The sequence below is a fragment of the Eucalyptus grandis genome, chromosome 5, assembly GCF_016545825.1.
Source record: "Eucalyptus grandis isolate ANBG69807.140 chromosome 5, ASM1654582v1, whole genome shotgun sequence".
Lineage (NCBI taxonomy): Eukaryota > Viridiplantae > Streptophyta > Magnoliopsida > Myrtales > Myrtaceae > Eucalyptus > Eucalyptus grandis.
Genome location: NC_052616.1, coordinates 46,192,291 through 46,336,469, shown reverse-complemented (window position 1 = coordinate 46,336,469; position 144,179 = coordinate 46,192,291). Strand labels below are relative to the sequence as shown.

At 38.4% G+C, this 144,179-nt stretch overlaps 7 protein-coding genes and 1 pseudogene across 16 annotated transcripts; 5 read left to right on the top strand and 3 right to left on the bottom strand.

Moving 5' to 3' along the window:
* Positions 1-14,666: 14,666 nt before the first annotated feature.
* On the top strand, positions 14,667-15,872 carry LOC120293951 (non-classical arabinogalactan protein 31-like). Its single transcript, XM_039313773.1, has 2 exons — positions 14,667-14,913; positions 15,565-15,872. The coding sequence occupies exons 1-2, from the start codon at positions 14,667-14,669 to the stop codon at positions 15,870-15,872; spliced, it is 555 nt and encodes a 184-aa protein (XP_039169707.1).
* A 12,535-nt stretch (positions 15,873-28,407) lies between these two features.
* On the bottom strand, positions 28,408-39,221 carry LOC120293950 (annotated as a pseudogene).
* Positions 39,222-53,652: 14,431 nt separating this feature from the next.
* Positions 53,653-58,800, top strand: LOC104445261 (protein SMG7L). 9 transcript variants are annotated; one of them, XM_018874588.2, is made up of 7 exons: positions 53,653-53,886; positions 54,024-54,155; positions 54,823-54,953; positions 55,035-55,631; positions 55,739-55,861; positions 55,960-56,165; positions 56,319-58,800. In XM_018874588.2, the coding sequence occupies exons 3-7, from the start codon at positions 54,891-54,893 to the stop codon at positions 58,363-58,365; spliced, it is 3,036 nt and encodes a 1,011-aa protein (XP_018730133.2). In that variant the 5' UTR covers positions 53,653-53,886; positions 54,024-54,155; positions 54,823-54,890; the 3' UTR covers positions 58,366-58,800. The 9 variants fall into 9 exon arrangements, with proteins under 9 accessions (XP_018730133.2, XP_010057399.2, XP_010057398.2 ...); XM_010059097.3 differs by lacking the exon at positions 54,024-54,155; XM_010059096.3 differs by lacking the exon at positions 54,024-54,155 and having other exon boundaries at positions 53,884-54,023.
* Positions 58,801-59,921: 1,121 nt separating this feature from the next.
* On the top strand, positions 59,922-63,851 carry LOC104445260. The gene is made up of 3 exons (XM_010059092.3): positions 59,922-60,169; positions 60,270-60,427; positions 63,438-63,851. The coding sequence occupies exons 1-3, from the start codon at positions 60,086-60,088 to the stop codon at positions 63,532-63,534; spliced, it is 339 nt and encodes a 112-aa protein (XP_010057394.1). The 5' UTR covers positions 59,922-60,085; the 3' UTR covers positions 63,535-63,851.
* Positions 63,852-90,169: 26,318 nt separating this feature from the next.
* On the top strand, positions 90,170-92,469 carry LOC104445259 (dof zinc finger protein DOF1.4). Of its 2 annotated transcripts, XM_039313196.1 has the most exons (3): positions 90,170-90,308; positions 90,602-91,040; positions 91,185-92,469. In XM_039313196.1, the coding sequence occupies exons 1-3, from the start codon at positions 90,246-90,248 to the stop codon at positions 91,676-91,678; spliced, it is 996 nt and encodes a 331-aa protein (XP_039169130.1). In that variant the 5' UTR covers positions 90,170-90,245; the 3' UTR covers positions 91,679-92,469. The 2 variants fall into 2 exon arrangements, with proteins under 2 accessions (XP_039169130.1, XP_010057393.1); XM_010059091.3 differs by having other exon boundaries at positions 90,602-92,469.
* Positions 92,470-106,336: 13,867 nt separating this feature from the next.
* Positions 106,337-109,624, top strand: LOC104445258 (squamosa promoter-binding-like protein 3). Its single transcript, XM_010059090.3, has 2 exons — positions 106,337-106,886; positions 109,306-109,624. The coding sequence occupies exons 1-2, from the start codon at positions 106,561-106,563 to the stop codon at positions 109,421-109,423; spliced, it is 444 nt and encodes a 147-aa protein (XP_010057392.1). The 5' UTR covers positions 106,337-106,560; the 3' UTR covers positions 109,424-109,624.
* A 4,679-nt stretch (positions 109,625-114,303) lies between these two features.
* Positions 114,304-118,743, bottom strand: LOC104445257 (mitochondrial arginine transporter BAC1). The gene is made up of 8 exons (XM_010059087.3): positions 118,449-118,743; positions 116,419-116,508; positions 115,797-115,898; positions 115,565-115,669; positions 115,368-115,466; positions 115,102-115,296; positions 114,890-114,988; positions 114,304-114,766 (listed from the first exon to the last, which is right to left on the bottom strand). The coding sequence occupies exons 1-8, from the start codon at positions 118,539-118,541 to the stop codon at positions 114,632-114,634; spliced, it is 918 nt and encodes a 305-aa protein (XP_010057389.2). The 5' UTR covers positions 118,542-118,743; the 3' UTR covers positions 114,304-114,631.
* Positions 118,744-120,870: 2,127 nt separating this feature from the next.
* Positions 120,871-127,882, bottom strand: LOC104445256 (glyoxysomal processing protease, glyoxysomal). Its single transcript, XM_010059084.3, has 14 exons — positions 127,617-127,882; positions 127,422-127,468; positions 127,132-127,306; positions 126,668-126,715; positions 126,490-126,567; positions 125,963-126,097; positions 124,856-124,954; positions 124,624-124,727; positions 123,852-123,937; positions 123,674-123,768; positions 122,872-123,580; positions 122,043-122,238; positions 121,752-121,843; positions 120,871-121,451 (listed from the first exon to the last, which is right to left on the bottom strand). The coding sequence occupies exons 1-14, from the start codon at positions 127,680-127,682 to the stop codon at positions 121,198-121,200; spliced, it is 2,184 nt and encodes a 727-aa protein (XP_010057386.2). The 5' UTR covers positions 127,683-127,882; the 3' UTR covers positions 120,871-121,197.
* Positions 127,883-144,179: the final 16,297 nt, after the last annotated feature.

The following is a 144,179-nucleotide window of genomic DNA, read 5'->3' as shown; positions in this document are numbered from 1 at the left end:
GGACCACGGCGAATGAGTGAGGGGCCTACGCACTTCAATCTCACTTTGAAGAAAAAGTGTCTCCAAATCAGCGTGCAGCCCACAACATTCTCGGCAGCGTCATTCTCCTCCATCTAGTCCTCAAGATGTTGATCATCATCAAAATGAAGAAATCATTGAAGATGCAGACCCTGTAAGAGTTCAAAGGCTCTCTTTTATTTATAAGCTATATCGTGCTTTAAAAGGGACTGGTACTCCATTGAACTATGTGGATGATTTTCTTAAGGACAAAGGATATGGCAATGAATATATCTTTTTGCGAAAAATGGAAAGTTTGGGAATTGCTCGTAAGGGGGTGGCAGAAGAAACCCTTGCGAATATCCCAAGTGACCCTCGTGATTAGGGAGTTAATCCGGTGGATGGAAATGATGATGATAAATTATACAGCGAATTTCAACCAAGAATGGGAGTTGCGGCGGAAAATCGAGGAAAAATGGGAGAGTTGTTTAGATCGAAGGAACAGAAGGATTTATACTCAAAATTGCTGAAGCGTGGGGTGATAAACCCTAGGAGTGTGGATTTTGACTTTCTAGATGCTGTAAATGTGAACTTAAGGGAAAAGTTCGGTCATCTTCAACTTGAGAAATTCTGCTCTGACACAACAGAGGCCTATCCTCAACTAACTACATATTTCTATTCAAATATTAGTTTCTTGGATGCGAATAGATTCTCCTTCAGTGTCAAAGATCAAGACTTTGTTGTGAATATGGATATCTTTGGCGGATGTGTTAGGAGTTGAGAGAGGAAGATATCAACGGATAAAAGTTTCTGTTACTCGTACTACTCTGGAACTTGTTAAGGACAGGAGAACAGAGGGAAAGATTTCCTATTCAAGGATGAGTGCATTTAACATCTTGCTACACAAAATTGTAATCAATTGCCTCAGACCGAAATCAACTTCCAAGACGATGTCTCAAGTTCGGAGGCAAAGCTAATGTATGCCATCATCACTTTGGGAAAAGGTTTTCTCTTCCTCACACTTTTTATGTTCCACATGTATAGAGCTGTGATGAAGGACGGAGGACAATTTCCTTATCCGGGTCTTGTGACGAAGTTATTCGGACATCGAACATTCAGCCTCCGCAAATTCTTTGTGTTCGATCGTGCGATCATATGGTGGTAGGACTGAAAATGGTGACCAAGATGCGTCGAAGGAACTAAGCAAGGCATTGGAGAAATTTAAGGAGAAGACTCTAGTCAAAACTCCTCAATTCTCTTACGGGGAAAAAAGAAAAGGAAGGAGCCCATGGGTGCTCCATCCAAGAGAAGAAGAGCTCTCCTCGTTGATGATGAAGATGATGAGGAAAACATCACTATTTCTGCTTTGAAGAATCTCGATCAATGCTGCTCCCGGATAAAGAGTCGAACGGCGAGACGGAAGAAAGAGCGAGAGAAAGAAGCGAGAGGAAAAAGAAACGGAGGAAAGAGAAGAAGAAGAAGAAAGAGATGCTTGAGCAAGAGAGAGTTGAAAAAGAAGAAGAAGAGAAAAGAGATCAAGAAGAAGGAGAACATGAGGAGCACTCTCCACCCGAAGGCATGAACACAAGGGAGACCAAGAGAAAAGAGGAATGTCCTCAAATCCTACAACCGGTGAGGGAGTCGCGATCCCCGGAGATCCGAGAGGAGGTTTTGCCTCTCAATTTCCCGAGGAAGGTCATGAGGTTTCTTCGCCAAATCTGCGTGATTATGCTTTGATCTACCATCGTCTGCATTTACTCCATCGGATCGTGTTAATGTCGATGCGCGGACCGAAAATTCAGCGGACTTTCGCGAGTGATGGATATTCTCTTGGAGATGCAAGGTCGGATATATGCATTGGGATGTGAAGTTCAGAACTTGCGAATGCGGGACAAGTCTCTTCGGGTTCATTAAATGATCAAATCCAAGCCCTTTCTCTTGATTCGAGGCTAATGCTAAGGGTGAGGATGTTGCACAACTGAAGGAAGACTTGAAAAGGCTGGAAGGCATCGTTCAATTGATGGGAGATTTCCAGCTTGTTCGTGTTCCCAAGAATCATTGACTTCATTTTCATCTCAATTTTTTTTATGCTGACAAAAAGGGGGAGAGTTGTGAGACTTGAAAAACTTTGAACTTAAATTTGTCGAATTTTTGGCTTGTTTGGTTTGTGGTTTGTTTTGACTTGACTTTTGAGTCATGTGTGTCTGGATGTGGACTAAATTTGGATTTGACTGCTTATTATTAACTACTATTGATATCTTATGGATGGCTTTACTTTTGCATCTTTGGACTAACCTATTTTACGTGGTTGCGAGATTCTAGTGTTATTCATTTAGTTATTTATCTCTATAAGATATGCATATGTGTTTGAGAAATGTTTTGCAGGTCAAAGTTTTCCAAATCTGCAAGAAAGTTTTGTCACCATCAAAAAGGGGGAGATTGTTGGAGAAATCCTCGTGAAGTGTTTTGAAGTTGACAAAACGTTTCCATCAGTCTAGTCTAAAGGCTTGCAAACTCTGCTATTTAAAGTCTGAAGACCTCCGGACAGCCAGACTCAAGACTCAAAGTCTATCCTCATTGACAATTTCTAATCCGTTGAAGAAAGGCTTTCCAGAACTGGATGTTTCATTAAGGATGTGGCCTTATTGACTGGAGAAGATCTCTTGGCTGAATATGACATAACGGAATCCTTTGTTTGATTATAATTGATTTGAAGGATCCGATGATTGGCAAAGTATACTTGGAATGTTCTACTTATGGAAACCGAGATCCTGATTGTATGGGCGAACATGATTGATGGGCTATCGACATGTTCCTTTAATAGCTCGAATGATCTTGCTAATTGATTCCGTCCAACGGGTAGATTGGAGGAATTCCTTTGGTAAGTGCCAACGGGTATGATGGCATGAAGGAGTATATAAGGAAGACGTTCCGCTTGTTTGAGAGTGTGCACGATAGAAGAATTCCAAAGTCTCGAAGCTTCTTGTTCTTAGTCAATTTATTTATTGAGCAAAATCGTGTAAACAAAGAGAGTCTATATTCGTGAGAAACCTTGAGGAAGTGTGGTAGAACATCTACACCGTGGAATCAAGGAAAAGTCAGTGTCTTTGTAACTCCTCTTTTGTTCATAGTGAAATCCAGCCGGTGGGCTGTCAGTGCGGAAGAGTGGACGTAGGCTTGGAATAAGCCGAACCACTATAAATCTTGTGTTCATTTCTCTCTTCCCTAACCTTTACTTTACTTTGATCGTATTTTCCTTTCCATTGATTGCCTAGAATCGCTTCCATATCTCGAGAATTTGTTTGCGCACCTATTCACCCCCTCTAGGTGCTTATACTAGCTATCTCACTGTCTCCTCGCTCGCGCTCGACCATCCAACCAACCATCGTCTAGGGTAGCAATGGCTAGTGCAATCTTGGACCTTGTAGCAAAGGAGAAGGCAATTAGGGAGAAGGGGTTCTTGGTCCACCAGTTGCCATGTGAGGTGGAGCCACTGCGGTTGTTGCCGTTTTCTTCTGGTGGCTTCAACTTAAGCTTTGGGTTCTTCTTTTGTGAAATTTTGATTCACTATACTTTTTATTCAATCAAGTCCCTAAATTTCTAAGAATCCATTCGTTTCAATTTTATGAAAAACGAGTTATGTTATAACGGCATAATAATTGGGTGGTATCTCGATTCAGTTTTCATGCATCAAATTAAGTCTACCTCCTTGACCATGTAAAAAGCAAGTCATCTACACTGGAATTAGGGGATCCATAAGAAAGAAAAATTTCTCATGATTTAACCCAAGTGGCTGTGGCTACTACTAGGATTCGAACTTAAGACCCGACATTGAAAATGTAAAATGCCAATCGTTCAAATAAAAAACCGGTGGAAATGGTTCGATACAAAGAAAAATTCAGTTTTAGGGTTCGCGGAGTCTAGGGCACACATGAAGGTTACTTGCTCCATCGCTATCATGGGGTCAATTTTTGTAGTCTAATAATATACAATATGACAGAAAATATTGGGAAATAGTGACGATAGTGATTGCCTTTCTCAATCATGTCAATTGTACAAGTATGTAGCTATATTTATAATACAAGAAATGAATTGGAAAGAATTATACGAGCTATTGTCTTCCTCGAAATATTCCTTGTCGACGATTTACGGAATCATCCATGCAATCAGAATTGTAATTAGGAATCTATCAAGGATCAAATCAAATCCTTTCTCCAACACTCCCTCTCAAGATGGCAGCTTATGTCAAAGACGCCTAACTTGCTCAATAGATGCCTGTGTTGCCTTTTGTTAGAGAAAACTCCTTTATTGTTTTGAAGCTGACAAAACATTTCCAAAAGTCTAAACTGAAGACTCACAGACTCAGTTGTTATAGTCTGAAAAACACAAGACTCTTATATCAAAGTCTGAAAACCGCTAGACTTTAATCACAAAGTCTACCTTCACCGACGGTTTCGGACTGAAGATTGAAGACTTATTCAGATGTGAGTTTATCTTCAAGGATTCGGTTCATATGATTTTGAAAGATCTTATGGCTGGATATAGCATCTGCTTGATTAATTATTGGATCAAATCCGATATGCAAATCTTTTGAATGACGAAGTATACTTGGAATGATCTACTTATGGAAACCAAGATCCCGATTGTATGGGCGAGCAAGATTGATGGGCTATCATCACATTCCTTAAACGACTCGAGATCTCCTTAATTGATTATGTCCAACGAGTAGATTGGGAGAACTCCTTTAGTAAGTGCCAACGGTCGTAAAGGCATGAAGGAGTATTTAAGAACGACTCTTTGGTTGTTCGAAGTGTGTGCGTGAGAGAAAAATTTCAAAGTTTGAAACTTCCTAATTCTTTGCTATTTCAATCGTTGAACTTTATTTGTACTCAAAAGAGAGAGCAAATACTTGTGAAACTTTGAAAAAGTGTAGTAGAGTCTTTACACTTTGTAAAGTCAATGACGTGAGATTGTAATATCTTTTTGATTCATAGTGAAATCCAATCAATGAGCTGTCGGCGCGGGAGAGTGGACGTAGGCTTGATCTAAGCCGAACCACTATAAATATTATGTTTTATTCTCTTTTCCTAAACTCCTTATTTCAATTCACAGCTTCATATAATTGTTTAATGCTGTTTACATTTCTAGCAAATTATTTTGAAGTTTCGTAAAAAAAATTTATCACCTATTCACCTCGCTCTAGGTGATCATACTAGCCCTATCACCTTTGATATAACGGCTTAGTGAAAATGTCTGCAAGCTACTCCACAATTCCAATTCCTTGAGTTACAACAATCCCTTCTTGAATTTTTTTTCAAGTGAAGTGACAATCAACTTCTATGTACTTTGTCCTTTCATGAAAAAGTGGTGTTGATACCTAAATTTTGGCTAGATATTTCGTGTTATATTGCATAAGATATTTATGAACCAATTTGGCCCTAACAAAATTGACTTTCACATCACCTAGGTCTTAGTTTTCATTTGCATCCATTAATTTTATTTTCAATTTTATTCTCCCTTATTTTACCCTATTTTTAGATAAATATTTTTTTTTAAAGGCTTGAGTTAGGCCTTACCTAGCCCCTTTTTCTTTTCCGTGCAGCCCCAAGGCCCACCCTTTCATTTTCTCACCTTTGGCCCGGCCCCCTCTCTCCTTCTTCCTTCCACTTTCCTTCTTTAGTCATATGCCCTAAAGCAACCATGTAATAGTTATATGTTAGGGATTTAAGTTGTGTTGTCAAATTAATGGCAAAAACGTATTCATTCATTTGTCCAATTATTTATATGAATGATTCCATAAGATCAGTTATGACTGGACTTATTCTTGAGACGTTAAAAATATGTGTGACAAGTCACAGTTAAACTGAATCTTTAAACCGTTCCCAATCAATGGATCATTAAGTGGATATCAATCATCCTGTTGAGACCGGTGTTTTCTTAGCTTCATCATTAAGTATTGGATACTTAAGGTAATGACAAGTCACGAGTCATTGGGTATTATGATGCCTGAGTTAAAACACAGGTGCTTGTAGCAGAACAAGTTCACCGAACGTGACATACATAGAATAATTGGCAACATGGAAGCATTTAGCAAGTCAATAACTAATGGTTCATGCTTTGGTCCTGTGTAAATAATCCTTAGACTTGAGACATAGTATTAACTTGTGTGTTGAACGGCTATGGTTCACGGGTACGCATATTGGTGGCTCGTTGATCTATCTCTGTACCTAATGGTCATAACTCGTTCACATACAAAGTTACATGTGTGCACAACATGGAATCTGTCTCATTGTTACATGCAAGGTAAAATAATGATGTCATGTGCGATCTAATTGTAGCACTGCATTGAAATCCTCAATCAGGGTTGTAACCGAGAATGAATTGTTTATGTCTCATATAAAATGAAAGTCAATTAGGTTTGTGCATATGATCGAATTTGTGACTTTACAAATATTCCATGGTCTTTGTTCGATCGAGACATAGTAAGACAAATGGATTGAATTACACTATAGCTCAAGTGTACAGGTTCATTATATTCTTAAAACATTCACACTGTCTAGGTGGCCATGATATATTGTTAGATGTCAATCATGACTTGTATGACCTAGAGATTGATCGAGACAATCAATTCTCTTGGGAGTACTAATATGTTAGTGCGAGTCTTACTACCAGCTCAGTGATGAAACTAGGTATGTTACACACCATAACCAATTCACTCAATCGGACATAATGCACTCACGACAGCTATTCTCTTGCTCACCTAACTTCTAGAGAAAGTAGTCAATAACTTATTTGAGAAGTTATAGACTAGCTTCTAAAGGAAGTGGTCAATAACTTATTTGAGAAGTTAAAAGACCAGCTTCTAGAAGAAGTAGCTTCTGGAAAAAGTAGTTAATAACTTCTTTGAGAAGTTAAAGACTAGCTTATAGAGGAAGTTAAATGTTGATTTCACCAAGACATTATAAATATAGTAGAGAAAGGGTGAGTGCGTTAAGTTAAGAAAAAGAGAGAAAGAGAGAGAACTATATGGTTAGAAAACGATTGCTAACCACGTGCAGAGGATTGTCTCCACTAGATTGATAGCATAATTATAGTGGCAATTACTTGAGAGCTCTTTTTCGTTCGAGGTGCATTGGTGGTGTGTTTGAACTAGAGGCCCGATGTTTGTGGGGCTCGAACTGAAGAACATTTGAATTAAGTCGTTTAAAGAGTGCTTCGAGAGGTAATCCGTATAACCCCCTTCGATATTCTGATTTTTGATTAAAATGCATGAACAACGCCTTTAGAGATACATGTATAGTAGAATTTTATCTTTGCTTCAGTTGTATTTATGTTTATTTAGCCTATACATATTCCGTAAAATCCTAACACCTTCTTCCCATGCATTGTGCCTCACGCACAAAGGCCAAAGACGCATGCAAGGACAAGGATGCCGGCGAGAGACTCAGCCAGATGGGACGTGACTTCAATGCGCTGAGGAGCTCAAGGCATGGCCTTCGCAGATAAGGTGGTCGATCGAACACCAATTCGGATGAGGGGAAGCTAGTTGACATGCCAAGAATTGGCGGCCGAAGCTCCGTCGACCGGCCCCCCTCCGCCCATACATGGGGCGTCAAGCGAAGGCCAGAAAACACACGAAGAGAGAGATTAGAGGCAACGAGCTCAAGACTTTCCTCAAGAGACATCAAGGGAGGCCTGAGAGTGAGCAAGTCGAGATCTAAGAGGGAGCTTGGGGGCAAAGGGGGTTTAGATCTAGAGAGACATTTGCGAGCAAGTCCAAGAGAGAAGTCAAAAGAGAGGGGTGGAGGAGTAAGAAATCAAGGCTAAGAGAAGGAGATCTGAATCGTGAAAGGAGAGAGGGAGACCACGTCGCGTGAGATCGGCGTCATGCTGCCTCCCGACGCCACCCGCCCTGCCACGGTGTCACAATCTGCCGCCGTTCCCCCACCCAACACCCAACGCAAGTTGTTGTTGCTCCCGTTGCCATCTATCCGTCGTCATCCCTGCCGTCGCCCCCAAAACCCTAGCCACCCCTTGCATCTCAGTCCCGACTAGCCAAGTAGCTTGTTGCTCATAGATGCCCCTGCCCCCCGCGTCTGAGGCCGAGCATACTCTCAGCTGCGATCGAGAGTCAGGTCGGCAACTGAGAATCAGGTCAGGCGTGCAAGGCTTAGCTAGGTAGGGTTCTAAACAATTTAGGCCAAACACGCTTGGGCCTTGCAAAATTGTTGGCTCGTTTTGTTTTTATGGGCTTAGAATTTTTATTTTTATTTTTACGAAAGGAGAGGAAGCTCCAATTAGGCCCGTGCTTCAAGCCCACCTAGGAGTGGCTGATGAGTCAAGTCAATCCTAACCGAGAACCTGACCTTGATCCATATGTTTTTATAATATAATATAATATATTATTATTAAAATTATTTTAACCAAAAAAATGAAAAAATAATAAATGGTTTATATTTCCAAAAACTCAGAAAACCCCAAAATGGATTTCATTTTCCAAAACACATAAAGAGCCAAAAAATAATTTTTTTCCCCAAATACATGAAAATCCTTGAAAAAAATCATGTTTAAGTTCTTGGAAGGAAATATTGACTTATTCCAATTACGCTTTTATGATGCATGAATTTCAATTTCCTCATCTAGTTAGGAATTGAATCCTAGAACTTGTGATTGGTATAAAATGCTGCCTAAATGCTTTACTTAATGTTTAAATAAGATTAAGTACTAGAAGGGTATTAGTGATTAACTAGTGTAATCGAATCCCGATCCTAGTTTCTCTAGTTGCGTAAGAACAAGTATTTCTCCCAATATTTCGCTTAGATTTCTAATTGACTCACCTCAAATCGATTAGTGATGATTCATATTTGAAATTGACTTGCGGGTTAAAAACTTGAACCATAAGACGTGAATTGGTGGGCATTAGAGATCCTGGGCTAAACCTAATAATACTTAATGAGCCATTAGCCTCCGCACGCACTAGTGTGTAAGAGGACCTAAAAAAAAAAGGAGGTCATGCCAGCTTGATGACTTCGTTGGGGACAATATTTTGTGGGCTTAGGCCTTTTTATCTTGTTTAAATGCTTCGCTAACTTGTTTTTTTTTTTCTTTTGTACATGTTAGTAGCTTAGAGATTAATTTTAATTTCATTAAAATAAAATGTTTTGTGATTATAAACTGCTATGCATGTTTTCATGTTTTAGCACTACATATGGCACACACACAACCCGACTGCTGGACTTGGGATGCCATAGGATATTTAGGATGATGTTAAGAAAGATACGGCATTGAACATGAGACTGCAATGTAAAAGTTGCCTTTCTTTTCCTCGAATTTCTTTAGATAAAGCCAAGGTTAGAAAGGTAGGATACCAACGAGAGACTACAATGGGCAGACACCCTCTTAATTTCTCTAAAACTTCTTAGTTAGACATCAAGCTACATGTATCATGCACATGTCTATGTGCTTGCCTTTTTCTTTAAAAGTAAAGTGATTTCTTTACCTTTTTACTTAGTTTTTTTACTTTATTGGCCCATGGCAATTTAGGTCAATTTTTCGAGTCTCAATTTACATGTGATGGGGAGAGACGATATCCACTTTATTACTGCCCTTAAAGCTGAGCTCTTCAAATGGTGGGATCAATTAGATCAATTTGCCCAAAAACTCGTGAAAGCCAAAATCGGTCATCTTCTATCATTGTTCCAAATCCCTATTCATCTCGAAGTCCTACAAATAATAGCACATTTTGGTGCCCTAAAACATCAACTTTTATGTTTAGTAGGTTCGAGCTAACTCCAACTCTGGAAGAATATAGCATCACTATTGGAATGCCTCTCAAAAGTAAGCTTGTTAGGCCGCCAATAGGTATTGACGTAGTGCGTGGGTTAGCTCCACTTTTAAGAATTGAAATTCATATGATGAGGCAAATTCTTAAAACCAACCATAATACCTACCCACCGGCGTTTTGACTGATTGTTTTGAAACAACCCATGACCCAAAAAACTGAGATTTTCCTCCTAGCCTTTTCAAGTTCATCATTTTCGCACGTCAAAAGATGCCATAAATCCCTTGATAGCATGGGTGGTTGATCAGGTCTTAAGGGGGCAAAATTATGTCAACATGATTTTAGCCGAATAATTCCTATCCTTTAATTGTTTACAAAAAAAATCATGCGAGCCTCCTCGAAAATTTTACAAGTCCGGTTCTTTTCTCACTTAAGCAAATTTGGATGCCTCATGCAATTGTCTGAAATAAATTATTTCAAAAATCCACTATAGAGATTTGTGGTTCTAAGACCACACATTCTCAACCAAAGTTGTTTTAACTGGATAAATTCCCTAAGGGACCCCGTTCCTGAGGCATTCATATGATATGCTGGTTGGTTCTATGAATAGAGAACTTGCTTTGCTTACAAATATTGCAATCCATTCACATTGCTTAGCCTTAGTGGCGCCATTCCGTATTACCCATATATGGTGGCACATTAGTACGGAGCCCTTCAAGAGATCTCGCCACCTCTCAAGATGAAGATCTCTCTACTCTTTTTTCATCCATAAAAGCCATGATTACGCATTCCAGATTCGCATTATCGATGATACATAAAGCAAGTGCCATTGCAAAAAAGATCGTGTTGCTTGAAAGGCTTGAGAGACAAGAAAAGGCTCATCACACCTCTAAATCCTACATCTACAACCATCGTATTCCGACAAGACTGTGACCATTGGTCCCTCACCTAGCCAGCAAAATCAATTAGCATGAGCAAATTGAGCATATGCAAAGGGGCTTGGGAATAATGTGGGTACATGTCTTAGAGCCAGTCCAAGAAAGCAAACAGCTTCGCAAGACCAAGGCTTCTCGTCACATATGAAATAGCGGTCAAGTGCTCCTAATATTAATACTTTAAAAGTTTTGTTCCTAGTCCCATTGTTTAAGGATCTCTGTCTAATGTCTAGTATTTCGTTATGTCATTTTTATTCCAAGTGTAAATGTCAAAAGTATACTGTCTACAAAATCCTTTTTTGATAAATAAAAAACAGTTGGACCATTGCCATGGGTCAATTTTTATTTACTCTTGAGCTCATTCGTTTTTTTGTGACATCAAGCAATTATGAATCGCCGACCACCAATCGCCCACAAATGGCCTCAAGCAATAGTGGCTGATCAAAATGATGTACAAAATCGCCAAGTGGCTGTGGCTGTGACTACTAGGAATCGATCTTATGACCTGACATTGAAATGTAAATGCCAATCATTCTAACCAAAAACCAGCGGAAACAATTTTGATATGAAGAAAATTCCAGATCTAGGGTCATGGAGTCTGGGGTACACTTGAAGGTTACTTGCTCCATCGCTATCATGGGGTCAATTTTCTTAGTCAAAATACCGTTTTGCAAGTCATATCATATACGATGTGTAGGAAAAATCTGTCATGTTATTCGGCACAACGAGGATGAAACATGTGCCTATTGTTTGACCGTCACTATTAAGGGAAAACTATCAAAAAAAAAGTCATAAACATATTACAATTGTGCCAATTCAGTTCTAAACTTATATTTTTTTTTTTTTTTTACAATTGAGTCCTAAACATTTTACAATTATTCTCGATCAGTCCATCCGGTCAAAATTGGCCGGCCGGTCTTTGATGTGGCGGCCCGGCCAGCACCGGCGAGCTTTTTAATAGTATTTTATTATTATTATTTATTAATTTTTATTAACTTTTTCCTTTTCCCTCTTTTTATTTCCTCCTCCTCTTCCTCCCTCCTCCCTCCTCCTTCCTTTGGCTCTGGTGATTGGTTAGGATAGCCGATCGTTGGGATCGAGCGATCCGGCGGGGTGAGCCCCGCCGGAGCCAAAGGAAGGAGGAAGGAGGAGGGAGGAGGGAGGAAGAGGAGGAGGAGGGGAAAAAGAGGAAAAAGAATAAAATAATTATAAAATAATTTTAAAATAAAATATTATTAAAAAAAAAAGCTCGTCGCTCCGGCCAGCTACCACGTCGGCACCAGCCGGCCAATTTTGACCGGATGAAATAATCGGGAATAATTGTAAAATGTTTAGAACTCAATAGGTTAAAAATAAGTTTATGACTGAATTAACACAATTACAATAGATTTAAGAATTTTTGGTAATTTTCCCTTGCTATAAACCCAAGTTCTATGGGATTTCGTAACATGGTTTGTGGGACAAGCTTCGCCAGCTAAAATTAAAATCTATGCTTCCTTACTTAGCTGTAAATTCATCGTAATTGAGCATCTGGGAATATCCTTTGGCAGCATTCCGCACACCTCTTTTAACAAAATCCTAGAGGGAGCACCCAATTCAGAGTCGATAACATGCGCTGTGCGACCCCGGACAGGTCGGAAACTCGAAGTTCATGAACGAGAGATGAAACGAAAGGAAGTCAGATGGAGACGGCTCTCAGCCGCGGAAACCCTAGATTGAATGACGCGACTGGTGCAAGCAGGAAAAAGGGGCCGCGCGACAGAAAACATCATGTCGTTTTTCCTAAATTAAAGCAAACGTACGTTGTGCATCAGACCCGCAGATCCGGAACCTCATAATCTGGAGTGACCCTTTGTTATATGTTTCTCTAATTTAATAAAGAGTAGTAATGTCCACGTTAATGCAGAGTCCAAAAACACTGCATCGTATAGACCGGAAGGATGCCAGATTAGAAACTCAAGAGATCTTGAAACGTATAATGGATGTAAATTAGGTAGGTTAGGCAACAAATACAGTGTCCATCGTTTTTGGCTCGTCAAGACCGGTGACGAACTAAGAAGTCCCAGAGAATCAGCAAGACTGACTCACAGGCTTGAAGGACAGAGGTGAAGATGAAGAGGAGAATGCACCCTCTGCTTATCGCACTTATCCCATAATTTTATTGTCACTATCCTGTTATTTGTACTGCTAAATTCAGTCGCTCATCTTACATTTCGATTTTTTCTGGGATCCATTTCCGTTAATGAGTCACAATACAGAAGGGATGCCAGATTAGAAATCTATATAGCAGTACAAATAACAGAATAGTGACGATAAAATTATGGGATAAGTGGAATAAGACTATTGGTCGGCGAAGTCAATAGCCCGGCACGCCAAGGTGATTGGCGATATTGATAGCCTAGCAGGTGGAGTCTTGGGTATAAAAAAAAAAGATAATAATAAAATAAAATAAAAAATAAGACTATTCATGATACATAGTTACCACATAAAATGTCCCCATTCAACTTACTAAAATGCCTCTAGAATCAGCTCATTCTAAATTACATTACACCAAACCCTCATTCAACAAGTATAATTGCCTCGTCTTGTCATTAGTTATGTTCAATCAACTAGATCAGGTAATATGTCAATTGAGCACGTCTCCTTAAGCTCGCAATGTGTGGAACGGTCCGAAAAGGGCACACATAAGTTCAACTTTAATTAAGTCCACCTACCCTGGCTGGCTGACATTATAATATTGTGATCTTATCAGAGGAAAAAAAGCACTCAAAATTAGGGGTGAGCAGCGGTCTAGGGTCGACCCTGGACCGACCCTGGACCAGCCCAACCCTGTTGGTCCTGGTCCGGTTCCCAAGGGGATTGGGTCGGTCCTTGGTCCTGAAATTCCAAGACCAACACTTGTGCGGGTTGGTCCTCGGTCCCTAAGAGTTTTAGGTCGGTCAACCCCGGACCGACCCCCGTATATTATATTATATTATATTATATTATTTATAATTATTTTATATATTCAAACCTCAGTAAAATGTTTGTTATATTATATTATATTGAGATGTTCTATCAATAGCACTAATAGTAATTTCAATTTAAAACTTTTATTGAGTATTAATTATGTGTTGTTTGTTTTTTTTTAGATTTTTAGAAGTTCAAGTGAATTAATAAGATGTGAAGTTATATATTCATGATTTATATTAAGTATTTTGAACTTTTTATGGTTTAATTGTATTTTACTAATAAATTTCAGCTGCACTTTGCTTTTCAATTTGTGTCAAATGGTAGAAGTTTTTGAAGCAGTTGCTACGGTGATTTGCTAGTCAAGTGGTGTGAAGCTCATTTTTTGGTTGAGTGGACTTTACATGATCAAATGCAGGAAAACACTATTGCATATGGTGTTATGAATATTAAAGATAGATGATTACAAGAACTTTCCATCTTGTCACATATCTCGATAAGTGGTTAGCAGGTACGAAATTTCTATTATTGTGTCATCTTAAATTTGCTAAATATGTATTTTTATTTTAGTTTAGTTGCACAATGCCGCATTGTCGATGGATGTGTAATTTGAATTTGTAGGTTTGCTTTTTTAGGAAGTATAAAAATAAAGACGAAAAAAAATTATCGATCGGTCCTAGGTTGACCCTGGAACCGGACCGAACCCATTGGGTCGGTCCTCGGTCCTAAAAATTGAGGACCGACACTGTACGGGTTGGTCCTAGGGTTAGGGGGTGGCCCGGACCAACCCGGACCATGCTCACCCCTACTCAGAATCACTCCATAAACCCTCTATAAATTCTTCCTCTAGAAGACCCAAATCACCCACTTCGCTTCAGACTCACCCTCTCTCCAAAAAACCCTCAAGAGACACAGAAAAGCAGAAGCCATGGATTCAGTTCCAAGCAAGGCTTTGCTGCTAGTTCAGCTCTTGCTCCTACTCAGCTACTTCCAAGAAGCCTCCTATGGTGCCCCCGGCTGGATGGTTATTTCTCCAGCCCACCCACCTGTTCACCCGCCATCTCCCACCACAGTCACCCCTGATCCCCGTACCTTCTCATGCTCCCTACCATCCCCGGGCTCCACCTGTCCACCCGCCAGTTAAACCGCCATCCCACTACCCTCCTTCTTCGAGGAGCTTAATAGCCGTTCAAGGTGTTGTTTATTGCAAGTCCTGCAAAGACACCCTCTACGGCGCTAAACCCATTTTTGGTGAGTTCTCCCCCTGAGTGTACACATGATTAAAAAGGTTGAGAAAGTACTGCATATATATACTCATTCTACTTCTTATCATACCTCACAGTAGAAAATGGTTGTTTATAAGAAGTTTCAAAAGCACGCAAGACAGTGAAGTCATTCAAATGTCTAAACACGAACTCACCACGCTATTAATTTGATAAGATGTTGTGGACCATCTAAGGATGGCTTCATTATTATTTCTAGCATTATTCTTTCCAGGAGAATCGAAGCCAATGACTTTTATGCTGTACTTCATAGAGTTCAAGGACGAGTATTCCTCAATGTTGCACTTTATTTCCTAAGTTCAATTACTTTAACTTCTCTAACTTCCATTCAACGGTTGCACGATTATTGTTCCTGAGAAACGTTTCCTCGCTAGCAGCCTTAATCACCATTCCAATATTTCTTCAACAGTATTTATATATCATAATAAGTCTAAAATGGCCATTGTAGATGAGGAAAGTGAAAATTATTTCGAAACGACCATCTCTTGTTTTTTATTAGTTATGAAGGCAGAAGTCAAAAGTCATCTTGAAACGACTAATCTTCTTCATTAGCTTCTACAAGTTTCTCCTTTCCCCTTAGAACTATATATACTAACTGGTCAGTATGTTCATCGTTCAGGTGCCCAAGTGAAGCTCCTGTGCAAGAACACCAAGTACTCAGCATCAGCGACTGCGACGACTGACAAGAACTGCTACTTCTTCATCCAAGCACCCAAGACCATCACGAGCTTCCCCTTCCACAAGTGCAAGGTCTATTTAGTCTCATCTTCAATCTCCTCATGCAGTCAGCCATCTAATCTCAACGGCGGATTCACTGGCGCCTTCTTGAGGTGGGAGAAGCCTTCCTCAATCAAGCTCCCGTTCAGCCTCTACTCGGTCGGACCTTTTGCGTTCGAGCCCAAGTGCAGAGCCCCAAGACCCAAGTGAACTCCCCATCGTGTGTCTTCCTAGCTTCTATTGGCGTTGAGTGTTACCGTGGTTCCAGTTTCATGGGAGAAAAGGTCGTACTTGTGCCTTAATGTATTTGTTAGTCGGTTTATTTGAGTGACAATAAATGATATAAAAGAGGGGGTGCACACCTCTTACTGCAGAGATTATCTTTTACATACAAAAAAGTTTTCCTTAAAGGCCACAAAACATAAGGTTACCCAAAAACGACAAAATAGAGTTTTTGTCAGCTTAAAGTCAACCAAAGATGACAAATTGTTAAGTTTTTTGCTTTAGGGTCAACCAAAGACAAATCCTTAAGTTCATTGCCTTAGGTCATTCCTTAAGGCGACAAAATTAGAGTTTCGTTCCTTTAAGTCGAACTCAAGCGACAAATCGTGATTTCGGCCCTTCTTTGACTCTCCTTTTCCTTTTTTCACTCCCTCGCCGGCCGGTGGATCTATTGTCGTTTGCACCGTCGCGCCAGGAGTTGACGTGTGTGCCCATGGCTTCGAAGCCTCTTCCGCATTGTACTTGGTTTCACGGGTATAAAATTCTTCCAAAGTGACAGAAACAAGAAGGAAGACAATAAGAGGGCAACAAAAGGAATTGGGATTTTGATGGCCACCTCATTAAATCGACGAAGATAATCTCTTGTTACTAGGGACGAATTATCTATTCTTTGGAAGCGTTGGCTGCTGGAGGAATGGGCTTGCCAATTGATGAAAGAGGCTGACAGATCGCGGTTTCAATCTGCTAAACCAAATTTTGGCTGCCTAGGGGGTCGCCAGGAAAGCCCAAAATATAATCGCGTCCGATGCTGGGTGCAGCGCCCCAACAGCTCGAAACGATTCAACATGATCCAAGGGGTCTCCCGAACCTGTAATGCTGGTGTAAATTGGGCATTTTTATCCCTTTTGGAAGGGGAACAACCATCATCTCGTTAGTGAACTTAGGATCACGACGATAGGAATTTGCTCCGAAGTTATCCACTAATATGTGCTCCATTTCCATAATTCGTCGATCTGCACCGCTATCATCCACTCGGTTTGTGGAGCTGGATATTACTTGCCTGACTCCATGTCCACTTCCTAAGTTCACAGGTTGGACTACCCACTCTCCTCCCTGGGCAATGCCAGTCACGGCTTGACCCTAAAAACCCCACCGATATGTATATAAAGATCATATCAACCTAGTTCTCCATAGTGAAAAAAATGGTCCCTGATAATGCCCCCATCTGATGTCAAAACAGGCTCCCATGGCACATAGAGTTCGTAAGCAAAGGCAGCTGGCACGTGCTTGCAGCCAAAATGACAGTACATTTGAGGAAGAGCACGGAACTATTGCCTGATACCTTACAAAACCTCCAATTTTAGCTTTTATTTCAATTCTACCTTTTGTTTCATTAAAAAAAAAAAAAATCTCCAACTTTAGGTATAGGCTCAATTCTACACTAAATTTTTTTTTTCTCGTAAAAGACCCCAACTTTATGTCCAATACCAACACTATCCTAAACTTCTTCTTTTTTGTCTCATATGAAAACTCCAATTTCAATTTTACTCTAATTTTTTTGGTCTTATAAAAGATTACCAATTTTTACTTGAGTCCTAAATCTGTCTCCATTAACCATCTATCAAAATCGCCCTTAGTGGTATTGCACTTGCTCTTCGATCTCTCGTGTTTGGGAATAATCCATCTCTCGCAGTTAGAGAGCTCATGCTCGGAACGCTCGAGCCGGTCATGCTTAGTAGTATTCCATTTATCGGATGCCAACGAATCAAGGGTTAATGGGGTCAGATTTGTGACTTAAGTAAAAATTTGTGGTTTTATATGATACTGCAAAATTTTTCGGGTAAAATTGGAATAAGACCTAAAGTTATGGGTTTTTCATAGTACAAAAAGAAAAGTTTACGGTAGAATTGGGATAAAATATAAAGTTTAGTGTTTTTATAAGACAAAAAAAGTTTAGGGTAGAATTAGAACTGGATATCATGTTGGAGGTTTTTTATTAAACAAAAGGTAGAATTGAGGTAAAAGTTATAGTTTTTTTAGGGTATTAGGGCTGGAACTATTGAGGGTGTCGATAGAGCATGTGGCATAGAGGCATGTAAGGGTATGGTGGAGTCTACGTGGTATAGGGACGTGGAGCATGCTCGGCTTAGGGATGCAAGTAAGGACCATGGGACTTATTGAGAGAAGAAGTGGAAGAATTCATACTTGAGCCTCAAGTTACTTTTATGTGGTACTGTGGAGGATCATTGGATTGTATTGGACATGTGGCAATCAATGAAAAATGATCAAAAGCTGTGATAAATAGCATCGGCACCATTAGGGATCAATGCATATTCAACTTTTTAGATACTGACAACATTACTGCATACTCCCAATAAAATTACGGTAAAGTGAAATATTATCAAAATCAGCCTATTGAATAACTCAAAATATTTATTAAGTCGAATACCTAAGACTCATTTGTCATTGTTATATGCACTTGTCAACGTAACAATGAAATGTGTTGGAGGTTGATTGGTTGATCAACATCACCTCATCAAAGGCCATAGTCAAATTCAGGGCCTGGTTCAAACTCTTCAAGCACTGAAGCTCCCTCAAAAGCCTTTGGATTTACCCGCTCGCAATCGAGTCCTCGGTCCAGAAGCTTGAGCACCTCTCTCGGACCATCCTCAATTTCCCTTCCCCAATATTCAGCTCCAGCACCTCGCTCACGCTCGACCATCCAACCAATCACCGTCTAGGGCAGCAATGGCCAGTGCGACCCTGGACCCTGCGGCAAAAGGAAAGGGCAGTTAGGGAGAAGGGGTTCTTCTTCCATTGGTCGCCATGGGAGGTGGAGCCACCGCAACTGCTGCCGCTTTTTCTAGTGGCTTCAACCCAAGCTTCGGGTTCTTCTTTCGTGAAAATTTTGATTCACTATACTTTTTTTATTCAATCAAGCCCCTAAATTTGTAACAATCCACTCATTTCTATTTTATGAAAAACGAGTTATGTTATACCTAGCATAACAACTGGGTGATATCTCGAGTCATTTTTCATGCATCAAATTATGTCCGCTTCCTCGATCCTATAAAAAGCAAGCCATCTACACTGGAATTAGGGGATTCACAAGAAACAAAATTTTATTGTGATTTAACCCCAAGTGGCTGTGGCTACTACTAGGTTTTGAATTTAAGACTCGACATTGAAATGTAAAATGCCAATTGTTCTAACCAAAAACCAGCGGAAATGGTTCAATACGAAGAAAAATTCAGTTCTAGGGTTTATGGAGTCTAGGGCACACATGAAGGTCACTTGCTCCGTCTCTGTCATGGGATCAATTTTCTTAGTCTAATAATATACAACATGACAAAAAATATGGTGCAATAGGGAGGATAATGATTGTATTTCTTAATCATGTCAAATGTACAATTACGTAGCTATACTTATAATACAAGAAATGGATCAGAAAGAATAATTCAAAATATTGTCTTCCTCGAAATGTTCCATGTCGACAATTTACTTAATCATCCATGCAATCAGATCATAATTAGGAATCAATCAAGGATCAAATCAAATCCTTTCTCTAACACTCCCTCTCAAGCTAGTAACTTATGTCAAAGATGCCTAACTTGCTCAATAGATACATGTGTTGCCTCTAACATGGCGACTTAGTGAATATGTCTGCAGGATACTCCACAATTCCAATTCCTCAAGTTATAACAGTCCCTTCTTGAATTTTTCTTGAGTGAAGCGGTAATCAACTTCTACTAGGGCTGTGAGCCCCCATAAGGGGGCTCGGCGGATCCTTAGTTATCAAAAAAAAAAAAATTCTATGTATTTTGTCCTTTTGTGAAAAACTGGATTCACCACTAATTTAAGCGTGGCATCATTGTCACAAAACAATCACTTGCCCCATCTACTTGCACACTAAGATCTGAAAGTAATCCTCGTATCCAAACTACTTCATAGATAGTTTTCGTCACAACTTGATATTCTAATTCGGCTTATGATAATAAAACTATTGATTGCTTCTTCATCTTTCATGAAATTAAAAATAATCTTCTTGTCATTGGGCAAGTAGCATAATCTATATCACAATAGGCAATCATCTTCATGTTGCAATCACAAGATAAAAAGAATTCCAAGTCCTCGGCATCCCTTTAAATACTTTACAACCTTCAGCGCTGAGTTCATATGAGACTGCTTCGGGCTATGCATGAACTGACTAAGTATCTATATTGTAGAGCATATATCAAGCCCAGTCATAGTGAGATAATTAATTTTCCAACCAGTAGCTAATATCCTAATGGATCCTTGAGCAATTGATCTTCATTAGGCAAAGATAAATTTGTATCATATTCGAATGTCGTTAATTTGGCATTTTGTTCAATAGGTATAACAGTTGGTATGCAACCCGATAATCTTGCTTTTGATATCATTTCTAAAATGAATTTTCATTAGCTGAGACAAATTCTCTTGATGGATCGAGCTATGTCAAGACCAAAAAAATTTATGGGATGTCACAAATCTCTTATGTGGAAGGTTAAATGCAAGTATTCCTTAAACTTCTAGACCGCAATATCATCATTTTCCATAATAAGTATATCATCCATGTAAATCAGCAAATAGATCAATGAAGTACCTTTGGTCAATGTGAACAAGGCATAATCATGCTTGGAGTATTGAAAACTTGTTTTTGTAAGTGCCCTAGTAAATTTTGCGTACATTAATGGAGATGACATACTTAAGATTTCGCCTATCTACGTAAACCCTGTGAAAGTTCCATGTATATTTCTTCATCCAGGTCACCATGAAGAAAAGCATTGTTGACATCCATTTGATACAATTCCATAAAAAAAGTTCAAACAATGACTTCTTTAGCAATAGGAGAAAAGGTCTCATGCTAATCAAAACCTTCTTGTTATATGAACACTTTTGTGATGAGTCGCCTTGTCATACTCAATGGAACCATCTACTTTGTACTTGATTTTATAAACCCATTTGCAACTAATGAGCTTTCTATGAGGAGGCAAAGGAACAATGTCCCAAGTTTTATTTTTTGTAAGAGCATATAATTCAGCCTGATCCAAAAATATAGCCCTTATCCCATTCTATCCAAACCCATCAATTTCTCAATCAAAATGTCCAAAAAGTAACAATTTTCAATATTGAAATTGACACAACAAGAGTTGTCTTCACAGACCTTGGAAACAAATATGAAATTGAACTCGAACTTTGGAATATAAAGAACATTTTTAAGAGTAATGTCTAGGCTAAGATGGACTATAGCAATCTTTGCGACATCTATGACATTCTTGTTTGGTAGACGAACTGGTATGGAAGAATGAGGTTTTTTATGGACATCAGAAACTAAACACTCATTACAAATTATGTGGTCATTGGCACTTGAAGTAATAGTCCATGCATCCACTGTAATAATATTTGTCTTGCATAATGATATATATGAATAATTTGCAGTTTTGTCGACCCCCTTTAATTGATTCAACGTTTTCATGATATGCTAATATTGATGTTGGGTAATCGATTGATGAGCCCTATCAATTCCTTATGCTAATACCTAGTAAGTAGAACATTATTTCTCCTTTTTCTTCTTGTCAATAGGCTTTCCATGTGATTTCTAACATGTTTCGATGGTGTGATGTGGACGCTTGTAGTATTCATAGTACTTACCCTTGATTTTAGAATTTTGCCCTCCCTTATTCAGTGATGGCGTGGCATTATAAGGACCATTGGATTTGATCTCATAAAAGAGTGAATATGAGCTGCCCAATCCATGTTGGCATCTCTGATTTGAATCATTAGATTGGAATGACTATGAATCGTCAAATCCGCACCCACACCTTTGATCTCTGCTATAGGATCAGAGCAAGCATGGACTGTCCAATCCGCACCTTTGATCAAGGTCATTGAATCACAAACCTCTAGGGTTTATTCCTTCAATCCATGCACTATCCAATCCACGCCTTTGAGGCAACCTAAAGCCTTGTGCTCACTATGGTGGTCAAAATCCATAGTGATCGTTGTGCAATGGTCTTGCCGGTGCAACAAGAGCCACACTCTCCCCACCTTTTTCATTTCCGGTGGTCACGAGCTACTAATTTTCTTATTAGATGGCCAACTAAATTATGTAACTGAGCAATGGTATCGGTTCCATGGCAAGAATCTACAAGTGAAAAAGGTATGTGACTTTCGTTTAGGGATAAAAGGAACTATGTTACATTTTCCCTCTCTTTGATTTCTTTGTATTGTTTGAGAGACGCTTCCACCTCTTTGAGTTGCTCCTCTGCCACCTTGAGCTCATTCCATAGGGCCAAGAGCTGGTTGGAGCAAGCAGTAAGCACGAGGTTCCCTTGCTTCAACTCCGATAGGGCTTTGGTGAGCAAAAAAAAATTTACTCGATCGAGTTTCCGTACATTTTGCGAATGTTATCCCACATAATCTTCAAGTCTTCAGTTGGAGGAAGGTTGGCCGTGATCTCAGGTGTCACGCAATTCCCGATCCAAGTGCATATGAGTTGGTTGCATTTGCGCCAATGTCACTACATTCGATCATCAGCGGGGAAGGGGATGGTTCCATTAAGGAATCCATCCTTGTCTTTTGCAGCGAGGGCTCGTCAGCAATCTTTTACCCAAGTGTTGTAATGGTCAGGTCCAGTGAGCTAAAGGGTGATTAATCGCAATTTTGACCCGTCAACTAACGAGACATATAAAAAAAAGGTTGCTTGGTTCTGCGCTGCTGCCGCCAATGACCGGAAAAAGGAAACGACATGAACTTGGGTTAGAAACCTGAGTAAAGATTCGTCCCTAGGTTCCTTAGATTCAATTCGAGTCTATGACCCGGAGGATTCAGTTCGGAACCCTGAGGATTCAAGTCCGAGTCATTATTCAGGCAAGGCCCCGAATTTGTCTTCTCTAGGCAGGCCGCAATTTGCCTACTATTAATTGAGTCCAACGGCCCATGGGCCTTGGATTGGGACCCATTATATGAACTTCCACTAAGCTGAGGTAGGGAACTAGGTTACGGCTGTTATTGGAATCGTATGCTTTGCGGAGTAGATTCTTGTTCGTCTCATGTCCGGGTCAACTTGATCCAAGACTTGATTGGACAACTCCTCCATTGTAGGTAGGGCTGGATCTTGGCTTTTGTTGTTGTTTGGGTTCTGCATATTTAAAAAAAGAATTCCTACCTGAAGTGCTAATTTCTTTTACAGGGCGTGGCTTACAACAACAAATTTAGAAAATGATTGAGGAAAATTCAAATTTTTTTTGCATAAGTTAGCTTAGAAACGCCGGTCTGATACCATGACAGAAAATATGGGGAAATAGAGAAGATGGTGATTGTATTTCTTAATCATGTCAAATGTACAAGTATGCAACTGTATTTATAATATAAGAAATTAATTGGAAAGAATTATACAAAATATTATCTTCCTTGAAATATTCCATGTCAACAATTTACTAAATCATCCATGCAATTATATCGTAATCAAGAATCAATCAAGGATCAAATCTAATCCTTCTATTATGGCTAGAACTATCACCTAGAGGGGACAAATAGGTGATTGTGCAGAATGAAAGAATTTAAAGAAATATTGTAGCGAAACAACTTCTGGGTGACAGAAAGCGAAGTGATCAAATCTTATTGGTGTGTAATTCTATCACAATAATTAAAGAGAATAAGGGATAGAAAATTGCACATAAAAGATTATAGTAGTTCGGCTTTTGCAAGCCTACGTCCACTCTCCAGTGCTATAACCTATTGGCTAGTTCCACTAAGAATAATCAAATAAAGGTTATAAGATCTAAGTTGTGAATACTTAAACTTGTGTATATAACTCCTTACATACCCTCAACCACTAAATGATTACACAATTATACTCACAAAGACGAATATGTTTAATCACAATACGCTCTTCAAACTTTGGAAATGAAAGCTGCGATTCTCTTAAAAAGTGATTATTTCTTTCAGTTTCAAGACCTTCTCTTATACTTCTCCTAGTCCAAGCTAACCGTTGGACAAATCTCCACAAAGATTATCCAATCAATCTACATGTTGGCTTGAATCTCGTCAAGAATGTTTGATTGCTTCAAGATCCCTAGGGACGAGGCTTCCCGTAGATTCTACCACCCATACAACAATTTGGGTTTCCATAAGTCAAGTGCCTTAACTTAGAAAAAAAAAATGATTCACCTTAAGTCTAATATTCCAGAAAATCTAATTTTCAAGAGATACTTTACTTTGAAACTCCTTATAAATAAGGCATGAAATCCAACCAATCGCCACTAGCCATTGCACAAGTATATTCCATCATTCCTAGCCGTTTGACAAAACACATAAGAAATGAGTTAATTTCACCACAACAGTCACATCCCAATCCTCCAGACCCGTGCCCATCCATACTCGGTTGATATAATAGTGATGTCCCAGGATGCATCACCAACTCATTCATTTTAATATACACATGCGAAAGCAAATATAAATCCCCAGACAATAAAATAATGTGATAAGAAAGTAGGGCCAACTTTTTCAAACCAAAACAAACCTTTTATAACAAACAGGTTTATTCACAACATCAGGTCGCTTACAAAAATATTGGCTTAACCAAAAAAAAAACTGTCCTAAGACTGTCTACTTAGACAAGTTCACCGATTCTTTGATCTCCACCTTCCTAGGCTTCAGGGCTTCCGGTCCTCCACTAACTTTCTCTAAGGACCTGAAAATTGTTATACAATAACCAGTGAGATAATGTCTTAGTAAGTTCAACCCCCTAAGACCCAATTAGGAAGAAAATTTCGCCTTAAAGGCTGCCTAAGTACAATCAAGCATCAGAGGACTTACCTTGGCCTCAGTTCCTTCCTGCAAGTTAGTTCAATTCATAAATACCACTCAATCAAATCAGATCGAATCATCGATCAATCGACCCAGTCGATTACATGTCATCACGACCATCTCTTGGTCGGCCCATTCGATACCATCTATGAATCCGATTAAATCCAAGATTCATCAATCAAAATGAAATATAGCCAGTACTATCCTATCTCCAAATGACTTATAGAGATATCGAGCGAGTATGCATAACGTTCTATCTCCGAGACGACATATAGAGTCAGTGAGCCGTTATAACATACCTATGCATAACGTTCTATCTCTAAGACGACATATAGAGTCATCGAGCCGTTATAACACACCGTTAGGTCATACCGTCCTTTCTCCAAGATGATATATAGAGTCACTGAGCTGGTATACAAGCAATTCCTTCTCAAGATGACATGAGAGTCATCGAGCTGTTAAATCATATCGTCATATCTCCAAGATGACATATAGAGTCACCGAGCCGGTATACATGCAATTCTTTATCAAGATAACAGGAGAGTTATCGAGCTATAATAGTATAACGTCCATTCTCCAGATGACATATGAATCATCGAGCCATTATTGTATTTTTGTTCTAAAGATACAATCAATTTACTCTTTTTATCATACTCGATTAAAACACACGTGTGGATATACGACCAACCTTAGCCAAAATACAAGGTTTTTACTTTCGAACCTTCCACTATTTTCAGTAGTCCCAAAATAGATTTTAAGTACTGTAGACCGACGCCTGGTAATTTTCCACATAATTACAAAGATTATCCATTTTTTGGAAATTAGTACCCACGAACATCAATCACAATCAATTTACACAATCAAGTACTCAATTAAATAAACAGAGAGCACCACTGTACTCAGCACGAAATTCCGATCACCAACTATCCTAGGTTAATTTTCGAAAAATAAATAATTAATTAAATAATTACAAAAAATATTAAATAAATACAATAAATGCATACTTAGGCCCATAATGCCTAATTATATGAGGGAACGGGCCCGAAAAATTTTCGAGACTCGTTAAATAAATACTAGAGTCTATTTACTCGCTAATTGCACTAGCTAACCACCTAACATGCAATGGCAATTAATTAGTTCACTAATCTAATCTAACCACCTTATCCATCTTAGCCTAAACTAATCAACCCCTAAACATAATTAACTTACTAAGCGAGGATTAGTAAGTTAAACCCACTCGTTCAACGAGCCGATCGATGCAAATTGACGTGGACGCGACGGGGGACAATTTTCTCCAAAGCGGGCCTAACTTTCGAGGCCCAGAACCACCTCAAAACGGGCCGCAAAGCTGCTAGAAAACCCACTATTTTAGCTTCTATTTTGAGCTGCAAAACAGAGGAAACAAAGCTAGTTTGGCTTCTGCTTCTGCTTGCTGGACAGAAGAAAACCAACGACTGAACGATGAGGAAATAGGCTAATCGGAGCTCTGGCGAGTGGGTGGTCGGCAACCGATGGCTCCTAGGGGTCAAGGGGGTCTTGTAGGTGAATGGAACAGCCAAAGGAAGGATCAAAATGGGAGAAAAATGAAGAAAATCATGAAACAGTGCAGGCGGGCAGGGGACCGACGAACCGGTGATCGGTTCCTTCTCGCCGACGTACCAGACGACCGGCGGCTCCGTTCAACGATCGGTGACCACCGTCCGTACGGATTGGGTGTGCTAGTCATGGCGGTGGGTGGCTCGGGGGCAAATTCGCATGGGAAGTCGACTTTTCACTCGAATTTTTGGCGAAAGGTCGACTGGAGCATAAACTGGCAGAAGTGAAAACAAAAGAGAAAAACGATCCGACGGTAGTGTGGCTGCTTCAACTGGTCTCTCTCCGCTACCGAGTTCGAAAATGGTAAGAAGGAGAGATGAGGGGTTGGCAGTGGCATATGAGAAGAGATGGGGAAAGAGAGAGGGAACAAGAGGGCCACAAGGTCACATTTTTCTCTTCAATTGTTTCCCTTGACCATCCTCCACCACCAACTACTTCCTAGGCCCAAGTTCAGCCACCCATGCTCCCATCTAGAAGCTTGAATTAGTCCATAAGTTGTGGGAGTGGGGGACATACGAATTTGCCTTGATCTTGCTTCAATTGGACATTAAATCCTTCTCAATTTAATCCAATTTGGCCTCTATAAAATCAATCAACCCACCATCAATCATCTTGGCATTTTTCCTCACCCATACCACTCACTTGCTTTCCAAATTTACGATAAAAAATGATCCCCGACAAAAACGGCCCTATGCCGATTTTTTTCCAAAAAGTCTCGGTTTGCAGAAAAATCTTCTAAGACCGAGCCAACAATTCTAGAACTAATTGTGACACGACAGAACTTTCAATTTCTAAAATTGGATTCAAATTCATGATTAATTTCAATCCGGCGCATTTTTAACGTGACTTAGGCTACCGAGTATCTTTCATAACTTTTTAGTCCAAATAACCCGTGGTTGATTTTCTTTGAGTCACAATGAACCCCTTCGACACATTAGTGACTATCGATTGTTGTGAAAATCTCGAGATTTCAAATATGGACATGAGATATCAAAACGATAGAAAAATCAAACTAGTGTCAATCGATGAGAATTTTGCAATGTAGTGAGATCGCCTATATTTAACCACGCATCTCAGTCGAACCGACCTATCTCTGATCTCTAATCGATTTACGTCTGTACCGTAATGATCTCAACAGATGAACATGGTCGAGTGGCCGATTCCCGATCGAATTCTTAAGTCTATTTGCCTTAAAATCCTTAATGGCTTCTCTAGATAATTTAGTTATCTCACGAGTGATCAGCTCTATGAACAGAACTATAGGTGCGCCAATGAAATGCCCGATTTATTGAATTGAAAGTAGAGTAAAAAATCTAAAATGTCACAACTCTTCCCCTCTTATAAAAATTTCGTCCTCGAAATTTAAACCTTACAATACTTAAGCAAAAAGGTGGGGCTACAAACGTCTCATCAACTCTTCAGTCTCCCATATTGCTCATTCAGTACCGTGGTGTTGTCAAACCACTTTGACCAACGGGATGGTCTTTATATGCAGAACTTGTTCTTTTTGATCCATTATCTGAACCGGGCTTTCAATGTATAACACACGGTCATCCATGTCCATTTCTTTAAAATTAAGCGCGTGGGTCAGGTTAGGCTCATACTATCTTAACATCGACACATGAAAAACGTCATGCATTTGCGCTAATCTCGACAGCAATGCAAGACGATACGCTAAAGTCCCGATTCTTTCAAGAATCTCAACCGAACCTACATACCTCGAACTCAGTTTTCCTTTCTTGCCAGAGCGCGAAATTCCCTTCATTGGTGACACCTTTAGAAAAACGCGATCACCAACTTGGAATTCCGAAAGCCTTTGACGCTTATCTGCATAGCTTTTTTGACAACTCTGAGCAGCCTTTAGTCTACCTCTGATAACTGCCACGGCATCCACTAATTGGTGAACCAACTCTGGACCTGTAATCTTTCTTTCCCCAACTTCATCCCAACACACCGGTGTTCTGCACGCTCTGCCATACAACGCTTCAAATTGAGCCATCTGGATGCTCTGCTGATAACTGTTGTTATAATCTAGTACACAAGCTCTCAGTATATCTTCAAGGGTCTGAATTGTTCTCTCAGACTGACCGTCCATCTAAGGATGATAAGATGTACTATACTGGAGCTTTGTACCTAAAGTACCTTGCAAACTCTTCCAAAAAGCAGTAGTAAATCTTGGGTCTCAAAAACTAATTTATCATAACCGGCACTCCATGCATTCGAATTATCTGGCGCATGTACAACTCAGCGTGCCTATCCAAGTCAAGATCCTTTTGCACTGTGCGATAAAGTGAGCCGACTTTGTCAACCTATCGACTATTACCCAAATCGAATCATTGCCTCTCTAACTCCTTGGTAACTCGGTCACAAAGTCCATCATGATGTGCTCCCATTTCCACTCTAGAATCTCAAGAGGTTGCAACAGTCCTCCTAGCTTGCACTGCTGAGCTTTAACTTGTTGACACGCCAAACACTTGGCGACATGCCTGGCAATGTCTACCTTCATACCAGACCACCAGTAGTGTTGACATAGATTCTGATACATCTTAGTACTTCCAGAGTGAACGTTGTAACTACTATGTTGAGCTTTTAATAAAATATCCTCTCTAAGCTTTGCATCGTTAGGTACAACCAATCATCCTTGGAACTTCAGTGTTCCATCATCGAAACCTGAAAATCAACTTTCCTCTCTTCAATATCCTCTTGCAAAATTTTCTAAACATCTGGGTCTGTCGGCTAAAGTAGCTTGATTATGATCTGCACTTCCAGTTCAATTCTGAGGGTGGCCATAAAATGATAAAAGTGGCCTACCTCAAATTTGAATACCGAATCTTGATCTCTCTCGATTAAGTTCCACTCCTTCACCAACAAGTGGGCAACTGAAGACTTTCGGCTCAAAGCGTCGGTGACCTTATTCGCCTTTCCTGGGTGATATAACATATCATAATCATAGTCCTTTAGCAACTCCACCCATTGGTGCTGTCTCATATTCAACTCCTTCTGAAAGAATAGGCACTTGAGACTCTGATGGTCTGTGAAGATCTGAAATGTTTCTCTACACAAGTAATGCCTCCAAATCTTCAACGCAAAAATAATTGCTGCGAGTTCATGCGTTGGGTAATTCAATTCATGAGGTCTCAACTGGCAGGAGGCGTATGCAACGACCTTACCATATTGCATCAACACGCAACCTAGTTCTCTAAACGATACATCACTATAGATCTCATACCTTCCAGAACCAGATGGAATCGTCAACACGTTTTAGTAGTTTGCTTTTGCTTCAACTCTTGGAAACTATCCTCACACTTGTTTGACCACACAAATTTCTCGTCTTTCTTTAGGAGTCTTGTCAAAGGCGACGCTAAAGCTGAAAATCCTTCCACAAACCTTTTGTAGTAGCCTGCCAAACTCAAAAAACTTCAGATTTCTGTCACTATAGTCGGTCTCATCCAGTTAATTGCTGCTTCTATCTTACTCGGGTCCACGAAGATTCCTTCTCCTGAAATCACGTGGCCTAGGAACGTAACACGAGCCAGCCAAAATTCACATTTGCTAAACTTAGCATATAGCTGATGAATCCTTAAGGTCTGGAGCACTAATCTCAAATGATCTTCATGCTCCTCAGCATTCCTTGAATACACCAGGATATCAACGATGAACACGATCACAAACTGATCTAAATATTCCTTGAATACTCTGTTCATCAAATCCATGAAAGCAACTAGAGCATTCCTCTACCTGAATGGCATCACAGTGAACTCGTAATAACCATACCGAGTACGACATGCTGACTTTGGAATGTCTTCTTTCCTGATCCTCAACTGATGATATCCCGTCCTCAAGTTGATTTTCGAAAATACCGATGTTCCTTGTAACTGATCAAACAAGTCATCAATCCTCGGTAATGGATACTTGTTCTTGATCATCACCTGATTGAGTTGGCGATAGTCGATACATAAGCGCAACGAACCATCTTTCTTCTTCACAAATAGAACTGGTGCTCCCCAAGGTGATGCACTGGGACGAATGAATCCTTTATCCAATAATTCCTACATCTGCACCTTCAGTTCGTTCAACTCTAATAAAGCTATTCGGTAAGGAGCCTTAGAGATTGGCTCTATCCGAGGTGCTAGCTCGATCATGAACTCTATCTCTTTCTCTAACGATAGACCTAGCAATTCCTTCGGGAATACATCTGAAAATTCTTGCACAACTGATATATCTTCAATCTTCAGCTCCTCAACTGTTGTATCAACGATAGTTGCCAAGTAACCTTGACAACCCCCGTCTAACAAACGGGTTGCCTCTTGCGACGAGATCAGGGAAATCGAGGGTCCTCCTCAATTCCCTACAAACTCAAAGCTCTCACCCTTTAATGGGTAAAATTGAATCAACTTGCGATAACAGTCCATTTTAGCTCGTTACTTGGTGAGTCAATTCATGCCAATTATCAAATCAAAGTTATACATGGCTAGGACTAACAAGTCTATTTTCCCATCTTGCTCACCAATCTCTAACTTGCAACCAGAACAACCCAAAGCAACTAACACTTTATTCTTCAATGGTGTAAATATGCTAACAATAGATTCCAATAATGCATGATTCAATCCTATCAACTTAACAAATTGATTGGCAATAAAGGAATGTGTTGCTCCCGGATCGAATAAAGCATAAGCAGGGTGGTTGTTCAACAAAACCGTACCTGTGATCACATTAGGCACAGCTTCTACCTGACCTTGTGTAATGGCATACACCGTGCCTTGAACTGGAGGTCTAAGTTGTCCTCCATAAGAGAAAATGCTGTACTTGTGCTTAATGTATTTGTCAGTAGGTTTATTTGAGTGACAATAAATGATATAAAGGAGGGGTGCACCCCTCTTACTACAGAGATTATCTTTTACATACAAAAAGGTTACCTTAAAGGTGACAAAACATAACGCCACCCAAAAACGACAAAATAGAGTTTTTGTCAGCTTAGAGTCAACCAAAGACGACAAATTGTTAAGTTTTTTGCTTTAGGTTCAACCAAAGGCAACAAGTTATTAAGTTTATTGCCTCAGGTCATTCCTTAAAGGCGACAAAATTAGAGATTCGTTCCTTTAAGTTGAACTCAAGCGACAAATCGTGATTTCGACCCTTCTTTGACTCTACTTTTACTATTTTCACTCCCTTGCCCATCGGTCGATCTATTGTCGTTTGCACCGTCGAGCCCGGGTATAAAATTCTTCCAAAGCTGTGGGTCACTTCTTGCTAACAGAAAACAAGACAGGGGACATCTGGAGCTAGAATTGGGAACCATGAGTTTGGTCGGTGAGAAGCTGCTCTACGCCATAACAAATTGGTTAGGACATCCAGGTTTTTGTGCTAGGATTTGGCCTCTGATAATGAAGTTAGCACTAGAAATGAGCGTGGTGTTGGGGGGAGGGAGAGGGAGAGAGAGAGAATCAATTTACTTGAGTCTCAGCTTAATCATATTATATGTTAATTGTATTGAGCATGTGGCAGTCTATGGATGAAAATATGTGATAAGTGACATCCATACCGTTTTAGGGACCACTACATATCCAACTTTTTAGATAGTTAATACTAGTCGTGCCCTAATGAAATAACAACAAGGTGATGTTCTATTAAGATCAGTTTGTCGAGTCAAGAGCTTACGTATTAACCCGCTCGCTATCGAGTCCTGATGCCAAAACCTTGGTCCTCTCTCTCCGATTAACCTCTATTTTCCCTTCGTAATCCTCAACTCCACCACATTGCTCACACTCGACCAATTCAACTGATCGTCGTCTAGAGCAGCGGCGGCGAGTGTGATCGTAGACCCCAGCGACAAAGGAGAGGGTGATCGTGGAGAAGGGGTTCTTTGTTCGCCGGTTGCCACCAAAGGCGAGTCACTATGGCCGTTGCCGCTTTTTCCAGTAACTTCTCCCCAAGCTTGAAGTTCATCTTCATCCAATGATTGAAAATGGGGAAAAAAACAACAAAGAGAGAGCAGACTTACTTATTAGATGGCTAACTTTCAAAAGTTGCAATGTCCAAATATAATATTTGGCATTCCATGAAAGCCATTGATCAATGGATAACTCTTGCATAACACTAGTGCTCGGAATTATTGCTAGTTCTTAGGTCAAGTTAAACAAATTGCTAAGTTTTAATTGCTAGGTCATTTTCTTTTCCATGATCTTGCCCGTGGGGTCCATTGAAGAAACAAATGCCTTAGACTAGTAGACTAGTAGACAATGAACGCATTGACCCAATTTTTCCGGCCACTTCCCCGGTAGCCACATGTACCAGACAACTACCTTTGTCATAATTAAGAGTAAAACATTATAATATGACGTGAAATTATTTAATGCCATTACGACGAGCTGTCATAATCAAATGTAAAAGAGTTGCAAAAGGAGGATCCAAAATAATAGATTAATGTGCGTTAGAAACATCTTGTAACGACCCGATCCGACGAGTGTGGGGAGTGGTCATCTTGGATAGAGAGCCTAGACAAGGAGTGACTCTTGACTGCTTTTAAAATGGTGAAGGGGGTAGAAATGTATCGAACTATGCACCAAACAAGGGAAGAGAAATTCCAAAATATATATGCGAAAACTTGAATTAACTTATGGAGGCGCCTTTTGATGTAACGGCAAGCTTTGTTAAGTGAACCTAGGCTAGAGCACTATCGGGATGGGTAACCTCTTGGGAAAGTGCCGGTCTATACGTCAAAGGACAAAATCGTGAGGCTTGGGATAGGCAAAAGCAGATAAAACCTCGAGTGAGTTAATCCAGAGGTGTCACACGTCTAAACTTTAGGTCTTTTCATTGGACCAATACTCAAAGCAATCGTGCAAGGGGCATCTCTATGGTCCACTCTCTTGATAAGTACCTCCATGTTGTTAACCATCTTGTATACTTTTATTTAGTCACAAGACCATAAAGGATGCGGGAATTTCATGATAACGCTCAAAAAGAGTTGTTGCACTAATGGCTTCTATAAGAAAATTGACATTGTAGCTGTGAAAATTTTGCCAAAAAGAAAATCATAGAGAAATAGTACTCTTTTGCCACGAATAGTACTCTTTTGCCACAAAAATCAAAATCGTGGCAAAAGGGTTGGCAAATAGCAACGAAATTGATTTGCGGGGCTAAAGATCTAAACTATTGCCACTAATGGTGGGTGTGCCGAGAGTCCACGGCGAGCCTCGTTGACGGTAAAGCGAGCTCCGTTCAGGTTCGATCAGCTCTTCACATCGAAACCCTAGCACTCCTCCAAGCGGCGAAATGGATGTCCTCCCATGGATAAGCAAGAGTGATGGTCAAGTATCACTATTCAACTCTTGTAAATCAACGTCAAGGAGCAGATCAACTACCCTAGGGTGTCCACATACTTACAAAGTGTCGTGAACTCCCTGAAGATGGTTGGACCACCTAAGGGTTCGGCTAATGGATTATTAAACCTAAACTTAACTCGGACCATCCCAAACTCATATCAATTCACAACTTAGGGTTCATATTTTTAACATGCAAATCATTTTCAATATGAAGTCATCACTAATCAATTTGTGGTAGGTTGATTAAATACTTACGTAAAATAATGGGAGAATTATTTTACACATACGATCCAGAGATTTTGGGTACAAGAACTCGAGTACACTAGATTTGTTTAGTACTCTTTCGATGCTGTTCTTTTTTTGAAAAAAAAAATGCTTAACAGGCATCTTGGATTCATTTTGTTTTACTCTTAACATATAAGGTGATCATATGGATGTGCAACAATTATTTAATACTCAATAATCAAAGCGTTAAATGAATTGCGAGCACAAGAAAGAAATGCTTACCTCAAAGTATTGAAAGTATCCGTAATGTTAGTTAGAAAATTACAACAATAACCTAGATATGATTTCTAATTAACACACAATTACTAAAAAAAAAGTTAAGGTTTTCACTTTTTAGATGAAACCTAATCTACGTGCAATGCAGTGCAATGATGTACAAAAATGCCTAACTAAAATGATCACGCGACATTAATTAAATGATCTAATCTAATGACAGGCAAAAATTAATGCAACAATTCTAACATGTCACGCACTTTAATTTAAATGATTGCTAAACATTTGTCAATTTCTTAACAAAAGGTGAACTAATTCTACAAGACATGCGCATGATTTTTTTGTGTTTTCTTTTTAATTGAAATTCGAAATTAATAAAGCCTAACATTTAAACATGCAAACTATCCTAGAAAAGAAAATCCAATTTATTCTAAAAATATTTTTTTGGTATTTCATTATATTTGGAAGTATAAAATAACCAAAATAAATATGCAATCTATCCTAAAAAAAAAAACTACTATAATTGTATCTAATTAAAATCAAACCAAGATAGAAAGAGATCAAACCCCACATCAAAGACTACATCAAATTACGTGAGATATTATCGATATCTATCTAATTTCATAAATTAATTGATGAATCATATCTTGGGGAAGAAAAGAGATTGGTTATTTTTTCGTGTAATCGTGAATAATATCTTGAGCATGAGATCAGATTAACCATTTTCTATGCAATCGTGAATCATATATCAAGCAGGAGATCGATTGATAATTATGGCACATTGTGAAATTAGGAAAATTTTATAATTCATAGGAATTCAAGAGATTTCTTTTATAAATAACAATATCAACTGAATATTCAAACAAGACCGTAATTTTATGAATTAGGCAACGAGACATACGAAAATCGAATTAATTGTGATTCTTTCCTAATTCACGATAATCTGAATTGGGACAAACGATGGATCATGGGAATCGCAATGGGGATAACCACCGATCGGTGACGTGAGCATCGATGGCGGGTGGCTGGCGGCCAAGGTTGGCCGTCGACTCAGTGGGCTTGACTCGTCCGGGGATCACCGTGGTAAGACGGCAGGGTGGACTCCACGGTGGGGTAACTCTCCTTTACGAAGTACATGCCCCAAACATGTGTCGCACGCTTGATGTCAGTAAATCTGCAGAAAAGAATAAACGTGGATTGGACCAACATTTGACTTTGGGATGATCGGGAACCCACCAAGACTTCACTACAAGGGCACTCGTGAATTTGCTGGACGTTGCTGCAGTCCATACGAAGTCACAGTCCTTCGTGGGTCAACACATGAATCACCAAAGAATTCAAGGAATTTGTCCCAGGTTCGATGACGTGTCAACCGCAGCCATGCAAGATGAAGCGTAGCACTATAAACGCTACGAGAGGTGCAAGTCAGAAGCTCGGGTGCAGTGGGCGGCGCTTAATGGCTTCAGAGCACAGCAAAATCGTCAATGTTGGCTCAAGCCGTCGCGGGATGGGGCATGTTGAAATAGAAATATTTGTATGTTTCCATTAAACGTAGGTGGGTATTATATATTAAGAATACATTCTAGAAGATTTACTTGCAAGAAAAGAAATGCATAAAATTGTAAACTTTCTAACTTCTAAAGATAAGATTCTAAATCAATCTTCCAAATATGATAGTGCCCTATATTTGCGTGATACACCCCCCTCAAGTGGAAGAGTTGAGATGGCAAACCTTCAGCTTGACTCGTAAAAAGGCAAAACATGCTTTAGGAAGAGCTTTGGTGAAAGTATCAGTGAGTTAGTGAGCTGTGGAGATAAACTGCACACTGAACTATCGTTGGGCGAACGATCACGGACAAAGTGAAAGTTAATTTTAATATATTTGGTACAAGCATGGAAAACCGGATTTGCAGATAGATAAGTGGCACCAATATTATCGCACCAAAGGATGGGGGGACCTTGAAGAGGGAACCCAAGATCTTGAAAGAGTGACTCAAGCCAAATGAGTTCGGCTATAGCATCGGCAAGAGCTTTATACTCATACTCTCTGGAGGAATGCTCTACGGTTCGTTGTTTTCTGGAACTCCTAGATATCAAGTTAGAACCAAGAACCGCATACCCTCTGATTGACTTCATGTCATCAGAGCTACCACCCCAATCTGCATCAAAAGAGGCTTGTAAGCGAGTATCATTGGATTGAGAAAGAAGCTAACCATATGACCCTCTGTGTTTAAGATAGCACAAGATGTGTTTCACCATTTGCCAGCAGTCTTTAGCCGGTGCATGCATGAATTGACAAGCTTTATTAATAGCAAAGGAGAGATCCAGTTGTGTCAACGTCACATATTGGAGGACAACAACTATAGAATGATATAAGGTAGGACTAGACATTAGAGCACCCCCTTTCTCAGATGGTTTTGTAGTCATTGGCCATAGTAATTTGGATAGGCTTGCACTCAGACATGCCAACCCAGTGAGAAGATCATCAATATAACATCCTTGGGAGAGAACTAGCCCGTAGAGTGAGAGACGGCCTCTATCCCAAGGAAAAAGTGGAGCAAATTGAGATCTTTAATTGAGAACTCTGCAAATAATTTATGAAAAATTGCACTGATAGTAGAAGATGCATTACCTATAACCAGAGTTTCATCAACATAAATCAAAAAATAAATGACATCAGTGCCTTCCTGATAGATAAATAATGAGGGATATGTTTGTGACGCTGAGAATCCTTAATGAAGCAAAAACTATGAAAGTCATTGAAACCAGGCTATTGAAGCTCTTTAAGACCATATAGAGAACAATGCAACTTGCAAACATAGTCCCGACAAGTTAGGTCCTCAAACCCAGGGGCTGCTCCATGTACACCTCTTTAGAAAGAACCCCATGTAGGAAAGCATTGTGCACATCTAATTGTCGCCCTTGCCACCTTGAGAGATAGTAAGAGATAATATGGAGCGAACAATGGTAATTTTCACAACTAGACTGAAAGCTTCCGTATAATCCAAGCATTGTTGCTGATGAAACCTTTGGTGACCAAGCGAGCTTTATAGCGCTCAAGACTACCATTCGCTTTATGCTTAACTTTGTTAACCCACTTACACCCAACGAGGTATATGGAGGAATTGCGAGGGACCAAAGACCATGTTTCATTTTTTAAGAAGGCATCAAATTCATTAATTATGACTACATGCCACTCAAGGATTTTGTTGGCTTAGTGAATGAGGTTGGTTCGATGGGGGTGGGTGACTGTATTAATTGAGGAGGATGAGAGTAAAGCTGCATGGTGTGGGTGCGTGTTGGCCTACGTGGGGGCGGCGGCAATGGTGGTGGAGAGGATGATGAGGAGGAGGAATGATAAAGGTTATGGAGGTGCTTGGTTCTTAAGGCGGGGAGATGGATGAATCAATCAGTAGTAGACGACATTAAGGGTGCCGATGGAGGAGTATGTGATCTCACTGTATTGGTAGGAGGAGGAATGCTAAAAGGAGCCGAAGCCCACAATACCAAGATAGGTGTAGGAAGTGATGAATGAGGTGATGGCCGAGAATGGAAGGAGTTGCAAAGGGAAAACATGTTTCATCAAAATGAACATGTCGACCAATGTATAAATAATTAGTGACAGGGTCAAGGCAGCAGTACCTAGTGTGAGAGAGACTATATCCCAAGAAAATACGAGGAGTGAAGTGGAAATCCATCTTATAGGCATTATAAGGACGTAGATATTTGAAATAGTGAGACCCATAGATTTTTAAAAAGGAATAATGTGGAGGATGATTGTCAACCATCTAAAAAGGGGAAACACGATTATTGACCTTGGACAGCGTCCGATTGATGAGGTGGACCGTCGTTTCAAATGTGTAGTGCCAATATTGATGAGGGACAGAGCCATGAGCTAATAATGTTAAACTGGTTTCAACTATGACGATGCTCAACCGCCCCTTGTTGTTCATGGGTATAATGGGGCGAAAATGCGGCAAGCAATATCAATTTTTGAGAAAAGGGAGGGGAGGACACGAAATTCCCTACCACAGTCTGTTTGAACGGCTTTTATTTTTTTGTGAAAAGTGGCATTCGACAAGAGCTTGGAAAGTAAGAATAACAGAGTAAACATTTAACTTTGCTTTAAGAGGATAAAACCAAATAAATTTGGTGCAATCATCAACAAAAATAGTGAAATAATGATGACTATCAGCTGAAACCAAATGAAAAGGACCCCAAGCATCACTATAAATTAAATTCGACAAAAACAAACTACGAGTTGGAGACAATTGTAAAGATTGACAACTAGCCTTGCTTAATTGATAGGCTACACACAACTGACTCAACGGTGTTGACCGACATGGCAAGGATGGCCAAGACATTGATGCCATCCATCTATGGAAGTCCGTTCCACAATAATGGCAATAAGCATTGAAGGTTGTTGCGGTATGGTGTAAAGACCAACTTTACTCGAGCTGGAAAGAAGAACCGCCTTGGTCACTAGATCCTTAACAAAAGAGTGGGTAGGATAGAATTCAAAGAAGACATTGTTGTCAGATGCAAATTTTTGAACTGAAAGTAAACACTTCAAAATATCAAGGACATGAAGAACATCATTTAAACGTAAAAAGATTTGAAGTAGAGGAGGGAATAGAAGAAGTACCAATATTAGTGATTTTGAGACCCTTACCATTTCTAATGTGCAATTGTTCCAATCCATTATAAGCTTCGTAGGAAGAGAGGGATTGTATATCAAGCATGACATGGTGAGAGACACCCATGTTGGGCTACCAAGATAGAGTGTTGGTAGGTGTAGGTAAAAGAGGGGGAAGGGCATGGATTAGATTGGCATTGGTAGAGTAAGAGGGTTGATAAGATGAAGTAGAAGATGGGGTATGTGTAGGTGGTGGGTGATAAGGCATACTTAGAGGGCGATAGTAACATGTGGCAACAATGTGATTTTTACTTTGACAAATGGAACATAATAAATGACCTTGTTGAAAACCACGGGCACCATGACCACGAGCAAAGCAACCATCTTGACCCCAACAACCTCTAGATTGACCACGGCTAGAGAAAGAGGAACTAGGAAGGGTGGAGGCATTTCATTGAGCAGAGTTGGCTATAGTAGAATTAGCTTGAGAGGAAGGCTCGGAGATCTACAACTTTTAGAAGGCCTTAATGCTCTCATGACTAAGGAGGAGACTTTGCAGGTCAATAACGAGAATAGATCAAAACGACCAAGTAATGTAGGAACAGTGTCGTGGTGATCAGATCAAAGACCACGCCTCCAATTCAAGAGGCCTACGTGCAACACCCATCTCATCAGCAATGAATTTAGCTCATTGGAGGAAATCAATAACTAATTTGTCCTGTTTCTGTTGCAAACATTGAAGACTGAGACGAAGAGAGAGCATATGTGTAGCGGAAGCTGAGCCAAATGAGGCATTGAGAACATCCCATATGACTTCACTAGTTGGTTCACCAATAATTAGAACTAAATCGATTCTAAGAGGGATGCAATTAGAAGATTCATAATGGAGTATCCTGTTGTCGCTAAAGAGCTGCTTGGGCTACATCAAGGGGACAAGTTGTGGTTCCATCAACATGACCGTAGAGGTTTTGTCTCTTGAGAAACTGGATAACTTGTGCTTTCCATAGCAAGTAATTGGATGCTATGAGTTATAGAGAAAGGAAGTGGTGAGCAGATAGCAATGGAGGAAGTGTAGAAAAGGGGTTTGTAATGGAAGTTATGATGGTGGCGGTGGCAGGATCTAGAGTCATGCCGACCACCCTTGGAAGGGAAAAAAAAGGGGGCAGAAAGGTAGGGTTGAAAAGGGGCATTAGCCTTAGATGGCTCTAATACCATGTTGAAATAGAAATTATTATATGTTTCCATTAAATGTAGGTGGGTATTTATATACCCACAAGTACATTCTAGAAAATTTACTTACAATAAAAAAAAAAATACATAAAATTGAAAACTTTTCAACTTCTAAAGATAGGATTCTAAGATTGCGTTTGGTCCAGCTTTGCAAATGGACTTTGAGTGTAATGCAAATGCTAAAAGTAAAAGCCATTTGGGGAAATGCAAATTGTGTTTGGTTAAAACCTCTTTACAAATGAACTTTGAGTTGAATGTGTGTTTGGCAAAAAACTTTTGTAATTGAAAAATGACCAAACCCTTCGTCGGATTGGCAAAGGGCTATGGCCACTGACGAGCTAGATTCGGTGCCTACGATTGTCGGTCGAGGTCGCCCAATGTTGAGCAACCCTCGGCAAGGGTCACACAACCCAGGCGACCACCGCCTAGGTGTTGCGAGGGTCGCTCAACCAACGGCCGCCGTCACGCGACCCTTGCAACACTTAGGCGAGGGCCACCTAAGGCCGCGAGATCCAAGCGATAGTCACCTAGGTTGCACACCGCCTAATTCACGCGACCCTCACCAAAGGTCGCCCAATGTCAGGCAACCTCGACTGACGGTCGCCAATGCTAGATCTGGCTCGTCAGCAATCGTAGCCCTTCACTAGTCCGGCGAAGAGTTTGGTCATTTTTAATTTTTTTTTTTTTAAAAAAAAAAAACTAATGAAGGACACGAATTTTGAATTTTGAAAAATTGATAAGGGTAGTTTTGAAAAAAAAATGAGTTTTAGCATTTAACTAAATGCTGAAAACTCAAAATTAGTCCCTATTAATATTGAGCTTTCAGTCTTCCCAATGCTAACTTTGAAGTGAAAGTTCCTTCAAAATATATGTCAAACAATTCAGTATTTTTCCAAACGGCTTTGGAGGCTAAAAGCCCCTTAGAAGTATTGAACTAAACGCACCTTAAATCTTCCAATTTCTAAAGATAAGATTCTAAATCAATCTTTCAAACCGATAGCCCTAGATCCGGTTGATGGAGTGGCAGCTTGGCATCGGGCCGTCAAGCATAACAGGTAGTGCCACGGCAAGTCGTCCCGGGTCAGTGCAAACGACAGGTTTGTGGCGGGAGTAGCACTCGTCATCACTCACGTCGGGCTCAGCAACACAGGGCGGATAGGGACAACAACTCCTCGTCGTGGTTCGGCTCATGCAACAGCAACTCAGTGTCGACGGCAACGAAGATAGAGAATGGGCAACATCGGGTGCCACAGCGAAGCCGGAAGTAGGGCTCGACTCACGTCGACAGTAGCAGCACCACAAGAGGGGCGTCTCCGCCAAGGCTTGGCCAAGAGATCCTTTTCATTCTCTCCCTCCCTTTTCTCACGTATCTCTCAACAAATATAATGCAATATTTCTTCAATAATATGTGAACTTTAGCCACTGTGATTTAAGGAGAAAACTATAGAAAGCGTAGCCTAAATCCCATGCTCTTGTGAGGTCAGTCCAACTTAAAACCGTTGACTGACAGAACCTTTCACTCAAAATCCATCCGCCAGTCCGATGACTGCAACTATTAATGGAAATGCTTATAATATTTATATGCAATTAATATTTTTGTTTAGAAATCGAGGGCGATCCCTAATATTTTATGTAATGAATTAATGAATGGATGTCAAAATTTAAATGTCAATACTAGGAAATGCCACCAATTCTTTATCAATATTCAAGGCCTTCAATTGGCCCATCACTCACAGATCCAAAATAAGATTACGGATTGGGTTATCAAAGTCCAAATTCAAAATACCCTCTCCTCTGATTGGATCTCTAGCCCACCCCCAATTATTTGGGATTAAATATGTTCTGAAGTTCATTTGATGTATCTCTCAATTTTTTATTATGGATAATGAATGGAGCTCTTTTTTGAAAAAAAAAATTAAAATTAACTTCGGCGAAGTATAAATCTACATTAAGCGAGCAAAAGAAATGCTAGATTTACAAAAGTATCTTACTAAAACCCTTTCATCAAATGATGTGACAAATTTCACATCATTACCTTCTTTGAAACTACGACAAAAGAATTCCACGTGACCCTGTAATTTTTTCTAGAAGATTTCCTAGTTTATATAGCTTACTTGGACACAAGTTTAACGGGTTACGTCCGAAAGCCTGCGCATTCTATTTCTGGAAACCATTTCACGTACGAAAAGCGATCGATTTCGCGTACTAAAATCGTTTGGCGCATGATGTCGTGCATGGCACGAAAGCTTTCGTTGCAGAGGAGAAAGATCGGACGTCGGGCATGGAGGTCAAAGTGGTTTCCAGGCCATGCAAATTTAGATATTAGCCGTTTAGGAAAAAAACAGTCGACAAGTAACAATTTTCCCCTCTGCCCTCTCTCGATTCAGAAAAACATGGAGAAACGGAAGGCCAACCCTAAATCGCGTGAGCTCACAAGATAAGCACCCATGGTTTTTCCCTCCAAGCTCACCATCTCTCTCTTGAACATTCAAGAAACCAGACTCTCTCTCTCCCTCTCTTCCCTCCTCTGAAAAGGAGAAGGAAAAGAGACCCTGCAATCGACCGACCAACCCTCCCTTCTCTTCTCTTCACTGATCTGATATCTCTCTCTCTGCATTTGTGATCTTGAATCTTTTCCTTTTTCTTCGCACGGCGGAGAAGATGGAGTTTAGGCTCTGGCTGGTCTGCCTCTTCCTGGCCATGGCCGCCCTCGCTGAGTGCTTCCCCCAGGACCACACGAGGATTGGCCTCGTGCGCCACCCCGCACTGGGTGAGTGTGACGGGTTGGACCTCGAGCCCGAGATGGACTCCGAGATCAACCGGCGTCTGCTGGCGGCAAACCGGCGGTACATCAGCTACAGGGCGCTGAAGAAGAACTCGGTCCCGTGCAGCCGCCGTGGCCACTCGTACTACAACTGCTCCAGGATGAAGAGGGCCAACCCTTACAAGCGCGGGTGCAGCGCCATCACGCGTTGCAGGAGGTTCACTGGCTAGGGGAGAAAAACATACGAAGCGAAAACAGAATGATCTCTGATAAATTATTATTTGGTTAAATGAATATGGATAAATTATGTCGCGTTTTGCTGGCTATTTCTCCCCATGTTCCTTCTGAGTTATAAATGATGGGTCGCCTCGCTCTTTTCTTCTTTTTCAATAATTTTAATTTTTCGGGGTTATAAATAAACCCTAATTTATTATCTTTGAGGTGGGGGGGTGGCGGATGTGTTTGTCTATGTTTCCTTTGGGCATATTGTCCGATTGATTTTATGTCGTCTCAATGCTGTGTACGTAATTATGTGGAGGAAATAATATGGGCCGGAAGCCTAGAAATATTGGGTGTAAGTTGCTGAAAGGGTAGAATTTTAGATGATTGGTTAGGTTTTAATTTAATTGTCTTCCTTTCTTTCTCTGTTTTTGTGGTGGAATTTCTCTTGTAGTTTTTGTTTTAGAGCATTAAATTCATTGCCTAGTCCCTAACTTTCATGCTTGCATGTCTCCTCTTCCATGCAAAGCAACGTACATATATATGCAATTGGGTTTCTTTTTCCCAATATATATTCAATACATGTGAATTCAGCGTATTATAGCAATTAGATCATGTTGGTCTCATGTGAGATCTAAAAAATAAAAGACCGTAATGTTCTTGAGCTTGCGTGAATCCAGTGCACCTTAAATTTTTCCTGGTTTTAGACGGATCTACAGTCAGGTAACGAAGGCGTCCCCTTTTGCGTTCTGCATTTCTGGTAGTTTGTTCATCAAGATGATGCGTGCATTTGGGCATAGTATGACATCTGCCGAGGAAGCATGGACGAAACCCTTGGACTGATCTTCTGAACATTTGAAAATTTTGTCAATGTGAGATGAGTGTTGAAGTTCTTGAAGACCATTAGAGGAGATGTTCGTACGCGCCTTTTCGATTTCCACGGCGGAATATACACGGCACCTTTGAAACTCGTTGACATGGAAAGTTCCTTTGCTTGCTTCTCTTTCCCTCCTCTCCTCTCCCTATTCTCTCACTTCGTTCTTGCACAAAGAAGCTCGCTCAGCAACTGCTGCTTAGCCGCTTCATCGCCCGACCTCGTTGCCATCACAATACACAATCTTGCAGCTGCTGCCACGACCCCTCCTCGCCGCCACACATCACCAAGCCTCAAACACAGTCGTCTCTCTCTGTCTCTCCCCATCAAACAAGCGCTTGGTCGACATTGACATGCTGCCAGTAGTCAAGGCAAAGTCTGGCCTGATCTTGATGAGTACTCCAGAGAGAAATAGAAACGGGGATGAGAGAAAACGAGAGACAGATGCACCGTGGTGGTGATGGCAGCGGCGGCAATCCCGAAAAGGTAAAAGCTCATGGTGGGCGACCATTAGCCACGGTGAAGAGCAACCTCTGGGTTGCCAAGGTCACAGGCACGGGGGCAGGGCGTCATGTTTAGGTGAGTGGCACTGATTATAGGAAAAGTAACAGATGATTATAGAGGAGGTAGCAGATGAAAAGGAAGATAAAGGGAAAGGAAAAGAAGATCGAAGGAGGAGGAGGAAAGAAAAAGAGGCACAGCTTCCACCTTCGGACACTACATATAAATGCTTTGGTTTGCGTTGATATACTTACCAAAAAAAAAAAAAAAAAAAAAAACAAACTGAGTTCACTCATAAAAATATAAGCAATGACTCAAATTACAAATGTGATACATACATAAAAAGAATGCTCACAACTTGCCACTCTATTTCTACATATCAATGAACTCCATAAAAATAAAAACGTCATATTTTTTATCAAATAAGAAAACATATTATGTGAATTTCATTCTAAAAAGTGGGCTCAAATTTGTCACACGACAATCTTTAAGTAGTCTAATGCAAATCCTATATGGCATATTAGATGCACGCAATTTTTTTCTTTGGGGGTGGGGAGAGAAATCTAAGCAAGTTAACCTAGTTAAAGTTGCAAGTAAAAAATCACTAGCGTGAGAATCTTTTTTAGGGTTTGTATTTTTTCGGTAACTAAGATGGAGGATCCTAAGGAGATGCAATGGATGAAAGGTATGTTTGGTTCAACATACCCAAGGGGCTTTCAGCTTCCAAAGCTCGTTGGGGAAATGCTAGACCGTTTGACAATCATATATGCTAGGGACTAGTTTTGAGCTTTCAACATTTGGCCAAATGCTAAAACTTTTTTTTTCCAAAATTATCATCACTCATTTTTCAAATTTCTTATTTTGTCGTCGTTATTATTTTTTTAAATGCCAAAATACTGCTAAAAAAATCAAATTTACATAAATGCCAAAAATATATATATTGGTCTTTTAAAAAAATTATTTATATATTTGATTTTTTTAGCATTATTGTCAAAATTTATATTTAAAAAGTTACATACATTATTTTTTTTCAATTTTAAACAAATAAAAATTTAAAAAAAAATTCCTACAAAGGGTATGGTCTTTTTTTATATATATATATATATATATATATATATATATTGATTTTTTAGCATTATTTTCAAATTTATATTTAAAAAGTTGCATACCTTATTTTTTTCAATTTTAAACAAATAAAAATTAAAAAAATTTGACAAAATATTTTATATTTTTCTTTTAAAAAAATTATATATGTGTATTTGATTTTTTTAGCATTATTGTCAAAATTTATATTTAAAAAGTTGCATACATTATTTTTTTTTTCAATTTCAAGCAAATAAAAATCATAAAATTCCGATGAAGGATTTAGTCTTTTTTATGTAAAAAAATTATATATGTATTTGATTTATTTAGTATTATTGTCAAAATTTATATTTAAAAAGTTGCATACATTATTTTTTTCAATTTTAAACAAATGAAATTAAAAAAAAAAAAAGCTAATATTAATCACCTAAAGGGCTTTTCAAATGTGTTTTCTAGCAAATGGCATTTCTCTCAAGATATTTCTCAAAGCATAGTTTACCAAACGGCCTTTGCATTTGCCTAAAGTCCTTTAGGCTAAACTATTTTGCATTTTCCCAATAGGCTTTCAAAATGCTGAACCAAACGCACCCGAAGATCTTCTTCTTGAGCAAAGGTTACTTCACCTTCACTACCGTATTAATTAAATGTGACTGCAATGTTGAATATTATATTAAATGTGATTGAGTGTTTTGCCCTTAAACGTGTTCATCACGTTGAAGCCATTCGACAAGGAATTATCATTTCACCTTTTACTATTTTGCTCTTCGCTCTTAAAAGTGGAATAGAGTGTTCATTACGTTGAAACGATTTCACACGAGTTGTCATTTCACATTTCATTGTTTTGCTCTTCTTTATCGTAAATGTGGAATTAAATCTTCATTACATTGAAGCGATTTCACAACAAGTTGTAATTTCATCTTTCTTTGCTCTCCAATGTAGAATAGAGTGTTCATTACGTTGAAGCGATTTCAAAATAAGTTGTCATTTGACCTTTTACTATTTTACCGTGGAATAGAGTGCTTGTTACAACAAGTTGTAATTTCATCCAATCTGGTGGATGCTCGTCAAAAAGATATTTACCAGCTTTTTTCTCTTTTCAACAGGCCGAGTTTCGACAAACGCCTTCACGTGCGGTGCTTCCTCAAGCACATGACGCAGATCAGAAAGGAGGGGATGCGCGCTCCTGACGTTGATTTCAATCAACTCGGAACGGCTTCCTCAACCTGACTCGGACGCGACCTCACCGTCACGCCTTGCCAGCCACAGGCGAGGCCGTCGTGGCCCTCGCCAAGATCCTAGCGAGGGCGACCTCCGTTATTTTAACTCTTGTATTTCTAGCTTGCAGCTGCTCGGACACGGCACTTTAATTGTGAAGAAATCGGATGGCTGGTCCAAGGTGCCCTATCGCTTGCCATGTGTATAGCAGTCGGTTCTAAGAGGCCTCCGGATGAAAAAGGATATCAGAGTGACCATGGATGATTTCGTGGAAGCCCTCTAAGGAATGAGTACTTTAATTGGAGTTTCTTCCGCCGAAAACTTGGAAAGGGTAGGTTGATTTTTTGTCCTGGAGTTCCAGTTCAAGATAAATAGTTTTGATCAAATAAGAAAATGAATAATATGTGAATTGAATTCTCATGAGTGGGCCCGAATTTGGAAGAGATTATGAAAAGATAATATGTGGACTTAAGTGTTAATATGCGATCCTGCTGATGCCACCACGACCCCTCCTCGCCGCCACACAATCACCGAGCGTCGACCCCAGTTGCCTCTCTCTCTCTCTCTCTCTCTCTCCGCCCCAACAAACGAGCGCTTAACGTTGGCATGCCGCCGGAAATCAAGACAAAGTCCGGATTGATCGGCTCTAGAGAGAGAGAAGCACGCTGCGGTGGCGGTGGCGGCGGCGGCGGCGGCAGTAATCCCCGGTGGCGACCATGGTGGACGACCATTAGCCACGGTGAGGAGCGACCTCTGGGTTGCCGAGGTCACGGTCGCGGTGGCGACATGGATTTGTGAGTGGCACTGATTATTGGAAAGAAAGTAGCTGACGAAAATGAAGATGAAGGTAAAGGAAAAGAAGATCGAAGGAGAAGGAGAAGGAGAAGGGGGAAAGAAAAAGAGGCGCAGATTCCACCTTCGGACACTACATATGAATGCTTTGATTTGTGTTGATATAGTTATTAAAAAAAAATTAAGTGTTTATATAGTTACCCAAAAAAATTTAAGTTCAGTCATAACTATTTGTTTAAGAAATGACTCAAATTACTAATGTGACACATACAGCATGAAAAAAGAATGATCAGGACTTGCCGCTCTAGTCATAACACATCGATGAATTCCATATTAAATCATATCAGAGTAAATTTCATATAAAAATATACTTTCATGCTACAACGGATCTTTATTTATTAAGAAAAAAATTGTTTCTAATGGCACTTTCAATTGGCTGTATAACACATAGGCATCTCTTTTTCTTTTCTTTTTTTGATCAGAACACATATAATCAAGTTGCCTATATATAACACATATAGGCAACTTGACTGGCATAATTTATGGCATCAGAACAATTCTAGATATAACTCATCTAATGATTTTGTTGGTCATAACGATACACTTAAACTCATTAATCAGACTCATGAAGCAATGAAGCTGCATAGTATAACCATAGTATGCGTAGTTGAAATTCTACAAAAAGTTGCCATATCTACGAACGCGTAGTCTCGCAAGAAAATTGAAAGCTTCCCCAGCTCAGCGGAGTGACTGTAATGCACGTGTCGGTACGATCGGGAACAACAAGTTGATAGAACAAATGAACCCATAAAAATTAGTCAAATTGACAATAATTGTCCCAGTAGGTTCTCTCAAACAAAAAGACAATCTCTAATTTGCAAAGACATATTATTCTCTATGCAGGACCACATATGTTTTGTCTCAAGTTTTCGTAATTATATCAACACAAGCTGAAGTTTCCACATATAGTATCCCGACGGTGAAATTTGGATTCCAATAGTGGATAATGTAAAAATTACTTATTTAAAACTTCAATAAAGAGGTCGACCCTTTTTTTTTCCCATCATTTGATACAAGGCATATATCCTTTTCAAAAAAATTCCATGAATGCATACTTATATAGAGAGAGAGAGAGAGAGAGAGAGTACATTTTAACTTTTGCATCTATTTCTAGCATCCCCATTACAACTTTGCACCCTTATTAAGCGGGGTATTCCTCAGAACTTTCGTGGAGGTCAACATCTTTCTATAAACGAGATGATTAGAAGAACAGTATAAGAAAAATTCATTTTGTCCAGGGGTGGTGTCCGCGGAGGCGTAGTGGAGGACAAACCGCCTCGCCCCGGTCCCATACCGGACGGGGACAAAGGCGCAGGGGGATGGGAACGTGATCCTCGTCCACTTTGCTGCTTGCCCATCGCCTGTCCGCGTCAGACTAAACCTTGCCACCGACGGTCGGCGAACGTGGTAATTCTTGACACAACACGACACGATAATTTGAGTCGGGCATGACACGAAATTAAGCGGGTTTTGATTGATTCTAATCGTGTTTGAATCAATTTCATGTTGACTTGAGATGTGGGATCGATAATATTCTTGTGTTCGTGTTTTGAATTCATTAGACAAGATTGATTTCATGATGGCAAATTGATTTCTTGTCATGGTTCAATTTCATGTTGACTTGAGATGCTGGATCGATAATATTCTTGTGTTTGTGTTTTGAATTCATTAGACAAGATTGATTTCATGATAGCAGATTGATTTCTTGTCATGGTTCGGGCATATAACCATGTCAATCCATCAATCCATTATTAAATCATGCTACATGGGTTCTATCGTGTCATCCCATTAATTTTCAAGTTATGTTACATATTAACAACATGATTGACATTCTTACCTTTTCCCAAAAAAATAAATAAATAAATAACATGATTGACTAATTGTGTCACGTTCAAATTTACTTGTTCTATTGTAAATTCATATGTCATCACAATGTGAACACGAACACAACCCACCTCTAATGAATAGTTCCTCCATCTGCCAACTGGATATTGCGAAAATTATCAAAAGAAGTTCTAAATCTATTGTAATTTTTCCAATTCAGTCCTAATCCATCTGAGTAATTTTGGTCGATCACGCTATTGTGAACAATGGCTAGTGCCATCTATCCAACCAACGCGATGTGAATAATTTTTTAATAATATATTTTTTTTGAATTTTGTATTACTTTTTTTCTTTGAGAGAGAGAGATGAAAAAAGAAAAATTAATAAAAAAATTCAGAAAAAACATATATTATTAAAAAAAAATTGTCCAATTGGCATCACCCAATGTCAACCACGAAAAATTAGTCAAATGAACTAAATTGGCATAATTACGAAATATTTAGTATTAAATTAGAAAAAAAAAAAATATGATTGAATTGAAAATTTTATAAGAAGTTTAAGATTTTTTTGGTAATTTTTCCACTTGATATTTAGTTGTATTACATGGGATGTACTCTATTATGTTAACCCTTTAATATTTGAGTCGTGCACGTATCGTTAGATCAATTGATCTTGTCGAGTTTGAACTGTCCCGTTTTGTAGTAAATTCATGTGTCACCACGACATAAACACAAACACAACCCGCTAACACGATTCGCCTAGTGAATGGTCCCTCCGTCCTTTGCACAAAAGGATTGTCGCTAACGTAGTTTTGACATTTCAATCCGACTTTTAGAGGGTCAATTTGTAGCTGTTCGAAATTGCATTTCCATTCCCAAATGAATTGTAAATTTTCACGCCATGTAATGTCTGGTTCCAAAAACTGCGTCGAGTCGCAATTCGCGAAGTTGCTACTTGCTCCCAATCAAGATCGCAAGTGTCGAGTTTCAAAGCAAAATCAAGGCGTATTTATTTTAATGTTTTTTGTTACAAGATAAGATGTGATCTCGACATTTTCACGTTTATAATATTGCTGATGTGCGCAGATCACATCGAACAACGACCCTTGCTTTGACGTGCAATTATTGCTCAGCATTTCTTTAATCTCGCCGTCGTCGGCACCGAAACCCTAGAACGCTTTCTTTGGCATGGAAGGTTGCTTGCTGAATTTATTTCTATTTTTTTTTTTTTCATTTTTCAGTGTTTTTAATGAAAGGAAGTTGATAGCTCTTAATCAATTGGCACGTTGTTATGGCTCATTAAATTATTTTTCTAATGAATTTCACATTTAGATTCGCATATTTTGTAGCTCGAATCGCGTAAATGTACATTTATCTTTGACCTATACATGGGCTAAAATAAATGGAAACACAAAATAATATATTTCAGGTTAATACCTTTTGAATCTCAAGTTGGTACATCCGGAAGTTAATTTCTTCTAACAAAAAATTAAAGATCGGTACCAATTGAAATGTTTACTTCAAGCTAATTTTCGCCTTGCGAAACTATCCAAACCGATTCCTCTAACCTAAATTCACCATTTGATATTCCATTATAGTGCACATGTGTCGACACATAGACAAATCTAACATGGAAAGTGACGGGTTTAATATGAAAAATCCACTTTTGTTGGCACGTATGAATTTGACAGAGGGTGGATTTAGATAAGGGGTGCTTGTTTTAGAAATTTTATGAGATAAAACTTAATTCAAAAATTGTGTATGAAAAAGTTTTGGATGAATGGGCCATGGTGTTAGTTTTGGAAATTTTTTATAGTACGAAAAGTAATTTCAGGTGAATACGTTATGAGCAGTGATTTGATATTTATAATAATGTTTTATCTAAAAGTTTTGCACCTAGGAAGTCCGTTCCATGGGACCCAGGAGCTCATCGTTTATCACGCGTAATCGTACACGACTGCGCATTGAAAGCTTCCGCGATTTTTTCCTTATTGTATTCAATTTTTCCGCCTCATTTAATTATTCTTTTCAATTTTGCCCCCGGCAAGCGTTCCTTTTTCAACGATTCTCGGATGCGAAGGCCGATTGTAATAAATTAATATAAGATTTTCCAGTCAATGGCATTAAATAATTCCACTATCAGCTTGTCATTGTCAGGTGCTCAATCGATGCACCAAATCACGTATATTATTTTTTTTTCATTTACCTTATCATCAAATTATGTAAATTGAGTTCACACATGAATATGGATCATGGCACTTTTTTAATTGGGATCCTGCCTTTTGTCTTAAGTAAATTACTTCAAAGCTGACAAAAATTGATCCCACGTAATGACGTGATTTTTACGATCCTTCACGTAATCATTCAATTAGTATCTAGTTCGATTTAGATTTTCAGGAAACCTAAACCGAACTGAACCAGTTGAGTGTGCATTAACATTAAATTGAATTGCGCCCCCAAATAAATATAACTTGAATCGAAGACTCATTTTGGTTATGTTTTCTTTTTTGAAATATTGAAAAAAGATTTAGTGAAAAAGAAGAAAAATTATGTGAATTGTAATATTAAGAAGATGAACAATTTTTAGTTTGATTTAGTTAACCAAACATAACCAAAACTATCCAAACTAGTTTTATCATATTATGTACGTAATTTCCTATCAAGAACAGTCTTCTTTCATTATTCAAACCAAAACCCAAATCCTAAAAACGTATGAAAATTCAGTTCAAATCAGTTTGGTTTTTTTTTATTATTCGACACCCCTATCGATGGGAGGCTAACCCATTTGGCTGTTGGTCAAAATTAAATCCTCAAAATGAAATCTTTTCAATTCTTTCAATAAGGTTCTTGAATTATTTCTAAATATCTTTTTTGTTTGGACTTATCATATATCTATATTACAAGTTACTATGTCTGTTATGTTTTATGCACAGGTAACGAAACCTTACTCTTTTACTCACACATTTTCACCTCTCACCCAAGCTCTTGAGAAGGTGGGGAATCGAATTATCCACATGTTCTTTCCTCAATGGGAAGGGTGGCCACTAATTATTTTCTAAATGTTAGATATAACTTGTTTGATCAAACATGGGAGAGAGTCACTGCAAGCCCTATATCATTGTGAAATATGCAATGTAATCTCTAAATGTTCAACCCCACTAGAGTCAAATCAATCCTTCTATATGATTTACATATGTCAAATTAATCATTCTGCACAATTCATATATTTTCATACATATTCACACCTTCTAGATAATATGATTGACTCATCACGTCAAAAATCTAACGAGATATTAGTGAACCGCACCTACATGTGTCATGTCATTGCGCATCACATGCAACAATTTTCAAATTGTGCAATTTTTCTCTCATATTGACAAAGTCAAATGGCTTTCAACAAATGTGTCCTTCTCTGCAAAGGACATAGTCCTTGAATTATTCCTAACTGTTTTTTTGTTTTGTTTTGGTTGTTGTAAAACTTACTCTCTCGCTCATGCATCCCCGCTTTCCACCTCCCTCTTCCTAAACGGAAAGGGTGGTTATGGGGGCAACCTTAATGACTATTCCTAAATGTTTCTTGTAGTTTTTTTTTTTTTTTTTTTTAATTTGATCAAACGAATGAGATAGTCACCACAAGCCCCTACATCATCAACACATGTAATGCGATATATAAAATTTTAATTTATTCGAATCTAGTCCATCGATTTTCCCAAATAAAGCCAAATTAGTCCTGCATAATTCACAAATTTTCATACGTAATTCGTGTCTTCTGGATAACACGATTGGCCTCATCACCCCCTACGTCCCCACAACCTAGCTATCCATAAATGGACCGCACCAACTCGGATCACATAATTGCGTATCCCATCCAATAATTCTCGGATCGTTTCCTCCTCTATTTCTTTCTTATAAAATTGACAAAAGTCAAACATCTTTCTGCAATGTGTCCTTCTCTGCAAGGATCCACTTGTCTTGCGCGCATTAAATGGGGGAGGAATTGTAATTATCCACAAATACGGGTCCTGACAGGTCAAAGACCCTCTGAAAATTCACACCCTCTCGCCCAACCACCCACCACCATCCGGAATGCAATGGACTTGCCCCACCCGTGGGGGGAGCTCCCCTCCCCTGCTCCGCGGCCCCACCGTATGGGCATGCGCCCGCACGGATCGGACGGCCGCGGTTGGCCGCCGTCTGGACCCGGAAACGTGATCCTAGCGAGGGCGCTGTAGGCAGCAGTGCTCTAGTTCCAATAGGGACAAAGATGGAGTCTTGGCTTAGTCTGCAAGTGATTCTTTCTCTCTCTCTCTCTCTTTCTCTCTCTCTTAGAGGGCATTTGGTCAGAGAAACGGATGATGATTGATGATGGGTCGCTTTAATTTATTCCCCACTTTTGCAAAAATTTTAATTTTTTAATGAGGTAAGTTCTTGAATTGAAAAAGAAGAGGTTCTTGAATTAGGGGCACAAAAAAGAAGTTCTTGAACTGAAATCAAGAAACAAGCAGAGAAAGACCAAGAAGACAAAAGTGAAATTGGGCAAGATTAGCCTTTGGGGTTGAGCTCTTTCTCTCTCTCTCTCTCTCTCTCTTTGTCTCTCGTCGTCATCATCAGCCACCTTTTGCTTTGTCTGTTTCGCTGCTGAAGCAGTTAAGGTGGCCAAGTTCATCAATTTCTTTTGTTTCTCTCTGAAGGTTGTAGATTCTTTCAGCATCTATCACTCTCTTTCTCTCTCTGGCTCTTGCTCTCTCTCTTGGTGTCGTGCTCACGAGTGCTGAGCTCTTGCTGATTTGCTGGTTTGGCTCTGCTTCCGGAACCTGGATTGGGTGGGTTAGTTACCTAATTTTAAAGGGTTCTTTGCAGTTGGTTTTGTATGTTGATCCATGCTGTCTGGGAACTTTCTTGGAAAGTTCATGTCTTACCTCTTCTTGTTTCGAGATCTTTTAAGGAGCATGAGGACTGTCCTTGGTGGGTGGCTGTCTTTTGCGCTTGACGCTCTGTGCTACAATTCTTGTGGGTTCTTGGAGACTCTTGTTGTTTTCCGTGATGCTCGCTTCTACTTGCTTCAATGTCCATGGGAAAGAAAATTCTTGTCATTTGTTGAACCTGAAATTCAGTTGTAGCCAACCAGTTGAGCCTGATTGCTTTTCAACGCTTTTGTTTGTATGATCATCTGAAAGAGAATTCTCTTTCAGTACATTTTTTTGTTCTATTGGATGGTCAGTAGAGTTGCGAATTCTCTCGCCTTTGTTTAGCAAGTGCTTCGGCATAAGACCCAGATGGTGAATCTTTTTATTTTCTCGGCGAATCTTTGATTTACTCCAATACGTTTTGATTTTTCTTAGCGTCCCGAGATCGAGTGGTTAAGAGCTGGGGTCAATGTTGAAGGCTTGAATTTCCCAATTTACTCGTGCAAGTGGGTGTTCAAGTCTATTGTCTCTCTGTTCTTGATGGAGACGTGTCACTGACCTGAATCATTCAATTGTCATGTAGGTCATCAGAATACTGCTAACGTCCCAGAGAAGACGAAGTTCCTTTGAAGAAGTCTTTTGACTCTAACTATGGATGCTAGGCCAATAAACCATCAGAAAGATCAAAAACAGATAGAAAATTCGCTTGCTGAGGTAATTCTTGAGAAACCATGCACTTGTTATGCTCTGTTTATTGAATTTTTATGGTTGATTACGATAATTTGATGCTTCCAGGTATCTAACACTGAAAAGCTGTTATGGGCATCGATCAATTTGAAAGGTCTATTGCATTCTGATGTCAAACACTTGTATCACCAAGTCTGTTCAGTTTACGAAAAGAGCATCCTGAAAGACTCTGAGCAGGCGGATTTGCAAGATATCGAGTATTCTTTGTGGAAGCTCCACTATAAGCATATTGATGAATTTCGTAAACAAATAAAGAAAGTTTCTAGTTGTATGAATTCTGAGGTGCCACAGAATGTTACCAATGCACAAAGAAGCACTGATGATTACAATGAAGGAATCAAGTTATTCTTGTCAGAAGCAACTAATTTCTACAAAAGTCTTATTGTAAAGGTACAAAGATGTCATGGAATTCCTGAAGATGCCTTGTTCCAGAGAAACAGCGGCATTGTAAATAATGTTGATCAGAAGAGGATAAAGAAATGCCAATTTTTATGCCATCGCTTCCTAATTTGCCTTGGGGATCTCGCAAGATACAGAGAGCTTTATGAAAGACCCGACGATCAAAACCGTAACTGGTCTATTGCAGCAGCTCATTACTTGGAAGCATTGACAATTTGGCCAGATAGTGGCAACCCACATAATCAGGTATATTGTCTTACTTTCGTCTATCCCTCGTAATTATTCTTGGATTCAATTTGAACTGAAAATATTCAGACATATATTGTATCGTAACCAATTAGTATTGTCTATAGTTGGCATTACTGTCGACATACGTAGGTGACGAGTTCCTTGCTTTGTATCACTGTATAAGAAGTTTGGCCGTTAAAGAACCTTTCCCGGATGCACGGAACAACCTTATGTTACTGTTAGAGAAGGTAAAATGTCTTTCTGTTTGCTCAGACACCTTTTGCCATGATAATCCTCATTCTCCAGTGTTCCTTGTGGTTCTAAATTGCTCATTACGACTATGCAGAGCAGGTCAGCTCTTTTGCATTCCCATTCTGCTGAGGCCTCATTCGATTTTTTGATACTGTCTGAAAGAAGAAAAGTTCTGACTAAGTTGCAATCTGGCAATGATGTGATGAACTGCAATTTATCTACAGAGGAAGGTGGTTGCTTAGGAGGAAACTTATGGTATCTTTTCGTCATATTGATAAGTTTCTTCTATGTAAGATCCAGGTAATAGTTCTACTGAAGTGTATTGTTATTGTGTGCATTGCTCATGCTGCGTCTGTTCTGACAAAGATAAGTTCTATGGTATCTTTGTCTTGTATTTCATCAGACTCAGAATGCTTATGTACTCTCCTTTCTTTTACTCTGTTGTTTGAGCAGTTTGGATGACTTTTTGAGAGCCTTTTCTTCTACAAAAGGACAATTGGAAGCTTTGTTAGATGTGGACAACATTAATCTAGAAGATGCGTTGGAGTCGTATCAGTTTATGGATCCAACAAGAACAGGCCCATTTCGAGCTGTCCAAGCCATTTGTGTCTTCATCTTTGTCATCCAAGACCTTCCCAAGAGCCCAGTAATGACAAACTTGGAAGACAAAAAGGAAAGGCCACCGCCCCTCTTGAGAGACCATGCTGTGATGGCTCTTTTTACATATGTGAATCGGCTCGTTGATCGAGTTATGAAGGCCAGTCCCTGGGATTCCTGCCCTCTTTTACCAGCTATTCTTGTGTTTGTGGAATGGTTGGCAAATCTACCTGAAGAAGAGGCTCTCTGTGGGGCCGATGAAAAGAGTGAAGCGGCTCTGTCGTCTTTCCATAAGAGCTTTATTTGCCTAGTAAACCTCATGCACTCTCACGTGGGCGAAGTTAAGTCTCAAGATTGTGCTCTTTGGGAAGATTACGAGTTGAGAGGCTTTGCACCTGCTGCACACACACATGTTCTGCTAGATTTCTCAGCTCATTGGGAAAATAGCACCGACTATCGAAGAGGAAAAGCGTGCCGAGCCCATCGAATTGTTATTGCTGCCATTAGGATTGCTGAGGGCTCTGGTCATCATCACAGGTGGATCCAGTATGATAAGCCGAGAAGACAATTCTATGAGCTGGAGTCAAACGAGTCTTTGGAGATGAAATGCTTGGAAAAAGATAGATCCATGACAGGTACTAGTCCAGAACTAAAAATTTCTCCAGCACAGACGAGTGAAGTCACTGAAGAACGAGGAAAAGAAGTCCTCAGAGAAAGTCCGAGAAGATCTGTTACCTTGGAGGAGGAGGAAGTCATTCTGTTCAAGCCTCTGACAAGACACAACTCGGCTCCACTTCATAATTACGTCACAAAGAAAAGAGACTCCCATGAAGAACTAATGGATCAATCAGCACCGCCTGATGAATGCTTGCGTCGTGCCACATCTTTGCTCATAGCCCAGAACCCTGTGCACAGTGAACCATCTAATTTCCAGCCCAACAACAATAGTTTCAGGCGCAATGAGCCATTCAAGCAGCAGCACCCGCCGCCGCCAATTTTTGGTGATGTGGCAAACTTCTTTCCTGCATCGTCAATCTCTACCGGTGCTGGGCCTCCCTCACTAAATGCGTGGGTCCTCAACAGAGGAAGCTTGAACGTGAATGAAGAGAAAGGGATTGGTTTGGGTAAACATCACTTACCTCCTATAGAGGAAGTAGCTTCTGAATCGCTGGCCAATCTCTCCATTACCAAAACTAGCGAGCCTCAGAACCCAGTTATTGGTTCTTGCCATGAATCCGTAATAACCCATTATCCTTCTCCTCTTCATTCCACTCCTGTGCCTTCAGCGCCTCTTTTGCCGGATGATGCTGTTTGGTTTAGCGGAGCGAATACATCTAGTTTCTCTGATCACAGGACAAATGCGACAATTGGGCTAACTGAGAATTTTCTTGACGCATCACCTGGGAAGAGCTATTCAAATTATGCTGTTCCTCTTGCCCCTAATGCTTCTAGTCTTGGTGTCGCCGGCTTTAACTATGTATACCCCATACAGTGCGGAATGAGTTCTTCAGAATGGCTCCGCCAGTTCAGAGAAATCAACAATCTCCACCAGGGCAATAATGTTCAAATGTTGAGTCCTAGTCTCCATGGCCCTGGAAACATTGGAAATGTTTATCATCTTGGTGTCCCTCAAATCGATCCAATCAACTCCTGGGGAACTCCCTCGTACTCTAACCAAACAGTATACTCAAATCACCAGGCTGCGACTCCCAGATTTCCTGCCTTTTACGGAGTGGACGAGCCAAAGGACAGAGTCTTTCATGCGTATTATCGAGCTAGTCCTTATGGTTGCGGTGCTGTGACAGTGGAACCAAGAGATGATCAGGAGATACTTCTGCAGTACCTTAAAGAGAGAGAGTGGCAGCTCCAGCAGGATCCTAACCTGCAAGGTCCCACATTCTAGGAGATAAAGCGGATATCGTATTGCCTCTCGAGTGGCTTGCTGTGGCAATTACTTAGCTGGAGTGTGTACTTTCGTCTGATTAATCACTCGAAAGACTTGCCAGTCACAACCCATTTTCCTGGTATGCAAATGTATGTAAAACTCATTGTACAGCGGATCTGATACAGGTAGACAAGGAAGAGTCAGCTAGGAAGAAAGAAAGGTCATACTCTCTCGTAGTGAGATTTAAAGCATCTGAAATTTGCTTATGTCCCTTTTGGACATTGTAATTGCTGAGAGAATACCTAGAGAAACCTTTTAGTCTTCTGACAAAACAACACTTCTAGTTGATAATGAAATGATAACCAAAGGCATGTTCAGACGTTGTTTATGTTTCTTGCCCTGGAGGGCATGTTGATCGAAATGATTTCTTGCTGCAGTCAAGATTTCGGCTTTTGTTGGCCTAGTATTTGCATTGTATGCATGTTCTGTCTCCTCATTTCTTTCACGGTTGCGATCTTATCAAAGCTGGATATACTTGTTTGGAAGTAGACTAGGTATTGAATTCTCTGTCTTGTGTCATGAGCAGGAAATCAGATGAATGCTCTGACTGCATCATCTGCATCATTAGGTTGGTGTCTCTTCCTTCATGGGAAAGGAGGGACATAGAACTCCAAGCGCTATTTGCACATTAAGAAGCATGAGTCGAATGCTAGATCTCTCGCTTTATTTTTTAAATTCAGGGGCACAAGTGTGCTAGAACACCCTGCAAATAGCATAACTTGGTTAAGTCCTGGCCCTTGGCCTGTGCAGGTGATCTTCACCAAAGCATTTTACACGTTGTTAGTGGGAAAGGCTAGATTTCATGTTTGGTGAAGTCACGAGTGAGTCATTTATGGTTGACTACTTAAGTGTCCAGACAGTGCTTGGCTGAATAGGATGTGTACTATGTCCGGAGCAGACAAACCACAATACCAGAAAGGAAGGGCATACATGAACTCATCAGCCACTCAACTCGATATCTTGCAATAGTCTTTACTTAATCTTCTTTTCTATGACATGATGTCGAAGCTGTCAGGCATGCAGACAGCGGGCTTGTTTGGCTTTGCAAACATTCGGAAAAAACACATTTCAGATCCTAATTTTGCATATTCATCCAAGCAGTCTCGAGGCCGAAATAATCTATTTCAAAATGCCATTTTCTTTGCTTCGAGCCATTGCGACGTGGTCCGAACCTTATGGCTTCATAATAGTGTCAGCCAATCCTTTCTTCACAAGAATAAATTTGGGAGTCAGTATTGCGAGATGAGATTCGAGACCACCTAAATGTTCTTACGTCAAGGTCACATCTGTCCACAGCAGATAGAAATCTGTCATCTCAAATAAGGCGACCAGAGAAAGGTGCGGGAATATGCCGATTAGATAAAGGTGTGGGAATATGTTGAATGGGTCAGGCCAAAAATATGACAAAGTTTTGTTAGATGAGCTGAAAATGAAAATTCATTTTCAAATTGGGCCATTCTTATAATTATGAAATTTTTCTGGTCCCCTCTGAAATTTGGCTAACTACTTTTGATCAAACCTTTGGAGCCCGAAAGTACTGGGGAGATCAAGAAAAGCCCGTGGAGGTTGCTCATCAGATCGACGGAAACAACTTCAAGCAAAAGCCCATCGCCCTCGTCTCGTTCGATTCAAGCTGCAGGAGTGACGTCATCACAGCCGGCGCCCGGATCGATCGGAGATGGAGGACAAGCCGCCGGCGAAGGAGGGCGACGTGTCGCCGGCGACGGCGGTCCTGCTCGGCGCTCTCGCGCCGGGAGTCAACGTACGGTTTCGAATTCCGGCGAGCGCAGGAGAGGGTCATTGACTTCGGCGCTCAAGGAAAGTGATGTTCTTTCCTTTGTTTCTTGCCTTTTGGATTTCAGGGTCCGACGTGGAACGCGCTGAAGATGGCGTTCGTGATGCTGGGTGGGTCGCTGGCCGTCATGATGGGCTTGGCCTTCTCTTCGAGCGATTCTTGGTTGACCCTCCACGTGTCGTTCCTCGTGATGATCACGCTCGCTCTGTTCTCGCTTCTTAGCTGGTAATATTCAGCTGCTTGTGCTCTTGCAGATGTTGCTTCCATGTCTTTTGATTGGGGCTCAGCCTTTTGGATATAGATTGTACTTGTTAGGGTGCATGAGTGAAAGGCGAAGTGAGATGGAGTCTCACTTTGGGTAATTAGAGTTAAAGAAGGACGAATTAGTATACCCATTGGCTTGAAATTATTTAGTGAGTGCTTGGTATAAGCAATTAGACAAGGAGGCATGCTGATGGATTTGGACTTCCCATTATGAGATACTTGGTTTCAGTTCGGCTTCCCAACATGTTTGTTTGCTTATGTTATGGTAATTGTAAGACAGGGTAGTTGAAATCCACGTGCAAGATTTGGTTGGACTTTGGTTTTGCTATTGATTGATTGATGCTGCTTTTGAAGAATATGGTTTCCATTGACTAGAGGAAATCTTGCCTTGGTCTTTGGATCTTGTCTGGAGAAAGTAGATGGAAACTCTGAAGTTTCTTTAGTTGGCAATTTCAGGGAATGGAGATGGTATTGTTAGGTCTAGACCCCCTTTTAGAGGAAGAATAATTGACGGTGGCTTCAATTTCAGCGCTTCATTTGATTTTCAAACACACTTTGCATCTGCAGAGACACATTGATTCATCTCTTGTTAATCTGTAGCAGATGTATGGTCTACTATTTTTCTGGGGACATCCACTTTCAATTAATAATTGTTGACGGGAGATGAATCTGCCGGATTTAGCATTTTTTTTTTTTTTTTTTTTTTTTTTTTAGAATATACAAGGGAAAAGGTTTGACAATTAAATCGACTATGGTAAATAAAGTTTCTGGACTAGCTTTATGCTCTGTAAATGTAGGTGGCATTCCATTTTTTATTCTACTATATTGGATAAATTCCTGGGAACTTCACCTGATAAAATTGGGAAATCTATTAATGATCTTTTGGACCTATTCAATGTAATTGGTGTACTGGTGTCTAAGATCCCAAAATACCGTTGGTGGATATGGGGAGACAAGGAGGGTAAAGAAGAAACGACTATGGGTTTGTTGATTGGGTGGCCTCCTGGTCTTGCTAATTCATAGGAAATTGATAGCTGGTGTGTTCTTTGAAATGACAACTTCGAAGATTTGATAATGTACATTCATGGTTGCATTTTCCCTTTAGACAAGTTCATGGCAATGGAAGTGGAACTTATGATATTCTTTGGATAAAATTAACCATATTTGTCTTTTTATATCATCTATTGCTTTTGCACCCCTGAGTCAAACCTTCATCTAAATTAAGGGAAATTTTGTCTTCTACATATGGTTAATTGAAGTAACTGGTGCAGTGATAGGTGCTGAGTCCAGTCTTCTTGCTGCATCACTAATATAGTATGTTTGGTTAAACTTGAAGCCATTGTGACGGTTGAAGTTGTAGAAGCAAACAGAGTTGCTTGAATGTGAGATTTTTTCTGGTTAAGCACTTGAAAATGGAACACGTATATGCTGCCGAAGGTTCTTGGATGTTGTATTGGTGGCCTTTTTAGTGTCTTTTCTTCCATTTGTTTCCTTATTAGCTGATTTTCCGCTTTCTCCCATTTACTATATACCACACCTGCATCTTTAACTTGTCTTTCTCCCAAAAATAAGCTTCCACAGCTCATGTGGCAAGTCTGACAGTCCTAGGTCACCTAAATCTGGAAACACTAAACACCTTCTCACCAAACGAAAAAATTAATAGAGACACCGAAAAGGGATTAAACTGGAGACACGTGCTCTGATTAAGATTTAGATCCTTAAGTTTTGTCTATGTTCAATCTCATATCTTACTTGGTTATTGCTTGGCATGTAAATAACTCTACTGAAAATTTCAGCTACATCTAGACGGGGAATGATAAGTGCAATATCAGTTGTCCATTTATTTTGTATTGCCCAGTGCAGTTCAATTTATTGCTGCTCTGTGTCATGTAGAATTCTTGCCTCCAGTTCTGGGGAAATGCAAAATTTGAGTGTGCCTAATGTATCCTAACACCATAAGAATAACAAGGCAGATAGGATTTTATGTGGAAATTCTCAGGTATTTGACGGCCCAGGGATGATGGGTCCCTTTTCCTTCCACCCCATCTCTCCTTTTCTTCATGGTTCTTAATAAATTAGGAATGGACACTACAGTTGGATGGTTACTTCTGACCTTTCATTTAGATGTCAGTTTGCTTTAGCTCTTCCAAGATGTGATGATGGGGGCAATAACCAAACGCTCTTTTGTACCACTGCTGCTATTTCCAGAGCTTCAACGGGTAGTGGGAGCAATTATTGAATGTTTCAACAACCAATTTTCCAAAATAGCATCTGCTTTCCAAAACTGCACTTTGTGGCCATTTCATTTTCACTTGTCTTTGTACCTGGGTCACTTGCAGTGACTCACTTTCCTGTCTGATCCATCTCCTCTATTTATGTCCATTTGCCATCTTAATCTTATTGAAATCATGCTTCACCAATGTTCCTCTGTTCCTTATTGCACTCCATCTCTGAAAATCCAAGTCTCTTCTTCACCACTGTCCCTGCTCTGCTACCATCAGTTTGTGCATTGCAGGTTGTTGTCAGAAACAAACGGAACGTTTGAAGTGACTGACTTCTCTGCAAAGTTTAACGTGCTTCAGTAATTGAAATTTTTATATATTGCTAGGATGTTCTAACTAGGCCGCCGTAGACAATCAGAACTTGTTCTTAGTGTCCCATTGCAGCGTAAAGCTAAAATGCAGGTTATCAGAACCCTCCTAGCCCACCAAACTGGTCACTGGGGAGAAGACATTTTCTTTTCCAGAGATAATTTGTTTTGCCCCATTTTCATTATCGTCCAATAAATGCTTATTCCCTCCCTTTTCTTCGTTTCTTTGGATTATCTTCTGGAGTAGTTGTGCTAACAACCGACACGAATGAATCTGGTTTTTTGGTTCTTTAGTCTCAAACTTTATCATTGGCTGGGAGATAAGCTTTGCTTGTTTTATCTTTGAAGTGTTGTTCTCAGGACAGGGTAATTTTTCTGCAGGTTTCTGGCACAAACCGGATTGGTTTCAGTTGACAGTCAAATGCAGGATCTTAATTTAGTGCCAAATGATCAGACCAAGAAAGAAAAAGTTCGCTGATACGGTCCCATGGTCTCATCAAGTGTAAATGCCAAGGCTGACAATTTTCAAGGTTACTCATGCATGACTTTGGAGAAGCGAGACAGGCAAATTTTTCGAAGAACTGTAACGCCAACAATAGGACACCCCAGCTTGTCTCTCTGCTCATGAGATTTTGGTCTGTAATTTTTGGGTCTCATCTCAGCTTATTTTTCTCTCATGGGCTTTACCCAGGATTAAAATACTTAAACACATTTATTTATAATTTTCAATTCTTTCAGATGTGCAAACATGTACTTTCGAAAAACTGAATACAGATGCACTTTTTCACCCCGTTATGAGTTCTCTCTTTGCTTTTCATGGTCCTTTACTCATTATATTCAGGAGTAGGTTCATTGCTCTAGGCTGAGCAGCAGCAGCAACTGCCTACCGGTTATTCTAACATTAGGTCATTTCATATTCTCTCTGACTGTGGTCCAAGGCCAAGGGCGATCTACTCTTTCCGCAGGGGGCAAAATCTGTGGATGGCTTATCATCATCTCAAGTCATTAACAGATAAATTTCCACCTGAATATTGTAGTCTGTCTTTTTTATCTATGCTTTTCAAGTGTTTTCAGGGTTCAAAAGTGATAATATCACGAACTCCTGTGAGAGATGGTATTGTAATGGAGTTGTGATATGCTATTGCTAGGCATTACTCTTCATACTCTGCTAGTCTATCCTCCAGTTGTCATCCTCAAAATTTAAAGAGCTTGAACCACTGAAGTTAACGGTTAAATACTTGGTAAGAAAGCAAAGTTACTACATGAAATTGAATCAGAAGTGAAACTGAATTGTGGCTGCAGATTTCAATCAGGATTAGAAGAGAATCAAAATCCAGACCTGACTTGAACAACTGTAAAAAACTGAATTCGATGAAAGAAAATTCCGGGTACCATTCGGTACTGGCCTTCCTTGTAATCGAAGAATTTATGTAGTCCATGGCTTGGTTTATCATTTCTATGTTGAGCCGCTGTTGCCTATCCAACACTGATCCAAGAGGGAATAAGTGTGTGGATCCATAGAAGTAAGGGTTTCGAGACCTCTGCAGTAGCTATCGAAGTCGATTTGCTGGTCGTCTCCCGTCGAAGCATCCGGTTGTCTAGAGGTCCCCTCACTAGCAACATTTAAGTATTCTCTGTACAGTACAGAAGAGCCTGTAGAGAAATTAGCCGCTAAGGTTTCGGTATCTCCGTCGCGGTGCTTGAATTGTCGCATTGGCAGTGCCGGAGCTACTGCTTCTTCTCCTTCGGCAGCTCTTGGTTCATTCGAGATCGGTGCGATTGAGGTGTTCAGGTCAAGGTCTTCAATGGGCCGGTATCGTCTGTTCCAGGGATTTTCCTCTGTTCTGGCCACCTTTTCAATGGAGAAGTACTGTGTTCCACAGGCACCAAAACGTTCTGAGGTTAGTGTCCATAAAATGAGAAATTAAAAAGGCCGTATCAACTCGCTTTTTGAATGACCTAATAAATGAAATCAATCACTTTCGTTCAAGAAAGGCAGAGAAGAACCACCACGACTCCATTCTCCTCGATAAATCCACGCCCTTTTTTTCTTTTTTTTCTTTTTTCTGACAACGCTCCGTAACTTTATAAGAAAAAATTGCCAAAAAAATTCTACATTTATTGCAAATTTTCCAATTTAGTCCTAAATCTTTTTTTTTTTTTTTGCCAATTTAGTTCATTTGGCCAAATTTGACCGGCCAAAGCTAGCGCACAATTTTTTAATAATATTTTATTTTTTTAGTTTTTCTTTTCTTTTTTTCTCACTCCTTTCTCCTTCCTCTTGCTTTGGCAACCGGCCAAAGGAGAGGGCTAGTTGTTGGCCAGTGGCGAGCTCGCTTTGCCAGTGGTTGGGCAAGCTTGCCTCACTAGGCGAGGTCAGCCTTGCCACTAGTCGGCAATTGACCCTCTCCTCTAGCCCATCGCTAGAGCAAGGGGAAAAAGGAGAGAGGAGGAAAGAAAAAAGAGAGAAAAAAAGGAAAAATAAAAAGTTAAAAAATAAAATTTTACTAAAAAATTGTCTACTTGTGCTTGCCGGCATCCACATTAGCGCCGGTTGGCTAAATTAGGCTAAATGGACTAGATTGACACAATTACAAAAAGTTTAGAACTGGGTTGGTCAAAAAAAAATTTATGACTAAATTGAAAAAATTGCAATAGGCTTATGACTTTTTTGGTAATTTTCCCAAATTTATAACATCTTAATCTTCTTTTTGGATATCCTCTTAATCAAAGTCAAAGTTTAATTTGGTCAAGGAACTATAAAAGAGCATGTTTTAAGCTAAAAAAAAAGAATGGAATAGCATTATCCATTGTTCAAATGTATAGACATATGTACCATAAACAATTGAGGGCATTGTGATAGAGAATCCTCATCCTAAGGGGACAAGAAGATTGAGATCTCTTAAAACAAGACAATTTATTATTCTCTATATATTGATACATTTTAGCGCTTTCTCCATAAATGTCAATTCTCATCTCTATTTTAACTTATGTCATTAGCTCGAGTCGATTTTGTTTATTACTAGGACAAAGTTAGGTTTTGATTCATTCCTCGTGAAACAAAATCAAATTCTACAGAGGTCATATCAAACATATCAACATGTCAAATTTTGAGTAAATTTTATTCACAAATCACCATTGTCATATTCAAAAAAAAAAAAATTATCAGTAACATTTTCTCCTAAGCACTGTTAGTAACCTCAGTCTATTGAGCTCTTCAATATAATAATTTCGTAGAGATAAAAGAGGACCTTATAGTAAGGTGGTCGACTTATCAAAATTACACGACAAATTAAAGAAAAAAACCTTAATCAAAGATTTCCTTCACTCTGAATTTTGGGAAAAATAAATTTTCTTTTTTTTTATTTTTTATTTTTCGCTTTTCTATGGAAGATTTCCTACAAATTTCTTCCCACGTGTCATTAACGTTATAATCCTACGTCCTCATTATGACCTCCACTTTTGTGGTCAACGCTGTTCACCCCCGTTAAAATTCGTTGAAATGTCCAAGACTAAAATTTCGTCGCCTAGCTAAACAAACTCGCCTTCCTTTTTGGAATTTTAAATTTGAATAATCCTGCTCTTGAACGTGATTAACGAAGCATATTAAATGAAACCCAACAAGGAAATAAATAAATAATTAAGACACTCACGATCTTCTTGCATTCATCTTCATAGAATGTAATGGAATCTCCGATATCCAGTCCATTTTGCCTCACTAATTCTCCTGCTTACGAATTAGATGCTGAACATGATTAGGTGAATGTACAAAGCCAATAGTAGAAATTAGGGTTTTCAATTTCATATTTCAATGAGAAAATTTCAAGATGAGAAGGATGCGGATATTTCTACACATCCACTTATTATCGGAGAATTACGAGTTAAATAAATCAAACAAATGCGATCGCCTAATTATAGGACATTGGAAAAAAAAAATTGGAAGAGGATGGAAAAGATACCTGTATTTTCGAATAAATACATTCTGCTATTGTTATTTGACCAATACCTACGTTTTGTCAAGGAGTTTGCACTATTAGTCAAAGAAGAATAATAGATTCATAGATAATTAAAGTTATTATTTGGAGCTGCAATGAATTAAGGAGAAATAAAGTGCAAAAAAGTTCAATAAAAGCTTGCTTGCTAACTTCTAACCTGTATCTCAAGATCCACTCATGGGGAGAGTACACATCTCTTATCACTAATTGAATTCCTTCTTTGTCGGGAATGATTGGAAGATTTTCTTCTGCCTCCCTCTAATTAAAAATCAACAAGGGGCAAAAACCCAACTTACAATAAAAGTTAAAACTCTATAGTTTTGACCAAGAAATTATCAAATGAATCGGTGGGTTATAATAGTATTTGGAGTCTCACCTTTGGAAGTACGATCCTTCCTAGGCACCCGACATCACTGTTCTTCAATTCCTTTTTGAAAAGCATTCTCAATCTCTATTCCAACCATCACACAATTCAATTCCAAAACAATCACGATTACGAAAAGAGCCACAAAAACTTCCAATAATATTCAGAATTTGAGATGTTAGTTTAAATTTCCCCACCTTACCATCTGGCATGAAAAATGTACGTTCATCCTCCCTACCATTGTTTTCCAAAGTCTGATCATCCATGGGATGTTTGCTTGAAATTACCCCATTGCTCGATGGGCTTGCGCTCGCATTTGTAGTAGACGAAGCCGACGAGCCCCTTCGGTGCAAATCGAGGCTCCTTCGGCGGGCCATCTTTCTTCTTTTTCTCGCGGCCTTTGTCGCCCAAGCGTCGAGAACCTTTTGGTCATGCCCCGCCAGATCGAACGTGGTTGGTCGAGACACTGGCGGTTCAAATCGAACCGGTTGAGGACCGTTGTGATTTTGCCAGAAACAGAAAGGCTCGGGCGAATAATGAGGTGGGTATGGGTATGGGTACGGATATGGAAATGGCAGCCCTTGAAATGAAGGTGCGGATTGTGTTGGGGCGTGAATTATCTGAGCTGGGGATCGTTCAAATGAAGAGAAATGAAGGTTTTGAGGATAACCCATCATTGGTTGCCTGCCTATATTGGAAATGCTTGTGGACTTGGAGGAGTCAAATGGTGCAAGAAACCTGCACATTTTCCTTTGAATTGAAACTCAAAACAATAAATGGTGAAGGAGCTTTTGCTATTTTTTCTTCAAGTCTCTAGCGACTTGGAGATTGCGAAAGTGAAGAGGCTTTTTATAGGGCAGCGTCTCAAGCTAGGGTTAAGGCCATTTTAGTATTAGGTCACTTGAGTTGGAAAGAAACAAAACCGGTTTTAACTCAAATGGACTAATTTCTAAGTTGTCAATTGCATTACGGGAAACAATTCACTACTTAAAAAAAAAAAGGATAAGAATTGCACGTACTATTGGTGTTATATCTCCGTAAAAATCATCGTTTCTAAGTTGAATCCATCCTATAAGTTCTTATTTAGGTCTAACTAATGGTCGGCTGAGAATATGTGTCAACTCGTAATTATTATGGTTAGATAACATGCCTTTGAAGACATTGAATGTGCATTATAAATGAATCCTCGAATGCCTAGATAATCATACATGAACACGCGCGACATGTGATACTCTTTTGCGGAGGAACTATCCTCCAGCAGATATAAGCATTATTTAATGAAGGACCAATGTCCATGTTTTGTCATTTCTTTCAGTTTTTGTACTCTCGTTATTTGATAAGTAAAACCGTTACGATTTTCCTGGACATTCGAGTTTGAAAATGATGAACGAGAAGGAGAAAGATGTCAAGACTAATAAATTCAGAGGAAACGGTGGTTTTAAGGGGGAAAGGCCATTGATATAGAGAGGGGGGGGAACTGCACTCATTATATAAATAATCTGATGTGAAAGTCAACATCTCTAATAAAATTATATGAGAATTCATGTTTGAGGGGATAATTGTCCAAAAATACTAGTTTTATTTTATAGTGGCCAATTCAACTCTAGACTTTTCAATTTTACTAATTTAGCATTAAATTTTTTTAAATTTTTTTTTTCCATTGTTCATCATTTCAAAAAAGGGTTGATGACTTTGTCAAGCCTTGGTGATGGCCATAAACCCTTAGTGGCCACAGGTGAGGGCTACAAAGCCCTCATCAATCGTGGGTGAGGGCCGGCGAGCAAGGGCATGCAAGCCCTTGCCTCTTGCCAACCATTGCTAAAGCCTTGGCGACTCCCGCTGATCCTTTCAAGAAGATAGTGAAAAGAAATTTAAAAAAATTCATGTTAACACCATTGTGTGACATAGAATGACTAATCATTACATCAATAATTTCTAGCCAAATTTGGTTAGAAAGACTACAAGGGTGTTTGGTTTAGTTTTCTCAAGATATTTTGGGCCGCCTAACTCCCTAGGGAAAAAGTTAGGGAAAAGTATAAAAAAAGTCATAAATTTATTGCATTGGTACCAATTCGGTCCATCCGGCCAATTTTGGCCGGGTGGGCGCTAATGTAGCAATTTTATGATTTTTTCGAATTTTTTTTATTAATTCGCTCGGCCTCGCCAAGGTCGCGAGCGATGGTGTGGTAACTATTTTTGAACCAATTTGGGAATATACTGGCATTGGGACTCGGCGGCAAGGCCAAGGCGAGGCTGAGCGAGGGTGAAAACCCAAAGGTAAAAGAAAAGAAAAAAAAAAAATTAATAAATAAAAAAATCATAAAAATTGCCACCTTGAATTTTCATCATTTTATTAAAAGGTTTAATGCAATTGAAAAGTTTAGAACTTTAGTACAAGGTTAATAAAAAAAGTTTTTTTTTTTTGGACCAATTTGGGAATATACATTCAAAATTGCACCCACTATTTTTTTGAATTTTTTTTTTTTTTTTTCATCTTTCCCCCACAATTTTTTTTTGAAATTTTTGTTATCTTGCCCTCTCTCGGCCATTGTCCATCTTCTTCAATTGTTGAAGGTGTCTTAGGAGGAGTAAAAGTGATTGGCCTCTAGTGTGCGCAATTCCAGTAGGGGAAGTCTGCGTATAGGTCCCAGATGACATGAGCTACGGAGTGCTCAAAGAGGTCACCATCAAAGTGAACGAAACGAAGAGCTTGTACTCACTAGGGCTCTCGGTGACAGAGGGTCTTCCGAGGAGGGAAACAAGTAAGAGCGATTCGGCTTCCCGCAAGCGCCGTAGACGAGGATTCTAAAGTTCTTAAGCATGTTGTCGTATTTGGCAATAAAAATGACTGGTGATAGATATGGCGGAGGAGCAAAAGGAGGATACAGTGGAGTAGAAAGCTCTTTATTAGCATAACAATTTTTAAGGATATTGAGAATAACAGTTTATTATAAACTACAAATTCTTAAAGGAGTGGATTTTGCAATAGTTTATAATTATTTATTTATTAACTTTTTTTGTTTGAAATAGACTATTATTCTCATAATAGATTATATGTTATTACATAATCATTTCTCAAGTAGAAAAGGTATAGAGAGAGAGAGTGCAAGGAAGAGAGAGAGGTTGGCAATGAGCATTTTCCACGGGCGTTGGAGAGAAGATGAGCTATTTATTTTGTGATTTGAGATCAAAGCAGGATTTTAAAAACCAAATGAAGTTCATAGAGCCCCTTTTTATTAAGAATCAAAGGACATTCAAACTTTAGGATTTTGATGAAGGATCATATGGCTCCCATGAAGTTCTTTTGTTTTTTCTTCTTCCTTTCTGTTGCATTTTTCTCACCTTTTTTTGGGTAATGCGCTACTTGTAATGGTGTTTTGATCATATCATCCAGGTCCCACTTTTTCAACATCTTCCCTTTTCTTCTTTCTATCAAATATGATGTGTAGTTTAGGGCGCGTTTGGTAACGATTCTGTTTCCGGAGATAGATTATAATAAAAAATGATTATTTTTTATTCTGTTTTCGGGAACAGATTCTAAGCATTTTAAGCCGTTTGGTAACTGTTCAAAATTTCTGATTCTATAATAGAATTGCATTTGATACTTGTGCTCATTAATTATGTTCCAAATCAATTTCTTTTAATTTTTAAATAATTTTTATACTTTTTATACTTTTTCTTTTTCTTTTTTTCTTTTTTCTCCTATTCTTCTTCTTCAAGCGGGTCGCCGGACAGGCGATGGGCCAAACGAGGGCTAGCGACCTCACCGGAGCGTCGCCGGCCCCGGCGGGGCCCTCATGGGCCGAGCCTCGCCGATAGCCGAGTGAGGCTCCCCAGCCCCTCACCCAGCCCCGGCAAGGCCCACTTGGCCACCGGCAAGCTCGCCGGACCAGTTGCCGGTGACCAGCGGCCGTGGCGGCGGGCGGTGGCGGACAACAACTGCGGGATGGCAATCAATGAAGAAGAAAAAAAAAAGAGAAGAAGAAGAGAAAATTAAAGAAGAAGAGTTGGTTTTGATTCTTAAATTTGCTTCCGTAACAAGAATCAATTTTTTTTTTTATTCTTAATTATGTTCCAAATCTATTTCCGGAAACAAAAAAAATAGAAATTTGTTCCCGAGAACAAAAATTTTACTAAACATGATTCTGTTCCCAAACTACTCCCAGGAACAAAAAATCAAAATCAGTCATTGTTGGGATGGTTACTAAATAGGTACTTAGTTTCTTCATTTTTTTTCTTAGAGATCCCACCTTACTCCTCCTTAATTCTCTCTATCCTCTCTCCTAGAGGTAATTCTCGCCCTCTCCAATTACTTTTAATTAAATCTAATTATGGTTCAAGTCTTATTGATAATTTATTAGTGATCAAGAAATGAAGAAAGCTTACTCTCATCTCAATTCCGCTCCTAAAAGGATTCACATTTTCCAGCTAGTAAAGAAAATGGAGAGAAAGGAAAAAAAAAAAAGAAAGCTTCAAAGTCATAATTTTGTTTTTCTCGCCCTCATCAGATGCAATCGAAGATATTCCATTGCTGCGTTGATCTTTTTCTGCTTCTTTGTTTTCTTCATAAGCTTTATAATTATGACCATGGACAACATGGCTACCAACATAATCATCGTCAACTGAATCATGACCATGAACTTTAGGACCACCAAATCATGGTCCTCTTGCTCACTCTCTCCCTCCCTTTCTCTATCTCCCTTTGATCTCTCCATTTCTTCTTTCTCTTCTCCTTCATCGTGATAGACATATTGACTGACCTTTACTTTAGTTGACCACTCTTGACTATCTCTCCTACAGTCTCATCATCAGCATGCCATTTCTTCAGGAAAAGTGCCAAAAAAGTCTTAAATCTTTTATCTTTATGCCGATTTAGTCCTAAACATTTTTTTATTACCGATTTAGTTCTAAACATTTTTACGTTGTGCCAATTAAGTCATTTCCAGCTAATTTTAGTCGGATTTTGCTGACTGAATGCCGGCGCTGACATGGCCTAATCGGAGCTAATGTGGATAACTTTTAATAATATTTTAATATTTTAGAATTTTTTTATTTTTTATTTTTAAAATTTTTATTCTTATTTTTTTATTTTTTATTTTTAAAATTTTTATTCTTATTTTTTATTTTTTATTTTTTTAAAATTTTTATTCTTATTTTTTTACTTTTTATTTTTTATTTTTTTATTTTTCTGTTTTTCTTCTCTCTCTTCTTCCTCTAGCTAGTTGCCAAAAAAAAAGAAAAAAAGAAAAAAAGATTATTAAAAGTTGTCCACGTCATCGCCAATTAGGCCATGTCAGCCGGCCAGCATCCAGTCAGCAAAATTCGGTCAAAATTGGCCAGAAATGACTGAATTAGCACAATGTAAAAAGGTTTAAGACTAAATCGGCACAAAAAAAATGTTTAGGACTAAATTGGCACAAAAATAAAAGGTTTATGATTTTTTTGGCCTAGATGAACTTTTTCCAGTATTTGATATTTGATCATCTTGAGAGAGAGAGAGAGAGAGAGGGGAGGGTAGATAATCGGTTAAGGGCGTCGTCTTACCACTTGGTGAACATCCACCCATGAATCTTTTCTCGTCGAGCTTCATCCATCTTGGTTCACCAAGGCCTATTCTTGCAACACCGACATCATCACCAAATCTCTCCAGAAATCCATCTCCTCCGCTGTCACAACCACAGTTGCCACCACTACCACCACCTCCTCCAACAATGCCGACACCCTTACCCCAACGTTGTCTACCCCTTTCTTAAACACCAATCCGAGCCTACGCCTTCTATCTCTACCACCATTGCTGTTGCTCCCTTAGGGTCCAGCCAGGAGGCCACGGTGCCGAAAGCTGAACGAGTTTCCATTCTCAACACATCCAAGGTCCCAAAGCAGGAGTCGTGCGCGTCAAAGAGGTTCCAAACTACCTACACATTTGCCCGCTTGGCCAACTTCCGCCAAATGGTGCAGCAGGTGACCGATACTAGGCTCGGCGGCAAAGAGGCTCTAGGTGTTGGTGCCAATCCACAAGCTAGAGCTACAAAGGCCCAAAAACCCGACCACCAGTCTGACCACCAACATCGTTTGGTGAGAAAAATAAGAAATGGTACCCACGATAAATGAAAAAGGAGAAACCAAGTGGACACATCACACCTAAGAAAAAGAAAAAGGGAACACTTTGGCTACGTTTGAAAGGTTGGTGGTCTGGATTTCTAATTAGGATAAGATATAAAATTCAGGAATTTTACCATGTCCTATTAATTATTTGGTGATTGCAATAATAAAATCAGATATATTCACATCATATTATATAAATTTTTTTAAATATAAATAGCATATTAATATAAATGAACAAAAATTTTACAAATAAAGATTGTAAAAATCTTTCGAGACGCTCTTAACTACTTTAATTAATTTATTTTTTTATTTCATTTTCCTCTCTTTTTAATTAATTTCTTTTTTATTTCTTTTTCTCCTTCAATCATTCTCTAATAAAATTTTATTAAATAAAAAAAAAAGTACTAATATACCTAAAATACTAAAATATCTAAAATATGTAATAAATATAAATATATATTTATACATTGAAATTATATTATAAAATTAAATTAAATTCGAATAAAAATAAAAATAAGATTAAAATAAAATAACTAAATTATTCTTTTTTGTTATTTTGAATTTTATATTAGAATTCAAATATTATTTATGTTGAAATATAATTTTAATTTTGTTAATTTAAGAAGTTTGTTATTCGAGAAAAATAACTTTCATATTATGGATGTTAGAAATTCTATCTATCTTTATCCCACTTTCCCCATTAGATAATTTTATCGGATTTATATCCTCTTTATTCAACTTTATTTTATCTTGAGTAGGCACTAAACACAAAATGGAATAAATTTTATTATATCCTGAATTATATTCTAACTACCAAACGTAGCCTTATGGTAAATTACTAACAAAGGATATGAAAAAGTGGGATCGTGAAGGGTAATATGGTGAAGAAAGAATTACGACACTTGGAGGATTGGCGTAGCCCTAGATTTGTTAGTCGCGGCCCTAGATGTGGTGGCCATCATGGCCGTTGCCATTGCAGGTTTATTTATATTTCTATATAATGAAAATAGTCATATCTACTAATCCGACTTGTAATTTAGCAAATCTTACTGCATAATATTTACATTTCATTAATGATATCACATGTTTGTATTAGTTGGCAAACTAAAATAAATGTTTGTCCATTTGCCATCTACTTATAATTATTAAATGTTTGTCTACAATGATAAGTGCAATTAGATAGTACTTTAGTTGCGTACATATTAAAAATTTGATACTATTTTCTATCAATGTTTCAAAGAAAGTTTTCATTATTAGTCTATATAAAGGCTATGGAAAATTCAATTAGTCACCGAAAGGCACATCTAAGGAGACAAATTGAATAGTTTGTTGCCTTAAATTACAATCAACGGTGATCAAACACCCAAGCACGAGTAGCGCAATTGGTATGAGTTCTCTCTTTCATCGCAGAGGTCGAGGGTTCAAACCCTCTTGTTGCTAAAGTGGCCCGACGGTGCCACCAGCGAGTACTGGAGGGTCGTGTGATTTCCGAAGGGTGATCTTCGACAATTCTCTAGCAGTTCCTCGGTCAACAAAAAAAAAAAAAACGGTGATCAAACTTTCTTGTGTCACATTAGGCATACCCAATGTGATGAAATATGATTTTGTCGCTTGAGGATCAACTAAAGACGACCAAGTCCTAAATTTTTTCCATTAGGATATCCCCAAAGGCGACGAAATTTTTTTTTTTATATCACTTTACGTTTATCTTAAGATGACTAATAATTATTTTCATTTTATAGATATAAATCTTCATTTCTTAAAATTTGAATTATATTGCTTATGCCGAAATCGAAGGCGACAAAACCATAAGTTTGTCATTTTATGTCTAATCTAAGTGACAAAATTTCATGTTTGTTGTCATCAGTTCAGAATCATCCCAAATTTGATTGAATCAATAGTGACAACGTACAAATTTTGTTGCTTAATTTTACTTAAAAACAACAAAATACTTTTGAGGATAATACCTAAAGCAACAAACTTAAAAATTTGTTGGGTTTGGTGGACTCTAAGGCAAGTATCGCCATGGGTGACTTGTCCGAGCAATGTCATTATTTTTGTAGTCTGGTAGTAGAATAACTTTTCCTTTCACTATTTAAAAAAAAATAAAATAAAACATGGCGAGACTCATCATGTCGTGGTTTTATCAAACTTAATCAAGCAATTGGAGAAATTCATACTTTCAATTATAAATGTATTAAATTATACCAAAAGATTGATAAACGAATATTTTAAATTTATTGGTTTACCAATTATGTATGTACTCTTTTGGTATTTGGAATGAACTAAATAAATTTGGATAATCTTATCGAGCATTTTTGTAAAACGCTATATTTTTCCAAATAAACTTCATCTATCTAAAGGTAAGCATCAATCCCCAGTCAACTCAGAAAGCAGACCGATCCGGCCTGTTCTAGGAATTCCATTATCTTCTTTGACGAGTAAAAAGCTCTCTTTCTATCTCTCTAGAGACTTACGTTTTTATTTTTATTTTTGGGTCGGTATCTAGAGACTTACATTGACAAGCAAGAGCTTTCCAAATGAAGTGTTGCTCATTATCTTCTTTTTGTACGATTCTTACTTGCTTTCATATCAAATGAGTCATTTTCTTCTTATATTGTGGAAGTTTTAGGGGCGTTTATCAGTGAGATTAACTCGAATCGAATCGATTGGTTTGGATTTTCTTCTCTCCTTTTCTTTTATTTTTTTAATAGATGGATTGCATGGTAGGAAATGGCAACGTTTGGGCTGCACTAGAAGTCGACGATCGGGATGTGCCTGACGGAGACCTTGGATGAGATGTTCTCGAATTCTTATCTTTGAGCTTGCCATTCAAGTTTTTGTCCATCTCGATAACACTCGGATCTAGATTCTATCTTCATTTTTCGTTCTGTTCTTGCAGTTGTTTGTTTATGTTGAGCTCATAACTATGCATATTAGTGCTTGACCAAGGCTTTGGCGACCTAGGTCAAAAGCAAGGTCTCATTTTGATTTTCAATTTTGTTATCTGATAAATACATATTGGTTGGCTTCATACATCATGGTGAGTGATGCATTACTGGAGCAAAATAATAAGTTCCCAAAAATGAATAACAAGTAATGTATGAGTAGATGCCATGATAAGGGTGTTGAACCGGTCCATACTGGAACTAATCACACCCTTATATATTTTTTGTCATAATACGATTGTGTGAGCGCGCGTGTGCGTGTGTATGTATTTATGCATGTGTGTGTGTGTACCATAAAGTAGACATAGCCAATGGGGTCCAAACAAAGGTTGTCATTACACAGTAGAGCCCAAAGGACCTGAGAGGGGAAGAGAGCCAATCAGATGGAAGACATTTCTTTTTATGGGCCCGCGCCACCCAATCAGTCACAGAGTTTGCGATTCTTGGACAGAATTTCAGGTCCACGCCCTATACCCTTGAAAGCATAAAGGAGCATTCCGCGATAAGGGCGCTTACTTCCTGGCTAATCTGTTGTCCTTGCTTTAGTGGAGTTATCAATTCTATACGGTCCGACTCCACCTCGACTCCTTCAACTTTGTTCTGTTCAACGTACATGGGAGGCAGCGAGAAGATATAGGGTTTCGATTTCTGCAGGAGAGGACACTCGGACGAACTGGACAAAATGATCGACGAGGTAGTTGGAGTAGTCCTGACAGATTAAAGCTATCGCACCGTCTGTCAATTCTTCACCTAAAGATCCATTAACAATGGTTTTCAGGAACCATCGGCCGTGATAGCTTTGCTAGATAGGCTCCTGCTTTTGAAGGGAAATGTCAAGTGTTCGAAGCCCCTGCAACGCAAATTGCCGGGAGGCTGGTAAACCATTAAGTGTATTACGCGTGGCGCCCTGGTGGTGGGTCATGGGCTAGCCTAGCGTCACCTGGAGGTTTACGTGGCGGCTGTCGGCCAAAATAGTTCCTTTGGCACAAAAAAAAAAAAATAAATTAAGTTGAGATAAATGTGGTATTGGTGTATTAGGTTGGAAGATTTTGTCATACAAAAATTAGTTTGCAATAATTATAGGACAAGTGTTCCAATTTGAAGTTTTTGGTGGTATTAACATAATAAATAAATATTGCGGCTAGCTTTATTACAACCCTAACTCTATAAAATCCTACCGACCAAAAAAACTCTATAAAATCTTAAATGGTTTTGAAATCAAACATAAATTAAATAACAAAAAAAGAAAATAAGGCCGAACTATCAAAAAGGCCTAAAATAACGCTCAAGGATGCCTAAAAATAGAAAACTTTTCCAAAACACGCTTGAATGAAACGTCCCTATCTAATTATGGTATAGCATTACAATGAGCTTTTCGAAAAGCTTGTTTACTGCACATTTACCACCTCTTGTTTTGGGCCTATGTATTGGACTTTTATTTATCCTAATGCTCCCAAAAGTTTTTACCATTTGCATTCACATCACGTTCCCAAAATGGATAACCTAATCAAATATTCCTCCACACTCTTCACCAATCTCTCTTGCATTCACATCACGTTCCCAAAATGGATAACCTAATCAAATATTCCTCCACACTCTTCACCAATCTCTCTCTCTCTCTCTCTCTCTCTCTCTCTCTCTCTCTCTCTCAATTAAATGTACCAAAAAGGGTAGGTTTTCAGACCAAATGGAACCACCCTGTTAGAGTTGGTTCTAATTTATGAAACCTAAAATCAGCTTGGAACCAAATCAACTGGTTCCAAAATTGACATGGTGATTGGGCCTATCTTGATTTAGGCATCGATGGATTTCCTAGGCTTCCTGATTTGAAACCCATACCCAATATATCTATCTTCTTTTCAAACCAAAAAAAGAGCTAAAAATAAGTTCAAAATTAGTTTGCGGAAAGAACCTACAATTCACAGTATAAAAGCGAACACCAAATCATTCAAGGCCAATTCTCCAATTTGTTACATGGGAACCCACTCGGACCCTTGTGAACCGGCCTGAACCAATCGGATAAGACTGGTTTAGTTTGGTTCCTGGTTGAACCATTCTGATTGCTCACCTCTAAATCATAAATTTTTTTTTTTTTTCATCTGAATTTGACGTAACTTATTTTTTATTACTTGAAGTAGCTTAAATTTTCATATGTTATGAATAGGTGATTTGCTATGCAGCTTCTCTTTGTTCCTATGATTGTGAGTTAATAAAATTAATAATAGAAGAAGAAATTGGCTTGGTTCGATTGAAAACCTAATCAAATTTGTTTTTTTTTTTTTTTTTTTGGAATTCATTCGGCTTAATTTCAGTTTTCTTCGAATCAAGTTAGATTTATGTAAAATAGGGAGACGGGCTCAACCCTCATAGGCTTAAGCCTTGGATTGGAGCTCTGAAGCAAGAGACCTTTTGCACCAAAAAATCAACAGGATATTTACGTGGGCCAGAACTCCTCGGTCCTCATCTCCAACATATTTTTCTGCCATCGTCTTCGGGTATGTCCTCAAACCAGACACATCAATAGTTCAATGAATCTGCGAAAAATAATAATCTTCAACTTTAGTCTTTAGGTAATTTTTCATTTTCATGCTTATATATATACACACACACCAGGTAAATTGTCAAAGTGGGGTGATTGCAAATCAAGTCATAATGTTTTGGATATAGTTAATATTACGAAAAAAAAAACCTAACTAATACACCCGTGAAAAATTTTCCAACTGTGATATTTATGATAACCCCTGAAAATGTGGGGATTCGAAGCTCCTACTTCCCATTTTTATGTTGGAATGATGGCCACTGGAACAAACCCCAATGGTTAGATGGTCCTTTTGTTAATGGATGGATATTTATGGCATGACAACAAGCAGCTCGATTTTTTATTTTTTATACTTTTGGCTAGGGAACAAGTAGGTAGAGTTAATTCTCTTTATTTTTGGTTTTCCCACTTGCTTTGGCGTTCTTTCAGTTTTTGCTGTCATGGTAAGAATCTATCACATTTCATTGCAAAAGAAAAACCTATTTTATTTCAATAGGTCACAATATGCAGTAATTTGTACATAATTTACCATTTTGATTATTTATAATTTGTTTCAAATCTTTTTACTTCATTTCGAAAACCCATCATTTCAATTAATTAAATTAAGTCATCTCATCCTTCATATTGACATAAGCAATCACATATCCGCATATAGCATATATAACTATGGAGATCGGTGGAAGCTAGCTTCAAAGTATTGGTAATGCTGAACACAACATGGATATGACGAGATAAAACACAAATTACAAAGAGAGAATATGAACGCGACATGATATGGTACGCTTAACTTTTATATTAAAACGAACAAAGACGAAACGACGCATTTCCGCGTAATTAGATTATCCAGCAAATCAAGATATTTGAGACCGACACGAATAAGTACGAATTGCAAACGCGAATATCGAAGAAATAATTAGAAATCTAAAAGTCCTAAGAGAATCTTCTCCCTGTGTCCTCTCCCATGTGAACTGAAACCATTATTTAGTCGTTGCATCTTGGAAAACTCGAAAGTGCCGTTCATACACTGTGGGACCTTCAGAATGTTGTGCACCAAGAAATTAAATAATTTCAAGGATCTTTCGATAGGCCATGCGCCAGAAAAAAATAAAATATATATATAAAAAAAAAGAACATGTGCAAATCTAATCTTTTTGGGGCAGAGAGAAGGGACATAAATTCGTGGTTGGCTTCGCTCCAAACTTATGCGTGGGCCTTGATTCTATACTCAACTAATTAAGGAATTTAATTGGGTCCTCGTGATAAAAAGTATGTGAGCCGAACCTAATGCCTATATTGCATTCTCACGTTAAAAAAATTGTATTTGAACAACCATCGAATAAGAGAGGACTTGAAGGTTCACGAGCGCCTACAAAATATATTCCATAAGAACTACGCGGAAATTACGTGAAATTCCTTTTTTTTATTCTTAAGCAAGCTCCTGAGAAGGTTGAGTCAAACTGCAACTTCCATTTCATTTATTATTTCTTTCTTTTTTTAGAACTATTTTTCCTTTTCATAAGGATCGGGAGATTGGATCTTGTTACGAGAAGAATGGTTGGTTGATGAATAACTCACTTTTTTATCATCATTTCCCTTAGTCACTATGAACACGATATTCTTTTTTTCTTTTTTCTTTTTTTGAACACGATATTCATTAGTGGATGATTAGCATGTGAAAGAATCCAGTTGCAAAACTAGCTTTGAAAGTAGATGTCGCTAATCCAATAATGAACGTGTAGCGTGGTAATTCTTGCACAACCCAGAAATAATAAAAGGGCATCCATAAAATTACGGATCCACGGTAAAAGTAGGATTAATTTCTTTTTATGACATGGATAAATTCATGAGTCATGAAACACTTCACAGATTTATAATAAACCTCACGTGGATTAAAATTGAATTTGGCAATAAAATTCCGAGTTTTTTCGTAGAGATTGTCAGTGAAATTCCGAATGAAGATATAAAGAAAACATAAGATACAAATTTTGTTACCTTATCCATAAATAAAACATTATCCTAACGTTGATTGGCTCATATATCAAAATTTAAGTTTAAGTATATCGCATACACCGTGGCATGATGGCTTGATTAAATTATTTTGTTCACAGTAAATTTTCCAGAAAATTCAATCCCTGGGGCAATCCCATTAAACGGATTCTCCACTAGAGAGGTGTATCTCAACAACCATTTATTAATAAACTATGGTGGGAATGGTTTATAGTCAACATCTTATAATATAGTGCATTATATTTCTAAAAAGCCACTAATCAAGCCGCACCGTCTCATCCACGAGACCATGTTGTTATAGGTTTATAGCTTTTATAAATGCTATATATTGAACACTATGGTCCCCATTATTTTTTTCAGATTTTTTTAAAGCATTTACTTACTTCCACGATGATTTTGCACGAAGCTAAAGGACGCATTTTGCACAAAGTGGAAATAATTTCATCTCAAATTGATGTTGTCGGAATAGGTTTTTCATGTTTAATCATTTTCAGTGGAAAGTGTGTTCATTTTTTGGAACGTACATCGACTTCCGTTGAACTTATATTTGGGCCTAACCCGCTAATTTATGGTTGTTGCCTAAGTCTCTCCATTTGCCCTTCATGTTTGAGCTGCATAGATGGAAGACATCCACCCGTTGATCAGGTCTAGATGCATGAAGGGCTTGCCATTTATATAAGACAATGCGTACCACGTAACAATTTAACTTTCGCACATTAACACTCCCAAAAATAAAGGATAGGATTTTGATTTCTCTAATTGAATCTAGGGGTGTTAATTTGATTTACATTTTAGATATACCTTTCTTTGGTACAGGACACCTTCAATAGGTTAAATCTTTAAGAGCATAGAAATTTATTTCTTGTTTTTCTCGTGCTAGTTTCGCTCGTCGTTCTTTTTGTATGATGACCCCGCCATTTTTGCAAGTCACGATTCTTGGCCATGAATGTCATAACTTCTATCAAATTGCTCACAAAGAGGTGGTCCCCCTCTCGTAACCCTAGCTCCATGGTGGTGTGAGCCGGCCTACCTCTATGAGAGAGAGAGAGAGAGAGAGAGAGAGATCTGGTGGGGCTGAGCAAGATAAGCGGCATGATGGAGTGGACACTCTAGAGCAAACTTGGTCAGATGCGGCGATAGTAAGTGATAAAGAGGGCAATAGTATTTGATAATGAACAAATTGGGAAGACAGATAAAGAGAGAAATTAACACTAAATTTCATATATCAATTACCCTCATAAATTTTAAGAATCCAAGTTGAGAAACAATGGGATTGATCTTCGAAGATATGTGCTTCTAGTCAAATATCACATTTCACAACCTTTCTCTTACTCCATATAATGCTGAGGTGTTGCAAACCCCATCATGCAGCTCTCATCTTATTCGGAGTAAAGTCAATACATTAATAGATGTACCATTGGACATGGATGAATTCATTGACCCACCATTCTAAAAACTTCAACCAAGTCTTCAAAAAAAGCACTCAAAAATGATTATATCAAAAAATGAAGCTCTAACAAGACATTACGACCCCTCTATGTCACGCGTGCACGCAAAATGGGAATTGATAAGGGTAATTGCACCGGGATGTGTCCGAAAAATTTCATCTCGACGGTAAGACGATCAATTGAATGGTAAGTAGAAAGGCAATAGTCGCATCTTTACAAACCCTTGAAATTGCTTGCTGAAAGAAACGTCAGTGGCCCATGGTAACTCGACATGGACAACTATCCAGCTCGAGTTTTCTTCTTCGTCTGTACATTTGAAAGGGCCCATAGGAAAAGACTATGGGATTGAAATATCGTACAGAAAGATGGTAAGTAACGAAGCACAAAAACAGGCGACAAAGGTAACTAGATGCCCGGGGCTCAAGACAAGGCGCGACCGGCATCCCGATTGGTTTTTGGTGCGACTCAACCAAACCCAATGTTCAAATTACCCCAAAGAATCCAATTTCTTTTTCCTCACAGAATTGGATACATGGATTCGACCATCTTTCTGCAATCGTAATTCACTGAAATTTGTCAGATATTCACCATTATGGACATTCAAAAAACCAAAAGTGATTCCGAATCCGAAGGGCTGTGAGGTGCAAGATCTTTGTCTGCACATTGTTTGGGATGAAGAAGAAGAATATGTGGTCAACCCTTAATGGCCGACTTGGTTTTGGATGTGATGCTCTCTCTCTCTCTCTTTCTCTCTCTGTGAAAACTCCCACATAACGTGCGCGATGGGTTTCTATCAATGCTTTGCCAAATTGGAATCTCTCTGTCTGCTCTCTTCCTTAGTGCGTGGTGGGGCGCGGGACTGAGCAAGTACTGGTGTCAAGTACTGTCTTTGTTTGCTTTTGCTTTGCTAGTTGCCCTCAACCGTCCAAGTTATTCACCCCGCTTCCCTCGCACTCTATCATCCTCAATCGCCCAGATTTGGTGCCCACCGCACGTCTCCCTCCAATATCAAGATTCATACATTACGTTTACACAAAGTTTCTCTACATAATAATAATAATAACTTGAATATGATCCTTCTCAAATAATTTGTCAATAAACATAGAATAAAATTCTCACTTGTGCCTTCAATCATGATCAATGTGAATAAGTGAAAAAGACAAGTAAATTGCGATTGCTTGTAGAATTTGTGCACCTACATGGCCATTATTATTTTATTTTTTTGGTAAAGTTACATGGCCATTATTGGTCCCCAAAAAAATAAAATTTGTGGGACCATCATGAAGGCTATAGATAAAGTGTACGAAAAGATTTGAGTTCCAAGATGTAAAATTTTACAGAATTATTATCATTCATTCTAAAAATATAAATTATTAGATGTGTTAGAGATATTTAGGAAAATTATGATGGTTTTCATAACTCTCAAGATTGTGTGAAATCCTATATGATTGTGCATATCTCGATTGATATGTTACCTTATTTAGTCATTTCATAAATCTGATGCAATATTCATTGTGATATATTTAAATACACAATTCCTCTTTTCAGCATATCTTTCTTATTTCTAACTAGATGAATGCGTGATTCAAATAGTTGAATATTTCCACATTGTGACAAAGCCAAAAGACTCACTAACTCCTGCGTATTTCCAAACTTTTGCAACTCTTTGCTCTCAAGAGGTCATTTTCATCATTTTTTTTGGGGATTTTTTTATGATACGTACAAAGTTAGAACACAAATTGAAAGGAATCCAGTTTAGGAAAAGAAAGAGTGCCGTTTATTTAGGATAAGGAATTATTGGTGGGGTTGACCCACACGCAATTGCATGGAAATGATAAGATTCGTATGCGTCATGTAGACTTTTATGAGGGTTGGCATTTTGGCTTGCTTGGTCAAATTATTGTCTAGTTGGCTTGGCTGGCTCTATTGCTTTTTCTCCTCTTCTCTATCTTGAACTCATGGGACTTTCCAAAAATAACATGTGGTTACAAAATATCATCATGCCTTCGTATGTCAGCTCCCTTTCATGATGCTCACTCATAACTTCATTAATCAACCCAATTGAATACGATTCGAAAAGGGCATTGCAATGCAAAAACAACTTCACGACTGAAAACAATAGTAGGCATATCGAGATTAATTTGCAAATGTGATATATTGGCCCATCTATTTCACGAAAAAGTAAACTCTAATGAAGATATTTTCAAATGAATTTTTTTAAAGGAAAATCAAATCATTCTCCTTTAGTAATTAATATGGAACAAAGATCCATGAGAAGTGTTTACACTAAAAAATGACCAACTTTTGGTTTTTATCAACCAATGATAGACTTGATAAATTAGAGCGGAGTTTGGTCGTTTATAAACAGAATTACCAATAATTTGAAAGAATCGACAACTTGCCAGCAAAATTGTTAACAACACAATGCAAATCTATTGACAAGAGTTTTGAAGTTTCTTGACAAAGTCATCGATTTCAACGGCGAGTAATCGACACCAAGATAACTATTGGTTAATTATGTCATATCCGTTTGTAAAGTAACTCCAGTAGCCACCAAAAGGGATTTATTTGTTTTTTCAAATCTGGTATTCACCATATGTAACCATCATTTGTAAGGGTTATAAATACTCCAAGTTCACTCTTTATAAACTCCCTTCAATCAATCACATAACTTGATGTTCTTTATTTTTATCTTTACTTTTCCATAATTGATCTTTTTCGTATCTTTCAATTTCTGTACTTTAGACGTAGTTTCGAATACTTCATCGTCAGTTAAATTCTAGCATTTATCTTAATTGTAGTTTTCATATTTTCATCGTCAATTAAATTGCAACATTGTATTTTTATCATTGTACTTTGTTGCCGATTAAATTTCAAGAAAGTTTTGTTCTTCATCATCGATCAAATTCTAAAGAAGCATTCTAGTTCCTTGTGATCCATCGAGACTCTTGTCCAAAAATCGCCACAAAACCCGTCCCTTCTTAACAAAAATGGAAGAAACAACAATCAGTGAAAGACATTTTGTCCACGATACACTTTTGGCAAATCAAGCTTTTTAAGAGAGGACTATGAAGGCAAATTTATAACGAAGTCATTTTTCCAAATCTAAACGTAGGTGTTATGTTAATTTTGAAAAGATTTTCCATGCACTCATTTTCTTTACCGATCCAAATGAACATGGGGAAAATGTTACTTGATAATAAAAATTTGTTACAAAACAAACGGATCATAAGTTATACGACAAGATCCTGTCACACAAATACCATTACACTTATTTAGATATCCATTCACGATTTGTCACAGCATTTAAAATGCTAATTTATAAACCAATTATTACGCATACCTAGCATTTCTCACAATTCTTATGGTACTTGGAGTACAGATTTTGACTTCCAAATCTAAACTCTAGGATCACGGCCAAAAATAAAAACTCAAATAGGACCGGAAAGATCCAAAACATTGTAATTTTTCCTGTGATATTGGAGCTGAAATTTCAACTGCACAGATCATGGACAGGCGAACTGAGAATTTCCTTAACAATCGTGTACTATCCAAACTAAGAATTTTCCCCGAATTTGGGCGGTACTTCCCTATGTCGGGTGGCGACACAGACACTGCCGTGAAGTAATGGAAAAGAGGAAATTCAAATTAGTTCACTATCAATTTCGATTATCTCAATGATTAAAACCGACCTTGTTTGATATCTCATTTTTCTTCTGTTTTTTAAGCCAAATTTCCAAAACCCTCCAAACAAGTCAAGCGACTGACATAAGATAATAATAAAGATGAAAATAACCTGACAAGCATAAGGTGAAAGATTCAGCTAAGACTAGATTTATTAGTAGTTGGTTATTATAAGCAAAGTTAAAGTTTAATAACAGCGAATGAAAAGAGAGGAGAATAATGATGGGGTATAGGGAGACGTGAAGAGAGAAGAGAAGATCCCTTGGGGGACTACAAAATCCATTTGTTCCCCTAACCATGCCTTCCTCCTTTACCTACCTTTTTCCTTCGTATCTGAGCTGCCCAGCACATGGCTCTCTTTCCCTATCTCTCTCTCTCTCTCTCTCTCTCTCTCTTCGCATGTATGTGCAATTTCATTAGGTGCATGATACATATTCGACTTTCTCTTCACATGTTTGTACATTTTCATAAGATACACAGTAGTACATGTTCGATTTTCTGCATTGATAAGTGTCAATCTCAATTTAGATCTCATGTGCTTGATTTTTTTTTTTAATTTGTGTCCCACTTACTTCGTGAAATGAGCAAGGATTTTTCGTGAACTCAGTTATTCATTATCAGGCTATCAAGGTTATATCAATCATTAAATTATGTGGTTTTCAACTTTTTCGCTTTCATGGATAAATTCATCTAATATTAAACCCAGAGACCTATTGATTATATGCAAGTTGGAAATTATATTTAAGAATCCTCTTAATATATCACAAAACATAGCAAAAGCAATATTGCCAGGTACACTTACATCTTCCCCAATTTAATGAAACTAAGAAGTAATAAGACTGAAAGTTGGTTTGCATGACACCCGATCCACTATATCAAAAAATTAAAGAACAAAAAACAAAAAGAAGAGGGGAAATTACCTAGTCCCCACGTTCATAGATCTAACATGGGGTCCCTCCTTGCAAAATTGATGAATAAAGGTAAAGAACCTCCCTGGCTAGGATATAATAAGGGAAATTAGTGAGCAAGGCGTGCCCTAATATACTATATCCTATACACACACACACACACACACACACACACACACACACACATATATATATATGAGGATGTACAACTTCCCACATGATGCTCTCTTGTCCCTTCTCTTTGGACTCTTCTCCAAACGTACATTTAGCCATAAATAAAAACACATGACGATGACCATACAGAGACACAGCACCACCAAGCATGTTTCGCCATCAACGACTTCAAAAAGCTCTTCGACCTCCGTATGCCAAACGTCCTACTTGGTTTAGGTATTTTAGAAACTAGTGCCATTGTCCCACTATATGCTGCCTTCTGCTTTGACTATAGCACAACCTTTCCTTCCCAAAAATGGAGTGAGTTCTTCACGTACGAGCTACATCTTTCATCGACTATACTTCTTCTGGTATATACGTAGAGAAAATATCCCAGGGTGCTGCTCAATTGATTTGGATGAGTAATTAGGACCAAAGATGTGGCAGGCTATCCATTAAATGATTTGGTATATATGAAGAGAAAATATCTCAAGATCTTGGTGTTTCAATTAATGTGACTTAATTCACAGGGGATAGAGATCTCTACCATACATGGTAGTACCTTTGGTATCTCTACAAAATTTCTTTCATAACTAAGGTGTTTATCAACAGTTAAGATTGATCATAACATCCATGAAAGTACAAAATCTAAATAGAAGATTCATATCTGTTGAGCGAGTTTCCTACTCTTCTCATTTCATGTTTGCTCATGAAGCATTAATGACATAAATTAATATATTTGTCTTCCAACAAAAATACAATTATGAGTGTCACAAACCCAACAACTAATTGGTTTATGATAATGCGCTAGTATTGGCTACAAATAACATGAGATCAGTTAGTGTGTTAGTTATTGTGAAATTTTATGAGATCATTATCGTTATCACTATTCTAGGCATCGACTACACATAACATAGATCAGAGTCAATGGTTTGGTTATTGTGAGATTTTATAAGACTATTGCCATTGTTATAAACACTTAAGCTATTGATGAAGACATAGTTTAATATCTAATTATTCTATCATTCTCTCTCATACTTAGTCTAGTCATTTTGCCTAGTACTAAGTGTAAATATATTAAATTGGGAAGGCCAATAAAGCCCAAAAAAATTTGAATTCAGAACCGCCTACCTTAATACTATGTGAGATTTTTGGAATACATGCCAACTATTTTAAAATGTAAGTTATTACATGAAAGCATGGTTTTGAATATTTAAATATTCTATTGACAAATCTCATCCCCTGAGCAAGTTGAAATAAAGGGTTCTATGTTCCGTATCACATACCATAAATAACAAGATGCCTGAATACATTTAATACAATGTCAAACTATGACTAACACGGGCCGAGATCTTACGCATCCGATACAAAATTCCTCCACGCAACTTGACCACCGGCCTCAGCCTCAGTTGATTTTGGATGACAAGAACACTACACACATAACGGAATTTAAATCCTACGGCGGTTTGGACATGTCTCTCTGTCTTTTCAGTTAACGTCTTCATCAGATAAGTAGTTTAATGAGTATACATTAAAATATTCAAAAGGGTGCATATAATAAAGAACTAAAAGGAGGAGGAGGAGGAAGTGGGATTTGCTGTCTTAGCTGCATCGAGTGCTGCGCTATCTCTCTTCCCTGGCTAGTCTCCTGCTCTAGGGATTCCCTCTATTCCCCCACATCTATCTCCGGAGAATGTTACGTAGAGATCCTCCGTGTCTGGTTCTGTCAAATCTCTCTCTCTCTCTCTCTCTCTCTCTCTCCTGTCGAAGTTGCCGAGATGCATCTGGAATGCCGCTCTTACCTCTCTGTCCTCTTCTTGGATTTCGAATGTCTCCCCTTATATTCCCTTCTGATTATAATAGCCCATCTGCTCTGTTTTCCATCTTCCGGATGAAGAATGTTAGGAACATATTATCTGTACTTAACAGGAAAAAAAAAAATTTCTTTGTCTTTTATTTTTTTATAAGAAAAGGAATTTGTTGAGATGTGCATCTAACGAGAACATGTCGTGATTTTGACTAAGTGTCTCTTGAAGATTCTAAGGAAATTTCGCGACTTTTAATTCACTCGTGTCGTGTACAATCAATATTTTAAATTAAATCGATTCGTTTTGAGTTTACCTAATCCATGTTTTGAGAACTCTCGTTGACATAGTCCTTCGTGATAGATCGATCTTTTTTATGATACATGTGATTAATGTTTTCTCGATACAATTATCTAGCATTTTTAACTTTATTCGATATGCTTAATGAAATTTTCGAGCACTTTAATATTCCTTTTGAAGGATATTTAATTATAGAACGGATGAACACAACTTTTTTCTCCCGCACATCCCACGCTTCTCACCGCTGATTGCTCATATCAACGGTGATAGATACGAGACGTGTAGAAAAAAGCTACAGTGTGTATTTTAATAACCAATATTGAAAATTTCAAAAGAATTTATGCTCTGTTTATTTTACAAAAATGAATAATTCAAAATATATTTTCCTAAAAATAATCGCTTATAACAGTCGAATAATTAATTAATAAAAGATGTTTTCATCAATGATAATAATAATTGTCTAAATATTTTCGTGGACTATAAAAAAATTTTATTTATTTTTTTAAAGTGATATAAGCAATCATTTGTTTAAAAATATTTTTATATATTTAATTTTTTGCTAAATGAATGGAATCTTGAACGTACTAAAAGATTACCAACGTAACAAGTGGTGCAAGACATTCAGTAAAGAATAATACTAACAAAAATTCTCGAGCAACCCCAAAATTCTCCCCCGCCTAATAAATTCCATTTCTTGACCCGATCCATCACGTGAAATGACAAACATTAGTCCATATGTTAATTGTTAGAATAATTAATCTCTCTCTTCTCTCTCTCTCTCATTCCTGTAGCATATAAATCAACCCCATCAAGAAAAGACTCACGTCGCCACCTGCTATTTGTCCGCACCCTCTTTGTTTCAAACGATTCCTTCCTTTTCGAGCTTAGAGAGAGAGGGAGGGAGAGGGAGAGGGAGAGAAGGAGCGGGGGGAAATGCTGAGTAACTGTGAGAAGACCATGCTTGTCATCCCTTCAACCGCTAACGAATGGACACAGGTAACCCCCATTTCACTCTCAAGTCTAATTTCCTTTCTTCCTATTCCTTCTTTCTTTTCTTTTTTTCTTTTCTTTTTGGGTCTTGGCCAAGACACAACGCCTCACTAAGTTCACATTCAATTATTAGACAAACCAAAGCATGGCCCTCAAGTTTTTTGTTCCTTAGCTCTTGTCGCCGAATCTCTCTTCCTGTCTTGTTATTTTCCCACCCCCAAACACCCTTTGCTTTGTAACTTCTTGACCTCTTTTTTTGTTTTGCCTCTCATTCCCTTCGTTGGCGTGTCCATTACCAGGATCAGATGATAGATGAGAAGCGCTTGAACAACAGTATGGCTTCAACAGGTAGTCCGCTCATGGAAAAAAACACACCACCCCAACAACAGCAGCAGCAACTTCAACCTCTGAAATGTCCTAGATGTGATTCCTCCAACACCAAGTTCTGCTACTACAACAACTACAGCTTGTCCCAGCCCAGGCACTTCTGCAAGGCCTGCAAGCGATACTGGACCCGTGGTGGAACCCTAAGGAATGTCCCTGTCGGCGGTGGCTGCCGCAAGAACAAGCGCGTCAAGCGCCCTGCCTCGGCCTCAGCCACCGACACGGCTCCTTCTTCTTCCGCTAGTGCTACATCAGATCATCATCCCCCTCCTCATAAGACCCACATGGAGAATCTCTCCTCAAGTTGCTCTAACCACAACAGCAACCCCATGAATTTGGGCCCTTTGTTTTATGGTAACCCAGCTGATCAAATGAGCAATAATCTTGCATTTCCTAGGCTCACTTCTTCTTCTTCTCTGTATGATCTGCATCCTCAGTTGAGTGCTCTCGGGCTAGGGTTTTCGTCATCTGCGATCATCCCTGCAAATTCTTGTGCAGACACCAGCAGTTTGCAAGAAGGGTTTAATGCTAATAATGCCTCAGGCCTCAATGTTCAAGATTTGGCCCAAATCACGAACCCACTTCTTCTTCCAAGCTATAGTTCCATGTTTGGCACTTCTTCATCACCATCATCTTCCTCTTCTTGTTCCACCACCACCACCATCGCTTCTCTGCTTGCATCTAGCTTTCACCATCAGCAGCAGAAATTCATCAATGCCTCAGGCCTGAGAGAATCTAGAGCACTAGTCCATAATAATTTCAAGCCTATGTCTCCAGTGGAAGAGTTTCAAGGGCTTCGTAGCAACAGTGAAGTCAGGATTGAAGGAGGCCAAAGCAGAAATATAGGGTGGAATGGGAGTATTCCGTGCCAGAACCCGGTGGATCAAATCGGGCTATCGGCCGATCCAGGATCGATTTGTTGGAGCTCATTAAATGTGGGCAATTCTTGGCATGATCCCACTAGTATTGGTCTTCATCAGTCCCTTCTTTGATCTAGCCCAGAGAAAAAAAGAAAGTAAAAAATATTCATTCTTCAGCTACACATCTCCCTCTCTCTTTCTTAGTGATCTTGGGCTTCTTTCAGCTTATGAAACTACCCTAACTAGGTGTGTGAGTTCCTTCTGAGTTTTTCTTCTTTTCTTTTCTTGGTTCATGGTTTGGAGGGGTTTTTCTAGGAAAATGGGTAAAGGAGAAAAAAAAAATATATGAAGAATGTGAAGTGATTTGTAATGAGAGAAGCTTGGATCGGAGCGATCATGTCAGCTGCAAAAGGAAAAATAAGAGGAGGAGAAATTTCAGCCTGTTTGGTTTTATCAGTCGCAGGTTGAGAGAGAAAAATCATCCTTATTGCGCTGAGAGGAACCTCGGATCCTCTTCATGTCTCATCATCGTCAACACCATCATCATCATCACTTTGGGGCTGCTGGGAATTTCTTGAAGAAAGGACCTTTGGCTTTTGCATCTTTTTATCTAGTGCTGTAAGTTGGTCATTGGTGTTTCCTTTTTCTTTTGATGTTTCTCTACGTGTATATACATTTGCATGACTTAATTTGCACTTTATTCCTAGCCTTTGGGAAACTTAAATTGGAGGTATACAATGTCTTCAATGGGATCATTGAACTAATCTATTTAGTTTCTTTATTTTGCTTTTGGGGAATTTTCCTTTTGGAGTGAGAAGAGTTGGGTATAGTAGCATAGAAAAGAGGGAGATTGTTTCTTATTTGCAATGTGAACCGTTCCTTTTATGCGATGGATCATGCCGTTATATATATATATTTTTTTTTTGCTGCACAATGTTCTTATTTTCTATGCTTCAGTAGGTTTCTGAGAATTTGCTCTTGAAGAAATTGGGGATTTTGAATGGTTTATTAATGACTTTTTGGTATTGAAAAAGAGTAAGGCCGACTCCAGTAACATAATGCACCATGCAGCTTGAAATGAATTATTATTATACGGCACATGGAGGATAGTGAGTATGTGTTTTGAATAGAAGAGGGAGGATCTTGTAAGTTGTGCCATTTCAAAGTTGGGTTTCAGAGACGAAATCTGCAATGCGATTGGCCTTTTTGTCTTTCGAATTTACTGGTAACTTGGAAACTAGTGTTCTGTCATGACTTCCAAGTTCAAATATTCTCTGGCACATCCTTACATCCCTGTCAACGTCTCTCTCTCTCTCTCTCTCTCTCTCTCTCTCTGCGCAGATATGATGCATCGAGGATGAGTAATGGCTGGTTAGGTTAAGCTAGTACAAAAGGTTCTGATTAAACATCTAACAATAATCTATCATGTTATTTAGTATATTAACTTCTCAAATCAATTTAGAGTGTATATAGCGTTATTCATTGAAAATTATAAGGTCCCTTTGACATTAAATTCTTGAAATACTTTAGGATGAATCAGCAGCTAATAAATTTCATATTTTGTGTATCATTTTTTTCTTTGGCTCTCAGAAAATATGTTCTTGAAATATCCAGCATTTACGTGATACATAAGCGTGACCACCTTAAAGAGACACTAAGTTGCATTAGACAGAAGAATAATGTAGGATAGACTAGTTCACCATTAGAATTTAGAGAGAGAAGTGCATTTGGTATACTAGAACTAGTTTGTAAAGTTCGTTTGCTAATTAATGTGCTATGTTTTTAAAAGAGTATGAAACGTTGATATACTTCTTTGGATATCATTTATAATTTAACACATCACTTAATAAATCAATATAATATAGTCGATATTACTGGGGACAGAATTGCACAAGTGGTCAAAAAGATCGGCGAAGTTAATCTGACTGTTCCACCAATCGGTCCGTGGGGAACTTTAGTCGCAATTGGGGGAAGTTTCGAGGCAGCAGGCAGACTGGAATTTTGAGAGTTCAATCAGCATTTTCTATGTGATGGTTATAAGTATGTTTCTACAAAGTCTCGCTGGTTTTGACTAGTTGAGACATAATAGGTCATGGATAATTTATCCCCTTGCGTGAACTCACCCCGCCCGCTCTCTCTCTCCTCCATCTTTCTTCTTTCCTCTCTGCATCTCTGTGCTTGGTTTCGTCCATCTTTAGAGCCCCTTGGGACCTCGGATCAGCTCGGCTCGAGGTGGTTGACTTCGATCCGAGGTTTTTGAAACCTTAAAATCAATTGGGGGCTTCATTGACCTCGAGTCGAGGCAATCTGTGGTGGACTTTAGTGACAAGCAAAAGAGAATAGGAAAAACCATGTTATCAACGGATTTCGAAGTGTGAATTTTAGTTATCAAATAGTGAGAGTACTTAATACATCTATTTTCATTTTTCTCCCATCAACATTACATTGAAAAACCACTCTTTCCCGCATTGATTAGTCTCATGTAAATCAATGCGCAAATAGCTTGGCTTTAGTTACATCTCCGAGTTAATGACTTCGGACAATTTAGCCTTTCTTGTATGTTACAAGGTATGAATAAGTATATATCGTCATTTCTCTTGAAAATATATGAAAGAATTTAGAAATGATGTTATTGCAAACATGCCCTAATATGAAATGAGAAAAATAATGCAAGTGTACAATGTGAGATATGGATAAGCAAATATATTGTCATTTCTCTTGAAAATACATGAAAGAATTTAGAAATGACGTCATCATAAGCATGCCCTAATATGAAATGAGAAAAGCTTACACACTAATATGAAACAGAATCGTGTGCATAATTAGTTATAGACTTTGAGAAAATATTAGGTACCACAGTAATATCACATTAGCAAAATGCTAGTCCACTCACCGTGCGACATGTGTCTCTCCCGAGCCCACCTATCAAATCTCTCTCTCTGTCCCTTTGTTTCTCTCCTCTCTTCACGGTCTCTCTCCACTCACCATGCAACACGTGTCTCTTGCGGGCCCACCTGTCAAATCTCTCTCTCCCTTTGTCTCTCTCCTCTCTTCGCGATGCCCCACCTCCCACCTAGATCTACTATCTCTCATCCAACTCCACCTCGTCCATCGCCTCATTTGTCAATCCCCCTCTAGTGACAACTCCACCATTGAAATCGTCCGCTACACCCGGGTCCAAGAACAAGTCGAAGTCCCCCATTGTCATGACCTACGACCCTAAGCCCTCCCTCTGTCCTTGCATCCTCGAGGTCTTTTGTGGCTTCAATGCCATCGCCTCCATCCATAAGTCATTCGCCGCCCTTGCGGCTACCCCCAATCCAAGAACAAGCCCAAACCTCCTATCGTCCGCATCCTTGAGCCCTCCCTTAGCCCCTCCATCCTTGCACCCTTTGCATTTACACCCGTGTTGGCCAGGAGGTCGAGGCCCTTTGTCACATCAACAGACCATGCTACCGCCTTTGCCTTGTTCATTGCCTACACCAATCGACCTTGAATCAACCTAGATTCAAGGTCAAGCTAGCTCTATATCACAAACCTAGGGCTCACTCAAGATTAGATCCAAAATTTGAGACTCAAGTTCGCCGATGAAGCTCATTCTTGACGACAGAGGGCTGAGACGACGTTGAGATGATGGTGGAAAGGGATGTATGTCTATTGTTGTTCCCAATGGAGTGAAAGGAAGGAGAATGAAATAAAAGGAAAAAAGAAGAAAATAAATACAAACATATAATTGGAGAAAAAGAGGATGCAGGGTTCTAGTGGATAAGTGACACGTGTCTCATGTTGAATGGACTTGTGTAAAATTGACGTGACATTGTTTGGGTACCTAAATATTTTCTCATGGACTTCAGAAATTTCAAGACCTTTTCTTGGGCTTTGTTGTTTTCCAGAGCTGGATTCTAAGGAGGAGGAGGCCATGACATGAGTCGTATTGTCACTGCATGTTGACCTGCAGCGCCTCCTCCGCCACTCCACACCGCGTCATTGTCCGGTCGCCGTCGTCGTCGGCCCGCCTCAAAGACCAAGGCGCCGCTCCCGAGCCACTCCACACCAGGTCATCCTCAAATGATGTGCAAGGATTTGATTGACACGTAAATAAAAAACAGCGTGCATTTCCTATCATAACATGAAGTCTCAATAATTCAATCCGTATCAATCAATCAACGTTCTTACTCGAATCAACGTGTTTATTTCAATCCGCATGCTGATTCTTATTAACAGTGGCCATAGTTGCTAAATCTCGAGTCACGAGCCATGGATGCCCAATCCCGAGTTTCAAAATTGCCATGGCCATGACCCGAGCTCGAGTTCATGGGAGCCATGGCCTGTCATATTTGAGCTTCCGGCTAGGACTGCTAGATCTATATCGTCGTGGTCATGGACGCTCGATCGGTGGTCTCACGATTGCCATAGCACAGAGCTCACGGCAAGCTCCGCGGCCATATCTCGAGCTTCAAGCTTGCTTCCTAATCTCATTTTTTTTCCGCTTGTCGATATTACAAAACAAAAGAAGAGGACAAGAGATGAAATCTTCCGACTGAGCGGTCATGGAAATGCTGGAAATGGGCAAAAACAATCTGAGTAAGGGTTTTTAAATGGGCCGGGAAGTGGAAAAATCGTGCTGGAACGGGCCGGGTTGGCCCAATTCCGGTGAAAACCGGGCTGGCCTGGCCCAGGCGATAATCAAATTACGTCAACTAGATCTCGAAATTTTTGGTTTCGCTTGAGGAAATGCGTGCACGTTGTGCTGCGCGAGATGATGGAATCAGCATGTTGATTTGATTTCTTTTGTCAAAGGGCCTTGAACTGGGCTCGTGAGCGAGGAGGCCCGGCCCATTAAGATTATTCAGATCATCGTCAGACTATTTAATTTATGCAATTCAGGCTTGGGTTTGCTTCTATAATGGGCTTTTTATCTCTCACTTTGGTGCACATCAGATGACCTTTAAAGTCAGAGGATTAGACACGCAGAAGAGAATTTTAGAGCGGAGCAGAGGTATAATGGAGTTCATAATAACATTTTAGGATAAATGCATTAGAAGTTCTAAAATTTGTCATGAAAGTGTAGTCAAGTCTTAAATTTTTCAAAAAGTGCAATCAAATAAAGGATTTGATTGAATCAATTTAACAAGTTTTAGGATTTGTTTACACTTTTTGAAAGCTTTTTGGATTCGATTGCATTTTCATAACAAGTTTTAGGATTTAATTTTACTTTTAGAAATTTTTAGAACCCCATTGTATTTTTTTAACAAGTTTTAGAATTTTCAATATACTTATCCATAGGATTTTTCTTTAAATGCGCAACACTAATCACGCAAATATTAAAGTTGAAAAATATAACAGATCAATCAAAAGCTCGAGCACATCGATGAGTTTCCTCCGATGAGACACGGAGAAAAAACAAGGCCGGGAAAATTGGAGGGAAAGAAACCCTACACGACTCTCGATCTTGACTCATCGGTTTAAGCGACGAATTCTCGATCAATCCACCTTTCGAATTTCATGTATGAAATTGGTGCCAACCCTTCTAAATTCACCACGAAGTTGACGTCGATAGTGAAAGTTAGGTCTAGGCATGGGCCTACTCATCACTATCAAAGCCACTCTCGACTAAACGGGCCAATCGCAAACCGACACGTCTCTTTTTAACTCTACACCCGGCCGCACTCGTCAACCCCAACCCCTAATCCACTAAACCTTCTCATTTTCACCTTTGTCGTTCTCTCCCCCCACAGGGCCACACATGCTCAAGGCGGCGCCATTACCACTTTATTAACTAAATGGGATTATGTAATTAATTTTTAATTTAGCAAATACTTTATAACTTTCACATTAAACGAAAAACCAGAAGTCATGTCATTGGCACTACTCTTGACATTGTTGACAACTTACTATCCAAACTTATTTTAAACCCCTTCATTACTTAAACCGATTGAACCTCGCTAAACCCATCATCATATATATAAAAAAATAGCGAAATTGACGCAGCAAATGACATCATTCTTGCCATAATTAAACCCGTCGAACGGATAAGTCAAATCAAACTATGATCCAATCCAAATAGATATATTTAATATGTTTTTAACGCGTTTCCACACAATGCAATTCATATTCGATCCGACTTGTAGCCAACCTGACTCATATTGTAAAAACATTTCCATATTTAACTCAATCTATAAAAACTCATAATCAAACTGATGTGAGAGTGTAAAGTGAGTGAGCGAGCGCAAGATCGAATAAAGAGGAAAGAGATTGACACAAAAGTAATAGAAATTAGGATGGGTGGGATCTCATATAATACTTGTATTGTGTTTAAACGCATTTATAACTTATTTACTCAAAACAACTAACTTATTTATAACGCATTTAACACCTTTATGACCAATTTTAATAAATCTAGCCATAATTTTTTATTTTCTTTTGCGGCACTCACTTTAATGTCATAATTTTTTGATCGATTATTTGAGTGTCACGACTTTTAAAGAGCATTCAAGACATAGGCCAATAGATTTTAGTGCCATGTGGGATTCTCTATGCTAGGTCAGTCGATTGAAATGTTAGAACACTGGAGGGAACATTTTTTTTTTTCAAAGCTGCGACATTTAGGTGATTGGCCAAAGAATTATGACATTAAAATGATCGTCATATAGAAGATACGACACTTGCAGTGTCTTTTTACCATAACAGATTCTCACGAATTCCAGTTGGTCGCATTATAATATCAACCATGTCTATATATATTATATTCTTCCTCCATAGTCAAGTAGGACGGCAAAGTTCAGCCACTCGCCCGATGAAACGAGGCCAAATTATTGTTACTTTTTTTTCGGTGGTGGGATGTCCGATCTGGATCCGTAAGTATAATTTCTTTTTGGGTTTCCAAAGCAGGGGGCGTCGAGCCCGACATTGTTCCACCTCGATATCGGGAGACGTTTTGGCTGGAACCTGTTAATAGATATTGTTGTTTTATCACAGTGTTGCGCCATGTGCTGTTCTATTCCTCGTCTTAATTTGGAAGTAGGCACATTTCGCCAGGTGATATGTGTATGTTTTTTATTGTCCAAATGCGTGTAGATCTTGGAATTTATTGATCCTACAAAAGGGAATGAGTTTCCAATGCCATTCTACGTATTCAGTGGCCACAAGTACTACGTACGTCCAAATAAAATATGATACGTTATGGACTCGGTGCTTACTTATTTGTGATTTTCACATCGCAATGCATCTTATTTCGAGAATTGTTTTCCCGGTATTCGATGGTCAAAGAGAAAAAGGGTTTTTAAGGGAAAGGCCAAATTGCAGAAAGGAAAGGGTACCACTCATGACAAATCAAGGGACGTGCCTGCAAGTGACTGTTTGGGATCAATCAACCAATTAGTTATCACAACCTTTCACATGCGTTCCTATGGCTTGGTGTATCGAGACAAAAAGTTAAGTAGGATGGGAAAGGTCCTCTATTCCCTTCGTATCTTGGTAAAAATTTCAACCTTTACTAAAGCTTCATTTTCACAAATTAACGATTGGAATTCTCTAGGACACCAAGGAGAGGATCCATGCCGCCTGGCTCTCCAAAAAAAATTCTACTGTGTGAATTGAATTAGAGACTTCGTCCAATCTTTCTCCTCTTCCTGTATAGCGTGCATGCCTCTACCCCTAACGTCTCCTTCACTGCCTCCCGCCTGGCATATCCACTGATAGTCACCACCCAACAGCAGCCACTATAACGAACGCCCACCAACACCCAATTGCTCCACAACAAACCATCCAGCATATGGACAATTTTCGGTGTTGGTTATGTTGTTATGGAAGAGACCCCATGGGCTATCGCTTTCGTGTCTCTTTTAAGATTGCAGTCATGTTAAAGTCTTGCCCTCTGCTACTTAGCATTGATCTTGCCCTGACTCCAATTTTAACTTCTCTCATTGTGGCTAGTAGAATCGGCCCCACTATTTTGAGAGAGTAGTTGCGTCGGGCTGTGGTGGTGGGGCAGCCATTAGCGGCAATGATGGATGTGGAGACATTGGCGATGGACGACACTTGAGTCTCTATCGATAGTTGGAGCTGCAATGGCTCCAGCGAGCAAGATGGTCAGGGAGAGAGGAAGATGAGCTAGGGTTTTCTTTTTCTCTTTTTTTTTTTTTTTTTTGGGGGGTGGGGAGGGTGGGGGCGTGTACGATTTGTCTCGAATTAAGACAATTGTCAATTGTCGATTGGATCAGATGGAGGGCCAAGACACATACCTTGACATATCCAACTTTTTGACCCACCAGACAACAAAAGAAAAAACAAAATGACACGAAAGGAAATTACATTAATTTAGTTGATATCGTACGTCCATCGAAAACATGCGAAAGCATTTCAAGAAATAGTATAATGTAGGGCTTTTCTAACAATTCATAACCTTATCAACTTTTAAACCAATGGTTAATTTCCTTTGTCTTTTAATATTGTCAAGGTTATCGGTTAGCCTGAGTCGCCAAAAATTTCTAAGAACCACTGCAATATATAGTTAGAAACGTTGAATCAAAGTGAGAGATGATGCCACACTTGATTCTATATTACGTAGGTGATGCTGAACTAGAATTACTTAACTAGGGGCACTAATGTGTAGATTTGGATACCGCATATATATTGGGATAAGGACATTACAAGTGTCATAACTTTTATACAACGCTCATTTGAGTGCTTTAATATTTAAAGAACATTTATTTAAATAACATGACTTTCAACTAATTGTTTGAATGCCATAACTTTTTTATAACATTCACCCAAATAATGATAATATGACATGGCATAATACTTATAACGAAAGTTTTTAAAAAATTTATAGCACTTGAATGATTAATTGAAAAATTATATAACACTCAAGTGAATACAATATACCCACTGTTTTTCTTTCTAGGATATATATTATTTTGTGTAAGTGGATATCTTCATTCATCTGTCCTTGTTTGCAGGCATTTGTGAACTGGACCAATCAGTGAAGCTTTTGTGCTTACATAGAGGTTCGTGCAGTTCATGTCCTAGGTGAAAGCAACTTCATGTAACCCAACTGAGGAAGGACAACATGGATGATCATATAATGAATTGTAGCTGGGGTCTACCAATAGAAAGCCTACTTCATAAGTCATATAAGAAAATTAGAAAATATATGCAATTTAGTAGACTAGACCATCGTAGCTATCATGAGCTCATTATAATTCGTCCATTTATTCCTTTTGTTTTCCTTGCTCTATTAACTTATCTTCTCCACATGATTCAACTTGGATGTTTTACATAAGTTATGGTATTTCATTCAGTTATTAATTGTTAGTTTTATTTTGGTGAATGGTCATGTCTCTTCAAAGACATGCTTCTTGACCGCTTATTAATGTTTTGCATTTCAAGAAATTAATGTTGTTATTCTTCTTCTTCTTCTTTCACTTCCTTCATTGTCCGATTTATTGGCTATCAACAAAAAAGTTCTAATCGGGTTCATCATCTCTTGGTACGCAGATTAAGGCTACATTTGTTTCATGAAAATAAAAATTCCTTATCTTTCGACTTTTGGATTGCTTAGAAAAATGTGACAATGAAAAAGTTTTCCTAAGTAACGGAAAACCAATTCTTAAATTTAGAAAAATAATTTCCTTTTTATAAAATAAAAATCATTTTCAAAATATAATTATATATCGACACTTTGACCAAAAACTTTATGCTTGCATACAAAAATCCTAACACTTGTTCCTGAGCCCTTGGCAGAGGGGCCGAGACTAGAGGTCAGGGTCGGGTCTATCGGGATCCACAGAGGGCAAGCCTGGGTCCATTGAGATAAGGCCCAAGATCCCATTGCCAGTGCTCGAGACTCTAGCACTCATGCCTAGAACCTGACGCCCAAGCCCCGGTCCATCAAATCAAGCCCCAACCCTTTGGCCCAGGTCCATCTAGACCATGCCTGAGTCTATTGAGGCCGAGGCACTAGGGAGCCAGGCACAAGTACTGAGTTCTCAAGCTCGACTTCAATGGACCCAAGACTAGTACCCCTTGCTCTTTAAGACCCCGATGCCCATGTCAAATTCCCTAGCTACTCATATGGAAGTCACTAGCATCTGAATTTAAAAGAATCCAATGAGATTTTGCTTATCAAAAAATAAAAAATACTTTCCAATTCATTTTTAAGCTTCAGTCGAATACTAAAAAATGTTATCATTTTCCTAGAAAATGATTTCTAGCTTTTTTTTTCAAAAATGCCACATTTATCACAAAATAAACGTAGTCTTAAAAAAGAAGCTTGGAGTCTGAGCATTCTAACATAGGGACAAGATTCCATTGTAGCCAATTGCGTTGCACCACGTATCCATTCAAAGAAATCACTATTTTAATTAAGACCTTGCTCTGTTTCTCTTTTTTTTTTTTTTTTTTTTTCCCTCTCTATTTTTTACCACCTATTTTCAAATTCCCCAGCAATATTCATAAGTTAAGAGCATATAACATGAAAATTGATTAGCTCCAGACAGGTTCATCAGTGTCAGTCGGCATTCCCCACCCTTTTTTCATCACTAAGAAAAGTTACTCCATTTTTCACTCTCCTAATTGACCATATTCAAATCACCCATGTACAACTTCCCAAACTATAAATGCCTCAGGGTCCTACTCAAACATTATTGGACCATCCTCATCACTTTGGATGCCAAAGAGAAATTATTTTTTTTTTCTCAACTGAAATATAAACATGTGTCCTGCAGAAGAACACAATGAGTTCCCTCGTACCACGGGGACCAACCTAAAACGATAATGTTGAGACAATGTGGTCCAATTCATGGGTTGATGGGTGTACTAGTGAAACACTCCCAAGGAATAGCTGGCCAGGCACTTTGCTGCATTTTAGTTGGCTCGTCTAAATTTTTTAATTTTTATTTTGGATAAAATAAATAAAAAAGGGAATGAGAGATAAATTGTTGGGGCAGCGACATAAAATATAGTTTGTGTTAGTACATTGGCGTGTCAATTTGTTATTGGTCAAGTTTTCTACATCATTGGACCCGCCAAAGAATACTGAGTTGTCACCTCACTTTCTCAATAATACACTTTGATGCAAAAATATGAAAAAAAAAAAGTCTCCTCGGTTAAAAACGTCATAATATAATTATGGATATTAATCCATAGTTAATAGGTTGTTTTTTTGCCCTTAATAGTTAATAGGTAGTTATAAATAAAGAGATTAGGGTTTTGTTGGTATCTATTTTAATCTATAAATAAAGTCATCAATAAAATATTTTCTCTCTTCCTCTTTCAAGAAAATCATAAAATATTTACATAGTGTCAGAGCCACAAAAAGAAAGATATCCAAATAAAAATCCTAACCTGATATATTTTACTGTTAATATTAAAAAAACAAAATGAACCATCGTCTTATCCGTTATCATTTCTAGCCTGCAGTAAAATCACTACCATTCATAGTTCCAAGTCAATTTTTTTAATTCATCCACCGATCTTCATCATCCAGAGTAGTCACAACCAATCCTCTTTAAGAGTAGCACTATCATCCTCTGTTTGTGACGATCTCAGATCTACTCCAGTGATTTGTGCAAGCATATCTATCTCGTGAGTTGCTAGTCTCTCCATAATTTATAAAGTTATTGAGTAAAGATATAGTTCTTGAGTATTTTTTCTCTTCCTCTTTCAAGAAAATCATAAAATATTTACATGGTGTCAGAGCCACTAAAAGAAAGATATCCAAATAAAAATCCTAACTTGATATTTTTGTTGTTAATATTAAAAAAAACAAAATGAACCATCGTCTTATCCGTTATCATTTCTAGCATGACAGTAAAATCACTACCGTTCATAGTTCCAAGTCAATTTTTTTAATTCATCCACCGATCTTCATCATCCAGAGTAGTTACAACCAATCCTCTTTAAGAGTAGCATTATCATCCTCTGTTTGTGACGATCTCAGATCTACTCCAGTGATTTATGCAAGCATATCTATCTCGTGAGTTACTAGTCTCTCCATAATTGTCTGGGAGATTTGTCATTTCTTACAGCCTCATTAGTCTCGTTACTAGCATCTTGTACTGGTGAAGTTTCACAAGTCAAGCTTCTCTGTTCTCTAACCTTATTCCATTTCCCTCTCTCTCTCTCTCTCTCTCTCTCTCTCTCTCTCTCTCTCTCTCTCTCCTATTCAATTCCAGAGAAGGGAAAAAAAAAAAAAGCTTTCTAGGGTGTTATTGGTTTTCCAATCTTTAGCACCTTGTCTTTGGAAACTTTCCCATTTTGGCCAACATTTTTTTTTTATCAGTTCTACTCTACTCATACTCTAACTCTCATTGTCGGACATTTTGGCCAACATTTAACAATGCCTATCATGGACATTGTTTGTTACGAGACTCTTTCAATTTCAAGGGTCATTAATGAGTGAAGTCACTGACAAGTGTCTAAGCAGCCATGAGTACTAGTGACCACAACTTCATTGGGCATCCAAAGTTAAGCATGGTTGGGTGATGCAATTTTGTTTTCTCCACACTGCTTTTATTGAGATTATGTGAGAAAAACGTTTCAACTTTCTAATCACTTGTGTTCTTCAGAATTTGTCTTAAATCAACTTCGATATCAACATCCCTTATTTAGTGTAATGAGGTTTACACAACGCTTTGGTCGCAGTCTATGAAAGAAAGTTACACTTGTGATATGCAAGATGAATGGTCTAGCTTGAGGAGGAATGTTCAAGTATATTTATAGATATTAGTCAGTAGTTAGTGAGTAATTATAAATAAGGAAATTAGGGTTTAGTTAGCATCTTCATACTTATAAATAGAGCCATTAATGTACTTTTTTTTATCAAGTTATTAAGTAAAGATATAGTCGTTGACTGTTCTCTTTTCTTCTCTCTTCAAGATCATGAGATACTAACAAAATGGCCTGTTAGGAAATATTTGACCATAACAAAATGCTTCAAGCACCAAATATTTGTTTAAAGGTAGTATATTAGATGACATTATACTATATATAGAATTTGTCCAATTAACTGTTTTATCTTTTAAACCAAGACTCGTAATAACTAGTTATAATTAAAAATGTACTGTATACGAGAGAGAGAGAGAGAGAGAGAGATCTTTTAAAATAGTTTGAAGTGAATTCTGTTGCAAGAGAAGTCTTTAGTCAAAAAATTGACCCTCTCAAATAGACTTGACATAGTATGACACAACAAAACTCTGGTCGTCAGTCGTCACCATTACATAGCATTAAAGAAGGGGCCCCGCCGCTGTATAATCCGTAGCTACTTTACTGAACACTGCCCCGGAATTGGGGTTTAAGACATATGTATACAGAAATTCAGTGTTACTGAGGATGAATCCTACTAAAACATTAACTTTACAATTGTAAAAACACTGCGAAAATGTGATAATTTATTCGTTAGTTTATGTACATATCTAAACATGATAAACAATGTTGGATATATTTCTCTAAAGATTGTAAGTCATGTACAACAAAAACCATTGGGTGACTGGAAAACAATAAGATCATGATATTCCCAGTGGATTAAAGTTTATGTTCTTTAAAGGGGTAAATTGACATTTATGTCATGATAGGTAACATATTCATGCCCATGCTACTTATAGAGACTACGAACTTCACAGTCAAAAGGACCAACTTTCCCTTTCCATAATAAGTTCTGAAAAAACCTATTTCCCTCACCCACACCACATATCCTATTGCCCGTAAACATAAATCCTGATCTCTCTTCACTCGTCTTCGGCCGCTTTGACCGGACCAACCTCCATCCATGTAGCTGCTGGTCAGGTTTGATATCAATTACAATTTGTGTGTGTGTGTGTGAGAGAGAGAGAGAGAGAGAGATTACGCCATGGCCATGGTAACAGACGATGGGGGGGAGCACCGGAGGTTGGGTATGGAGCTTAGAACTAGAGAAGTTAGAATTTTGAATGAAGGATTATTGGTGGGTGGATGAACGGGTACTTTCGAATGAAAATTGGTAACTTTATATATAAAGTGACAACATTAACTAATGACGAGTCTAACTCGTCATAAAACTAAACTCCTGATGCAAAGTGATGGTTCTAGAATTGAGATGTAGAGTGATACTGGGGTAAAAGTTGGGTAGTATTTCTTGAATACACCCAAATGAATATAGATGCTTGATATAGATACTGAACCCCCTTTTAGGTAGTTAAAGTTCTTTTCGAGGAAGATCGTTCATTCAACAAAGTATTAGAGCTGAGGTCAAAGGTTCGAGTAACAATCGTTCTTGTAATTTTGTTAGTTTTCCTGACGTTTTCTACTGTTGTTTGTTTAATATAGTTTCATTTACATCATATTCTTCCTGTGTGGGGTCATGTTTACACATGAGGGGTTTTAAATAAACATATCACATGTATAAATTAAACTATTTGATAGGTTAAAACTTCTGAAAAAAGAAAGTTTCCCAGGACCATCACTACAATTACATGCTCCTCCAGCCCCACTTCCTAAATATTAAAGTAGGATAAGAAACTTTCTGAAATCCTACCCCAGCAGTCACGAAAAGAGCCTGAAAAAAGTGAGCCTCCATGGTTCACTTGGTGGTTAGGTACATCCGCTAGCAAACTTCGGTGTTTTTTCCCCGGAAGACTGAGTCAAACTTCATGTGGAAAAACTTTCACCCTCATAAGCAGCCTCAAAAACATTAAAAAAGAGAGAGAGAGAGAGAGAGAGAGTTTTCCCAGTGGCTGTACATATCAAACCTCTCCTCACGTCGTATGTACAGTGTACCAGTAGCTGTATATATCAAACCTCTCCTCATTTATATAAGCAAGCTTCATGCGAGACCTCTTTCTCTCTCTCTCTCTCTTTCTTTCTTTCTCTCTCTTACTTAGAGTATATGACTGAGCCATAGCTCTCCTGAGGAAAAGCCCAAATGGCTTTTGTGGTCCTCACACTCACTAACCGTCCTTTTCATCGCCTCTATATCTGAATCTTGCTCTTCTCTTGTTTTTCTTGCCACACCAATCTTTTCTTTTTTCTCCAAGAGAATGGAATCGCCCAACTTTGGCGAAGACGAGAGGAGCTTGAAGGACAACAAGATGGAGGACGAAGATTTGGAAGAGGAGGAGGAAGACGAAGACGAGAGCAGTGAAGCTGACAGGAAGAGAGCGAGGGCCGCCACTAGGTCCACCAGGAAAGGCGGATCATGCAGCGGATGGGCGCCACCGCCGTTGTGCCAGGCGGAGAATTGCTCCGTCGACATGACCGACGCCAAGCGGTATCACCGCCGGCACAAAGTGTGCGAGTTCCACGCCAAGGCCTCAGTCGCCATGGTCGCGGGTCTCCGGCAGCGGTTTTGCCAACAATGTAGCAGGTTAGAAACCCTAAAAATTCATGTTTGCATCAAGATCCTCCGACTCATTTCATTGATGAAATTATTGGTTTAGAACCAAAGTTCATAAATAAATTGGGTAGATCTCCCTCGATTGGAAATTTAGAAGTAAATAAATGGTTAGATATTTTCAACCGTTGCACAATTTCTTGTGCGTGAAATCTTACTAATTTATGAAATGGAATGAAGCGTTGTTGCTTTACATCTTTGAGTACTTATCAAATCTCTGATTATTTCCACATCTATGATCTTGTGTGTTCTTATTATACTGAATATCACACAGTTGACACCTGAAATAGTAAACTTGAAAAGGCAAGAGTTCTACAATTTTTGAGCCATTAGATTAGCCGAAAACCATTCGCTTTTTAACAATTTTTTGAACCGTAAAAGACTCATGTTTTTCAAATGGGTCAAAGAGTGCAAGAAAGTCCTCCTAAAAGCCGAAAATACAACAACTGCTGCTGCTGCGAGAGAGAAAGTTGCTCGGATCGAAACCTTAAATTCCTGCTTCACCAATTCTAAGCAAAGGCAATTTTTTCTCCAAGAAAACCTATCCTAAAATCGTGCTAAGGCTCAAAGCTTAGTGGCTCTTCACATGAGTGAACAGGAAAGCTAAGAGATAGGGTACGTTCATCAGTGTCACGCCTAGTCGAGGTTTGTATCCTAGGAAAAAGGGAAACACTCACAAAGGTCGCTCTTTTGTCATGCATTTTGCGTCTTTTTTTACACTTTTTCTCTCTAAAGCAGAAGGGCTTTTCTTGATGTTGGTTTTGGTTGGTTTTTTAAGTAGTTTTCACAAGGATCGTGTTGGAGGCCAGAAAATTTTCGAGAGAAGTTAATCAAAGAGCACAGTAAATAAGGGGGTTTAGTCGAATCATGTAAAATTTAAGAACGTGTACGTGTGAGATTAGACGAAATTCCATGACCATAACTTATGCCTCCGACACAAGGACTAGGGTTGTCCTTTTGAGAGGTACACATCTCATTGGCAACGGAGTGTGACAACCCAGAAGCTCTTGAAAGTTCACATGAAGGTGAATAGCCAAAAGGACGGAACACTGAGATGTAGTAATTCCATAAGTGTATGACTGAGAGGAAAATTAAAGATGGAGACATGATTCTTTGTGAGAAACCAAAAACACCGATTTCCTGACATAAAATTATTTCAATATTCGAATAAGCAGCCCTTATTTCAAAAATTTGAAGTGTCAGAAAACTTATCGATATATTAAAATAGAATTTATTTGAACACTCCTAAATTTTGAAATAGTGCGCGTTACATCCCAAACGTCAAAAGGTGATATTTTACTCCCTCCTAACTATATAGGAACATGTCATTTTCATTCTAAACTTTGAAAAGGAACACTTTACTATCCTCGACTTTCATTTTTACACCAGCAACACATCCTATTGGTATATTAAAGTTCTAAGGAAAAATGGAAATTAACTTGAGGGAGTAAAGCCGTTTCCCGAAAGTGAAACTTGAGGGAAGTAAAAGGGCTACTTTTCGAAATGGGTCTGAAAGTGCAATATAATTAGCATTTGAGAGGATAAATGTTGAACCTTTTGAAGTTTAAGGTGTCAAGTATAACACCTCCAAGATTCAGGATCGTGCAATTCCTTTTCATACCTCATTTGGTTATTATGTCTGTGATCCTTTGAATACATTCATATAAGATGAAGCTAAATTCGTTCTAGCGTTTTCATCTCCAACATGTTCTTCTTGTCTGAGTTCACCACCCAAAAAAGGTAAGCCATGGTGGAATACTGTGAATAAGTTCAACCTATACAAAAGTAACCTCCACACAGCCATTTTGGCAATGACTAACAGAGATGGAGGGCAAATAAGAAGTCCTGAGTTTGGCACCATGGATAATTGTCTTATGGAAAACTCCAAAGCCCTCAATGTGTTTATTAATACAAGATTACTCCATGCTTGTCCATTTAGCACCTAATGGATTGGTCGTGGCTAAAGTACTGTCTATTGAAACAAAGTCAAGAGAACACTTCAGAACTCAATTCCATGGTGGACCTCAGATGTATACAATTGTTCCGAGTCTAATGTCTTTAGAAAGATCCATTTATCTCATGATATTCTGCTCCTATCCTGTGCGAAACTTTCATTCATAGGTTAGCCTAAACAGATAAAGGTGAAAGAAAGAACCGCGCAACTCTTCAAAGGAGAAGCCGCATCAGACTACTTTCTGTACCGTCTGTTTTGAGGAAATGGAGTGAGTTTGTTTGGGATTGCATTGATCTTTATAAGTTATTAGCTCTCAAGCGAGTTGAAGCTCCGGCCAAAAAATATGTCCATTTCCTTGGCCTAATGTATTCCTCTTGCTAGTTATCAACATTTGTATAGGTATTCCTTCTTAACAAAGGCTTCTGCTGCATGTCCTAGGTTCCACGAGCTGTCAGAGTTCGATGAAACTAAAAGGAGTTGCCGGAGGAGGCTGGCTGGGCACAACGAGCGGCGGCGCAAAAGCTCTTATGATAATCAAGGAGAAGGCTCGAACTGAAAAATAAGAAACGAGACTTTTATGAAGCATCAGACGCTTCCTTTTACAACCGAGTTTGGGATCGAATTAAGATCCAAATTTCAGTTATGTGGTTTCTAAGCATGCTCTCTCTCTTCTGTCAATCCTTGACTCCCCGAATGCTACGATGTTTAAGCAATATTCTTAAACTGGATTTTGCAAAAGAGTATGCTTCAAGTATCATTTTGGCTGTCTCTTTCTGCATTCTTTTCGCAAACGGTTTAAGATGAATATTTGATATCTCACGACCCCGAAGTGATAACTTCTTTTTGTAGGGTTTCATCTTATTCATGAACTCATTATGGTTAACTCCACTGATGGTGCCATTTTAAAATTTTAATAGGCATCGTAATTGGCAGATAAGAAAATAATTAGCCTGGACAATCCCTTTGTCTCTAAAAACATGTACGTCACACCAATTTAATGGTGGTCGGAGACATATCTATTAATCAAACTAATAAGAAAGCTCAATTGTTTGCTATGAAACTAGGGTTCGAAGATACAATAAATGGTTTTTATTCAAATCAACATCAATTGTAACTCCAAGCTAACAATGTAGATCCGCTTCCCGCTAGAGTTTTCTAAATTTTTTATGTTTGCGTGCATGCGAATATTCGGTATCACTCTCAATGCTTTCCTAGAGGTTAACATTTTTTGGTTAAATTTATTGGAAAACTTGCAGTATCGTGGATTGGTTTGATTGATGTGATTCCACCCCCTTCATCTTCACAGTCTTTTATTTTCCCGCCCCTAGTTTCGCACTTGAATGTCAAGAAAGCTACAGAATCGTACGGATGAAGCACTTGACATGATAAGTTGAGAATGAGAGAGAAAATTGAAGGATGTGCACGAAGAACGACTGTCTCCTGTTACTTATTATTTCAGCTGTAACAGCAAGGTAGACTGCTTAAGGAACTGCGTCTGTCCTCTGGTACATAATGTGATAATGCTTAATTAGCATTTCTTAGTCGTTTGATTAATAAAACATAGATCTTTATAATATAGGTGATTTTTCCGGAAGCCCTAGAGCATGTATCTGTATGATTTATCCCGCGCAAACATACAATAATCTAGCCATGGATCTTGGATTTTGATTGGTCTTGTTTGTTTCCTTGTAACACCATGTTGTCAATTTAGTGGTCAAGGAATCAATATGGATGTGGGATTTAAGCATATATGAAACAGGCTCGAATCTGCGCATCACCAAGTGGAAACAATTTCATATCGAGGCTGCAGCCTTTAGTTGAGAAAGTTACCTACATTTTCACGGTTACAACTGTTATATTAAAATATTGCTACACTTGTTTGATTGATTCACCAACATCACATTTGATTAAACGATTACTTATGTTTATTCGAGTGACTTACCAACATTACATATGATTGAGTTTTCCATCCCTGTGAAGTCAGCAACTCTTATTTGAATATCTTGCCAACTTTTATTTGATTTCTTTGACAATTATGCACCTTTTTATAATAGCCTTTCATCTTTATTTTATGTATCTTTGAATCTTTATTCGCAAAACTTATCTACATTTTGAAAAACTAATGTAAAAGTTGATAACCTAAAACTAAATGATAGCGTAATTAGGAAAAAGAAGTTAGTCACTCGAGCTAAAGTTGATAATTTGATAGCAGAGTTAGAAAATTTTAAAATGTTGGAAAGTTATGCAAACAAAAATTAGTAGATTATTAGAAACGTAAGTAATTTACAAACAATCAAATAAGCAATGGTATTCCCTCTGCCCTTGGTTTAGCTTTATAACCTATTGCATTAGTGAATATCTATGTTAGACATTTTAATCCTGGTTAGGTTATTTGGTAAAGAAAGCAAACATTTGTAATAACTCATATAAAGGTTGGGATAGTAATTTAATAAAATAAAATAAAAAACTCACGAGTCACTTAAATTAAGTTTGGTAATTCGATATAGGAGTTGGTAAATTTAAATTGTTGGTAAGTTATACAAATAAAACTTAGTAAAATTATTATAAAAGTAGGTCATTAAACAACCTAATGAATGTTTTAAAGTGACTCAAACGAGAGTGAGTAACATAAAATCCACTGCTAAATTAACAAGACTTGGTAAATCTACGAAGTTTGTAAGTTATGCAAATAAAAGTTAGTAAGTTATTTGAAAAGCTGGTAATTTGCAAACAACCATATAGATATTGGTACATAACTCAAACCAAATTAGTTGGTAATGTAATAGTTAGCAATTTAATTTGAGAGAAATTGGTAAGTTACTTAAATTAAGGCAGTAATGTCATATAAGAGTTAATCTAATGTTTGTAAGGTACACCATTAGAAGTTACTATGTCGTTTCAAAAGTTGGTAATATACAAACAAAGAAGAGTTTGTAAGTCACTTAATTAAAGGTTGTGCATTTGATATAAGAGCTTATAAATTTAACATGTTTGTCCGTTACATGAATAAAACTTAGTAAATTATAGAAAATGCGGTGGTAAGTCACAAACAATTAAAGAAATATTAGTAAGTAACTCAAATAAAAATTGCTAACTTAATCAAAGAAAAATTGGTAATTCACATTAATTAAAATTGGTAATTGACATAAAAGAATTAGCTAATTTAAAACATTGATATGTGATGCAGATAAAAATAAGAAGTTATTTGAAAAGATGGAATTTATAAATAGCAAGCAAATATAAGCTAGTAAGCACTATGATAAGAGAAGGTAATGTAATGTTCGTTGCTAATTTAACTGGAAAAAAAAATATGATAAGTCATTGAAATTAAGGTTGGTAAGTCTGAAAATAACAATTAGTAAATTACCGAAAGGTTTGCAAGTTACTATTTATAACCAAAATAAACGTGGATAACTAATTCAAATATAAGTAACTTAAAATTTATACTTGATATTCAAAAAGTCAATAATTCACTCAAATTAGTGTTGGTAATTTCAATTAATATCTGGTACATTTAAAATGTTGATAAAAATTTGAAAACTCTGCACACCAGACTAAATTCAAATTCCGCAGCCAGCAATTCCTTTTGTTTGTTTGTTTGTTTTTTTTTTTTTTTTTTTTTTTTTTTTTTTAGCAAAGCAATTCCCTTTGTTAGGAGATCTATAAATCCACCTTCTAGGCCTATGGCATGCCCTAGCCTTGACTTGAGGTAACCGCCCCTCTTCCTAAACTTTCCTTGATCAAAAAAGAAATTGGTAAGTTATTTAGGAAGTTGGAATTTATGAATGGCAAACAAATATATGCTAGTAATCACTATGATAAGAGTTGGTAACCTAATGTTCGCTGCCAATTTAAGTAGAAAACAAATCGATATTTCATTGATACCGAGGTTAGTGATTTGATATATAAGAGTTGTAAATTCAAAAAGTAGGTAAGTCCGAAAATAACAATTAGTTTATAGTTTATTACTAGAAAGCATTGCAATTTACATATAACCAAATAAACGTCAATAACTACTCAAACAAAAGTAAGTAACCTAAAATTTATACTTAATAATCAAAATGTCAATAAATCACTCAAATTAATGTTGGTAATTTCAATTAATAATTGGTAAATTTAAAATGTTGATAAATTACACAAACAAAAGTTAACAAGCTACTAAAAAAAGTTGGTAATAGACAAACAATCTAAATATACTTGGGTTCATATACGAATTGATAGACTAAGTTAGCATGTGGCCCCAAAAAAATTATAAAAAAAAAAAAAAAAAAACAACAGCTAAATGCAGGAGAGATAATTGGCCAGTCACATTGTTTTACCGACTATATTTAATACATCAATGTATGTAGAAATTTATCGACCATGAAAAACCTTTCTTTCTCATTTTTTCATAGCACGGGATGATAGAAACTCGCTCGTCATTAACGTAATTATGAGGAATTTTTACGGAAAGCAAACTGTTGTCGGACTGACGGACGACAATTTTTGGTCGTCTGAAGAGACATTGATTAGAGGTGGGCTTGATGGATGGATTAGACTAGCGAGGAGACATTTTGTCAGCATCGATCTTTTTGGACGGGATAAGGTGATGTTCCTGCCGGCTATCGAGTACCCTACGCTAGGTGAGAGGGCTAGGAACATGATCAGCTCCCACGGGAGGAAAGAAACAAAACAACACCTCAAATCAAACGTTTTGAGACGAGGGATTTTCTGGAATGTCGAAGCTTTTTAGGTGAAATATTCAAACATGCTTCGCGGTTGGCTGCTCTTCCTTCCTGGGTTCATTGGCCATCCAGAGCTTCTCCTCTTTTCTGTTTCAGGACCGAAACGAACGAAATCTTCTAGCGCCGTGGATCGGAAATAAGAAGACGGGAATCCATCCTCGAGGCTATCGTCGCTAATTAGCCCGTGCATCTATTACACTGGCCACGCAGCATTCGTTCGGACCGGCATCCGCTGTCAAACACGCCTGCCTCTAGCCCTTTTTAAATTTGGTGTCACCGAATTTTTTGAAACAATATTTGTCATAGGGGTCCCATGATTGTTAGCATAGGTTCAGCAAGTGCTTTCTAATACAACTGTTGTCGTTGAATCCTCAATCTTGCCAGGATTACTTTTGCTTGGATAATGCTTTCGTCCTGGAAACTATCGCAGCTTTTATCAAATGAGTAATGATTTTCGCGGCAAAGAAATCTCCACATCTCCAAGTCGAGGGTTGTGGCTGCAATGCATCACCGCCGATGGAGGCTCGTCGAAGAGCAATCTTGCCCATCTATGCCATCCACCGGCGATGTCGCGATGCTCCTCTACCAAGTACCTAAGTTTCCTTAACTTCATGGCCTCCATCTATAGAATCCTCATAGGAAAATAAAAAAAATTGAGCAAACTTAGCCTGCGAAATCCTGAGTGCTGAACCCTACAGGCAACTCACAATCGGGTCGTAAAGCCATTCCATCAGTAAATGAAAATGAAGGGAGCCTTATATCACTTTTCCTGATCAATTCTGATCTTGTGAAGTGATATAAGATTGACTCAACTTACACCCTACAATCTCAGAATCAAGATACCAGCAAAACACACAGCCACTGTAACTAAATAGTAAGTTTGAAAAGGATGGAAATCAAAGTCATCGGCCATAGAATCGAATGAAATACGAAAGGCCACTTTCCAAATAATGCATTATTGTCCAAGAACCTCCCATGCTTTTGCAATCAGTAGCAGTAACATAAGCATTTGAAAATTTCCACCCAATGAATGGATACCCTCAGTCATGCCGAATACCTAATACTTTCATGGCCAGTTCCCAGGTGACAATAGCAGCTGCATTAGCAGGAAATGCCCGAACTATAGTGGGACCAAATCCTGCATAACACCCTCCGAGTCCAGCTCTCTTATAAATCTACAGCCAGAAAAAAAAAAAAAAAAAAAAACAATAGAAGTGTAACTTAAATGAAGAAATTCCAGATAGCATAGTGATATGATATTCACAAGCAGCTAACTGAATACGATTATGATAACTTACTGAGCTTAAGACTCTGAAAGGATTTCTTGGAGCATCTCTATCAGGGGCAGTCTGAATTATCGTTTTTGCCACATCCAAGGGCAAAACAGCAGACCAAAACTGTCGAAAGCACAGAGAAAGTGAGTAGTGGCACCACTAATGAATGCCGATATATATGTGCCAATAAAAGAATGCTCAAGAAAAATCCCTAATTTTTCCAAAAGGTGACTTACAGCTACACCACCAAGACCACCAGTCACAATCCCAATACCAATATCAACGAGATGCCTGTGCTGAGATGAATCAGAGTTCCGATGCAATTGCAAGTGCATGTAATGACGAACATACTCATAAGTGCTAAAGAAGAAGGCATTTCCTATCGATTCCCTCAACAATGTGGTAAAGCCTCCACGAAAAATTCCTGTAACCTGAAAACTTTCCCATTACTCGATGGATACAATTCTTATTGATATATTAATTAAACCACACATGCTCTCACCCCTTCAGCTTTTACGGTTTTGATGGCACAATCTAGAGGACCACTGTATCTACTGGATTTCGGAACAGCCGAATCAGTGCCTTGAACTTGCATCCTACACTGAAGATGCAACGTCAAAGTAGGGAAAAGTATCACAGAGACAACTGAAATAACAGGGCAGAATCTGTGTCCTGCCTAAATAATCCAAGTCAAGTTACCTTCACTAGCTCAGAAGGACACAATACAAAACTGATGATTGCTCCACCATATGCCGCAGCAGGAATGATAACTTTGGGTTGAGGCAAATCAGTTTGCAAGCCCCTCTTTATCAAAAAAAAGAAAAAAAAGATGGAAAGTAAATACAAGCTATAAAAAGGCATTAAATGTGAACAATTTCCCAGCAAATGAATGGCTATGCCATAGAAGCTGCTCACTTATTTTCTCACATGCCTGCAAAGACTGTTTTGTTTGTGAATAAATTCCAAAAAGAAGTGAACTCTCAAAGGCCATTCCAACAAAGGATGAAGTAGCTCCTCTATACAAACCTCTAACCTGCAAAAGATTTTTCCAAAATTCTCTTAGAAATACACCTTATTTCACAGGAATCTTAGAAAAAAGACAGATTTGAAGTACGGATAGAAGTACTGCAGTCATCATCAGTCTAAATTAGTATATAACAGAGATGACCCAAATTTTGGGTCTTACCTTATCTTTATTTTAATGCATTAAACATTGCACAAAACATTTTCATTTTGTTTTGCCCTCTAGCAACTATGAGTATATTCCTTGGAGATTGCAGACAACCAAAAGAGCAGGGGGCAGCTTTCACCATTATGTATCATCAACTCAGGGAGAACAATGGAATTCAAAAAAGAAAAGCTGAGTGATATTGTCCTCTTTCTTAATTTTGTGCCATGCCTAAGGTAAGCCAAACCGATATAGCATTTTGTATCTAGAACCACAATGCAATGGTGAGCATATACCATGATAAATTAACCCATGACAATCTAACAGCCACAATTTAAAATATAGAGCACTTAAATGGATCTAGGGCCAAGTTTAAGATACATACTCCTTCTGTTTGTAGGACTCGTGCAGCACAGTGTAAACCATTCCTATACTTGATTCCACCAACTTCAGTGTTGTGTTTTTGAAGCTTCACCTGAAATTAGAGATGAAGAAGAAGCTTGAATGTAAGCAAGAGACTAGTAGAACAAATTATCCAAATTATTTTTATGGCATTGCATCTGAGCCATTAATTTGATCCAGCTTAGTGTTCACAAACTGTTAGATAACAGTTGTGTTTTTGGATATACACCCTTTGACTTATAGTGAAGCATAATATTAGCCGCATTACAACTTGCCCACATTATGTGGCTGGAAACATGACTATATGATAAATCTTCCAAGACATATACAGGAAAAGATAAATGAGAAATATAATAAAATATGATGGATAACACAGTGTAGATGTCTGGCTAATTCTTTCTTATGCTAAAAAGCAGATGGATTGACAAGCTAAACTGAAAAGATTGTGTATTCATGAGAACTACTACACTATGTCCTGCAGTCATTGATGGTAAGCATTGAGCAGACATCAAGTTTATTCTTCCTTGAGCCAGTAAGGCAGATTGATAACTAGAACACTGTACCAATGAAAAAGGAGATAATGACAAAGCAATGAACGCTATGTTCTTAACTCAAGCTTCAAAATGCTGCACATCACTAGACAAGAAACATAATGGCATTGGCATAAATGCACTTGAATAAATTTTCTATTTTTAGAACAGAAAGGGTCTACACCTGCAGGCAAACTGATTAATGATTTTGATAACTATCACTTTGAAATAAGACTTCCTGTAGTTGTAAAAAAGAAAAGCTAACGATTCTCAGTTGTTTTTGTTTTTTCGTTTCTCCAACAATTGAAAATAATCAAATGCCATTAAATAATTACCCCAATTCTTAATATAAACAACTAGATAAGGACAATTACTATTAGAAAGTCCAACTCAAAAACCTAAGTTGATAAGTGAAGGAAACCACATGTGGAATTTCAACTTCACACATTCACATGGAATTTTGATCAAGCACATTCACGAAAGAGATAGAACTAGCTCTAATACCATATTAGAAAGTCCAACCCAAAAGCGTAAGCCAATAGATAGTGGGAGACCACATAAAAATAAAGAGGACCCATTGTCAAGCGATGTGAGACAATATTTCAACAGTTTCCATTGTTTTTTCTTATATTTATGAAAACTATCATAGCGTCAAAGTCTCCCAAACACACTTTGGTGCTTAAACAGCCCCCCCACCCCCCACAACACCCAAATACTTGAAAATGCCTCTCTTCTAAACAAATCACTTAAACATTCTGGAACAAGCCTACTAGGACCCCACCAAAGCCATAAACCAAGGGAGCACAAAGCAATTTTTTGTATAAGGGAATGAAGCTATGCATTTGAGCACAATGTTATCATTAAAAAAATATTTTCAATTAATCAATTTGAGAAGCTTCATCCCATCCGTCCCTAAAACAAAATACAAAGACACACAGACTAACCAAAAATATGGAATTGCACGAAACTAAGACTCACTAAAAATTTCATTCCACAACACTTAGCCACCAACTAATCCAAGCAATCAAGGAATGCCCTACTTGCGCACTAAAAATTGCAGACATAATGCACTTCCACAGCTTTTTCTTTCCACTGGTCTCGCCAACTTGCAATGTACCAACTCCACCATCAAAAGTGATCAAAACTCCAAAACATTGCCTCTACTGGAACCATAAGTGACTCCAACGAGTAACCTGTCAACTCTCAAGCAAGCTCAGATCAAGCTACTAAGTTCCCAGACCATTTCTGCAGCATTTTAATTAACCATCATCACGACAAGACGCCTTAAATCGTAAGTTTTCCAATCAAGAAAGCTTTAAACTTTGACGACAGAAGGGCCAATTGGGTTCACTTTCCTCCATTCCGAGCGAATTCAGCCAGCAATGAGATTGACAACATCTAATTTCTCGGATTTCGATTCATGGGTACCACCCCACATGGAAGCAAACGTGAAGCAGAGTGTAAGTGGGGAGGCGGAATTTACCTTGACGGTGTCGAAGGGGTGGCCGGTGATCACGGTGGCGACTCCGGCGACCAAGCCGGCGACATACTCCTTGTAGCCTGAGCTCGCCGCCATATCTCTCCCTCCCTCCCCCTCTCTCTCTCCCCCTTGAACAAGATTACCGCTTTCGAGCTACCCTCATCTCCATCTCCATCTCCATCTCCATCTCTCTCTCTCTTCTCTCTCTCTCTCCACCTTTGGTGGGATCGTGCAGTGCGGGAAGAGAGAGAGAGAGTGGAGTAGGACGAAAGTTGCAGCGCAGGAGAGAGAGAATCTTGTTCTTGCACGGCGGTGTTATTATTTTCACTTTAATCTTTGGTCCATTAACTTACTAGTTTTTTCAATTGAATCCTCAAACTTTGGGTTTTGTTCGTTCATGTTAATCTTTGATAGGATTGTGCATTGATCCCGGTCCAATCTAGGAACCAAATCGCATTGGCCAGTTTTGAGTGGTTCTCTAAGAAGGGAGGGTTCGGTCCAATTCCTAATTCCAAATATTTGGAACCAGAATAACTGAATTGGTCAAGATTTTTATTTTTATTTTTACTTTGAAGCAAATCCTAATTAGTAAATCATTCTTTTAATGTTGACCCACTTGTAAGGAATACAAGGAACCAAAAACAAAATAAAGAAATCATTGATTCCAGAACCAAACCTAAAATCAAACTAAACCAATCGATTCGATATGTAATGCGAGACCATCAGACTATATCAATCAATTCAAGTTGAATATGTCAATTATGCAAGAAAGTTGATAAGGACAAGTTGTCGATTTCATGGTTGTCAGTATCAATTTGCGAGATTGTTATCAATTCCAAGACTACTAATTGCCTACCTAGCAACCAAAGGCTATTGGGGACTATTTCCTTTGTTGTTTGGTGATCTTTGAAGATGCTTGTCTGACTACTCAAGGAGACAGGCCTATTTAGAGTCTAGTTTAATTATTTACATTTAATCAAGTGTCATTAGTCCTAATTTTAAGAGTCTTAATTAAGAATCAAAGTTCAAATCTCTAGATGTTTTAATGCATTTTTAGTTCCTAGGTTTTTATTGTGTTTTTCTAGTTCCTATCTCTTTAATTAATTAGTTTATTCTCTTCAATGTTTAATCAATTTCCCATGTAATAATCCCTTGATATAAAAAGGTGAATTCTCAAAGGTAAGATAGTGAATTTTGAGTATATGAATATTTGAGTTTTTCTCCATGTGAGTGAATTTTTTTAGAGAGTAGATTATTCTTGGTTTCCGTATCCTTAGAAGATGGATTACTCTTTGATGGAGAGCCAAAGAAACACTATATTCTTAGCTAGAAGTTTTCTTGTAGGCCTTGGTAGTGAGTTTCTTTAATATTAAAATCATGTATCCTTGGTTGGTTATTTCTATAAGCCTTAGTGGTGAACTTTGTCAATCCCGAGCTTAATGATCGGCAAGTCATCATGTACCTCTTGGTTATGATCGTATTCTATCCCGCATTTGCATTAATCCATCAAGATCCATCCCCCCTAACCTTATCCATCATTGACAATCACTCAAAATAACTCTCGTCCATCTCATAATCGCATCAGTCTGGATTGGGAACCAGCTCATCTCGGAACCAATCACTCCCAATATTTAGCACCTATTCTATTCCACTTCACCATTTGCATCCAAAGAGCCAAACACGATACTCCACTCCAACATTTTAGACATACTTCTATATCAAGGATCAAGACGAAACCAAAAAGAAAAAAGAAAATTACAGTTAAGGACTCAACTGACCGTTAAAAAAGTTCACGCATGGTCTGAACATTGCCGCGAAAATTCAAAGAATAATGGTGATGTGGTCCCTTCTATGTGCATCAGACAAATTAATCCCATCTTTACAGTATAGTAACTTATATTCAAGTCGTACACTATGAATCGATATATCCTTGTTTGAAAATTTAGTCAATAGACCCAGAAAAGTGATGTGATTGTACCTTTGGTACTTCAATTTCTTTTGTTTCGTTACGCAAATTTAATCGCATCATTAGAATCGCAGGTCATGGATACTTGCATGGTTGATGCAAGACAGTTTTTAAGTACACTTTTGATCGGTAGTGTCCCTGTAATTCCTCAGACAAAAGTTACGGATATCAACATATTTGGATAGGTTGGTCAAGAACGATTTTGGTGCTTGTTCTTGAAAGCTACTCAAGCAGGTGATCTACAGAGTATATGTGTACCTTCGATCAGCAGTGCCAACTTCAATTTTTCGCCATGAAACAAAAGTTTGAAGAGAGAAACGAAGAGCATATCAGTCCACAGCTTCTGAAATGAGCAAAGAGCATACCCCAATCGCAAGACCAAACGATGTAAACTAAAGGAACGGGGCGAAGACTCCACGAACCATTTGGATGAAGATGGTCCTATACCACGCGACCAAAAAAGAATGCGACCTGATTTTTGCACTCTGGAAAATGCAGGAACGAAACTCACAGAGTATATACTACAAAACTCAGCTGACACTGATAATGCCCGTGATTACAGTAGTTTTCGTAATGCTGCAAGAAACAGTCACTTGAGGAAAACATTTTTTGAGTACACTGGAACATCCACAATACCCAGATCGAGATCGAAAGACAAGATATTCCAGCTCTCAATGAGAGGACCATCATCCTCGGACCATTGAATCTCCTCCTAGAACTTAGCCCCGAAAGTTCTTGGTAACGTCACATACATAGTGATTGGTGACCTCGAGATGTTGCTGGACGTCACAACTTACTCCGTATATTCTGAAAAGGAAATTTTCCTGGTTTGCTATCTCCAGTTGAGCTTTTGAAAATGTCGGTGTCGGATATAAATTTGGCAAACCGAGAGCCCTTCCCTTCTTTTGTGTTAATCTGCGGTATTGAATGAGGCAAAGCAGGGTGCGGTTTGGGAGCTAGTGACGGCATCAAAGCCCAGATAGAAGAAATCTCTGCATTTGGCCGATCAAGATCTTGCAAGACCGTGGCATCCTGCATGTCTGTTAGGTTGAGAAAGTCACGTTATGACAAGCATTTTCCTTCTGTCAGATATGCATCGAATTCTTTGGAAAATAATAAAAACTCGACTTTCACCAAAAAGAGGAGCTTTAGCACAGGTCCAAATAACAAATTTTTATGCAAGCCTACTTATTATACCAGCTTGAGCCTTTTCCTTGACAAATTATCATAATAAAGTGAATTATACTTCAAGAATTCTCCCTCCTGCTACTGTATTAAAGCTATACTGCAAAGAGTGTCAGCAAGAGGCATGTTATAACAACAATATCAAGCAAAGTTACCTTCTGAAAACTTGAAAATTGAAGCCAAAGCCGCACAAGGAATGCTGAAGTTCAAGTGTGGTATGACTGTGCCTCCACCGTGCCTCGCATTGCTACAACAACATTTGTCTCATTAAGTACTACTAATCAGCATTCAAAGGTCCAATAGCATAACTAACAGACCTATGAAGGATTTGAAACTGATATATCATTGAACTACATTGTTAACAACGTAGAGCAGCAGGATGTACAACTATTGTCCCAAAGTTCAAAGTAATCTATCAAATGATCATTATTTCTTTGTGGCTATACCTTGTAATAAGTCCGATCATACAACCGTCGAAATTGACAACTAAACCACCACTAGCACCTGGATGAACAGCAGCAGTTGTTTCGAGCATTGCTGGGATGTCTCCGGCATCTTCCTTTATCACTGAGAGAGAGGAGGATGACCGCTTTGCTTTGACTACTTTTGCCACCACACCAACAGATACAGATGGGAACAAGCCTGATATAGACATTCGAAGCAAGCACAACAATCCAGCGTCAAAAGGAAAAGGTAGAGAACTATATATTTCAAAAAGAGACACAACCATGATAAACAATCAGATTTAAGGCAATCGGATTCTGCATTTCTTTATCTACTGCTTTTGAAGACAGGCAACCTGGAACAGCATGATTCAAATGAATAAATGTGCATGATGTGACAATTATTTGATCTAAGCACACTACATCTGGAACTCCAGACTGTGACTTGATCAAGAAAACTTTGCGGGATGAGGAACTTCTACAGAGAAAGAAAATTAATATCTATTAGGTACTTTTCGATGAGTATACAGCCCAAAGGAATCTGAGTTGCTAATAATTAGAAGTCGACAATGGCAATTATCACCATTTTTCAGGAGCGCAGGTAGTGAAGCCAACTTTAGTTGTAAAGCCATAGCAAAGAAATCATTCACAGATTGATATAATACTAATGACAGGCCTATCAGAGGGGTCATTTAATGAGAGCATGGACAACAAGAAGAGATACCATACACAAGATGCCTTCCAAGTTCCAACATCCCCAAAAAGCCAAGTCAGTTACTAATGAACTTTTAAAACACAGGACCAGAAGAGATAACTGAGAAAATGTACGTACCACATCTTGGTCCAAATAAACCATGTCCAATAACATATGCCTTTGATCCTAAAGGCGGGGATGCAAAGTCCATAGTAACAGGGGAGAGCCGGTCTGGAGCATGGACAAGCTGTAATAGGGCAACATCTAGAGGCCCTTTACTAATATACACTACTTTAGCATCACACCAAATCCAAGGTCTAGTATGATCCAGGCGGACACGTATATTCTTATGACCACTGTAAAGAGAACTTGAGCTGTACTTTACAAATTTATCTTCTGTAACACACTCTCCGAATCCTGAAATACTAGGCCCCATATCTTCGCTCTCCTGCTTTTTATTACCACCACTTGGCCTAGGATAACCTGATTTTATTCCATTCTCTATACTACTAACAGAGGCCTTCCCAAACCTCCACGGTTCCAACAAGTGAGCATTCGTCATTATGAGACCTTCACTATTCAGCAAAACGCCAGAAGCCCACGCAGCATCATTAACTGTCACAAGACAAACAGAAGCCATTGCTTTCTCTAGCGTGACTGAGGAAGGACAAGAAGGATTCTTGACAATGGAATTAACAGGCCCATTCAGGTCACTGTTATTGATAAAGGCCTTCCCCTGACTGTTTGGATTTCCCAGGTTATGACCATTCCCCAATCCAGCCTTCTTAGGCTCCTCTGGAAGCACATTGGCGCAAGCAGTTGCAACAGCTTCCCATGGAACCAAAAGCTGTTAACAAGGCTAGTATTTTGCGTGATGCATCAACTGCGAGACTGTTCAGGAATTGAAAAAGAGGAATGAACATATATTTTATCAATTTACCTGAACTTCCGCACCACTGGCTTTTTGCCTTAATGGTCTTATGAGAATACCAATTAGATCTGCGCTCTTGTCAAGAACAGGACCACCTTCCATGCCTAACAAAAATGTAATCATAGTGGTGTCTGAGTCTGACAAGAATGAATAATAATGTTTAATCGAACTAGAGAAATGCTCGCACCAGGAAGACACCGTATGTCAGCCATCAGCAACGATCTGTTGGGTGAACCAGGTGGATAGATGTTGGCAATGGTTCCCACTGAGATACTGCACAAAAAACTAAAGATAAGATCTACAAATAACGCAACTACAAAGAATTATAGGAGTCAAATTAAGCAGTAGAGATTTCGAAAGTTCAAATTACCACTTCCGATATGCAGATATCAATGCAGTCTGGACTGCCATACATAGAATAGACTAAACGAAGGAAAGAATTCCAACATCTGTATTATTAAGCCTATACAAATCTTAAAGATACGATAAGCTCTCCTTGCCAAGGTAGAAGGATTAAACTATCAATTATACGTATCGCTGAATTGTCACAATATCATGCTGTATTACCTTTAATCTATCAATTATATGTATCACTGAATTAACACAACATCATGCTCAATTACCTAATTTGATACGAGAATGGATACATTAACCATGTACTTGTACAAATTACATGTCAACATCTCATAAGCTCCACATGCACCAAATAAAGGCCACGTAACTCTATAAGATAGTTAACGAAGATCAAAGTTGAAAAGTATGTGATGTTAGAAGAGAAACTGCCTTCTCAGAGATTTCAAGGCCTTGATTCACTGCAAATAAAACAACGACAGTGAATTGATACAGTATTTATGTGACAACTAGCATCATCACAAGTCGTGGTAACGACCCAAACAAACATTCTCCAGGTGGATTAACAAACATCATGTGAGATAAGGGAATCACTCTAGAAATATCACCTGTTAATGAAGTGAACAGGTGAAAGGATACCAAATGGAGAACCTGCTGCTAAAAGAAAATCCCCTCTCTTAATTGAAGGCGATACAGCTATGTTTGGCAAGTTCTAGTAACATAAAACATACATTATTGTCACTTTTATAGTGCTGTTAATAGGAAGGTCAGAAGAACAATGGGTTGGAGCTCATACCATCCCATGAAAGATCTGAGAGCAGCATGCTAATAAAAACTCACCTCAGAGAATAGGGGAACTCCAAGTACAGCAAATTTAGTGAGTGACTTGCCCATAAGACTTGGATTGGCTGATTCCTCAAGTGCCATAGGCCTTTGGCTCTGTATTAAAGGTGTTTTCAATCTCAATCAGATTGGTATAGCTAAATGTCAAATTTGCAGAATTTATATAACTTTGACATGAAAATTAGGTTATACTCTGGAGATGAAAATGATGGTCTATGATACATGATCTCACTTAATTTCTCTCTAATGCCCATGATACAACTATCACAAACCATGGTTTATGATACATGATCTCACTTAATTTCTCTCTAATGCCAATGAAACAACTATCGCAAACCACGTCTGCTCAAATACTCAACCACCTCAAATGACAGAACCATTGGAAAATAGAAGTCTTGCTCTCCTTCTCTTTTTGCCTAAGGAACAGGAAAAGGCAAAGTAACTGACTTTCGAATTGTTTCCATAGTTTTTAAGCATCCAATTATGCTGATTTTACAATGACTTGATTTTACAAATCAGCACAAGTACTATCGCAGCCTGAGAACTCTCAGAGAATGCAACAATTTAGCCTAGGTTCCAAAAGAAGACCTCACAAAAATCTCTTGAAAGTAACAGTCAGCCATAGTCACATCTCTTTGAGAAGAAGTTCACATATGTTCACATTTCATAGTTTCCAAATGTCAAAGTACTTCATCAAAGCACATCTTAGACAATGCCAAACAAGTTAAAAATCAATTGACACATTGCCAAAGAAAAATGTCATCTTTAATTGTACACATTGATGACATCAAGGGGAGTATCCTGCCTTGTGGCACACGTCAGATGAAATTAAGTCGGAGATTAGGCATCTGATACATAAGCTTGTGGTGCATGCCATATAGACACCTCATGTGCTCAACAAGGTGAAAATGCTGACTGCTGTGGCTATGGATGTCCTAATATGCAAGAAATAAAATTGTGCCTCCACGAGCACTCATCAGCTTAAGCTTTTTTATAATGGTAAGTACTTAATCCTAGCATACACTGTTTTCAATATAATAAACATCTAATCTGTAATTCCAACTAGCAAGAAATGGAAAGCAAGATTCTTCAGGAAGAAAGTACCTGAATCCCAGTAAAGTTTTGTGCACTGCTGTCGTTAGATGCTAGAGACCAACCAATCTCCCAACCATGACCCAGCAAGCCAGAGGAAGCTTCAACTAGCGACTGCAATGCAAGGGAGGAACCAGGTACATCAACCTGCACATTCACAGATTATGCCTCTATCATGCTTGTCAATACGTGATAACAAATAGTAAACCAATTTAGGCAGACTATAACAGAAATGATAGAGATCACCCATTGAAAGTGACCGAACACATCAACATGACCAAAAGAGTAACCTTGATGAAGTGAAAGGCAAAATTCTCCAGTTGTCTAAAATTTTCTTCATAATCAAAATTCGTTTCCCCAACAGTCCATATAAATTCAAAGCAAGGAACTTTTGATTCAGTACGAGTAGCATAAATTGTTATATAAAAGGTCAGAGCTCTCATTTCAAGCTTTCATTAGATTCTTGACAACACAGAAAATTACTTCCCAGCAAGTTTCTTCAGTTTCCAATTAAAAACATTAGTAGATTAGGTGCCTACCAATGTTAAAAGCCGGGCGCTTAGCCAACAAGGGTCTTCTCTATCCAGTCCTTCCGTGTCCTCTGCCCTCGTGGTTTTCTTCAATTAGTTAGACATCAACAAATTCAGGACCAAGCATCGATTTCAGGGAAACATAATGAAATCTACAGAAGAAACATGAAAAATTTTCTAGCACGACCTCCACCAAAATGTCAATTTGAGCACCAGAAATCAACTCAGGCTGGCCCTGCAGTAGAGAAAAAAGGTTTAGGTTTGAGAAGTCATCCAAAGTGAAATTAAACAACTATTAGGACAGAAATGGGTGTGCTTGGTTGCAGAGAATGCTTCTGTTTTCAGAAAACATGTTCTGCTACCAGTTTGCTTGATCAAATTCTCTCAAGGCTCAAAATAGAATTATCTTGAAACTGGAAACCAAAAAAGCAATATTCAAAATGTTTCAATTGAAATGGGAAAACAGGATAATCCGTGAGGATTCTCATGTTAAATACAAATGCAATAACAACAAAAGCAACTTTTTTATGACAAATACACAGTCCATTGAATGTAAAACAAGTAAAACAGAAAATGGAGAACTTAACACGGTTAAGTCAATAACTAAAATTTCTCTCCAGAATCAAACGCACCCTACATGATATTCTCAACCTTCGAATTGTTCTCCCTGCGCCGCAATGATAGAAAAGGCTCGACCACCGACGCGACCGTGACTACCACCGCTCCACTCCAATTATCATCGCCCCGAACTCGACTCGCCAATCCAACGTCGTAAAGACCGTCCGGCAGCAACATACCCGAAGCTGACAGGGTAGTTATCCCAGACCTATGCACATATAGACTCATATCAAACTCTCTCACGCCATGACCACACGAACCGAACTACAAATTGAGAGACCCAAGAACAGCAAAACCCACAAAAATCTCAAAAATTCACTCACTGGTATTGATGGAAGGCATGGTTCCGCATCTTCAGGCCCTTCGGGTCCTAGAAACCGAACGAGCAGATTGCACCACGTAAGAAGCAGCTCCCAACTCGCATCAAATCAATCACGGGTACCCAAGAACCGAAACGAAACGGGCACCGGCAGAGAGATCGCAGGGCAAGAACAGAGCAAAGGGAGAGAAAGACTCACGGGGCCTTGGACTCGGACCATGACGGAGATTTTCCGGGCAACCTCGACGATTTCCGGCAAACCCATTTCAAGAAACGAGGATCCGACGCTGTCTGCGAAAGAATTCGAGCCCGAGGTTTCTCGTTTCGCCGCCGTCAACTTCTCGGTCGGCTCATGGCTTCGACAGCGAGTTTCTCGGGTCGAGCTTGGATTGGTTGGTCCTGCCGGCGGAGCAGCGCTCTTCTCGGGAAGGCTGATGATAAACGATTTCGATGGATTTTTTTTTTTCTGCAATTGGGATATATAAAAGGTATAAATCGAGTGCGGATTCATCATTCTATATATTTGTATGGTTTAAATTATTTTGAAGTGTTCTAATTTAGATTAATTTCTAGTTGCGTGACTAGGAAGATTTGACATAAGAAACTCTATCGATCAAAATATCTTCCCGATAAGTATTGCCAATACAATAAGGCAAATAGAGATAATCGTATTGAAAATCTTAAAACGTATTATAAAAGTACAATTGAGTTCTAATCTTATAAAAAGTACAATTAGGTTTTTAAATTTGTCCAAATTGATTCAATTAGCTTTATCCTTCGTGTCTTACTCACATCAATGCCACGCAAAAAAGAGAAAATAAATAAAAAGTCACATTAGCATTTTCCGACAATTAAATTAGACAAAATTAACAAAGGGATTTAATTGCATTTTTCATAAATTTTACGCCACGATTATACTTTCTTAACAATTTTTTTAAGACTTCTGGTATACTTATCTTTTTGTCTAAAAATGAATTAAGGCCATCATATTGTGTCCGTAAAAAAGTGAACTTATGCATGCCTTACTTGTGTTGTTTGATAGGAATTTGTCATTACATCTTTTATATATATATCATAAATATTAGCTAAATTTATTTAATGTCGTTAATGGAGTAATAAGATCACAACTATAGGCGGAGAAGGAATGAAGAATAAAAAGAAAAGGGAAAATTATCAAGTTTTAGACCTATTGCATTTTTATCAATTTAGTGTTAAATCTTTTAATCGTGACAATTAAATTATAAACATTTTTAAAGTTTTACCAATTAAGTACATCTAATCAATTGTAATTAAAAATCCTAACATGGGTGCCACCCATTCTACATGGCATGACCCAACCTTATATGAATAATTTTTAATAACATTTTAATTTTTTAACTTATTTTCAATTTTTATATTTTCATTTTCATTTTTCTTTTATTTTCTTTCTTTATTTTTTATTTCCCTTCTTTACTTATTTACCTTCTTCTTTTTTTATTGTTAAGAGCCTAAAAGAGTTGCCAAGCCTCAACCGAAAGTTCAACGATACCCGTTGACCACTAGATGAGGGCTCGCTAGCTGCATGTGAGGGCAATGAGCCCTTGCCATTGGGTGGGGTGCACCCTCAACCAGCTTTGAAGAGGGCCACGAGCCCTTGCTAGTAACTGGTGACCTTGTGGCAGGGTTGCAATCCCCTCACCTAGCAAGGCAAGGGCTTGTCAGCCCTTAACAATAAAAGGATAAAAGGAAAAAAAGTCGAAAAGGAAAAAAAAATGAAATAAAATAAAAAATTTAAAAATATTAAAATATTATTAAGAATTATTCACGTCGAGATTGGTTATGTTACGTAGAAAGGCTAACATCTATATTAGCGATTTGCAACCAAAATTGACCGAATGGATTTAAATGGTAAAATATAAAAAGTTTATGACTCAATTTACACATTAATATCGTGTGTGTGTGCGTGTGTGGATGTATGTGCGTGTATGTTTCTTTTTTATTTGATCAATTTAATTCTTACCTGGAGTATCTTTTTGCCTTCATATGATACGGATATTTTTTCTAGCTAATGTCTAGGACAATCAATGAGAAAAAGAAGAAAATCATATTCTAATATTCAAAATTCTCTCAAGTAACCTTTTTCCTATAGAAAAAAAAAAAAAATATGATATGAGATGTGTTTTTGTAAAAAATAAATGATTTAGAAAATAATTTCTAAAAATCATCCCTTATATAGTTTATAAAAATAAATGAATAAAAATTTTCATTGTTCACAAAAAATTTAAACATAAATTATTGTTGTAATTATTATTTTTTAATTAATCTAATGATGCAAATAATCATTTTTACATACCCACTCCATTGGTGGTCGCGTGATTTGTGCTCAATACAAATAATCATTTTTACATTTTTTATGAAACAAAAAAAAAAATTATTATTTTTACATTTTTTACGAAACAAGGGGATTTAAGTCTTTGCCTTCTTAACTTAATCTTTGCATTTATTTTCTCGTTACTCTATGCTTGCGAATGATGTCAATTTAATGATATTATCTATTTCCCGCAATGTTTTTTTTTTTTTTTTCGGTAAGGATATTTCCCGCAATGTTAATTTTGTTTAATTGCCAATTATTTTCTGATGTGGCACCACATGAATAGAAAAGGTAAGAGGAAAAAAAATTGTCACGTAGACGTTTTTGTCTATGGAAAACTAACGCGGCGGTTCGTAAATCCATGTATACCATCTAAACGGATCCCAGAATTCTTCGTGTAATAACACCATCTTTTCGACACGTGTCATGCGGAATACGTGTCCCACTCTTGTGCATTATTCTTGTTTTGTGCAGGCATTAAAACGGTTAAAAATTTCAGATTAGTACCATGCGGATGCAACATATATACTTAAAATTAATTTTTCATCCCACAAAAAAAATAAATTCAAATTGGTACCATGATACTAATTTTTGTCCCATTAGAAAAATGCAGATTGGTACCCTTAATCTAATTTATCTTTCATAAACATTGCTTTTGAATATTCCATTAAAATCTATACTTGTCGTCAACACATACATAGCAAACAGATGCAAGATGAATCTGACTCGGAAGATGCACATGTGGTGACAAGTATAGGGAGGGCAAATTTGAAATAGAGCTCCTTTTGTTACAAGAGTTCAAAACAAACCCATTACCATTCCGCCCCCCCGTTCGATCAACTATATGGAGTTCAAAACAAACCCCATGCTCCCATTCAATTTTCCCCCTTTATTCTATCAATATAGACAAACATCTAACACTTAATTATTAGTGAAGTTTCTTAAATGGATTATGAAATTTTAATATGCTCAGAATTGTGCCTGGAAAATATTTTTCCATGCTCCCACCAAACCTTCCAAGAGAAAGAAACAATTAAAAAATAAAAATCTTTACAAAGCTCAAAGGAATTTAATTATGCATCGGGTATTAATTACAAGCGCATTCCAGGCTTAGCTCTTCGGCTTTGAACTAGACAAACATCTAAACAATGCTTAAAACACCTCCGCAAAGCTTCAGACGACGACGTCAGTGAAGGAAGACGGGTAAAAAGGCATTTTTCTCATGATTTTCATGTCCATGTATAAATAAGGGACCCTTCCCCTTCAGCTGTACACACTCTCTCGTTAACCGGCAATATACTCGTGTTTCACTCTCATACTACATTCTTGTGAGCTGAAGGTTTGTAAGGCTGACTTGGGATCATAATCTTAAGGCTGCACAGGGGTGTGATCGTTTGTAATCAACTCACCTGTGACATCAGCGCCAGTAAAGTCATGTTAGATGACCAGCACCTACATTAGATTTTCTGGCGAGGCAAATCGAAATTGACATTCAAGTAATCAATTTTCATTCAAGTGAGCGCCGTATGAAAGTTTTAATACTTTTATCGTTCTTCCTCTCCTTTTCATCTTTGTCTTCCCAATTTGTACCTTCACCCCTTTCACAAATTTTCTCGCCTTCATCTCCAAACTTTTCAAATTCTGAACGGATTTCTCTCTCTCTCTCTCTCTCGAAATCAATGGCACCCATTGAAGCATTGTCAACTATCGTGCTAAGTCGAAGGTCGCTCGCTTCAACAACTTCAAAAGATTGGAAGAAAATGGCGAGCTTTCCGATTCCTCGATGTTCTTAAGGATTCTTCTACATAGGATGTTCTCGGTCAACATTTTAAATCTTATCTAGTTACTCCAGTTTTCAATCAATGCTTCCCTCGTTTATTCAAAGGAAACCCTTTTTATTAACCAGGACTCGGAGTATACCTCGAAGAAGAACGTCGATTCAGGGCTTTTCCAGTTTTCATCGTCGAGCTTTTTCTATGGTGCTTGAGGTTGAAACCTCAGTTCATCCATCTCCAGGCCCCGGCCCCGGCCCAGGCCCACATTGACCGTGCCCTCAAATGATCATCTCCGATGGAGATCTGAAAGCTGCAATTAAGATACACACTAGAATTGAATCGATGACGAGATATATGAAAACGGTTTTAATACAGGCATTGAAAAAAAATTAAAATATAACATGTTTGTTTGTTTGTTTGACGGCTCCCATGATGCACTAGTACTAGTATCTATAGGAATTACCGCACAACCATTCCTAAGCAATTCCAACGGCGCCCCCGTGATGTTAGGCTCCATGTCTCCCTGATCCTCGACTCCATGCGTACATCTTGCTGCCTCTTCTTGTCTCCAGGTAATTGTTCCTTCAAAATCGCGCCTTAATTCTCCAGGTTTGTTCGTTGCCAAGCTAACTTACACCCAAGTCGTTATTCTTTTAGATTCGCACTTCAATCACAACTTCTCGTGCTCCGTCGTTTCATCCAATTTATCTATATACAATTTCTAACTCAAAACGTCACTTGCTAAATGATATGTTCGCCTCTTACAACATTCAATCAATTTTATTATAACAACAGCCAACCAGTCGCCATCGTATATCGATAGCTGATCATGGTCATAAATAATATAGCCAGTATGGCCATCGGTAAGGACTTCCATGGTTAATGTCTCGCCGTGGCTATAGCCACGCCTAAACTGGTTTCAAGTTATATGTTCACTTGAATTATCGTGATGCCAATTTTAGTAACTCGGTTAATTTTTTGTTATCCTCCTCTTTCAAAAGAATTAAAAATCTTTGATTCTTTTTAACATTTGAAATAGTACGAGTCAGAAATCATCCCGTTCCGATTTCTGTGGATCTCGAAATCTCGACCTAGGTTTTCTGCATCAGCGACTTCTAAAGCTTCCAAATTCTCATTTACCGAGGGTATCTTTGCTCGTTTCGACAAACTAAAAGAAGGGTAACTGCAACAACTGTCTTCTCGACCGGGTAAAATCCTGGATCCATGTTTCCAACATCAATTTCATGACCAGATTCTGTGGGACATCTCGGAAAGTAACTGATGTCGAACAATATTGCCTTCTTGGCTGTACTGGGTTTGCCAATACAGTCTTTTTTCATCTTTCGCTCAGCATCGAAAGGATATTGATGTAGCTTCCAGTCTAGCTGAAGATACATCGAGTGCTCTAGGCCCACTCGTTCTTGCTCCTTTGTAAGGGGAATGACGCGTGCATCTTTATCAATGTATCAAGCCGAATCCCGGCACTTTCTTTGGCTCTCTATGGTTCCAAGCTCGGGTTGCTCTGAACTTCCCTTTCCTTATTTTGGATCACGTTCGTTCTTTACCTCAATCCAACAGATTAGAGCCCCAATCTTGTTTTTTTGATTTCGTAGGTTGTCAATTGTTAAGCCATCTTCTCGTACCAATTCCCAAAAATTCCTCTCCTTTCAGGTACTTCAATTCTTTCTTCGATATCATGCGGACAAGTTCAGCTTATGTCCAGCGACTCTGCTGGTTACTCCCGTCTCTTTCATTTCAGTCCTCTTGGAAGATCTGGCGATTTTTGGCTTAGTGTGCTCAGCCCCGCTGGCCTTCCGTTGAAACTACCAATGAAGGGTAAATTCTACCCGGGGTTAAAGGACGTGCAGACCCCTCAAGTGCCTTAACTTTGCACAAAGGGATATTTAAGTGCCATAACTTACGAAAGGTACACTCAAGTGTCAAAATCGAAGTAAAATGGATCACTTGAGTGCCAATCCGGCCAAAGCCCGGCAAAAATGCCGACATAGCATTTTTCCGACGAACCGAGCCCAAAACGATGCCATTTTGCATGCTGACGTGGCCAAATAATGCAAAAACGGCGTCGTTTTGGGCCGACGTGGTAAAATAATAATAATTAATTAATTAAATCAAATTTAGTTAAAATATTAAAAAATAGTAATTTTAAAATTAAATTTAGTTAAAATATTAATAAATAAATTTAAATAAAATTATAAAAAAAAAAGAACGGGGGAGGCGGCTAAGGGACCAACCCTCACCCGCTTCCGTCGGGCCAAGGCCCGGCGACCTCGACCGACCGGTGGCGAGGGCTCACAAGCCCGCCCCGATCTGGGGGGCGGCCCTTGCCGGATCGAGCAAGGGCCGCGAGCCTCGCCGCTAGATCCGGGGGGCTCGCGGCCCTCACCCAAATCCGGTGAGGATCGGCGACCCTCGCCCGGCCGGGCCAAGGGCCGCCGCCCGCTAGGGCGACCCTCGGTGGGTGGCGGCCCTTGGCCCGACCGGGCGAGGGCCACCGACCCTCGCCGGTCGGGCCAAGGGCCGCCACCCTCGCCCCGGATCGGGCGAGGGCCGGCGAGCCCTCGACCCCGCCGACCCTCCCCACCGCCATCGCCGGCCCTTCCGGCGGCGGCGGGGCAGCGATGATGGTGACGACGAGGGCCGATCCTCGCCCGCCTCCCCCGTTCCTTTTTTTTTTTTTATAATTTTTTTAAATTTTTAAAAATTTAAAATTTTTTAATATTTTAACTAAATTTAATTTAATTATTTTTTATTATTTTTTTACCACGCCATCCCAAAACGACGTCGTTTTTGCATTATTTAATTGCGTCAGCGTGCAAAACGGCGTCGTTTTGGGCGCGCTTCGCCGGAAAAATGCCACGTCAGCATTTTGGACTTTGGCCGAAGTGGCACTCAAGTGATCCGTTTTTTTTCGAATGTGGCACTTAAGTGTACCTTTCATAAATTATGACACTTAAGTGTCCATTTGCGCAAAGTTATGACACTTGAAGCGTTCTTTTGCCCGGGATTGAAGTATATTGTTCATAGTATTGTGCCAAGGCATTCCTGTGCCCCAATGTCATATTCATTGGAGTACCCTTTTATGAAAAAGAGGAATCGCAAATCGACTGAAAATGCTCCCTTTGAATGTTGTTCGAGTTGTATAGACAACATTCCATCTTTGAGTTCAAATCGAACCCTCAATAGCAGATGCTTTATGCTCTCAGACACTTTGGTGAGGCAACTGAGTTAATTTTGAAGTAGATAAAGATACACAGTCCTTTTGTCAAGAAGAAAATCACTAGTCAAAAAATCAAGAGGGTATCCCCTCGGCAGGTGGTCATGAATACATCCAAGACATAAGGGATTGAAAATGTTGAAGGGTTTCAAGAAAGTCCGAAGGATGCCTGATACTCGATCCCTACTTTTTTTCTGCCAAGTCTCGAAGAAGGCAAAAAAAGAGGAAAAATTGTCCAAAAGTTCATAAACCTATTGTATGACGATTGATTCATTTCTAAACTTTTAATTTTTTCCAATTAAATTTTAAACTTTTAACAACTTGCTAATTCAATTATAAATATTTTGATTGTACCAATTTAGTTTTAAACATTTGAATGATTTGCCAAACAAGTCTTAAAACTCTTAACAAATTTCTAATTTAGTTATTTCAGCTAATCTTGGCCAGACATGATGGCTCAATTAGTGTTGGCTGTACTACATGATGTGGCTAGTATTAATGTAAATATTTTTTTATTTAAAAAAAATCAGAATTTTTGTGTTAATTTTTTTTCTTTTCTTTTTTCCCTATATTTACATAGGGCTGGTGAGGCCGCTAGCCATTAGCCAAGAATGGGCGACCTCCGCCAGTCATTGACCAAGGGTTGACAACACCCACCAACCCTTAGGCGAGGGCCAACAACCCCCATTAAGACCTAGGCAGTCGTGGCCCATGTGGGCCATGACAAGGGCGTAGCAACTCTCACCTGCCCTTGCTATGGTGACGATGGCCTAGGAGGGCTCGTGACACCCTCGATGTTCGGCGACCTCGTTGGCTCTTGCCTAGTGGCCAGCAGAGGTCACCAACTCTTGGCCAATGGTTGGCAGCGTCATTAGCCCTCTATAAAAAGAGGGAAAAAATAAATAATAAAACTAGATTTTTTTATAAAAAAAAATTAAAATTGTTCACTTTAGTATCGACCGCATCATGTAGAACTCGATCTTGATAAGGCTGCCACGTTTGGCCAAAATTAGCTAAAATGACTAAATTCAAATCATTAAAAAGTTTCTGACTAAATTGATATGATTAAAAGGTTTAGAACTGAATTGGTAAGTTATTAAAATGTTTTTGACTAAATTGGAAAAATTGAAAGATTTAAGATTGAATTGACAGGTTGTCAAAAGGTTAAGAGTCAAATTGGCATGTCATTAAAAAGTTTATGACTAAATTGGTAAAATTGAAAAATTTATGACTGCATTGGCTGTTGTACAAGAGATATAAGATTTTTTGGACAATTTTTCAAAAAAAGATAAAGAAAGGTGAATGCCTTATCTTGTGTGTATCAACATGTTTACCTTCCATGCATCTTATATCATATTTCACAATGACTTCACAATCAATCAAAGTCATTCCTCCAATGATCGGGATGAAGAGATCGGCACATGTTCAAGAAGAAATGGACGAGGACCTTGCTCCTTTAATCAAGAAGAATAGAAAAGTAATGTTTGTTTTGCCAAACGTTGATTCTTGTGCAAATGTTGACACCAACATCAACGTCCTTAGTGAAGATTCAACTCATGTCACTTATGAGGAGAATTTCAAAGCTGTTGCTTTTGTCAATTCTACAAATCCCGAAGTCCTTGGAGCCCTTGCCGATATTAATGATGTTCATCCCGTTATTGTTGCTGAAGGCTTGACTTGTGATTCTCCTAAGAAGGCTACCGACCCAGATACCGATCGTGTTGCTTCACTTCACAAGTTTGTTCCTACCCTGATTTCTTCGGCAAAGCATGGTAATATTTCATCGATACTGACTTGTATTTGGGAACTTCGTCATTGTATTGATTGATATTTCTTTTGTGTTGATAGATCTAAATTCCAATCTTCCATCAATTGGAGTCAATGTCGACATGCCTAAACTCAGGCTTGAAGAGGAAGTTATGGTTACCAATACAACCATTGAACATGTAGTTATTGAGACTCAGGAGGAGTCTGAAATGGTGAAGTTGTTGAAGAAAGTCACGGCAAATATGGAAGAATTCAAGGGAAAGTTTAAAGCTCTAAAGAAAGAATTGAGGGAGGAGGTTAAAGCTCTAAACGAAGAATTGAATAAGGAAGCAAAAGCTCTAAAGGATGGCATGGCAACCCTCAAGGAAGGTTATAAGAACTATCTTATAAGCCTCGAAGCCAACCTGAATCCCTCATTCTTTACCGACACACCTTCCTCATCAAAGTAAAATTGAATTATATTTTTGTTTGTTTGAAGTTTGTAGTTTTTTAATGTGTTTGGAGTCTATTTGGACTTGGGTTCAAATACTGTGTTCATGTTTGAACCTTGCCGACTATTTGAATCTGATATTCTGTTATATATTAAGCTTCTTTTTTGTTTTTTTATGATGACAAAAAATGGAGAAATGATGTAGATCTATGGTGAAGATATACATATATATATGGATGCTTATATGGCTAAATACAGGATGGATATGTATATAGGATGCTGATGTTGATACTGGATTCTAATATATGATTAGATGGCATAGTTGCTTGTAGGATAACATTGGAATATACACATATATAGGGAAAAAGCCATTAAAAAAAAAAAACTCTGAACTATACCTAATGCGACACAGTTACCCCAAAAAAAATTTTGGTGACTTCAAAAATCTCAAATTATACCCAATGACACATTTACACCAAACTTTTTTCTCATGATTATTCGAAACTTATACCTATGTGACACATTTACTATATGTCAATGTTTCATTGGATGATTTATTTAGTTAAAACAAGTCGTTTTTATTTTACTTGAGTCATGTGAGCATCATAGTTCATCTTACAACATCCACGTGGGCAAATTTTTAACAATGCTTATGGACGGAACCTTGATAAAGAGTAAATGTATTACACCGGTACAAATCTGAGATTTTTGGTATCATAGAAAAAAAAATTGTAAATGTGTCAAAATGAACATTGTTTAGTGACTTTTTCCCTATTATAGAATATGCTTAGCTATATGTCAATTTATATGCATCTGATTAATTTATATAAGGAAATGCTTAGAATTATTGCGAATTTTTTACAATTCTCTTATACACAAAGTCTTAGTCTTTTTTATGATATTCATAGTTGAGACTTTATGGACTTGCTTGCTTTTTACGCTCTAATCATTGCAAGCAAATTTTAATTACTTATGCATAATATTTTTTAAACCAATTATTATAATATCTGCATCTATAGTTTCGTCAGTATAAATAGGGGAGATTGTTGACAAAACCTCCTATAATGTTTTGAATATGACGAAATAATCCATTGTTAACTTATAAGCTTAATAAATGCAGATGTTTTATATTTAAGGTAACATTGCTTCAAGGAACCTAGATGTACATGGTAAAAAGATTTGTGGAATCTAGACAAAACTATAAGTGTGAACAAGTCTAAGAGAATTGGAAGAAACTTAAAGATTCCATGGTAAAGAGGATCACAGGATCTACATCACTAATGTACTCTAATTCTCAGAGCACCTATTTTACCTGTGCAACCGTTTTTCACATGTTCTGGAAATTCAAATATAGATATCCCATGACAATTTGGACATTTATGACAATTGGCGATCTAGTTTGAAATTCTAATTAGAGAAATTAATTGATTATCAAGAAATATGTACGCCAAAGATCTAATTACATGTGATATCTTGATTGATTGACAATTATCCATAAGACATGATTCTTTCCCTAGTTCAAGCTACCTTATTTATAGAAACTGAAAGATTCAATTGTATGAACTACCAAATCTCCGGAAACTCAGATGAATTGATTTCAATTGCTAAATTGATCTTCACAACAATCGTCCGACACAGGTAACTTGGAGATTGATTGTAATGCCCACAACACGTCATGGCTAATGTAGAACTACTATCATAGTTATCTTTTCCGTTTCCTTTTTTCTTAAACATACGAAAGCGTAAGGGACTAAAGTAATCATGGGGTACACGCGATTTTCTGTGAATAGTGCAACTTCATTTCTTATTTATTTATATATGTACATCAAACAACAAGTCGATTGCATTGGGGAATTCAAAAGTCAGTATTATTGACTACACTAGATTATATGTCGTCACCCATTTCCACCTAGCTATACACATGTCGCCTAACCCTAGCCAACGCCAAAATCCTCCCAGCTCCAAAAATCTTGCTTCCCTCCTACCTCTCTTCCATGTTGTAGGGCTACCTCCGTCTCCTAGCCCGTCAAAGAACAGTGTGAGTAGACCACTATGCCCTTGATGGGCCAAGAGACGAAGGCAGCCCCACAACATGGAAGAGAGGTAAGAGGGAAGAAGGATTTTTGGACCTAGGAGGATTTTGATAGTGTCCGAGGCCATGATTAGGCGACACGTGTACAATTAGGTGAGAATGAGTGATTGACGTATAGTCCAATGTAGTAAGTAATACTGACCTTTTGAATTCTCCAGTGCACCTCACTTGTCCATTGATATACTCAACACGTCACGGCTAATGTGGAACTACTATCGCAACTATCTTTTCCATTTTTTTTTTTTTTTGCTTAAACATGCGGAAGCATAATGGACTAAAATAATCATGAATTACATGTGATTTTTTGTAAACATGACAACTTCATTTCTTATTTGTTTATATATGTACATCAAACAATAAGTGGGGTGCACTGGAGAATTCAAAAGGTTAGTACTATTAACTAGACTATATGTTGATCATCCATTCTTACTTAACTGTACACGTGTCACTTAATCATGGCTCTTAACACTATCAAAATTCTCCCAGCTCTGAAAATCCTGCTTCCCTCCTACCTCCCCTTCTATACTATGGGGCTGCCTCTGTATCCTGGCCCATTGAAGAACAATGAGAGTGGACCCATCATGCGTCAATTGACACGGGCATAAATCTCGACGAACCCAAGGGTGAGCTGCCTCTTCTAGGGCCCTACGTCAACGACCATGTAAGATTTGATCTAGATAAAAACAATATCCAAAAAACTGGGATCTTCACCTTCTTCCCACGTGAAGTCTACTAGCACCCCGTAACGAACTATCAAAGAGGTAGGTGGGATTGACATTCTATTGATCTGAAAAGATAAAGTCAACAACCAATTAGTCATAACCCAACAAGCAAAAGGTCTACCGATCTATACTATACAAATTGATCATTGTACTAATAAGAAAGCCTCAATAAAGAGTTCAGTAAATTGCATGCACATCTACTTACTTGAGAACATTTTCAAAATACATGACAAACTAATACAGGTAATAAGTTTTCTCAACAAATAACTAGTAGTTCAATTCAAAAATATCAAAGTTATAATTGATATAAATTCATACTGCCATCATCATCTAGAGAATCCCATTACTCTCTTGGGCGTCTCACACCTATCCGGCATAGCAAGAGCATATAGGGAAACGGTGTTACACCCCCTAGGCATCTGGAGGAACCCAGTTACCCATCTAAGCATCCTTACTACAACCCAAGGCATTGTCATCCTAATGATCGATGGCATTCTCAGTCACATATTCACATCATGTGTAGCAATTCCATAATTCAATTAAAAGTTTGTTAACGTCGCTACTATTCAGGAACTCAAGCATGCATCTAATGAATCGCTAGTCATTTTCATCCCCTAGACTAATATAAACTCATCTATACAAATATTAAGTGAACTATAAGGAAGGTCCAACATCCTAGGCTTAAACTAGCCTTATAGGGTGTTCCGTGCAGCATCTTTAGAAATGATGGTTGTTATCTAGGTACACAGTTTTAAAAAAAATTATGAAACTTTAATATAAGGTAGGCAAGATGTAGAGGGATATTTTTTGTGGGAGACTCGAAATCCGATCCAGCTTATGCAATTCTAAATAATTTTTGCAATCCAGGCCCAAAACAATCAAAATTTCCAGAATTGCTTTGTTTGTGAAAAATTAGAAGAAATTTGGGATTGGATGACCATTTGACTTTGAGGGCATGAAGACTTTGGAGTAATTGTGATGAGTGTTTAGATATTTCCCTAAGCTTCTCTTTGGTCATTCTCTTGACTTTCATTCTCTCTCTCTCTCTCTCTCTCTCTCTCTCTCCAACTCCCCCCTCCTCATGCATGCGTGAACCCCTTCTGCCAATCCTCCCTTCTGCGTTCTTCTTCATTTTTCCTCTCATTTTCTTTACCGCAGCCTCCCTTTTCCCTTTCACTGGTTTTGTTTCCTTTCATTTTCACTACCTCACCACTATCCGTCTACTCCACCACCGCACTCCCCCTCACGCAATTCCATAGCCACCATCACGCCTCCACCATCAACAGCCACCACCCGCTAGAACCGCCTAGCTCCTCACGCCCTCAGCACCCACTAACTCACTTTGCCAGCAACTCCGTCTAGCCGCCCAGCACCACCCCATCCCAACATCACAGCCATGCCACCAGCGACTTCATCTTGCTGCATCACCACCACCTCACCACTGTCACACGACCAGCAACTCCAACCGTCCAGCAGCACCCACAGCCACCTTCACCAACCAACCCAAGCCGAATCGCCCACCTTGGTCGAGACCTTGTAAGGCCAACCTCGCCTCCATCGAGCCTCCATTTGAGATGTGGTTTTCTCAAGTTTTCATCACTGTCACGTCGTCGTCGTTGTGAGCCCACCGTCGTTATAATCCCGTGAGTTAACTCCATAATCTTTGATTATGCCGTTAATTGCGTTTAAGGGGTGTTTAGTTTAGTGCTAATCATGGTTAAATTAGTGCTAAAATGGATTAGTGTTAATCAACCTTGGTTAGGTTAGTTAACCATGGAAAGGCTAGTTAACCATGGTTAGGTTAATTAATCATGGTTATGTTCACTAAGTCGGATTAGCTTAATTAATCATAGTTTACTGGACACTTGTTGTTTGCTATTTTCGTGGGTTAAAATGTGCTATGATTTTGGGGTTACTTCCTTCTTGAAAAATGTTCTAAATATATTCATTTATGACATATATTTTACTCAAGATTTTTGGAATTTAAAAAAAAATGAGATTTCAACTTCGTTACATGCAAGGTAAAATCTCGTTTTATGCTGAAACCAATGACCTTTTGGTGTTTAGAGGATTTTTATCAATTCTTAAAATTCGATTTTTGAAGAGTTTCTTCATAAAAGTTTTTCATCACATCTTGAAGTTTAACATAGTCAAATTTAAGAGTAAACAGACGAGTTTTGGACCTCGAACCAAGCTGGTTTTGGAAAACATAATTTCTGGACACGGACACAATTTTGATAACGATTTGAGCAATTTACTGCTCCTATTCTAAAAAAATTTGGGTCAAGGTGTTTTCATAAAAAGTATTCGTTTAAGTGTCCTTTATAACATATTTAAACTTGTGAATTTTCTAAACTTGTTTGGTTATGTTTCTGGAATTAATCTTGGAGACGTGTGAGTGGACTCGATTTCTGCCGACGAGGGCCGGTCGTGGTCTTATGGTTGTTCTTGGTGTCTTGCTAGCTGGGAAATGTATATTTTGTGATTTGGTTGATTTTTGGCATGCCAAGAACTTATACATGATTTTGATGGCTTGTACGTGTGAAATTATGCAATTGATTGCTCTATGGTTGGTTTCGATTTTTATGTCAAAAGATGGCTTTGTAAGCTTTTAAATAGAAAAATAATGAGGTGTTGGGTTTGAACACTAAAAATTATTTTCTCAATAAACAATAAGGTTTTAAACTAGATGCATGCAAAGTTTCACTGATTAATTTTGAATATGAAAGCACTTACAAATTTCTTTCTAAAAGTTTTAAAGAAAAAGGGGGGGATTACCCAAGTTTAGTTCCAAAAAGTGGTGGTTAGAAAAGAAAATAGAAAATAAATGAAGTGTCGGGTTTGGACACCAAATTTTTATTTGTTCAATAAAATAAGGAGGTTTTATAGTAGAAGTGTGCAAAGTTTGACGGATTGATTTTGAGCATATGACTGCATAGGAATTTATTTTGGAAAGTTTTGAACAAAAAAAAAAAGAATTGTAAGATTTATTATTTGAAAAGGGATTTTGGTATTCTTGGCTAAATAACGGAAATAAAAGTTGGTTTGATTGATGATATGTTCGTGTGGTCACGTAACTGAACCCTTCATCCAACGGGAGTTTGGGGACGATGCCCGATTTTTATCGAATGCCCGGCAGGGGTCCAGAAGCCGAGTCGAACCGATACTCCTTTATGGAATGCCATCTAAGCGAGGGTTCTAGACATTGCCATGCACAATGGAGCGAGACGATACCCGATCATGTCATATGACCGCCGACTTTTGAGTTGGCCGTGGCCAAGGGGTTGTAATAACCAGAACATGCCTGAATGGTTGTGATACTTTGCACTTGATTATGGGGCAAAATTGTTAGGCATGGTATATGACGTGCCATAACGGTTTTACCTTATAATCGGGACCCATATGAATGTTTGGAGGATGAGAGTCGTGTGTTTTGGTTATTAATTATGCTTGTCATATTTATAATGTCATATGTGATGTGCTAACCTGCAAGGGTGTGCCGAGGCGAGGTAAGTTTGTTTGTGGTGCCTGTTTAGGTTGCCTCCGAGACGAATTTGCGTCCTAATCGAGGCTTAGGTTGTTGACTCACTAAGATTTATCTCATCCCGTCGTGATTAACATTTTTCAGGGCCATAGCATGGTGATCTGCTGAGTGCGAATGTAGTGGACACGAGATGCGACACTTTTTGGCTAGCCCTGCCGTTAGTGAAGTTTAGGTTAACCCTGATCCCTAAATGTTTTTGAGATGATCAATAGGAAGTAGCCGTAGAAAGACTTGTGCATATTAAACTTCCTAGGGTAACGGTGGATAAATAAATAAGTTGTTTTCAACAACTTTTGCTATGCTTTACTATTCCAATTGTTTGATTGTAGACCAGGGATTTATTTAATTCGCTTCCGCATACATTTAATTGAAAGATAAAAAAGAATAGGTCGACAATGCGTCTTGGGACGTCGCATTTTTAATTGACAGTTGAGAGATGTGCGCGTACTCAGGGTTCGGGGCATGACATTTTCGGACCGTGAATATGATTCTTGTTTGTTTGTGACCACTTAATACCTATAAAAGGCAAAGAAGATGTAATGTTTCAAGCAAAGTCCCTTGAAGTAAGGTGTGTGCTTATGCAAATTCCTTCTATATCTCTCTAAACACTTCTTCTTTTCCAGTTTAGTAGGATCCCTTGAGAAATGCAGCTCTATTAGGTTAGAAATATTATTATTTTGGCATTTTTTAGCGTCTTTATACTCTGATCCAAATTTCTAGGTAGTTTACAATTAAAAGGCAATCCCTTGAAGACTTGAGCAATTTCGTTTGTTGTTGGATAGCATACCTACTATGAGTGACTTTGTCTTCCCCAATTCTAAACATAGATCCCCTCATAAAATAATAA

Bases quoted from the DNA above. Each gene is read 5' to 3' on its own strand.
- LOC104445258 (XM_010059090.3), top strand. From the start codon at position 106,561: ATGGAATCGCCCAACTTTGGCGAAGACGAGAGGAGCTTGAAGGACAAC. The intron at 106,887-109,305 runs GTTAGAAACCCT...TGCATGTCCTAG, and splicing joins TTTTGCCAACAATGTAGCAG to GTTCCACGAGCTGTCAGAGT.
- LOC104445257 (XM_010059087.3), bottom strand. From the start codon at position 118,541: ATGGCGGCGAGCTCAGGCTACAAGGAGTATGTCGCCGGCTTGGTCGCC. The intron at 115,670-115,796 runs GCATGTGAGAAA...TTTTTGATAAAG, and splicing joins AAACAAAACAGTCTTTGCAG to AGGGGCTTGCAAACTGATTT. The intron at 114,767-114,889 runs GTAAGTTATCAT...TTCTGGCTGTAG, and splicing joins CTTTCAGAGTCTTAAGCTCA to ATTTATAAGAGAGCTGGACT.
- LOC104445261 (XM_010059097.3), top strand. From the start codon at position 54,891: ATGGATGCTAGGCCAATAAACCATCAGAAAGATCAAAAACAGATAGAA. The intron at 54,954-55,034 runs GTAATTCTTGAG...TGATGCTTCCAG, and splicing joins TAGAAAATTCGCTTGCTGAG to GTATCTAACACTGAAAAGCT. The intron at 56,166-56,318 runs GTAATAGTTCTA...TTGTTTGAGCAG, and splicing joins TTCTTCTATGTAAGATCCAG to TTTGGATGACTTTTTGAGAG.
- LOC104445256 (XM_010059084.3), bottom strand. From the start codon at position 127,682: ATGGGTTTGCCGGAAATCGTCGAGGTTGCCCGGAAAATCTCCGTCATG. The intron at 126,098-126,489 runs GTAGGCACCTAA...GTGAATGTGCAG, and splicing joins GCGCCCGGCTTTTAACATTG to GTTGATGTACCTGGTTCCTC. The intron at 124,955-125,962 runs GTACTTTCTTCC...CCTTTAATACAG, and splicing joins AAAACTTTACTGGGATTCAG to AGCCAAAGGCCTATGGCACT.
- LOC120293951 (XM_039313773.1), top strand. From the start codon at position 14,667: ATGGTGCCCCCGGCTGGATGGTTATTTCTCCAGCCCACCCACCTGTTC. The intron at 14,914-15,564 runs GTGAGTTCTCCC...TTCATCGTTCAG, and splicing joins CGGCGCTAAACCCATTTTTG to GTGCCCAAGTGAAGCTCCTG.
- LOC104445259 (XM_010059091.3), top strand. From the start codon at position 90,246: ATGCTGAGTAACTGTGAGAAGACCATGCTTGTCATCCCTTCAACCGCT. The intron at 90,309-90,601 runs GTAACCCCCATT...GTCCATTACCAG, and splicing joins CCGCTAACGAATGGACACAG to GATCAGATGATAGATGAGAA.
- LOC104445260 (XM_010059092.3), top strand. From the start codon at position 60,086: ATGGAGGACAAGCCGCCGGCGAAGGAGGGCGACGTGTCGCCGGCGACG. The intron at 60,170-60,269 runs GTACGGTTTCGA...TTTGGATTTCAG, and splicing joins CTCTCGCGCCGGGAGTCAAC to GGTCCGACGTGGAACGCGCT. The intron at 60,428-63,437 runs GTAATATTCAGC...ATTTTTCTGCAG, and splicing joins CTGTTCTCGCTTCTTAGCTG to GTTTCTGGCACAAACCGGAT.